Raw genomic sequence first — 144179 nt, forward strand, 5'->3', positions numbered from 1 at the left:
CTTTTTTTTTTTTTGGCCAGGCAGTGTGTAACGTGTCTTAATATTCTCAACAAATCCAAAGGTCCTTCAGCAGCAGCTCTTTCTACATATAGACTGTTTTACTTTTGTGTGATTTGCTGGAGATTTAAAGAAATTAAAGAAAAACTGGCACATCAAACAAACTCCTTCCTCTTCCTCCTTTGAATGTGACTCAGGGAAATGTTTTATTCTTTCTCCCATCTATGGGAAATTCTATTTTTATTTATGTCCCAGACGACTTCAATAAAAACAGCTGCCCCTGGTACTCCGCACCATTACCAAATAAACCAAGAGGAGCTGGAGCTACCTGCCCACGTTGACCTACAGTCACGCTGGGCGGGATTTTCCAATCTCCTGTTGAGTATTCAACCGAGCAAACGGGGGTAAACGTCTATCCCCTACCTAACCACATCACTGGAGCTCGGACTGAATCCCATCTTGCGCTTGCTCAACTAACGCCAGGCATGATCCTTCAAGACATGGAGAGGAGCGTACCCCAGAACGCCACAAACAGGGGGGAGGGATCCTCCATGGTTAGAAGTATTCAGCTCAAGTCTCTCTCTCTCTTTCTCTCTGGATCTCATTTATGGATCTTCCAGTTCCTGAGGAGGTGAAGCTTCCAGGCTGGGGGGGTCAGAGAAGAGGCGGGGAGGTGGACGGGTTGGAGTTGCCTGCTAAAGGAGGAGGAGGATGTGGTGGAGGAGGAGGCTTGTAGGAACCTTCCTGCCCCCACCCTGCCCTCCGTCACCCACGCCTTCAGGCCTGCAGCTGCAGACAGATACCCTGCAGAGGAGATATTACTTAGTGCCTTGTCCTTTATTTTTAGAGCGGGAATTTAAAGAAAGAAAGACAAATACCAGCACAGCACAGCGATAACACAATCATGATGAAATGAGACCATTAATGAGAAAATGTGTTGGTATTTAAATATTAGGATGAATGGGAGTCAATGGTAACAGACTTTGAAGTACATTAATCGGCAGGAGGCTCATATTAGGCTGAAACATGACCTGTATTCATGACAGTGTTTACTTCAATATTGTCCTGCTCAGTGCATATGGTATAGTTATTAATTAAAGGTACCCTGCGGAGGTGAACATTACCAGTTGACCAATATTTGACCATATTTAGTTTGGCCACATTTCTATCTGTGTTTCCACGATAAACCACTGATTTACTGTGGTAACGTGAACGGAAACGATGCAAGTTCAAAACAACAAAATGGCAATTGGCAAATGTTTCTACGAGGAAGAAAGTTAGCCGAGGGTGTTTGATGTTTCTTGGTCAGACATGTAGACGCGATACGACCCCGGTGAAAGGCCACGATTGGATGTAGGTAAAGATTTAACTCCACTTTTATGACGTGAACGTTTCTTTACCAGATAATTCCACAGGGAACCTTTAACTAAGGATTCTGAACTAGGCTCATGTGGTCGAGCACATTTTAGGACAACGTCGTACCATGTGTGAACCAGATCAGAACTGGTTTGCTATTGTTTGATCTGTAACAACAGAAATAAAAAAGTTTGCTTTAAACACTGCACTTACACCGACCAGGCATAACATTATGACCACCTTCCTAATGTTGTTTAGATCTCCCTCGTGCCTCCCCATTTGTTTTTGCACCAACATACTTTTGTAATGTTGCATACAATGCTTCTAAAAATGTCCTGCTCAGATTTTGTCATTGACATTTTATGAAATATTTCCAGCTTTAATATGAGACAGTGAGCATTTCATGAGTTGGGACTCATCAGAGAATGGACATGGGCCTTCTGAGGGTGTCCTGTGGTGTCTGGCAACATGAATGTTGTTAGTGGGGGGTCTTTGAGGGGAGAGGCCTCTGTGGATCATCCCACAGATACTTGATCAGTTTGAGATCTAGTGAATTTGGAGGCCAGGTGTTTTTTTGAGCTGTTCCTAAAGCATTTTTGCTGCTGCATCCTGCTGGGGATGTCTGCTGCCATCAAGGAGTGTCATTGCTATGGGGTGGGGGTGCCTGGTCTGGTCTAGGTGGGTGCTACATGTCTAAGTAACATCCACACCAATGAATGCCAGGTCCAGAAGTTTCCCAGCAGAACACTGAATTGTCACAAGATGGTTTTAATGTGATTCACTTCTCCTGTCGGTGGTCATAATGTTGTGGCTGATCGGTGCCTCATCCATAACCTGCCTGTAAGCATACTTTCCCTGCCTTCCTTTTGTAATGTTAGAGGTTAGAGCAAACATACGGTACCTCTGTAGCCTTCCCATGCACAGACAGCAGACAGTGAGAGCCTCACTCCTGGAGCTCTGTCAGAGCCACACAGCATGCAGCTCTATCATCCTTACTCTGGGCAGGGCCGTCCACCGCGCTGCCAGTCGTCATGCTGCGGCTGCGACTGGTCAGCTTCTTGAGCTCGCTGGCGAACGAAATGACTTTCTTCTTGTCCTCCCGCACCACCTGGAAGAAGAACCAGATTTCTGTTACAGGACACAGAGAAACACCACAAGAAAACGAGCCAGATCTCTTCTTCGTTATCGAACACATGTGCATATTATTTTTTTACATTAATTGACAGATAAATAAGCAGAAGTTATAAAATGATTTAACCTTTATTCAGTGAGGCAGAACATTCAAGGAAAAGACCTCAAGTGTAAAAAGAAGATGAATAAATAAAACACTGACAGGATAAAAACATAAAGTATGAAAGCAGAATAATATAAATACATTAAAACTATATATAAAAAACACAGAAATAAAAGCATTACAAGCATGAAAGATGTTAAAATGAGTTCAGCAGCGACGAGTTAAGACACAAGACATGCACATGTTAAATAAAACAGCAGCCATCATGCTGCAGCAGACATGGAATGAACAGTGTGTTTATTAGCACGTCCAAAAGGTTTGCTGAGCTCTGTGCTTTCCTGCTCATGTTACTACAACAATTAGAAAGTTCAAAAGGGAAAAGACTACACAGACATGCCAATATTAGTCATTCAGTCAAAGCACAAACTCAAAAGTCTCCGCTACGGGAAATAGCATGTCATGTTCAGAGCTACCTGCTCTTTGAGTTTAAGAATGAACTTCCCCGCGCCCCGCCAGCGGTTCTGGGCTTGGTAGACGCACTCGTGATCCTGCAGCATCCGCATTTGGAGCTTGGCGGCGGAGGACTTCTTAGAGCCGGCGTCCTTGCTCACTTCCTCTATCAAGACGTAGTCGCACGGGTTCGGGTTGGACAGGATGCTGCAGGAATACTTGGCCTTCGACAGCGTCTGGACAAAAAAAAACAAAAAGTGTTTGGTTTTATATAACGGATTTATTTTTATCCTTTTAGTTTAAGCTGTAACGTGAAACTAACGGCTCACCTGCTGGATGATGTCCTGAGCCGTGCTGTAGCGCGGGGCCTTGATCACGGTGTGAGGCTGCTCTGGGGAAACTTCATGGACCTGGACAAAGAACATATCCTCTTCTACTCCTCCTCCTCCTCCTCCTCCTCCACCACCACCTCCTCCTCCTTCTCTGACTCCTACAGTCACGTCCTCCTCTCCTTCCAGAGCTGTGTTTTTCTCATTTAAGTTCTGCAACAATTAAACCACACAATAAATGTATTACTTGCTATAACCAAGAAAACCACAAGGGGGAGCCAGAGTCTACTTAATAAGCGTTGTCTGATTTGTGTGGTAGCAGTGATTTAATCGTTATGTTTTATCAGATTAAAGTTGAGACAAAATGAGTCAAGAGGATCTTTCTGCGTGTACCTCCTCTCTCGTTTTGAGGCAGATCCTCCCCACGTATCCCTCCTCGGCGTTCCAGCCGCAGACGAGCCGGACCACCTCCTCCTCCGGGGCCAGGGCGCGGTACTGGGCGCAGCGCTTCACCTCGCTGCGCTCCTTCAGCAGAGGAACCTTCTCCTCACACAAGAAGTACTCGGACGGGTTCCCTGCCGACGCCACAACCTGAGAAGAGAGGACAAATAAATCTTGTGAGAAACGGAGATAAATGTGCACACGGGGCTTTTCTTCTGCCCTTCGTTGTTTGAACATCCAAAATCTATTTCTCAGGTACTAACCGTGTCCAGTAGCTGTTTAGCCGTGGTCTGCTCTGTAACACAGAAAACTGTGAAGGGCTCAGGACCAGGAGCTCCGTGCACCGTCACCCTGTGCTGCTGGGACACATGTTTCTCCTCCGAACTGAAGAGCTGTGCAGGGAGAAAAAAGAGCATGCAGCAGCAGGTTATTATGATTTTTATGGAAGCTTTAAAAGTGCAGCTAACCAATTAAATCTTGTCCGAAATCCCTACTATCTCACACCTGAATAAGTTTTCTTACCAAAGAGGAGGAGGTAGCGCCCCCTGCGGGCCCTTCCTCTATTCTGTGGCTGTAGATGAATAAGCTGGACACTTCCAGAGGCTCATTATGTTGTGTCCTCAGCTGCACGTGTCTGTAACCTGAAACAAAAAGCACGTTTTTATTATAATGCTCACAAAATGCTGCTGCTGCACACCCATCCGTCCGTCCGGCTGTTCTCCAGCATCGTACCTGGTTTGAGCGCTTTCAGAGGCAGAGTCCTCTGAGCGGTGGTCTGGGAGCTGTTGTTCTCCACCACGGCGAACCGCAGGAAGCACATCTCCTCGAAGTGCACGGTGAACTGGAAGTGGTCGCTCCACATGGGGTTGAGCGTGTTGCGGTGGATGGGCTTGGTGCGGAAGTGGCAGCTGTCGATGGGCATGCCCAGAACGTCCACCTCGATGCAGGGGCTGCCGGAGCTGTTGGCGGGACACACGTTCTGACCGGACACGATCTGAGAGGGAAGGAAAGAGCACGAACAATTCCGCTTGATTTAGAGAGCAGCAGAACACTGTAAAAAGGATCTTTATCTTTAGTGCATCTAATGAAAACCGAAGCAGAGGCCAATGAAGTCACTCTGACCTGCCAACTATTTTACCTTACGTTAGTATAATTCCTTGTGTCTCTGTCTGTCAGACACACGGACGCACGGGCCGAGTGTGAAACGACGTGAGAGCATTCCTCTGTTTATGCTGCAGCTTTAGCCACATCAGTGCAGTTGATGCCTGTAAAAGCAGCGCTGCGGATGCTACTGTACGCACACCAGACCATCACAAGTGTGCAAACGGCACGTAACCCTACCTGCAGGACGGTCATCTTTCTCATCATTAATTTAAACTGGTTTTTGTCCAGGTTGTTGCAGACCTCCAACCAATTTTTTTTTAAAAAATGTCAGATGGATTTAAATTCCTGAGAGCAGCAGCTTCTTTTTTTTCCCTCTTGCAGTGAGAATTTTATTTCCCCATCCCACCACTGATGCACTCACTGGCAGACTCTCAACCACCTTAATGGATCTAATATAAGTACTTAGGAAGAGTGTGTTTGTGTCTTTGGATATCTTGTCACTAAGCAGGTGTATAATAAAGATGAAGGATAGGTAAACTTCATCACTGAAGCTTACGAAGTAGAAACGGAGCATACAAACGGTAAAATATACAAGGAGGACGACAATGAAGAGAGGATGAAGTGGTTATTCGTCTCGACTCACAGCGAGGGAGTAGACGGCCGGGCTCATTTTCTCCACATCCCTCTCCATCGGGCAGAACTGCTGGTAAAGGGGGCAGCCGCGGTCCCAGAGAACCGCTGGCTTCAGGACGTAGCCGCAGCCGCCGTTGGCCTCGAACAACGCCGTGTTCAGCTGCATGGGCAGGTCTGGGAATGAGAAGAGAGGGAGAGAGTCCTTGTTAACCTAAGATACATTGATATTCCTAATATTGTGCAGGTCTCCCTTGTGGAGAATGGACATGGGCCTTCTGAGGGTGTCCCGTGGGGGCCTTTGAGGGGAGGGGCTTCTGTGGATCATCCCACAGATACTTGATCAGTTTGGGATCTAGTGAATTTGGAGGCCAGGTCAACACCTTGTGCTGTTCTACATGTATTTTTGAGTTGTTCCTAAAGAGTTTTATGTGCAACATGCTGGGGAGTGTCATTGCTATGGGGTGGAGGTGCCTGGTCTGGTCTAGGTGGGTGCTACATGTCTAAGTAACATCCACACCATTGAATGTCAGGTGCAAAAGTTTTCCAGCAAAACTCTGTCACAAGATGGTCGGTGTTATTTACTTCTCCTGTCTGTGGTTTTAATGTTGTGGCTGATCGGTGTAAGACAGAAGACATGCCTTCTTAACAAAACGTCTCGAGCGCATGTACGCTGAGAAACAGGCAGATCCACTGTGTGTTTTTATGTAAAAACGCCTTTCGGATTAAAATAACAACTTCATCTGTCAGCTTCCAGACGGCAGCGCTGACAACGGAGAATTCCTGAGGATTTAGAGGTAGAGCCCAGAAAAACGCAGGAGAAAAGACGCGAAAATCAGAGTGAGAGAGAGAAGAGGGTATGAGAGAAAAGTAGAAAGACATTTATAGAGGTAAAACAGCTTTGTAATAGCAAACAGTCTTATTTAGATGAAGATGGGTTGCACCGGCTCACAGAGAATTAAAGGATTTCAGCCAATTTCAAAGCTCGGAAAACTCGTAAAACCCTAACTGCATCATGTAGCCTTGAGGCTGCAAAAATAAGGTGGAGGGGAAATGATTGAGCAGAATGCATTTGTCATATCTGCCTATCTTCCACTGGGGAATAAGTGATGTTTTATCTAGAAAGAGTAATGCCTCTGAGTGCCAAATTCCCGAGAAGAAGTGCTGGCAAAGTGAGTCATATATTTAGAGAGCGGGAAACGCATCTCTCTAGCATTCCTCACCGTCGGTCTGGTAGTTGAGCGCCACCAGTTGGATCCCGTGCAGCCAGAAGAGCAGCGGGTTGGGGTTCGTGGAGTCGATCCTGGTGGCCGCCGGGTACGTCCTGAGGAGCTGGCTCGCCGTGTGCTGGATCAGCTTCTGAGAGTAGCGGCGGCACAGGCGCTTGGCGGCGTTCTCGTTGACGGAGGAGATGTGGTAGCACTTGGGCGTGCGGATGATGGCGCTGAGCGACGTCGGCGGGCTGAGGACGGGGGACGTCTGCTGCTCCTCCCAGCTCAGCCGCTCGGAGCCACCTGGAAGCGGAAGCCGGGGGAAGAGGAGTTTATCAGTTTCAGCAAGTTTGAGTGACGGGGTTTTGCACAAAGACCGTCTCTCTGCAAAGGATTTTTAACACCGTGACTCATTCAAGAGATTAAGATTAAGATTAAGATTAAGTGTCTATCGGCCAAGTATACTTGTGTATACAAGGAATTTGGTCTCTGCATTTATCCCATCCGTGAATTAGTGAACACAAACGTACTGACACTAATTTTCGAAGCCATTTTTTAAAACAGGCGACTGATTTCCATTCCCTCAAGATTTCCCTTTTTGCAATAACCAATACAAAACATAAGCACTTGCTGCAAAGGTTGGGGGACAGTCTGTATTTGGTCAGAGCATCCTAATATCACTAAGAGGCTGTCAGGGGTTGACAGTCTGTTATATACTGTGCTGTAAAGATGGAGGATTAGGGCTCCAACTAATGTCTGTTATGATTTGCACTTATTTATTAGATTTATTTAAGTGGCAGCAGCAATAAAATAAACTTTCTTTCCTTGAACAAAAGGAAACCTTCATGATCCTTCACACAAATAATATAGACGTCTGAAACAAGACTGTATATAAATATGGACTACACGTCCCTACTTCCTCTCATTGGCCAAACTGACGCTATTTTCCCGGGGATACGGGCGGCGCCATCTTGCGAGTTTGGAGCCAGAGTCTGATCAGTACGGTCCGAGAGTGGAGCCAAGCGGAGCTGCGATATCGATGCCCCGCCGACACTTCCTCCAGACTCACTCGCGTTTTCGTTTAATTAATACTACGCTCTGATCTACCTCCACCAGCTACAAGGAAATGTTGGATTATACACCGAACTTCTTTTTTTTAAATGTGTTTGCTTTACAGAATGGTTGGCATGGCAACTGGTAGTCGCCATTGTGTCACATCCTGTTTCTATAGCGTCAAATAACTAAAACAAAACTTATCCAAAAAAACTGACACTTGAACATTCATCAACATTATATTAACTACCCAAAAATGACAGAAACCATCCTTGAAAAATATTTATTTGACGTGTATTTTAGTGTTTTAGTTTGGCCCAAGTCCCGCCCACTACCATGGAGGGGGTGGAGCTTATGACCTATACTGCAGCCAGACACAAGGGGGAGCTCTACTTGCTTTGGCTTCACTTTTGAGTAGCAGTTCCGCTGTCCGTCCATCTTTATATACAGTCTATGGTCTGCACATACAGTACATGGGAGCTAACTAGTTTAGCACCCGAGGTGCGTCTAAATCTTCCAAAAATGTGTTTCCTTTAAAAATATTCATGCATGGCTGGGGTGGCCCCTTTGGTGCGCGAGGGTTCAGCTTACGAATCTTGCATGTGACAGTTTTCTTGCTTGTTTTGAGTAAGAAACGTTCCCAAACACTCTGAGGTAGTTTAACTGCAACGACTAGTCGACAAGATTTGCACTTATCGCTTGTACCAGGAACAGAGGGATGGAAATTTCAAGTTTTTATATTCTTTCTGAAACACTGACGTAAGTGTAGAGGTTTTATGCCTTCCATGCGAATTGCACACTCGAAGACAGCGGATCTAAAAACACTCAGGACCCCACTTGACCCGCGTACCTTTCCCAGGAGCGCGGTTCTGGGCCGTGACCTCCCCCGTCGAGCTGCGAGAAGGCGCCGTGCCAAATATGGACTTCCTGCTCTTTCCCCGGTCCTTCCCCCTGCCAGAGCCGGCCGGAGACAGCGTGGACAGGCCTGCATTCCCACAGAAAGAACAAGAGGCAGACAGAGACTTGTTGTTAGGGAAATGCAAACGAGAGGGGAGACAAAGTTCAAATACAGGAAGATGTCATAAAAATACAACTTAAATTAGTGACCTATTAAAGGCAAATATTCTGCACGTAAAACATTTAAGTGGTAAGAATCTTGCAACATTTTAATATTTGGCAACCGTTCTCCTTTGTCGTCGGTTGCTAACGTGTTTGCACAAAAGTCTTTACGAGCAGCACGTCCGTCTGAAAATGACTCCAGAGGAGATACGACAGCGAACAGCCTGCTGCCTGCCTGCCTGCCTGCCTGCCTGACTGACTGAACTGGGCCTATTGCCCTGCTCTTTCTCAGATCTCAGGTCCCTGGAAACAGTAAACAAATAAAATACCAGTGGAAACACAGGCGGGTTTATAAGGGCAGATGTCATTTTGAAGAAGAGAGGAGACAAACAGAGAAGAGGACACTCGAGGGAGGAAAGAGGCGATAAGCGGTTTATGTTGAGGGACAAAAGAGAAATATTTGAGATAAATGGCAGCGAGGAACGGAGACGGCGTCCAATAGAGAGGAAATAGGGGACGTTGCATAAGTGCGCGGAAAGCTGAATTGAGTGAAAAACTTAAACCGACAGTTTTAATCGTTTTTATCTTTAGTCTAAAGTGGGTAGAAGTGGAGGGGCGACGGTTTGGCTACCGGGAAGTTCCTAAGAAACATTTTCTTGCTGTGCATCATGAGGCAACTGTTGTGCTTTTGAGGGAGAAACAGAACAATTAAGAAACCGTAGCTTTCCCATGGGGAGAAGTGGATTCATCATCTCAGTGGGTGTCCTGTGTGGGATAGGAATGGAGTGTTACACAGGGATATTAAATGTCTTGCAATGAGAAGAATTAAAAAAAAAAAAAAAAAAAAAAACATGGGGGGAAAGGTTTGACCTCTTAAATATAACATGGGAGTGGATTAGAGAGAGGGAAAGATGGGAAAAAAATGATCTGACTGTTTTTCGCAAAGTAAAAAAGAGAGAGGATGGAAAAGAAGATATCAAGGGAGAATAAATCATGTTTTACTTGGAAAAGAAGGAGGCGTGACGAATGAGAGGAGGCAATAAAACTATCTTGTTCAAGAAGTACAGGAAGAGAAGGAACAGTTTGACGGAGAAGACGGAGAATATTCCCTTACCGGGGAATTTGACAGCCTGGCAGTAGATGATGAGGTCGGACAGCTCCTGGGCGATCTGTCGACTCTCCTTCTTGTTCTGGGGAAGGTAGAACTCCTCGCCCAGCTCCATGTCAAACACCTGCAGGTCCGGACAGACACACACACGGGACAGGGGAGGTCACCGTTAGCGTTTTGCTGCACGAAACAGAAGCCGAACTTCCCAAAAAGTGGGATCAAGCTGCCGGGATTTTATCGTTTTTCACTCTTCAACGTCCAATTCAGTCTAAACATTTACTTTGTTCGATGCTATCTGCCGGTAAAAGGCGAGTAAAACAAATGCAGAGTCAGTGAATCAACAACTCACTTAAACACACCGATCAGGCATAACATTATGACCACCTTCCTATTCAGGTCTCCCTTGCGGTGACTCATCAGAGAATGGACATGGGCCTTCTGAGGGTGTCCTGTGGTGTCTGGGAACAGGATGTTGTTAGTGGGGGGGGTCTTTGAGGGGAGGGGCCTCTGTGGATCATCGAACAGATACTTGATCAGTTTGGGATCTAGTGAATTTGGAGGCCAGGTCAACCTTGTGCTGTTCTTCATGTTTTTTTTAGTTGTTCCTAAAGTGTTTTTGTTTCCATTTCGGTATATTTCATCAAGGAGTGTCATTGCTATGGGGTGGGGGTGCCTGGTCTGGTCTAGGTGGGTGCTACATGTCTAAGTAACATCCACACCAATGAATGCCAGGTCCAGAAGTTTCCCAGCAGAACACTGAACTGTCACAAGATGGTTCAAATGTTATTTACTTCGCCTGTTGGTGGTCATAATGTTGTGGCTGATAGGCGTACATCCATATCTAGTTTTTTTCTCCTGTGTATTCGTCTAATTTCCCGCAGCAATAAGGTTTCAGGTCCGTACCTTTCCTTTGCTCTGCATGGTGCTCTCGGTCTTCTTCATCCTCTTGGGTATTTCATCCTCTTTGTCTGCAGAGTTCTTTCCCTCTGGCTTGTCGTCCAGGATGTTATCTATTCAGACAAAAATAACAAATGATAAACGGTAGTTGGGCTTCGCGCCAAGCAAAAAAAAAGGTTAACTCTCTCAGCTGACAAGAGAAGACTGCTTGAAGCGTACTGTAGTCACAATGGTTGGATATGACACATTCATGAAGACGCTGCAGAAGTTTATTTGGCATGGTTCTGATCCATGACCAGACTGCAGACGAGAATATTCACGTGGAGTTTGCGACATGTTGACATGCACCCGTCACCGTTAGTATGAATGTTTGCATATGAATCAAGCAACACCCAAACGCACCCTTGCTCCATATCCTCAGTATTAATATGCGCGTACGGTAACTATGCGTGGAATATGAAGGTTAAAAGTGCATTGGATGTTACTCCTGCATACCGATCATTAAACTGCACGTATAGTATAATATAAGACGAGACATCTGAGGCAGAAACCGACCTGTCAGAGATCTGTAAATAGAAATAATGCATTGGTGTCCCAGTGGTTCTTGATATACTGTGTGCTCAGGACATATATCAGAGGAAGTAAATTTAGCATCTGGGAATCTACTCCTCGTGAAAGCAACCTTTTTCTTTTTTAACTTTACTCAAGTAAGAGTTTGGTGTTTCATGTTCGTAGTTAACGATTTTCTCTTAAGTTTACAAAAGGTGATAAATAAGAGTTTAAACAAGTTGAATATGTTTACACTACTGACTCAACTCTAGCAGTTCTGCGTTTTACTCATAGATTAGGTTTTAAAAGATTATGTAATTCTGTTTCTTCTGCTCTGCATGGCGTCCAACTCCAAACGGTGCAAACAATTAGAGAATAATATTTAAAAGAAAAAAACTACGAGCAGTTATTTATTAAATCCCCTGACCGTCTCCCGAGTAGAGGCTCCGACAAAGGCGCCTCCTCGTCGTAATCAAAAGTAAAACATCTCTCGGCTGTAAACAGGAGCAGCAGTAGGGAGTCGTTCCCTTTGCTTTCGTTCCTCCTACACATTGATCGCAGCCAGAGGCGCAACAGCTCGACAACGCAGAAGGTCTTTATCTCAGGAAACGTGTTTGATTCCTGACGCGCCGAGCCTCCTCCTCCTCCTCCTCCTCGTGTCGGAGTTGAGCCGGCAGAGTGTCACACGCTGTGAAATGAGCTGAACCAGAGGAGGTAGCGCTCAACCGGAGATGGTAGCAACTTGGCAGCGTCGTACTCGAGTGTTTGTGTTTGCAGGGAATGTCTAAGGTAAAAATGGAGACAGGATGTCCTGCTTGCCTGCCGTTGATATTTATTGGTTCATATATTTAAGAATGAGAGACGAAGCAAAGCAGCAAAAGGAAAGCAGGCTATGATGTGTTTTTCTTTTTTGTATTTGAATGTGGTTCATGACCGGTAAGTCCTCCTGACACAGACGAGCAGCGTGCAGGGTTTAGGAGTGAGTGAGCAGTGGGACTGGGACCGGCGGGACGGGGTAGTTTCCCCCTGGTCTGTTGTTTAGTGCGGGGGCAGCGCAGGGCCTGAGAAACCAGATGGCTTTGTTTTGTTTCCCCTGATGAGCCCGGCCAGCCACTGGCGAGGTCACGAGCAAAATACATGTACGGAGCGAGGGAGGAAGGGAGGTGATGCGCTTGTGGGAGAGAGAGGAGACAGAGGAGTTTGTAAAATACTCCAGTGGAAGGTGGTTTTTAACGGCGAGGCTCTGGACGGCAAGCATCATCCGTATCACACGAGTGGAGATGCGTTCACAGCGAGGGAATTTGTTTTGGAACACAGGTGTCAAACATGTGGCACAAAAGCGGCACGCTAGAGGGTCTAATCTGGCCTGAATTTGCAAAATGCGAAAATGACATAGAAGACTGCAGTTTTTCAATGAAAATAACTGCTATTCCTAATTTGTAATCTACTGTTTTAGAAAGAGAAGTGCACAGAATGCAACGCTGAGACCCAGGACGAGGGATGCACCGAAAATTTGTGGCCGAAAACTGAAAATGCACTTTCAGGCCATTTTCGGCCGAAAATTGCCGTTGTTGCTTGCACGTGTTGTGATAAAAGTCTGATAAAAGTCCGATAAAAGTCCAAAATTGCCGCGTTTGTTGCTTGCACGTGTTGTGATAAAAGTTGATAAAAGTCCGATAAAAGTCCAAAATTGCCATATTTGTTGCTTGCACGTGTTGTGATAAAAGTCGATAAAAGTCCAATAAAAGTCCAAAATTGCCGCGTTTGTTGCTTGCACGTGTTGTGATAAAAGTCGATAAAAGTCAGATAAAAGTCCAACATTTTCGTGTTTGTTGCTTGCACGTGTTGTGATAAAAGTCGATAAAAGTCTGATAGAAGTCCGAAATTTTCGGCCGAAAAAACGATAGCCTAATGCAGTTTTGGGCAATTTTCGTCTGGAAATTTATCGCCGAACCAACATGGCCGAAACAGGATGTTGTAATGATGCAAGCAACAACCGCAGTAATTTTTGGTTGTTTTTTCAGCGGAAAACTTTCGGTGCATCCCTACCCAGGACTAATTCTCATTCTCCTAATGTACTTTTTTGCAATAAAACAAACGACAAAAAAGCTGGAGTTGTCGTTACTTACAGGTTATCAAGCTGTTATGTTACTGGTGCATCCTGTTAGAGATCAAACTGGGCTGTAAGTGGCTCCCTCTGAACTAAAATGAATTTGACACCCCTGATTTAGACGTTTAGACAACAGCTACACACAGGCTGCACACTAACACTGCTTTCAACTGCACTTGAAACGAAAGACAAGTCGCCGCGGCAAGCTGGGAGGTTTGACTGCAACCATAACAAACACTCCCGGTGCCACTAACCATCCTTTGTTAGGGATCTAGTCGTGATTAATACGCCTGTAGAGTGCTCCGCTTCAACTCTAAGACTCACAAAGCAGAGTCTGAGAAGAACTTGTGTACATTCTTTACTGTTTTCACTCGAGCTGCAGCAGGGGGTCAAGCTGTTAGCGCGTTTCTCATTCCCGTCAAACACCGATCGCAACGTCCGGGTAAAATGCTTCAACATCACACAGGTTAGATGGAATGTTTGCCCCAGGTATTATTATGCGACATGTTTTTTTTTTTGCACATTTTGATCCGCCCATCACCATGCAGGATGGCTGCAGTAAAGCGTAACAAAAGTCCACAAAAAGCAGGGAGCTAGCAGCTGCAAGAGTCAACACAGTCAAAAACAACAACGACAACAACGATGCCGATTACTGATGCACTCCTTCGCCCCAGCGTTTCCTCCGTAGTTATTCTGCAGTGGTAAAAGAGCACGGTGACTAATGTTTGAAAGTTTTTTTTTAACGTGGCAAATTTAAGGCGCTACTGATTTTCCTTTTTGCAGATTTGCTCACTCACTGCACAACAAAGACAGAGGGGAAACAGTGGCACTTAAAGAGGCGCATTAGAGCTGTGCATTTACCTTCAAGGCCATACGAGGCAGTAGAGGCTGCGAGGCCATCGGCTAAGTGGAAAACGAGCGAGATAAAATAGGAAAGGAAAGGAGTGAGAAACGTAACGAGATGTAAGTGTTAAGAGGAGAGACAGGCAGGGAGAAGTGGTAAACAGAAACTGACTCAAGGTAGAAATATCTCGTGAGGGTCATCGCTTTCAGTTTGATTTCTCGTTTTCTCCTTCCTTACCGTCCGACAGAGACTCGTAGTCGTAGTCGTACTCGTCTTCCTCCTCCTCCTCTTCTTCGTTAGCGTGGTTGCTGGGTGGCGTAACCCCCGGTGACCCGTTGCTGGCCTGAGCCTGCATGTGCGCCAGCTGGTGAGCCTGTGAAAGTGATAAAATAATGTAAAAATATATATATGCAAACACACAAGTTCCTACCTAGATAATATAGTGTGCTTACTGAGGCGTACATCCCTGCTAGGTGTAAATGCTGCGAGGTTGGAGCATACATTAGAGCACATTTGCATCTATTATTTATGTTCGACAGCACTCTAATGAGCAGCAGCGCTTAAATATTCCTTGCACTAAAGCCACCTGGAAGTCTAAATTATGCACGCATCTATACGCAGTGTTTGGACAGGATGTGCTCCGTCTTAACCTTCTGCTTGAGGATGTCCACCGGCGCCTGATGAGCTTTGAGCTTCTTGTTCTTGAGGAGGATCCTTCCGCGGAGCTGCAGCGGCGAGGGCAGGTGAGGGTCGTCGCTGAAGTCGCTCTCGAAAAGGAAGCGCGTCACGAGCCGATCCCCGAACACCGTCTAATGATGGGATGACATCAGAAGAACCCTCAGCTAGAGAAAATGAAAGTGATTTCTTTTTTTTTTTTTTTTTTTTTATCAAGACAGAATTACAAATAAACAACCCGATGCCGATGTGAGCCGGCCCGAGGCACAGAGCTGTGTGAACATTAAAGACTTTTCGTTATCAAGTGACTCAGAAGTCGGTCTCAGGGGAGGAGGAAATGCTGGGAAGTTTAGCTAGATGAAAGCACGATGATATTCCATGATGTAACTGCCGTGCCCAGACATACGGGGCCTTGAGTTTACAGTATAACTTTAAAAAAGGAAGAAGAAGAAGAAATAGAGAAGCAGTTGTAGCCAGAAGATTAGGGGAAGCCAGCTTCAGGCTGGAAGTCTGCCAGGTTGAATGACCGGGGCAGATGAGAAATAAAAAATGTGGTCAAGTAGAATGAGAGGAGTTCAACTCTTCCTCAGAAAGAAGATCCAGAGTGGAAAATACTCCCAACTCAATAATAGAGTGGAGTAGCACAAGGAAGTAGGGTGGTTGAAGGTGTAGATGCACATAATTCAGTAAATGCAAAGCAGAAAAATACTGAAAAAAGTCTTTCCCTTTAATGTTTTCTCTGAGATTTAACAAGTGCAGGTAGTTTCTAGTTGTTCAAGTTTACATGACGCTGCAGCCGCCATCATACCTTGAAAATTTCAGCCATCTTGCGCTGCTGCGGCAGGGAGCAGTGGTTCTCTATGGAGAGGATGACGGGCATGTCGGAGTTGACAAATGCAGACCGGTTGACTGCTTCCACCACATCCTGAAGGGACAGAATAAACAAATAAGGACGGATGAAAGTCCATTACAAATGAGATCGTTTATATTTCTGTTAACATAAATAATGGCCGTCTGATTCCCTTAGAGCAGAGGTGTCAAACTCATTTTAGTTCAGGGGGCCACACACACATACAACTTCTCTGACTAAAACATTGGGCAAATTAGGGATAGCAGTTATTATAACTGAAAAACAGCATGGGCCGTATGTTTGACGCCTGGACCTTAAATGTGCATTTCAAATTCTGATTTGCACGTGATCTGAAATTCCTCGAAAGCTGTTTTTCTTCCAGTAGAATTTTCCTTTATTAATTAAATTGCCCCTGTGGGTTTCTAACCTTGAAGGGTATCTTGGTTGTGAGCGTGTGTCCGTGGTAAATGACCGGCATGCCATCATCTCCATCCCAACAGTCCAGCTCCACACTCCTGCATCCCTGCAGCAGCACCTAGTTAACCAAGACATTGACAAAAAAATGCGTTAAAAATCAAAAAGTCTTCATCTTCAAACAGTCGTCTGAGTAATAGGCGGTTTAGGCCACTGACGCCGTAGCTTCGCCGACAGCGCCGTAACTGACGTGCACTTCCCCAGAAATGTGACTACGCGCCACAGCTATGCAAACCACAAGAGCTGTTATTGGTCCGCTTGGTGGTAGCGCATTTCCGCTTTAGTTTTTCCGGCTGCTTCTCCATCTCTGCAGTTTTTGAATTGATTGTTTTGGATCAATAAAGATGGAACACATGGAGGAAAGGTTAACTGAGGAGGTTTGAAGGTACAAGCATTTGTACGACTCGACTTGGGTGGAATTTCGACGAAAGTTTCAGCCGCCATTGTTGAAAGTGAAGCAGGAAGTAGAAACAAAAATTCACAACAGCTCCGACTAGTGTCTGGGTGGCGTTGTTACAGAGCGAGCCAAGTATAAACTGCTCGCATCGGCGTAGGCTACGGCGTCTGTGTCCCGCAGTACCTTCAATGAGCCTTTACCTGACTGTAAAGCTCAACAGAGGATTCCCCTTTGAGCTGGTGCCCGGTCAGATAGGTGTTATGAGAGGACTCGATGTAGTAGTTGGACAGAGGGTGCTGCAGGTCATCTGGGTTCATCTGAGACTCCTCGTTACGAGAGGCAAAGTTATCTTTGTCCATTAGGAACCTGGCACAAAGGACGGTCAAGTTAATACGTGATGCCTTTGCACGAATTACACATAGTGTGGAACCTGGAAGATGATTTGTGACAGAGTATGTAAAGTGGTTTTGAGCTTTACCTTGCAAAACCTTCAAATGACATCCAACCCATTTGTCTCATGGTTGACGACGGCTCAAATTTCTGCAACAGAAAACAATTCATTAACGGCATTGATCGACCGTTCCCCTTCCTTCTTCTGTCTCCTCTGTGTACCTGCCATCCATCCTTCAGTGGCGTCTTTGCAGCCACCCATCCCTAAAGGCTCCAGACTCTACCTGTATAATGCTGAGGATCTCGTCGTAGCTCAGGTGCTCCCTCTGACAATTGATTAAAAAGTCGTTGAGCTGAGGGATGGCCAACCCCAAGACGCCCAAGGATGCGTTCTCCACCCCCGTCCCGTTGGTCACGATGCTGGCGGCCGCGATGGCGTCCGAGATCTGCTTCTGGTTGTCGGACATCTGCTGCCTGGTCCGGATAAACAGGCCCAGATCAGAACCGTTGCGGGTCAACAGGTCTGAAGAGGAGAGGAAGAGATTATGGGTAATTGAGACAAAAGTGCTTGAGCACATGTTGTTGTTGTTTTTTCAACTGCTTTAATGGTGAGGTCTTTTACCGAGCTCTGGCTGCAGGCCTGTGTCTCTGTCATCTATCCTGAGGTTGGTGTAAAGGGGACATGACTCTGGACTTGTGCGACTGCAGGGGACGGCGAAGGTGTCAAACAGCTCCTTCAGGTCCTTCCTGCTTCGGATGCTGTTGAGAAAATCAGAGTAGGCCAATTTTAGCAAAGATTAGACTTAACAAACTGTTAATTACAATAGTTTTTATAGTAGTTCATTCAAGTTTTGCAGCCAGAGCCCATGCACAAAGGACGAATGCATTTATTTTGCTTTGTATTTCCTCAACAAAAGGACTTTAAGCACTTCTTCTTGATCACAAACTGATGTGAGAGCTTGAAGAGTTCTTAAAGAGTCAGATTCATAATCAACTCTTCAGCGGGATGGTGTTACGTAAGACATTTGAGCTTGTCCAAGTCTCATCCTCTGAAGCTGTTTGATATTCTCCCCGTGGCTGCATCTGTGTAGGAGCATGATTTAAAAGGAAAGTGCTGGGCAGCAGATGAGAGGACGCAGCACAATCTGAGGAACGTAAGAGGAACGGTATGAGAATAATTGTTATTTGCTTGTCAAGGCAAAGCTTTTGTGTCAATTCAGTCGACGAGAGAAACGGACAAAGAACCCTCGGGGAATGTCCGAGGCAGCGTGACCTTCAGAGGCATTTGTCGAATCTGTTTCATCCCTCTCTTACTTTAGCTGCCGTTCGTATAAAATGACGGATTGAGATGGAAAGAAATGTCAAAGAGAACATGCACAAGGTGCAGTACAGAACAGTTTGCTCCAAAGTATTAGAAATCTTTCTACCGCAGAGGATTTACCTGAAAGACTTGAAAAGCTCAACAAACTCAATGAAGTTCATCGTGCTGTCGGAAATCATGAGATTCTGGAAGCCTTTGAAGCAGCCTTTACTTCGACCGTGCCACGATCTGCTGCTCCAAGCCCTGCAACCCCCGAAAGAAAAGAAGAAAATGCATTAACTGGAATGAAAAACTTTCTGGAATATCAGCGGAGTCAAACTTGCAACAACGACCACGCCTCCCACCCCGACGTACCCTGGCTGCGCCTTGGCGGATCCTGAAAGGATTGGGGAGGACTGTGGACGGTTCTGATTGGACCCTGCCATGCTGGAGGAAGAGGACGAAGAGGAAGAAGAGGAGGCTAGCAACCCAGGGCTCCTACTGGATGAGAGGGAGAACGGCCCAGGAAAGCTGTCTTCTATGGAGGCAGAGAGTCGCAGAGTAAATATAAATAATAAACCTGTACAGTACACCAGGGAATGATAATCTTGGCGCATCCTCACCTGGATCTTCTTGGTCAATGCTGTCAGACTCTGGTCCATTTCGATAAAGTCCTTCTTTACAACTTCGTGTTTTCCTGGAAACCATTTCGTCATCGGTGGCGTCTCCGCTGTCTCCCTGTGTTGGGGGGAGGGGGGTAAAGATGGCAAAAAGTCATCCCCCTGTGCACTGTCGAAGGCCAAAGTGAAAGACGTGTTCATGTACTGACCCTCACAAGAGCCTTCTTCTTCTTCTTGGACTTATCGTTGATGCCAAGAGAGCTGTTTTTCTGGGTGCTGGGTTTCTCCACACCGCCCGTGCCCATGTTCCACCTCCGGCCACCGAAAAGCTCGATGGCCTGGGCCAGCGTGGGGCCTTCGTACCTGTACTCCTCCTAGAAGATACGAACACGACCTCAGGATTAACAAGGGTAAGCTAGAGGCTAAGCTTCAATTGCATACATTATGACCACCACCTTCCTAATATTGTGTAGGTCTCCCTTGTGGTGACTCATCAGAGAATGGACATGGGCCTTCTGAGGGTTAGGGTTAGGGTTAGGGTTTGGGGGCGCCTTTGAGGGGAGGGGCCTCTGTGGATCATCCCACAGATACTTGATCAGTTTGGGATCTAGTGAATTTGGAGGCCAGGTCAACACCTTGTGCTGTTCTTCATGTTTTTTGAGTTGTTCCTAAACGTCAAGGAGTTGGCCATCAAGGAGTGTCATTGCTATGGGGTGGGGGTGCCTGGTCTGGTCTGGTCTAGGTGGGTGCTACATGTCTTAGTAACATCCACACCAATGAATGCCAGGTCCAAAAGTTTCCCAGCAGAACAATGAATTGTCACAAGATGGTTTAAATGTTATTAACTTCTCCTGTCAGTGGTCATAATGTTGTGGCTGATTGGTGTATATATATGTGGTGCAGTCCTGTGTCATGTCTTTTTTTTCCCCCAGACATCTGCTTCTGCATGATCCTGTGGGTAAGGGAAGCTTTGTTCTTGCGACGCTCTCCACTGACTTGATGACTCTCTCCAGAGCCGTCGTGGTAAAGTAAACAACATTTTTTTCCTGATCTAACACATTACCCGAGGCATTCCTTAAAACCCTTTGTTCGACGGTGCGTTTAATGGCCGTTTTAAATCCATGCAAAACGAATTCGCACATCGACGGAAGCGAGGCGCGCGCACAAGCAAAGCGCCGTCGAGAGTTTACCTGATACAGACTGACGTACTGCTTCCTCAGCCACTGCAGCCTTTGGTCTGGAAACTTCTTCAATTTCCTGGCAGCGTTCACCAACTCTGACAGGCCCTTGTGGAGCATCTGCGCGGTGTGATTGGGGGCCACGAAGTGCAGGAGTCTGGTGACATTGGTTAGGATGTTAGTGGAAATATTTTATAAACAGCAAGGTGTTGTAGTAAGGCGCCGACCGGTGACGAGGCACTGACCGGTTGTCGGTGGTACTGAGGCCGTAGAGGAGGCTGAGGCCGTTCTCCTCCACTGTCATCTGGCTCAGCTTGTTTTGCAGACACACAGCGTGGACATCGACTCCCTGATGGCCCAGAAACACCGCCTGCACAATCAAATAAGGCCAAAGTTAAGAGTACACGTCAACCCATGGCTGTCAAAAACCTAAAACTGAATCAAAATCCAGTTTTTTCTAACAAACCTTCACCACTCCGACGTCCAAAAGGCCTTCTGCTAGTCCTGCAGCTACAGTGTGTCCCAGTCCCAGTGGATGCTCGGCGGGGGAGGCCCCTCCGCTCTGGGGCTTACCTGCCGTAAATCAACACATTTATGATATATTTGAAATGTAGTAAAGGAAATTGGGGAACAAACACGCGCACGGAGCAAACTGCCTTACAAAAGACATATTACCTGCTGAGAATAAACACATGCACGCTGTTTAAAACATAATAATGACACAGGAAATATATTTTTTTATGGATGTCTGTTTTAAATTTGTTTAAAGAGCAGCAATCAAGCTCAAGAGGATATGAAATGTGGCGTTCCGCGTCTCTGTTTGATATATAAACACGCTCGTCATGATAACAATAGAAAATGTTCCCCGCAACCTTGTGAATGAACCTCCAGGGAGGACAACGGCGGTTCAGAGCAACCCGGTGCAATTTACCCCAAGTGAGCGTTATGTTGTCGGGCTGCAGCCGCAGCAGGCAGCGAGCCGAGAGGTGGCTGTCCTGGTCGTAGTGAATGACCGTAGCCCCCTGGAGCAGGAACTGGTGGACGTCCGGCTGCAGTGACAACACATACCTGGAAAACAAAAGGGAGCACAAAGACGTTGTGGCGTGTCCGTTGACGTGGCGGTAGCTGTGCGGGTTTGTGTGTCTGTGTTTGCGTCTCACCATGGAATGAGCTCGGTGCCGTGGCTGAAAGCTTTGTGCGTCTCCTCCGTTCCCTGGAACTCCACCTCCTTCGCCACAGGCTCCGACGACAAGTCGCCATCTGAATCTGACAAGTCCCCAACTGTGAAACTGAAGAAGGATCGAAGATGATTTCACTGGATTCTGCACGCACACAAGCTCACAGGTGCACAAATACGACCAAAGAGGAGTAAGGCAGGTAATTTTAAAATGCACCGAGGCCCAGACAAGCATCTAAAGATAAACTGAGCCAAAATGTGTTGTGTCCTGTAATGCATTGGTTGAACAAGCAAAAATAAAAAGTCATGCATTTGTCATTTCTCATTCCTCCACTACTAAACAAGCTGCTGCTCAAACTGCAGCCTAAACTATGTTAGCTTAGTGCAAAACCCCCGTAAATCTCCTTGTGCAACCACTTACAAAACACGGTTTGTTTCTGGCGTTGTCCTAATTGAATGGTTGCTGGAAAGGGAGAAGGAAACAAGAAAAGGAGGAAGTGTGAGTAGAAATAGAAGTGTGAAAAAAAAAAGACAGGACAGAGAGGTGTTGACAGGTTTCCGAGGATGGCAGCAGGAAAGAGATCCAGGACACAGGAACAGAAAGCGTCTTTGACTGAGGTGATATTTATCAGCCGCCGAGTCCAAACAGATTAAGACCGTACAAGCGGGCCAAAGTTACGCGGGGTTGTTATCCTGAGCACGGAATAATATGTCAAGAGAAAACAGTTTAGAAACGCAGAAGACAATCCAGGCTTCCTTAATACAAATGTCACAGGTCAAGGTTGGAACCGAATCAATGATCAACACTGCCTCGAAATTATAGCTTGTGTTATTAGCCGCCTGCCACCAGCGTGCTGAGAAGTACCAGAGCCGTGTTCCTTCCTGTCCTGACAGGAAACCAACCCGTAAACCTTTTTCCCTGCGTGACACGGGTTTTATTTGAACGTCGCCACATCGCAATAACAATCTGCGAATGCCTTCCCTCGTAAATCCGTCACGCCGAGCTGTGTTTATGAACCGCACAATAAACCAAAATAAGACTTCAGCATCAGTTTCATTTGGAGGATCTGGAGGATTTTGCCCGAATGCAGATGCACACTATGGATGAAGTGGAACAGTATTTGCATAAAATAGTCGCTGATCTGACCCGGGAAGGGCACTGCGCACCTTGCACTTTACTTATTTTAATTAAGTCTTTTAGTATTTGAACAGAGTCTTAACTTATTTGAGTCTTTAGCCTGTTTTGCAAAGTCTGCACAGATCTCAGACAGGAACGCAATTTCATTCTGTCTGCATTACAGTTGTATTTATGTCAAAATGACAATAAAGCTTGATTTGATTTGATTTGATCTTCGGGATTAAGCATCTATTTACAATCTGGTTCATTATTTCTTTCAAGAGAGATAGCTGCACGTCTATAAATGCACATCTGATACTGATTTTTGTGCCTATATTTGGTATATTTTGTCTATAATATATTAGAATAATAATGATATTCTGTGCCTATTGGTGCACTTTCCACTGTGCACTTTAATTCATCCTTTTAAATTCATAGTAAGCTTGAAATGCACAAGAATTCCAATGTACCTGTCCTGTAACGTACCTGTGCAAATGGCAAATAAGCTCTGTCCTATTGTGTTGTATTGTATTGTATTCTATAAATGTGTTCGTCTGTGAACCGAATTGTGTTTCTACTAAGTGGCCAGCCATGACAATCACTCCCAGTATTCATAGTTCTGCTATAAATCTGTATATAACATTCTTTCTACTTTGTCCGTGAGTCACAGTCTGTGAATGAGCAGGAAAATAAAGAACTTAATTTTGGAAACGGACCTTTTGGCCCAAAGGGTCACAGACGCTAAACAATAGGGACGACTTCTGGCGTCGAGGAGGAGTTCAAGTAAAATATAAAAATAGGTTTCGCACGCTGAGACCAGGTTTGGCGTTTAACTACTAACTTTTTCTGTTTTTTTTTTACTTATGGCTTGAATCGGGACCAGAGTAACCAATTTCATTCCTTCCCATGTACCAACATGTGTCGTAATGACAATAAAGAATCCTTGAATCCTTGAATGTAAACCAGCAACATGTAACTACAGACTGTGACTAAAAAGGTTGAAAACATCAGCAGTGACTGCAATCAAAACATTTGCGATGTCCTCGCGTTCTAATGGGCTGCAGCTTCACTTGATACACGCTACTGCTCTACACATCCTCTACTCTCTCTTAGAAATACACAGACTGTCCGACATCTGGATGTGCTCAAGGCCACGCGACAGACATATCCAGTATTTTGACGCATCTTTAACCAAAATGAGATCCAGAGAAACATGAGGAACTAACTGATTGCGGCAGCGGTCCCTGAAGGAGTTGTTTCTGGACGACGGGGACGGGCCAGCGGAGGAGGGACTGGTGGACGCTTCGTCTGTATCCTCTGCCTCCAGACTTCGATTGCAAGATCTAGAGGAGCAGGAAGAGGAGTGTCAAACACTGTCACGTCACAGTCCGAGCTTTGTTTACCGAGGATGCAGTGTGTACCTAATGATCTGGAGGATGCTGCTGACGGTAGCTTCTTTCTCTGGGACGTGCAGCCCGTCTGGGCCGGACCTCGACATGAAGTTGGGCTGGCCGCTGTAGTCGGACATGAACTGGAGAGAAAAACAGAGGCTGACATGATTTCTGATTCTTAATGTTTGCACACACTCGCGGTTGTTTACTGTACCTCTATCGAGTCTTCTGGGTTATCTGGAGATGGTTTGAGGCTAATAATGCTCGCCGTGCCGTCCAATGCATCGCTTAGCTCCTTCAGAAAAACCCCACAGAACGGCACAACCTAGAGTATTTACAGAAGAGAGAGAGAGGGAAGAAATGAATCTCATAATACGGCCATGGACGCGGGGTTGAACTCTCTGAGTAAACAGAAACCCACCTTGCACCCTGGGATATTGAGAGCCCTTGTCACAACCTTCTTGTACTCGGAGGAAGACTCGTGCTGAGCCATGGCGTCTTTTAAACTTCTCATGGTCTCTATGTCTGACTGGTCCATGAACTGCCACATCTTCAGCACCTTGCGGGATCTGAAGAACAAACAAAACGCGTCCAAGGTCAGATGGCGCAAAATGATAGCGTCCGAGAGTGTGTGGAGGTATTTATAAAAATAGAAAAACCTGAGTCCAGCCAGGAACTCCATGACACCGTTGTAGTTTCCCATGTTCCAACAGCATTTAGCCACGTGGACCAGATACGAGAAAACTTCTCTCTTTTCTTCCATGGACCCTGCTGTCAAGATCAACCACGTCACCCACGAACTCACCTGCATGATCAGGACGTTACACACATGACGTTACTAACAGATACCATCACAGCCAAAATAATACACCAGTCAGGCATAACATTATGACCACCTTCTTAATATTGTGTAGGTTTCTCTTGTGGTGACTGATCAGGGAATGGACACGGGAGGCCATGGAGGCCTTTGGGACCTATAGGTTGAGGGGAGGGGCCTCCTCTGTGGATCATCCCACAGATACTTGATCAGTTTGGGATCTCGTGAATTTGGAGGCCAGGTCAACACCTTGTGATGTTCTTCATGTTTTTTGAGTTGTTCCTAAACGTCAAGGAGTTGGCCATCAAGGAGTGTCATTGCTATGGGGTGGGGGTGCCTGGTCTGGTCTAGGTGGGTGCTACATGTCTAAGTAACATCCACACCAAAGAATGCCAGGTCCAAAAGTTTCCCAGTAGAACACTGAATTGTCACAACATTGTCGATGTTATTCGCTTCTCCCGTCAGTGGTCATAATGTTGTGGCTGATCGGTGTATTCTGTTTGCAAGCTTAAGAACAAGACTAGTGACTAATGTTCATGAATCACGGACCAGCAGTGCCTTGTGGAAAGTCATCTGTTGAACATTTAGGAAAAGCAGACAAAAATAGCCTCCTGTAGCGATAACCCCTTGTTTTGGTAGTAAAACACGACGCATATCTTCATGATAATGATTTGACAGTGAACATTTCAGATTAGACAACAACCGATAATTTGCCAAAACCACAGCACGACTCGCGGGCATGTTATTAGAAGGCTGTTACTACAACAGGGACGCGACATCCACCACAGCCACACTCTGGTCAGCTGAAAGCTCTTTATTGTGTGTGGTCTTGTTTGTGCTCATGAATTCTTGTCTGGAGACATGTGTCTAAAGTTGTGTGTGTGCGGGGTCATGCCAGCTGGCCACACACACATGCTGAAGACAGAATGAGATCAGATATCTATCAGCTGCGCTCTGTCTCTGCACTGCCTGCCCTCAAGCATGCGCAAAAGGCACGATGGCAGCACCAGATATGCATCGGGTTCAGTTTCCCTTTGCATTCTTTGTGATGGACACACACACACCAAACAGGAAAAGATGAGATTCAAATCTGCTCTCCAGTGCCTTTGTCTTTATGCATTTACGAAGGTACTCTCACACACACACACGCATAATGACACACTCATACTTAAACTCCCTAAGCCCCTTGCAGGTGGTAAAAACATCCCACTGGCCCAGAGATCTATTACTGGGTTATGTAAGGCTCAGTAAAGCCCACCGCAGTCTGATTTCACAGGAACTAAATAAAGCCGCACACACACAAACACACACACCGACTCAAACATGCAAATAGTTTCACACGCACTATTGTTTGATGTCGTTTCAATTTTGACACAAAGCACCAGCCTCAAACCGGTACGAGAGGCCACACATTTTAGCCCAATGTGTGGTCCCAAAACACACACTACAGTAATAAAAGGAGAAATTCCACCAGTTGATTCCTATAATATTCATTCTCAATTAACCACCAAAGCTTATCAAGGTGTTTGTTCAACGTATCATCGGACTGGAATCTGCCTAAAGGCTTAAAGATTAAAACATCAGTGGATTTAAATTGTGCAAAATTTGTGTCACAAACTGGCTGCAAAACTGCTCTAGGAGAAAGGTGCACGATAAGAAGAAGCTCTACAGTCTGCAGATAATGAACGTACAGTGAGGATGCCCAGTGATGCTGCGGTCGGGCGATCGGAGAACACGCCGTGATAAGAATCAGTCGGATAAGATGGCGTGGAGCCGTTTACTACGAGTGGGTAGTGAAAGCTTGAAATGTAGTCTAGAATTAACTGGTAGTTAATGAATGGAGTGCTAGCTGAACTGGCATAAGGGCGATAAAGGTTTCTGTTACTTGTTAGTATCCTGGCAGAAATACCTGAAGGCATTCTCAAGTGCTTAACGTGCAAGAGAAGTGACAAATGCATACGTTAAAATACTTGCAGAGACACTGAAAACCAACATTTTATTTATTTATTTTAAGAGATAGAAACGTCATCAACTTAAATAGCAACTGCACAGCAACATAAAAGTGAAAATGGATACGAAAATGAAGTGAAATTTAGCCGAGCAGAGCAGAGGTTTGGTAAATTGCAAACGACAAAGGGCCGATAACAGAACCATGTGGTACGCCACAATTTGCATCACAGGCTGAAAGATAAAACTACACAATGTGAGCGACTGGTACAAGAATAACAATGCTCGAGATGCCAAGTGTGGAATCTGTCCTGTGAAATGTTATGGGTCATTAAAAAAAATTTTTTTTTTAAAATGTTATTATCCAAGGCAAAGGTCGATCCAGCATAAGAGCTGATGCAATTTATCATTGATTTTCTTTTTCTTTTTGAAAAGAAAAAGCTTGAAATGTCTTGAACTGGAAAGCTGAGGCACACTCCCTCTCTTCGTTCTAGAATTTACTGTCAAGCAACACCTTCAGTCTCTTATCTGTTACAACACTGTTCTGTGCGTGCCAGGATGTGCATGCAATGCATAAAAAAAAAATTTAAAAAAGCCTTGTGACATAATGCAAAGCCACGTCAGCTATGGGGCTAAATTACAGTCGCCATCTGAACCATTCTGGACGGTCTGCAAAGTGGCTTTTTGAACTACCCCAGATCAAGGGCTCAAACTGAGCTGGCTTCTCTTCTGATATTCCAGATAGAAGAGAGAAGTGTGTGCTCTGCGTTATGTGTGTAAGAGATAATAGACAGGATATGAGGAGACACTACATATATAGAGACAGAGCACGTAGTGGCAGAGTAGAGCAGCAAAGAGCAAACAGAAGAGCTCAGTAAAAACCGACTAAAATCGTGTCCTCAAATAACAGCGCCCCTTACAAACATAGAGCAGGTCTTATCAATGGCAGCCTGACAAGAGTTCACACACACACACACAAACAGAGAATTGGAGCTGGGTACAAGCTGATCCCCCTTTGATGTTAGTGTATGTGTCCATCCGCCTGTCCTCCTGTCTGTCTGTCTGTCTGTCTGTCTCCATCTGTCCATGTGTTACTAGTTGAACTGTGAGGGTCAGCTTCTCCTTGATACAATCAATTACATAACCCGAGGTCGACGGAGGACCATTACTAAGTCAACACAACAGAACACACTGGTCCTGTCAAAGTTAAACGCCCCGGACAGACACAAAGAGCGAAGAGGTCCAGTCCTCTCACCGTGCCGTCTCCCGGGACGTCCACATTTTTATAGCGGTTCACTCCCATACATGGCTTGAAAATGAATGGGAATCCAAATTAGATTTTTTTATTTATTTATTTTTTTTTGGGGGGGGGGGATTTGCAAAGTCTCGTCTATTAAGATTGGGGGATGGAAAGAACTCTAAAGATATTCATTTCATTGCAATTTAATTTCGTTTTTAATATTCAATAATTTTATTGTTCTTGTAAATATTTTATATATAGATCTATCTATCTATCTATCTATCTATCTATCTATCTATCTATCTATCGACCCATCTACCCATCCACCCACCCATCCATCCGCCTATCCACCCATCCATCTATCCATCCATCTAACCACCTATCCATCCATCTGTCTATCCACCCATCTATCCATCCATCCATCCATCCATCCATCCACCCATCATCTAGCCATCTATCCATCCATCCATCTATCCATCCATCCATCTATCCGCCCATCTATCCATCCACCCATCCATCTAATAAGGAATAATCTCAAATCTCAATCTCAAATCTATCCTCATATCACCTAAATAATAATCTCTTTATCGCCTTATATCAACTGTTGCTGTGAGATACACACTTCCACATAGTTGTTTCATCTGATGGTGTGCTGACATCGTCAAACAGTAAAGAGACAAGTACCTGCTGAAGAGGAAGTGGAGATGCATTTACAAGATCCTTTAACTTTATCTTTTTACCGGATATATTTGACACAACATCATCGTTGGCTGTGAAACAACATGGTGAGAGCTTATACAAGCTGACCATCTGAAGCCACCTCAAGGCCTCATCAGTGTCTTCATGGGAGAATCACTGTTGTCATTTGACTCTTGTTCCATTGTGCCCATATATGGCTACACTGCACATTTGGAAAACTATTTTTTTTTTGCGCGTCTCTCCTCTCACTGACTTAAATAAAAACCAGCTGACGTGAAAGGCACGCAACTTAAAGATGACCTCACCATTCCCAATCAATCTCTCCCCCCCTCCAACACTTTCTCTTTCTCTCAGCAGCACAGGGTTGTTTATTCTCAAAGTCACTCACCGTGAAGGACACAAGGCTCGGGAGCATAACTTTAGCCAACTTGCACCACTGTGAGAGCTTGTGTACACACAGCGTGTGCTCCAGCTGAGAGCTGATATGTCAGTACGACTCGCATGGCAAATGCAACGGGGCAAATGCAGCTGGAGGAAAACACAATTACCGCTCTGTTATTCTTTTCAACCTTTCACATTAATGTCAAGATGCAAGGCACGCATCATCACTGTCACCGATGACGCCACCAGCGGGAGGTCACTAAAGGGCATCCAAGACACACAAGAGGTTTTTTTCATCAATATTTCCCCTAATGGTATTCTCCATAATGCCATGTCGCTGTTCCAAGACATCCAGAAGCCACGCTGTTAGGGTCGGTCATATTTCTGGTTTCAGGCGCCTCTGTAGCCCTAGATCTCTCTTCAACTGGCCAATCGGCTCAGAGAACCGGTGCACAAGTACTGAAAGTGAACAAATCTTCATCTAAACTGAACACACAAATATTTTCAAGTCATGACCCAGCTCTGCACGATGGTTTGTACCTCGTCTTCCAGCTTTTCCAGTTTCCCTGGAAGAATTATTTCCTTCCATGTGTATGTGCTAGCCGGCTAGGGTCTTTGCATTGTTGTGCAAGGGCCTTCATTGACGTTTGGTCATTTTATGTTTGTAATTCAAGTGATAGTGTGAGCTGTGCAAGATTACTATGACGAAGTGTGTCCCTTAAAGCTGATGACACACGTCTATTGAGAGTAAAATTCATATGAACTGGCTATATGAACACCAGAACTAGAGGTTGTGTCTTTTTTTATTTCCTGAGGCACAATTATCCTGGAGTAAAAGGCAAAACAAAGCGCTGTTACCTCATTGAACCGCGCCACCAGGTCCTCCACAGCGTTGCTTCGCTTAGCACTCTGAGTGGGCATGGTGGGCGCCGACAGCGAGGCCTTAAGGTTCGGGTGCCGTTTAGTTTGACACTCGGGACTGCCCAAGTCTCGAGTGAGGAAACAGAGGTAGTCCAAGGGGAAGACCTGCAGGCAGAAAGCACACACCGTCCTCTTAAAATAACTTCACGAACATTGTATTTTTCTGCAGATACGAGGTCAGCTCAGGGTTTGCATTGACTGACAACGCTTTAGTTTTTGAACCCCCGGTGTGCAGCATTTATAAAACCATCCCTACCTGCTGGTAAAGCTGCTGCTCTTGCTCAGTGAGGATGCAGGCGATCTCCTCGGGGAACTGAACAAGGTGGCGCAGCTCTGCCAGATCCTTACTGATCCCACTGACGCTGGGAGGAAGAGAACTGCTGCTGTTCATGCTGTTGGCCAGCTGACGCTCTGGATGTACAAAAAAAAAAAAAAAAAAAAAAAAAAAAAAGGAAGAAGAGATGATGAGTTTCACAGTATTTGTGCACGCCATCAACACGGACGGATGCGTGAGGCTGAACAGACGGATGAAAGAAAACATTTCACAGGAAGAGAAGGGAAAGCGGGAAGAAGAGAGCGGGATTAAGAACAGTCAATTATCTACTCTGTTTCCCTTTCACCATAAAAGCTTAAAGCCTCGGCGAGATGCGCTTCGCTTTTCCACGGATCAACCGGCATGTCTCACATCTTCCGACCCACCAATCCAATCCCTGCTGCACGCCACACACACACACACACACACACACTCTCTATTCTTCAAACCCACAGAGTGAATCCCCACTTCGCCGTCTGGAAGTAAACAGCACCGATCACCTGCCAGTTCCTGTGTTTGGATTTCAGTCAGGGTCCATTAGTCCGTCTGTTTACACATATGCGCACATACAGTACACACAGAGTTGTCCTCGTCCCCGCTGACAAAGGACTAATGGACAGGTTCTACACTGGTGGCTGGAGCTGCCAGGTAGACATAGTGTACATCGTTGGGATGGATGCCACATAAACACACATTGAGCTTTTCCAGGAATTATTTTGGGGGGGGGGGGGGCTCTTAGAAGAGTTTCACCTGCATTCAGCTGGAGAAAGTGTATACCTGCTCCCAGAACTCTCTACTGAGGTGACGTCTGACTGATGACAGCAAGCAGATGCCACTAATGCGCTGAATTAAGGAGTTATTAAATGCTGAAAGTAAAACACCGTAAAGTCGAGGGGATGTGCATCAGATAAAGTGAATACCAGGAGTCAGACGGAGCCTATCTGGTCACTGTCTCGCCCCCCGCCCCCCACCCCGCATAGATACAAAAGCGTGTATGCATACACAAGCTCACACACTTAAAGGTTGTCCTTGGTAACCCTTGAGATGTGCAACAGGTAGGCATGGAAACAGCAGCGACTGCTCTGCAGGAACAAAACTTGCTTATTTACACGGTTTGATTTGTGGATCCGGTCTCACAGCTTCTGTAATGAACTCTCAGAGTGTGACTGTGTGCGTGTGTGTGTGTAAGAAACACAGATAGGAAGGGTAAAAGAGGGACAATCGGAAAACCGGAGCCAACGAATGAAAACGTCTTTGTTAAGAAAAATGAGAGCGAAAGCAGAGGAAAGACGTGAGGAGGCAGCAGAGATGAGACGCAGAGGAACATTTCCACTTACTGAAGAATAAGTGGAAATGTTGTAGTTTACATTATGCAGCAGGTGTGAGCCATCCGTCACAGTTACAGACGGCTGCAAAACCGCTAAATCTCTTAAATGTCCTGCAGAGAGAAGCAGCGCAGGTTGTGACTGATGGTTTTTATTATATAGTCCAGGCCGGCGCACATTTTTCATAGACACTTGTGCATTTAATGGAACAGAATAAAAACTATTTGAGCTCTGAAAAATCTATATTTTCAGAGTCCGATCACCTGAAACTAAACTGAACAAATCAGAAGCTTTAACACAACAGGACGTTGCCCAGGCAGTCTCCCGTGTCTTGAGCCGATGGACAGTATCTCCAGATTTGTTTTTTTGCCGGCAAACCTTGTGAAATGGAAATTGAGCCACCCTCAAATTAGTTCTATGAATTTCATGACCACGCCGTGGCTTCAGTCATTCATTTATTCAGGCTTTAAACGGGCTGAAAAACACACGGGGGCAGAGACAAAGCTGTCAGCCAAGGCAGCGGCAAAAAAAAAAAAGAAAAAAAAGAAAAGAAAAGGTCTTAAGAGATTCTGAAGAATTAATTAAATGCAAATGCACATTAACGCAGACAACAGAAACACCCCAACAATGAAGCAATGAGCTTTGTACGGTTCAAAGCAAGTAGGTTCACTCTGCGTTCTTTTTTTTTTTTTTTTTTTTTTGTTGTCCAGAAAATTCTGCTGGCAAAGATTTGCACAAACTGTGGAGGACTGAGCGTCTGAGAGAGACGCAGCAGCTATTTTTTTTAATTAGTCTTAGTGCGTTCTTTTGACTTATTTCTAACTTAAAAATAAAATCTCTTTATTTATTATTATTATTAATGTTATTTATTATTTTTATTTATTTATTTATTTACTCATCATTTCTCCTACCTGTATGTATATAGTGTATGTTATGTTGTATATTATGATTATTACGATTATTAATATGATTAATTATTATGATTATTATTATTATGCATTTACATTTATATAGATTTATATATTTGTATTATTATTGCTATTATTAATAATAATATTTTTTTTTATTATTATTAACTTGTTTACTTATCATTTATCCTACCTGTATGTATAGGCTATAGTGTATATTATGTTGTATATTATGACTATTATGAGTATTACGATTATTAATATTATTAATTATTATGATTATTATGATGATTATTATTATGCATTTACATTTATATAGATTATTATCTATTATTTGTATTATTATTGCTATTATTAATAATAATAAGTTTTATTATTTATTTATTTACTTATCATTTATCCTATCTGTATGTATAGGCTATAGTGTATGTTATGTTGTTTATTATTATTATTATTATTATTATTATTATTATTATTATTATACATTCATATATATTTATTTATGTGTACATTTATTAATTATTATTATTATTACTGTTATTATTATTTTCTTATCTACTTTTATTTTTTATTAGTGTTTTTCAGTGATTTATTTGTATTTTTATGTGCAATACTGCGACCAAGTAATTTCCCCTCTGGATCAATAAAGTCTATTTAAGCCTAAATCTAATATCAACAACATAAACTCAGATAAACACTGGGCTCATTAACGGATGGAATAAGGAATGTGATGTGATAAGAGAATCTAATATGATCCGCTGTGAACCCGTGAGAAAAAGAAAAAAAAAAGAAAAAAGAAAACAGGCCCCCGCCTCATTACAGAGTTTGAGGATGAGAAACCTCCAACGTGGAGAACTCCTCCTGAGAGAACATGGACCTGGACAAACAGACCGTGATGTCCTGTCCCTGTGATTTCTATGCAGGGGATTACTCATTCATAATGCATGCTGAATACAAATACCCTGTGTGTGTGCGTGTGTGTGATTGTGTGTGTGTTTATCTGTGTGTGTCTGTTATGTGTGTGCGTGGAATGGATTCTAAATGCAGTGGTTGACGGAAGAGATTGGCTGAACATCCGTTTTAACCATTTTCATGAAATTTAAGTTTTAACAACAGCCTGCCATAAATGCAACCAGGAAATAGAAAAGTGTGTGCGTGTGTGTGTGTATATGTGTGTGTAATTGAATATAAGTGAAAATGAACTGTACTGATTCTAGAAACATATGAGGAAAATCTTTTATCTCTGCATCCAGGACTGGTTTTTCTTTTTTTTCTTTCTTAAGTAAATCACAGCTATTTATACCAAGCAAAGAAGAGGAACCTTGAGCACAGACCCTGTCATCATTCCCTGGCAGCGAGTACGCACACACACACACACACACACACACACATATGTACTCTGTTCTCACACACGTTCAGAGCTGATGACAACTTCCCCAGAGGAGTATGTAGGGCACTCAAACAGGTGCAGCACAAACAGCCTAAGTGTCTAAGGACCGCCATCAAAACAGTCCCTTTAACCTATAGATATACTGTCAGTATGCACCGATCAGGCATAACATTATGACCACCTTCCTAGTATTTTGTAGGTCTCCCTTGTGGTGACTCATCAGAGAATGGACATGGGCCTTCTGAGGGTGTCCTGGGGGGGCCTTTGAGGGGAGGGGCCTCCTCTGTGGATCACCCCACAGATACTTGATCAGTTTGGGATCTAGTGAATTTGGAGGCCAGGTCAACACCTTGTGCTGTTCTTCATGTTTTTTTTTTAGTTGTTCCTAAAGTGGTTTTTGTGGCTGCATCCTGCTGGGGACGGCTGCTGTCATCAAGGAGTGTCATTGCTATGGGGTGGGGGTGCCTGGTCTGGTCTAGGTGGGTGCTACATGTCTTAGTCACATCCACTACAATGAATGCCAGGTCCAAAGGTTTCCCAGCAGAACACTGAATTGTCACAAGATGGTCAATGCGATTCACTTCTCCTGTTAGTGGTCATAATGTTGTGGCTGATCGGTGTATATAGCATATCATCTTGTTTTGGGGCAACCTGAAGTCAGAGTGGTTGGGGCATGTATCTTCTTGACAGAAAACGCCTTCACAAGCCCTCATTTTCCGTCCATCCCTCTACTGAACCTGATCTGATCAAGGCGTATTTAGTGATGCATCTCCACCTATTGCTGGGGATTGTATGTTATATATATATATATATATATATATATAACATACAATCCCCAGTCAAACCTGCAGCATCAGACAGTTTCTCTTCACTAAGCGGAAAAAGCAAAAAGCTCCTCAGCGTGCAGCAGATGAACAACATCTGCCAGCAGCCAGGCCTCACTGGGAAACCCATACACATTTACTGTAAGGAAAACCCCACATCAGATACAGGGCAGATACAGCCTCGTCCAAATAAAGAAAGAAAAAGAAATCAACAAGCAGCGGTAAACACACGGACACGTCTCCCAGCGTAAACACACAGGCTCTCGTGCTACACAGATGGAGTCAAACACACGGACACGGCGCAGCAGCAGCAGCAGCAGCAATAAACATCGATCCGTCTGACCGCTGACCATGCCGACCTATCGGGGAGTTTCCCTCTGGGATTAGATACTCAGGACCAGGCGCAGACATAAATAAATACGTATATGATTTCTTCTTGTTAGAGGTGAGCGTCACAGGTAGTTCAGCCATGCATTCTCTTTATATGTCTCTGAAAACGAGGCCTGTACCACGTCTTTAATAACTTCACAATTACTTTATGCAAATCAGACCAGCGCATGGACGCGTTACTGTGTCCTTAGAGGTAAAATATATCCACGGTGAGTTTATGTCAGGTTTCTGGGATAAAAAGGAGGAGGAGGAGGGGTGGGGGGGGCGTCACTCATCACATATTAAAATGAAACGCTGACTCAAATTACAATTAAACTGGAGCTTGTTAGCGCCCCCTGCAGCTTATTGGGGTGAAGGCAATCAGAGTGGATCAGTGGTGTCTCAAATTTAGAAGTTAACAAAATCTTCAGGAGCAAATAAAAGAGACGGAGTCAAGCTCTGTGAGAACTCCACAGTCCAGGATACAAATAAAAGGTACAACCTTAAAGGTGTCTCTAAAATAAGTAAATAAATAAGCTGTAACCGAGATGAAAAACAGATCTGGTTTCAGCAGCCAGGACAGCAGTTAGATTGACATGTACACAGTTGGTTTTGTTGTTCTGATCCACACAGAGGCCCCTGTTAGTATTTAAATACACAGAACACAAAACACAACTACACACACACACAAACAGACTTGGTTTCCAACGTGCACCGCTGCCGTTTTAAAGTCCCAGATCCACGGCAGAGACCTGCAGACGCGCTGTAACTCACTGATCAGCTTGAAGTCCATTCTGTGAGAGTGCTTCATGGTGGCTGGACACGGCCGGCCCACTCTGCCTCCGCGCACTGACAGCTCAGTGCCGGGGCCGCCGAGCTGCACTCGTCCACATTAGAGCCGCCGAGTCCCGTCTCTCCAGCGTGCAGCTGCTCTCCCTCCTTCCCTCTCTCTCTCCGTCTGACTCTCTCTCTCTCTCTCACCCACTCTATCTCTCTCTCGTGTCTCCCGCCCACTCTTCGCTGACACCACACATAGTTCACAGCCATGCGTTAAAGACTTAGACCCACCAGACCGTCCTGCTGGACCAGCACAACCAGACATTATTTATACGGCCCGTATCGGCCGTCAGAAACTAGTGATCAGGGCACATTAACATTTTAATAAAGAATGTCTCCTCTGTCTTTTGTCTCTCTCACCTTGTCTTGTTTTACACGTAATAACTGAACGGAAAACATAATAAATCCTGTATTTTTTGGAAGATAACGTTTTTGTTAAGTGAGGGTTCCAATATGTCTCCAACACGTTCAATAATGTCGTGAATTATTTGGATGCAAAGACGGAGAGTATTAAACAGAGCAAGGGAAATGGCTTTACTTTGAAGGGTACTTTGTTTTACTTTGAAAAGCACAGAAGTGACCTGCGCGCAACATCACAGTGATACATGAAAAGTAAAGCAACGATGTTAAGTTGATTACTGCTGGATTTTATTAGCTACCTGGATTTAACTAAGCAAACAGGTAGGAGCCTCCTATTGGATAATTACTGCATGGGTGATTATCTTTCAGCTGGCAACAAGTTGTTTAACCCCAACTGATGCAATGAGTAGCTTCTCATTTCTTCAACAACCACGTCTAAAGACACATCCTGTGGTCGTGGAGAAGATGTTAGTCTGTTTGAGAAGGGTCAAATCATTGGCATGCATCAAGCAGAGAAAACATCTAAGGAGATTGTAGAAACTACTAAAACTGGGTTAAGAACTGTCCAACGCATTATTAAAAACTGGAAGGATAGTTTCGGAACCATCGTCTTCCAGGAAGAAATCCTGATTGCACTTTAACGTTTGGTGAAATCAAATGGAAGAAAAACAACAGTAGAACTCAGGGCTATGTTTAATAGTGAAAGTAAGAACATTTCCACACATACAATGTGAAGGAAACTCAAGGGATTGGGACTGAACAGCTGTGTAGCCTTAAGAAAACCACTAATCAATGAGGCTAACCAGAAAAAAAGGCTTCAATTTGCTAGGGAGCATAAAGATTGGACTCTGGAGCAATGGAAGAAGGTCATGTGGTCTAATGAGTCCAGATTTACCCTGTTCCAGAGTGATGGGGGCATCAGGGTAAGAAGAGAGGCAGATGAAGTGATGCACCCATCATGCCTAGTGTCTACTGTACAAGCCTGTGGGGGCAGTGCTATGATCTGGGGTTGCTGCAGTTGCTCAGGTCTAGGTTCAGCAACATTATGTTGTCCAAAGAATGAGGTCAGCTGACTACCTGAATATACTGAAAGACCAGGTTATTCCATCAATGGATCATATTCCAAGATGACAATGTCAGGATTCATGGGGCTCAGATTGTGAAAGAGTGGTTCAGGGAGCATGAGACATCATGTTCACACATGGATTGGCCACCACAGAGTCCAGACCTTAACCCCATTGAGAATCTTTGGGATGTGCTGGAGAAGGCTTTGTGCAGTGGTCAGACTCTCCCATCATCAATACAAGATCTTGGTGAAAAATGAATGCAACACTGGATGGAGATAAATCTGGTGACATTGGAGAAGATTATGGAAACAATGCCACAGAGAATGTGTGCTGTAATCAAAGCTAAAGGAGGTCCAACCATATATTAGAGTGTGGGATCTTTTTTTGTGACCAAGCATTTCCCTTATGGATCATTAAAGCCTATCTAAGTCTTAAGTACCGTGATAACACTCTGAAGAAACATACATTTTAAAAGAAACACGTTGTCCTATTTTCTGTTGCGTCCGCCTGTTATATATAAACCGTTGTATGTAAACAATATGTGTTCTTGAAATCCTTGAGACTTCCCTTCACTTCGCCTCCCCACCGCATCTGCTGTCAATGGCTCCTAAACGCCGGCCTTACGACACAATGCACAATGACGCCTCGGAGGAAGAGACAGAGAAAGAGCCAAACCCCAACCAGTGGGGAGCCGGAGGGATGGCAGCCCATAACCGAGCCGCGTACTTCCTTAATAATTGTGCTATAAAGGAAATGATCTCAAGAAAATCACAGGAAACAATCCACATTTACAGCTGACATAAATATGACTAATTCCCTGGGGTCTTCAGTTGAGCCTTTTTTGGACTTAAATGACAGCTGTGCATTTACTGCCAGCACTAAACATGAACTATTTTAAGAGCGACATTGATATTTTGGTGCACATTCAGCTGCGCCATCATAGATTTGTTATTTCGCCATGCTGGTTTTGGTGCCAATAGTGCCTTCGAAGTATTTTTGGTCCGGATTTATTGCTTAGCCTCTATTATTATTATTTTAAGATTTTTTTTTTGTTCAGACAAAACTAATCTAAAAAGCTCTATTTAAAAAGCACTTAATAATAAAATAAATAAAAGATATAAATAAAAAAGCATAAAACACGAGTAAAATGACAACAGCAGCCATAAAATAAAATAAAATAAAAATCACAAAATAAATAATAAAATTAAATTGAATTAAAAAATATAAAATAATAAATAATTAAATTAACAAAATACTAAATAATAAAATAAAATAAAAAATAAAATAAAATAAAATAAAATTAAATTAAAAATTATAAAATAATAAAATACAAAAATAATTAAATTAAAAAATACTAAAATAAAAAAATACAAAATACTAAATAACAAAATAAAAAATACAAAAGAAATAATAAAAATAAATTAAATAAAAACTTACAAAATAATAAAATAAAAACCAATAATTAAATTAAAAAAATACTAAATAATAAAATAAAATAAAATAAAATAAAATAAAATAAAATAAAGGGGAAGAGATGGGTTTTAAGAGGTGACTTAAGAAGGCCTGTGTAATATCTGATTATCTCACCCAGCCAAGTCTAGTAGGTACTATGCTGTATGTCTATGTCACATCTGTGCAATGTGCAACATATAAACAGACTTTTAAAGATGACCACATCCATGCCTTCCAGCCTCCAAAATAGGAAACAGTTGCATCAGCAGCTCTTCTCGTTTACTCTAAACAAACGCTGAACACCAGAACGTTCAGGGTTTAGTGCGGGATTGTTACAGTACATCACAACACAACGGCTTTCACTAGTGTACCTAATGATCTGGGAAGCGAGCGTCTATGCATTCTGCACACACATTGGTGAAAATTTATGCCGGCTTCAAACACTAACAGCCTCCGAGCTGTGCAGGCAAGACGAGCTCCACGAGACATAAACAAGCGCTTGTAATTATCACCATATTCAGCAATGATTCATGGTGTCTCTGTTCGAGCAGCACACGCCACCTTGACCTCATTCTCCTCTTTAATGCTTGACATTTCCCCTACACCAGTATTTGTCTTTATAAGTGTCTGTAGTTTGTCCTCACAACAAATAAAAAAAAAAAAAAAACCCTGTCACGCTGTCTCAGACTGTTCCAGCCCGGCTTGTAAAACATAATTTATCGTCTTCAAAACGTCCCCCCGTGCCCCGGGCCCTTGCCCCTGGCTCGTAATCTTAAAATGCTGGTGCTACAAAAAGACACGTGCATTCAAGCGCATCAAAATGCTCTCGGGTCGTTGTCCTAATGGTGGCATGTAGAGAAGAACTAGAACAACACCTGCCCAGTGAAACTCTAAGAATACTCCACGGCTACTCTGGAAATTATCTTGGAAATCCCCGACCCGACTACACTGCATGTAAAATCAAACCCTTATCGATAGATCGTCTGCAGTCCTAGTTGTGACGAGATATTATACCAATCATATGTAAATGCATATTTTAAGTACTGCTTTGAAAGGATGCAGTGCACAGGACTAGTCGACTCCACTGCTGTGCCATTGACTATTCACTGATCACGTGACAATAACAACATGGACGCCTCCTAGAAGACAGGTGAGGAGCCCAGTGGGTCGTTGGTTCATCAAGTGTGTGGAAATACTTCACTAAAGATGAAGCCCATAGTACCATGACATGTCAGTCCTGAAATACAACTAAAGTACTACTGCAATGCATCTGAAAAGGCTAACGCTAACGCTAGCAGAGGAACGGTCCAAATCCTCAGGACAGCAGTCAGTTAACAACTTCACCAAACGTCCTGTGGTAACAGAGAGAAGGAGGCTGCACATCAACTATTTGATAAAGTTATTAGACCTTTACCTGCTACACTATCCCTAAACGCTATTGATGGTGCTGACTGGCTGCATGTTTTTATACAGGCTATACATATCTGCAGCTCACAGTATTGATAAGCTGTTTATGTTCAAATCTGTTGCTGTGGTTGTAGAGCACGTTTGTTTTTTTGGCCGAGTCTGAGCCGCATATTACCAGCGTCTAAGTGACTGACGGTGTTTACGGTGTTGACGTGGGCTACGGCCGACAGTAGTCCGTGTTCAGGCTTCCGTAGCTTCCTTTGTGTGAAACGCTTCAATGTGTATTCAGGTCAAGAGCGTAGATTTTTTTGTTCTATGTGCGACGAGAAATATCCTGGATGCTGATAATTTTTACCAGAACCGAATTACATAACATAGATGGAGAAACGCCTAAAGATAAAGAGCGGGCTGTTGCTCTGAAACACTGAAGAGAGGAACAATACCAAAAATGGTAAGAAAGCAATAAGTACGCCAACACTATCCAAGTTTGAAACCTGAGTCGGAGCTTGCCCAAGCTTCATGATAATGAAATGTCTTTCATGACATCAGATAATTACTTTAACGTCCAGTTGGAGTCGTTTTCGTAGAAGCCCGGGGTGCGTTTGATTTTCTTAAACCACTTGACACTTGAACTCGGCTCTGCAGCCACTTATTGAGTTTGTGAATTAAACCTTATTAGAAAAAAATAAATAATAAAATCTTCGGTATCTGTCTCTGTTACATGTCATCTCTGGAGACAGATACCAAACACCAGTTCAGGTCAAGTGGTACACATGCTTTTCCAAGTGTGTGCAGCACAGAAGCGAACGGCAGATGTACAGCACGGCTGCAGCTCTCAGGCCCCGCGTCGTAATTCTTAGGCGCAGTGTTCGGGGTCTGCGCCGCTCTTTGCTGCAAGGTTACAAAGACGGAGAAAGTTATACAGGGAGCCTCTCATGATATGTGTGTGTGTGTATCTAATCCCAGTCCTGCCAAGACTTCTGAGCTGCTATGTGTACGCGTGTCTGGCTCAGTTCTGCTTCCTGTAACACCCGCTGGAACAGAACACGGAGTCACGGTGAAGATATGCGCTGCGTGTGCAGGTTTGCGGACGTTTTTTCTCAAAGCCTTTGAGAAAAAAAATCAAAGCTTTGTCACTGACGGGACTGATGGCAAGTCTCAGAGAAGAAAAGGAAAAAAGAAATGATGTTTTTGTGTGTCTGTGAGGGGCGTCTCGGTGTGTGCACGAGCCCGCCAGAGACAGCCTGTCCCCTGGCTCGCTGCCAGTGGAAATTAATGTCAGGATCGGCTTACATTTAAGTCATACGCAACATCATTGTAGGGAAGGTGGAGAGACAGTTACCAGCTTGAACAACTGACCAGCAAGCTGACTGGCTGACTGATGAAGTCATGAGGGGAGACGGTGAGAGGTGGGGGGGGGGTTTAGTTTATTCTTTTGGTCTAGCTCAGGAAATGTGTTTTACAGTTTGTAATGTCTTTCTCGTAGCTAACCGCTGCTCTGAATAGAGTACAACCAAAAGAAGGAATATAACGTATAACACCTACATACACCGATCAGCCACAACATTAAAACCACTGACAAGAGAAGTGAATAACACTGACCGTCTTGAGACAAACCAATCTTCTGTTGGGAAGTTTTTGGATCTAAGACCTAGACCAGACCCCCCACCCTCCTAGACATGTAGCACCCGCCTAGACCAGACCAGGCCAGACACCCCCATCCCATAGCAAAGACACTCCTTGATGGCAGCAGCCATCCCCAGCAGGATGCAGCCTGACACAGACACACACACAAAAACACTTTAGGAACAAGAAGAACAGCACAAGGTGATGACCTGGCCTCCAAATTCACTAGATCCCAAACTGATTAAGTATCTGTGGGATGATCCACAGACGCCCCTACCACTAATAACATTATGTAGCCAGACACCACAGGACACCCTCAGAAGGCCCATGTCCATTCTCTGATGAGTCACAACTGTTTGGGAGACCTACGCAGTATTAGGGAGGTGGTCATAATGTTATGTCTGATCGGCATCGCATTATCCCTCCTCAGCTTTACAGAGGAGCAGCGAAAGCACGTTTCAAGTGCATATAGCCTCTTTTCAGACATAATCTGTTTGCGTGTGCGAGCTTTGTTGTTGACCCCATCATTTTCTAAATCGCGCGAGGAGGGAGAAAAAGGGGAAAGAGAAATAAAAGAGCAGGGAAACAAGGAAAGGGCAACCACTGGGATCAACTACAGACCCCAAACGACCCAGATCCCGCAGCGAATAAGGAACCATGTGGGAACGGAGCAGAGAAGAAGAGAAAGAGTCGACCAGTAGACCACAGGGGAGTGGTGAGAACCCCAGAAGACCCCGCTTCACTTGTAATCCAATATATGCACCTCTGGTCACTACCTTATGAGCAGATATAACACACTAAGCCACGCTACGATATCACACCCACCTTTAAGCACAGCGTGGCTGTTGGGGCACTGGGGCAAGGGGTACGGTAGTGCAGAGCGGGCACCGAGAGCGGCCGTGGCCTCCAGTAGCGCTCCGGTCAGCAGTGAACACACCGACGTCCTCTGGCCACAAGCGCGATAAAACCTACAAATGAAGTTTATCTGTGATTCTAATCCCAGTATCTGTCTAAATGTCTGCATTTTTTTTATTTATTTTTTTTTTTTTAACAAATGGCATTCACAATGTCAAAGGTTTAACTGACGGCGGCAACTGTTCCCATGCTTCGCATTTTTAAAAACAAAGCATGTGAATTCATTACAAATGGATCAGAGCTTTTTGGATTTGCCAACATGCAAGCCCAATATCATAGCTTTGTTTAAGCAACAGTCCAACATTATCCGAAATTGCTTGCGAATAGAAGAAAATCTGTCAAACCTGGACGGACGAGACGGATGACAACTCTGGGGATGGAGCCAGGGATTCCGATCAGGTCTGGCTGGGCTGGCGCCGACAGCATGTAACGGCCAGGAGGACTCGGCGAGGCAGACGCATCCAGACAGCAGGAGCTTTTTGGCGGGATGGATCAGGTTGAGCTCCTCTCTGTCCTGCACATGGCTGTTAATCTGTTGAAGGAGGCATTTATGAAGAGGTCACTCACTGGGAACCACAAGAGAAGGCGACCACGAGAAGTGAATAACATTTAAACCATCTTGTGACAGTTCAATGTTCTGCTGGGAAGCTTCTGGACCTGACATTCATTGGTGTGGATGTTACTTAGACATGTAGCACCCATCTAGACCAGACCAGGCACCCCCACCCCATAGCAATGACACTGAGCGAGCGAGTTAACATCCTGGACGACAAACCAGAGGGCAAGAACTCTGCTGACAAAGAGGAGCGACCTGTTGATGAAATACCCAAGAGGATGAAGAAGACCGAGAGCACCATGCAGAGCAAAGGAAAGGTATGGACCTGAAACCTTATTCCTGCAGAAAACTAGAAGAACACACCGCAGAAAAACTGGAAGAACCCTTGTCATAGCTAACAGATATGGATGTACACTGATTGACCATCTTGTGACAATTCAGTGTTCTTGGGAAATCTGGACCTGGCATTCATTGGTGTGGATGTTACTTAGACATGTAGCACCCACCTAGACCAGACCAGGTACCCCCACCCCATAGCAATGACACTCCTTGATGACAGCAGCCATCCCCAGCAGGAACGGTTAAGGAACATCTCAAAAAACATGAAGAACAGCACAAGGTGTTGACCTGACCTTCAAATTCACTACATCCCAAACTGATCAAGTATCTGTGGGATGATCCACAGAGACCCCTCCCCTCAAAGCCCCCTGTCCCACTAACAACATTCTGTTGCCAGACACCCCAGGACACCCTCAGAAGGCCCATGTCCATTCTCTGATGGGTCACAATGACCACCTTCCTAATATTGTGCTGGTCTCCAACTGTTTTGGAGACAATATTAAAAAGGTGGTCATAATGTTATGCCTGATTGATGTATACAATGCTTACTTGCCTTTACTAACTTTAAAGTCTCCTCATGTAAATGTAGAATAAATAATAAAAGACACGTGCGCTGTTAATGACCCAGGTCAAGCTTTTGCTGCTCTGCTGCTCATTGAATAAACTCAAACACTGTCCAGTGGAAGAGCCCAGTATCTGGGTTAGAAGTGAATTTTCTAGATAAGAAAATAATCTGAGAAGCTGCTAGTGAAGTATGTTTCATCTCAGACTTTATTTTTTTCATGACGTTGTTGAACGTTTGAGCTTTTTGCGATAGGCTTGTTGCTGGAATGCAGCTCATTACAGTCTCAAATCATTTTAACTTGTTACTGAGAAAGACGGGGGCGTGTTCTCACATATAAATACATATGTATATTCTTTTTTGTGCGTGTGTGTTAACCTTCTATCTTCATGCTTCTTGCTCTAACTCTCTCTCTCTTTCTAATCGTGCTGGCTGGCATGTCTCCTTTCTCTGGGGATAGCCCAGATCTGACAACAGCGAGGCCTACACCCCATGCAGGAAACCCATCCCACAGAGACTACGAGTTGGCCATGCACTGTGCATTTTTGTGTGTGTGTGTTATGTCAAGGCATTTCCAGTCACACATATATATATTATGAATAATCGGGGTATAATATAGCTTTCACCCATCTTTTTCCTGGCACCACGGTTACTGATCATTTCACTCGAGTAGCATTTCCTCATTAAACTTGTATCGTGCTCATTCCCCCCACTCCTGTCACCCGGTATTGATTTGGTCCCAAATCTGCATTATCCATCCCCGCTGAAGGCGTAAGTGCCCACTTACAGCGCCACAAAACGCCGCCTTAATGGCCTTTCTCTGAAATTTGTGCCAGCGGGGCCCGTCCACAGGTTCACTCCAGGACAAAGAACAGACTGATGGTTTTTGGCTAGGTGTTTCCTTTTATGCGAGATGGATTTTGTTCCGGGAAGAGCCTGAACCGAAAGAGTAGGAGGCGTTTTCTTAAAGGTCAAAATGTTCACTCGGTCTAAGCTTGTCCGTGATTTCCCTTCTTTCTCCCCCCCCCCCCTTTTTTTTATCTACCACCTCCCTCCGTCTTTTCTCCATCTCCCTGTTATTCACCTTTTCCTGTTTAAATCTGTCTGGATCTGGATCGGAGAATGACCACGGCGGACCTCCGATTCAAATGATGGATATTGGTCTGAAATGTGAAGCAGCGCCAGATGAATTTCAGTTGTTCTGTCGATGCATACCTCAGGGTTAATAACTTATATAACTATTTACTTCACCTGTCACTGGTCATAATGTTGTGGCTGATTGGTGTACAATGCACCTACTTTCCTACCCGCTCTTTCTCAATTGTAACAAACAAACCAAAGTTCTTCTGCAACCCCGATGAAAACCTGTGTGACAGTGCTCGTATATGTAAATCTGAGCTGGACTCCGAAGGACACCGGAGGGAAAACGGCGCCGGTTTGGATCGACACAGAGCAGCTGTCTTCACCCACAAACAAACAACCTCCAGGCCGGAGGCATGCAGAGAAAATAAGACTACCAAGAGTCCACCCTCAGCTCTCATGAAGGTAGGGAATTAAAATAAAGGCCCAAAGGAATGAGGAGGTGAGTGAATGTGTGAGGGAGTGAGCTCTCAAACTTGAAAGGGAACTGTTCATCTTTTAGTCCTCTGTAATGAAGGCAGGACAGAAACTTCCAGTATATCTTGCTTCATGTTCTTCTTCGTACAGTTACACTATCACTCATCCTGCTATTCAGGCAATTATTATAACTGCAGCAATATGTGACAGCTGCCACTAATGCGCTCTATCTCACGTTACACTGTGTGTGTACAGGAAACACTAATGGCTTAAGCCTGGTGTACGGAAATGGTCGCTACAAGAGGCAGCTGCGGTATCTCAACTCAAATAAATACAAATAAAAATATCAGTGATTAAGGCAATTAACCTCAAATAATAAAGGTTTACAGCAGGGGTGACAAACATACGGCCCGTGGGTCCAATATGGTCCCGTGGGATGAATTTGCAAAAGCAAATGCTATTCCAAATTTGTCTAATAGGCGGTTTAGGCTTCTGCGTTAAGTTGGCGGCGTAGCTGCGGCGACAGTGCAGATCCTGACGTACACCTCCCCAAACATGTAACTACGCTTCACGGTCTTCGCAGACCACAAGCTGTGATTGGTCCGCTTGGTAGTCGCGTGTATCCGCTTTACTATTTCCGGCTGCTTCTCCATCTCTGCAATTTTCAAATTGATTGTTTTGAATCAGTAAAGATGGAAGACATTGAGGAGGAAGGTTAACTGAGGAGGTTCTGAGATACAAACACTCGTCTTTGGTCGCCATTGTTGAAAGTGAACCAGGAAGTAGAAACAAATATTAACCCGACTGGCAAAAAAGACACAGCGCTGACAAGTGTTTGGGTGGAGTTGTTACAGAGCAAGACAGACTGACGAGCACACAAGTACAAATGGCTCGCATCGGCGTAGGCTACGTACGTAGGTTACGGCGTCCATGTCCCACAGTACCTTAAATGAGCCTGAAGGGTTGTTGTTACTGGTCCGACCCCCTTGAGATCAAATTGGGCTGTACGTGGCCCCCAAACTAAAATGAATTTGACGCCCATGTTTTACAGCGTTTGTAATTAATCCCAAAACTCTAGCAATATGACATCTTCAGTGTGACTTTCTAGTGTCCGTCCCATGAATATGTTTGTTGGAGGCTTGCTGAGTGTCTTCCTCAAGGACATAGCTCGAGCATGTGACGCTTACACCGTGGTTTCTTCGGCTACAAGAGCACTGGGCACATTCATAAATTTAAACATAATAAAGAGACTCCAGACATATAGGCTGTGACTTACAATCAGTCCACGTCACCTACAGTTATGAACGACTTTGCCATTAAGTCCCATTAGTTGGGTAATTTCTTTGCCTGGCAACAGCCATTCTGGGAAAGGATTACCACGGGGGGGCACGGCGGGGCACCACGCAGACCACTGAACTTTGAGCTGGAATGCACGCACACATATAGAGACGCATGCTTACATGTGCACGCAGGAAGGCAGACATGCAAACGCATTGTGACTCATACCCGTGCCGTTATGTATATCATACCAGACGCATGCGGTATGTGTGAGCGCGCAGGAAACCGGAGAACCTGACGCTGTCTCCCTGAAATCCAACCACCCAGATCCTGAAATCACTCCTTTGATGTCCCACACCAACCGCACACATGCTTGCATATTCCCACAATGACACCCACCCCCACCCCACCCCACCCCACCCCCCAATGCTGCTGCTCAATGACATACAAACACACTTAAACACACTCCTGCAATTGATCCTGTATTTTTAAATATCGTTCCACGATACTATCTAGATGAGCTGACGGTGACTTCCTGTCCCACTATTTCCATGTGTACCGATCATGGCATGCATACAGGCATAACATTATGACCACCTTCCTAATATTGGATACTTGATCAGTTTGGGATCTAGTGAATTTGGAGGCCAGGTCAACACCTTGTGCTGTTCTTCATGTTGTTTTTTAGTTCTTCCTAAAGTGTTTTTGTGTGTGTGTCTGTGTCAGGCTGCATCCTGCTGGGGATGGCTGCTGCCATCAAGGAGTGTCATTGCTATGGGGTGGGGGTGCCTGGTCTGGTCTAGGTGGGTGCTACATGTCTAAGTAACATCCACACCAATGAATGCCAGGTCCAGAAGTTTCCCAGCAGAACACTGAACTGTCACAAGATGGTTTAAATGTTATTCACTTCTCCTGTTGGTGGTCTTAATGTTTTGGCTGATCGGTGTACACACACACGCGAGGCCACACAGTTTAATCTCCTTATTACATCATGTAATTAAACACACACTCAAGTGCTCACATGGGATTAGACGAATCACTGCAACAGTACCCTGCCCCGCAAATGCACTCTCCCACGAAGCTGACGTTCAAGGAATAGAAATGTATCGTTCCGGCTTAAATCTACTTTTAGAAGCATCATGGAGGGTCGAGGTTAGCTGAGGTTAGCTGAGGTTAGCGGGGGGGGGGGGGGTATTCTGTTATTCTGGTCTGTGGGCTCAGAGCTGAGGTCACTGCAGACATGTCAGTCTGAACTTTTACTTTTGCTTAGACATTTTCCAATTGTCTTGTCAAAGACGAATGTGTTTTGGTTTGACAACAAAAGTTTGTGTAAAAATATGCCACGTTTCGTGAATTAAATCATGTTTAATGAGGCCATAAAAAGCCTCGTCTTTCCAGTTCCAAAAATGTCTTTCCAATTCATAATGCAATAGCGAAGTCAGGCAGCCAAATATGAAAGGTTTCCAAGGAAGATTAGTGACATGAAACACGCTGGACAAAGTGGGAATATATAAATGTTATTACTGATAAAGCACTGTTCGTTTTATTTGAAAGAATTCCAACTACAAACAATTTTAATGCTGCAACTTGAGTAATCAGTCAAAAAGGATCTTTAGCAAACGGGAACTCAATAAAACTCTTTCCACCACTTCATTCCTGAAATGCTGCAAATCTCTGGAAGATTTACGTATGAGAAAGAAAGCCCCGTATTCCTAAAATCCGTCATACCAGTCGGACTGAGTGTTTGCTTTACTGCAGGGAAACTGGAGCCGACAAAGACGTCCGAGGGAAATGGAGAAAACGTGCGCCCTGCCCACCCAACGCGACGAGCACGTTTAAATCAACCGGACTTGGTCTATTTGAAAACCCTGCGAGGAGCCAGGTATGTTCAGCAGCTCTGGTATCTCAGCGCACGGACGCTTTAACCCCACCCATCCCGGAGAGTGTAAACCAAATCAAAAGACATAAACCAAGCACACCCCAAACATGCCAAACAGGCATCCCTCCACTGTGGGATAAGGTGCTTCAGATGTGTTTTCTAACTCCGCAATCGCTGATGTCGACTTGCATGCATGCACGCGTCACGCGGCTCTTTATCCCAGCGACTCCTTCCTAACCCTGGCTCGCATCACCGAGAAACAGACTCTGCGCCGTGCTGTTCTGTTATAGCGTTTTCTGCCGCTGCCGTCTCCACAAGGTAATGTTTGCTTTCCTGCACCCTGAGCCTGGACAGTCTCACTGCTGCCTGAGTGCTGCGTTCAAATGGGAGTGCAAAAAAACAGATAGTTGTACTGTACTGTTTGCCTCCCTGGGCAAATCACAGCTTTAGTCTTTTGAGGTGAGGAGAAATAAAAGCAAACGGATGTCAAAATGGGTCTATCTTCAAATGTCAATGCGCTGTTAAATACAGCTACAGCTTTTTTGTGTGGCTGCAGACAAATAAGTTCATTTAATTCACCTGTCCACGTTCTGGTTCATCAGATGTTAGTTAAAGCACCGGAAGCTGGAACCGAGCAGCTCCCGTTGGAGTCGGGAGTAACAGATGTTCAACAACAGTTACTGAAATAATAAGACATCAGAGCAGACGGTGCAGATGAGGCAGAAGGAGGGTGGATTTTCTGTCCTCGTCAAGCCACTGAGAGACGTGGATGAGGATATGCATTTAGGAAAAATCGCGATGGTTGCGGCCTGCGTTGCTGCAACCGGGTAGTTAAATTTCTGGGGAGGTGCATGGCAGGCCAGCCTGAAGGGTATGGAGCTTTGATGCACCAGCATAGATCCAAGCAGACGCATACATCTAGTCCTAAAGAGGAGCCACTATTTGATTTTTAAAACAGGATGTGCGTGCACGTGCGCCGTATGGTACTTTTTTATCCGAGTGTATATTGGATGTGTGTAGGTGGTCCGCATCCATGCACGACTTCGAGTCTGCTAGCCCTGCCTTTTGAAGAGTCAGTGTTTAGACTGGAGAAGCCCGGTGTCTGAGTATCTGCTTCAAATAAGACAGAAGACTCTATACCGTGGGTTATGTAAACACAGCAACGGTTCAGAAAGTCTCCCTCTCAGAACGTCTTAATCCGAGAGAAAATTAGGCGACCGAGTGAAAAATTTGAAGTAAAGCAGAGGGGATTGGCGCAGATTGGTTGGTGGAAATATACTCACACACGTTGAAGAATCTAAGAGAAATTAGAGGCTAACCTGAACCGTTGTCGTGCAGGAGCTGATAATAACTCAAAAGTTGAACGCACACAGTCTAATATCTTGGGGCGTAACTCCATGAAACACCGTCTCTCTGAGAGACTCGACATCGTCAACCACATTAAAAAGATGGAACTGGAGACAAGAGGTCTTTGTAGCGCAGCAACATCCGCTCAGTGGACACGGAGGAAATGACTGAAGGCAAACAATAGAGATACTACGCAGAGAGTCCTGAGCTGAACTGACAAAGTTTGACAATTGAAAAACAGGCTTTAGTTTTTACATAAAACAGCAACAGGGTTAGTTGTTTCTACAGATGAAGCCCCTTCTTCTTCTTCTTCTTCTTCTTCTTCTTCTCCCTGACTCACATCTTATTGTGGCTCATTTCTATGGGTTAGACTCATGCACCGTAAATGTAATGATGTTGTAAGCGTGCAGGAATTTGGGAACCCCCAAGAAAAAAAGACCCTGGAATTCCCAGTTGTTCTACTGAACTATTTTCACTCAGTGGTTTGTTACATAAAAAAATGGCCTAAATTAATACTAATAAGGAAAAGTATTTGTTAGAAGAAAACTAGATTATTATAATTAGGAGAGTGTCCGTAAAGGCCCGTGAGACATGAAGCCGACAATCGTCTGTTTGGCGTTTTGCATCTTTATCTAGGAGAGGCTCTGCAGAACAATTTGTCGATCTTCCGAGATTTGTAGCTTCCCAGCTAATGCTACAACAATCAGGCACAACATTATGACCACCTCGTAATATTGTGTAGGATCATCCCACAGACACTTTGGGATCTAGTGAATTTGGAGGCCAGGTCAACACCTTGTTGGGGATGTTGGGGATCCCCTCACTGGATGGGATGCTGTCATCAAGGAGTGTCATTGCTATGGGGTGGGGGTGTCTGGTCTGGTCTAGGTGGGTGCTACACGTCTAAGAAACATCCACACCAATGAATGCCAGGTCCAGAAGTTTCCCAGTAGAACACTGAATTGTCACAAGGTGGTCAATGTTATTTACTTCTCCTGTCAGTGGTCATAATGTTATGGCTGATCGGCGTGGTTTTTATATCCAAAAGCGCTCAAGAAAGGCAACTGAACTTGTTGGTCCAGTTGCCTTTCTTGAGCGTTTTTGGATATACCATGACTTGAGAACTGAGAGCCTTCACAGGCTAGCTCTTCTCGTTTCGTCTTTTAAATGAGTATCGCCGTCTACTGCCACATGCTGCTATGAAAAGTTATTTCTTTTGAAGCAGGGGAAGAAACGTCATGTGCCAGCTGCATGAGGCCCTGGCCGTAATCCTTTCTGTGAGTTTAATTGCAAATTCTTGGTCCAAACACACACGACGTGAGGCGACGTCTCGGTCAGCCTTCATCGCCGGTAGTTTCTTTGACGTCGCTTTGGCGTGTCCTCAAATGACTCCTTTAAAATCTACATTTCTAAGCAGTCGTTAAAGTGTACAACACCACTCAGCGCTGGCTCAGAGCCTCAGTTACATAATCGGGTTTAAATCTCACATGCAGAATCTGAAAACCTTGCTGTAAACGTGCAGTGGTAGCAAATAAAAAGCTCGCCTGTCGACCAGCTACTGGTTTTAGGCCCATATTCAGTCACAGGAAATCACAACAGATTAATCACAATGAAAGACAGAGGTAAGCAAGGTTGGAATGATAATAAGAAAAAAAAATACTTTAAAAGAGATCAGCAAGGTCGAAACAGGAAGAGAGGTTCAACTGAACGCAGAAGAGGAGATGAAGCTGAAGGATGACGACAAGGACGGTGCAGCAGGAAAGACAAAAGGTGAGGAGAGAAAAACACAGGGGAGCGCAACAGAGGAAATGGAGAGGGAGGCCAAGGGGTGACTTGAATCATAATCCCCTGTTGAATTTCACAAGGAGCCGTTTCACCAAAGACCCAGGAGTTGGGCCCACCTCCCGAGCACAGCCTCACACCTCTAACAAGCTCACGGCGTTATCGTGTGGAGGGCAAAACTCGAATTCAACTCAAACTGAAACCCCACGACACGGCGAACGTGCTCCGTTTCAGATAAGCAGCGTGGCGAAAACAAAAAAATAAAACAGATTTGCAGATTATCGGCTTTGCGGGCCGCATGCGCCGGACATCGACCCCTTCGCTCGGAGCCGGGAGAGGGAAAAATAACGAGCAAACGGAGGAGAAAGTGCAACGTAGAACATATTAACAGGAAAGGACTAAATTAATAATCTAATTTGCGGAGAGTAAATAGGGAGTCGAATGGGAACAAATGGCTCCATTTGTAGGTCACCAAGAGAGTAGAAAACATGCATCACACACCAGCTTTGAGGAAATCTAATTGGGTCTCCTTATAAAGTGAAGGCAATTTAGTCAAACTCTCGTACATCTAATAGTTCTGGTCCAATCATCCACATTGCAGAGCAACATCTACTCACGGCGAGTTGCATTCACGGCGCCACTTATTGAATTAAATGCATGCACAATGAGAAAGGTGACTTGTGGGAGCGTCCTGCAAGGCAGCTATCTGGAAGGCCGCTGAGTATTCTCTGCAGCTATTTGTACAGCGGACTAAGTATAGGCAGTCCAGGCAGCACATGCAGAAATCAAAGAGAACAAACAGGGAGGTCATGCACGCAGGAACGCTAAGGCACAAGAAGGCTCCGGCGAAGCTTTGCTAAAAAAAGCTGCAGCTCCTGCTATGAGCATGGTTTTATTACCGATTAGATGAGACGGGAAGTGGAAGTAGAAGCATCTTGCTAGGTGTGTGCTATACCAGCAAGTCCAAATTACAATATCTGTCGTAGGGTAGATAGAAAGGGGGGTTAGGGGTTAGGTCGAGGCTTAGGGTTAGGGTTAGGGTTAGGTTTGGGGACAAGGAAGTAACCTTACTCCTGAAGAGAAAGTTACTTATGCACAGGCACAGGTTGTATCTTAGAGCAGGGTTGTTGAATTAGCTCCTTTGTCGAGGGTTAGGGTTAGGATCAAGAAATTGTCTCGATGGCTCACCCTGTGTTCTCTGATAAGGGTTAGGTCTTAGGGTTAGGGCTTAGGGTTAGAGGCAATCACTTAGTTTGCCTCTTCTGATGATGCGCCCCACTTTATAGTAAAAAAAAGACATATCCAGCTTATACATGGAGAAGCCAGAGGATAGCAGATAGCGGTGGACGTGTGACAGAAAGGAAACCTGACAGAGGAGCTGGAGAGCGAGTCAGAAAAGAGCCGGGTCATCGCGAGGGCCCACGACAACCTGGAACCCATTAACCCGGAGCACCCAGTGGGACCCCCTCGACAGCGCCACACTCCCCACTTACAGTTCTCATGATGTCATCCCAAAAGCGAGCCACTACTCTCTCTCTTCTCTCGCCCTCTCTCCGACATAACAGCGCACGGCTCTGGTGAGACAGCCGGAGATAAGCCTGATGAATGCGTTTCACTTTTGAAAGTTCCAGACGTAAATTAGCGCCGGTGCCGCACGGAGAGGAACGCGCTTTGGAAGGCGTCGAAGCAGTCAAATGTTTTCGGAGGCAACAGAACGAGACGTAGAAGTTTTATCGCCTCCACAAGTGAATCGATCTATATTGGATATCTGTGCTACTGAAATTTAAATCTGAAACACGTCGGTTAAAGTTTATTTCCTTGATCAAAAGGCGCCTTTCTGCACAGCTGAGTACCTTCAAAGTTTCCGTTTAGCTCGACAAACTGCTCCGTAACACTCGTCAGATGGCGGTGTAAATCTTAAAGTACAGTTACCCTCAGGTCACGAGACTTGATGAATGAGAAGATGCTTGAAGCCCAAAGATTTTTTCCCTAAGTGCAGCGAGAACTCGTAGTAAACAGTTTACTTACTGTAGCGCTGAACGGGCTGATGTATTGAAGAGAAAGGAAGAAAAACCACCAAGCTCCAATCCCTCTTAGTCTGTGTACACTTACAGGAGTGAGAGAGAGGAGGCTTGAGCGAAAGAGTGTAAGACAGAGAGAGAGAGAGAGAGAGAGAGAGAGAGAGAGAGAGAGAGAGAGAGAGAGGAGAGGCAGAGTGACGGAGGAAGAGAGGGAGGCTGAGAGGTCACAGCAACAGTAAAGCATAAGAGAACGAAAACGACAGAGGAGAAGAAAAATGAGAAGTAAAAAAACCGGGGGGAAGACAAAGATCTCTGCCTGACTAAGAAAGAGGGTACCCCCTTATTAGGCTATGAGGCAACGAGGCCAACGCAACCCGGCAGCGAGAGGGGAGATTTTATCAGGGAGCACACTCCAAACACACAAAGGCAGAGGAGAAGCTGGTACACGAGGTCTCAATCGATGCTTCTCTCAGAGCCCGTCAGATGCGAAAACGGTGTCAAATAAGGCCGGCGTGACGCTGAAGTGATCCTGAAAACCGTACGACACAAACGACCAACGAGCCGATCACAAATAAGAGGAGCTCAGTTTAGTAAAAAGACTAAATTATGCTTTGTATCATCTAATCTCAAGATAAGTTCTGTTTGAGAGAATCAAACCACGACACAGCCTCCCGATCAGGCACAACATTATGACCACCTTCCTAATAGTGTGGAGGTCTCCAAAACAGTTGTGACTCATCAGAGAATGGACATGAGCCTTCTGAGGGTGTCCTGTGGTGTCCGGCAACAAGAATATTGTTAGTGGGGGCCTTTGAGGGTAGGATCATCTGTGGATCATCTCACAGATACTTGATCAGTTTGGGATCTTGTGAATTTGGAGGCCAGGTCAACACCTTGTGCTGTTCTTCATGTTCCTTGTTAGTTGTTCCTAAAGTGTTTTTGTGGCTGCATCCTGCTGGGGATGGCTGCTGCCATCAAGGAGTGTCATTGCTATGGGGTGGGGGTGCCTGGTCTGGTCTAGGTGGGTGCTACATGTCTAAGTAACATCCACACCAATGAATGCCAGGTCCAGAAGTTTCCCAGCAGAACATTGAACTGTCACAAGATGGTTTAAATGTTATTTACTTCTCCTGTCAGTGGTCATAATGTTGTGGCTGATCGGTGTAAGATGAAATTCCACTTCCTACAATTTTATTTAAAAAAATTTTATGCATGTTACATGTGATATTATGTAAGCTGGTGTGCTGAGTGAAGCTTTATTGTCAAATAATTTCTTTCTGACTGACACCCAAAGTCGTTGCACTAAAACAGACAGCCCATCCTCACACTGCAGACGCTGAAACAATTAAATGACCGTTGACCGACTAAGCGACCTGTTCAAATTAAAGGCTGGGACACTGAAATCACTGAAATCATGACCACTTCCGAACAAAAACCGTCCCCTCCTGGGCAAAAAGCCATGTCCCCACTGAGCCCGAACCACCTTTACTACTTTGTAATGGCTAAACAATATCCATGTTCCCGCTCGGCTATTGAGGTGACACCGCGGAGCCATTAAACCAATAGAGACTGAGGTACAGCCACTTGATCCCTGCCATTAGCTTTGCCCCGGTGAGCGTTTCTACGGCAACCCCTAATTAAAGACCCGCGTTGCTGCCTTTCTTGCCGAGGCCGGCTCGCTCCGCGGGTGCCCACGGGCTTTGCAGTTTATTGCAAACAAACTCCGTGTTGCCGTTGTGCACGTCAACGCCCCTGTCTGCTGACACATCAGCAGCGAAGACTTACAATTTTCCACGTGCAGGAAATGCTAGCCACTTGTGATGCCAGAAGCAAGATCCAAGCGTGTTGGGGTGCATCTGGCCCTGACCTCTGACCTTTACATGTAGAGTTTAAGTACAAGAAGCAGCTTGAGTAATCTAGAATTAGTAACAGATATCGATCTGCAAGAAGAATCAGGCCTGTCCTCACCTGTGGACAGTGTCGGGTCTAAATGAATACAGTGCGTCCTGGTGGATCTGCCTAATCAAGTGGAAAAAAATAAATAAACGTGACATGAAAGCGGTGTTCAGAACAAAGCCAACAGCTGGCCTGCCCTCCGTCTTTGCTTTGCATTTCTTTGATCAATACGCCGCTAATGACACCGGCCTCCTGAGCCAGTAATGAGAGGAGAGGGGTGGGGGGTGGGGGTGAGGTGGGGTCACATTCATGTATTACGCTACATTTATCACGTTAATTGACTTTTTGAAGACACAAAGTCGCCGATCAATATGAATTAAGGCGATCATATGACAGACCGCGGTTTAACATGTCTGCAGCCGTGACTGCAAGCAGACAACCGCTGAACAGACGCCGGGCTGCCACTGCTGACCTTCCCTTAACAACTGTGAGCGCTTATTACAAAGTAAAGGTTTGTACTGCCACATTAGAAACAGCAATAGCAACTGTTTATTTAAAATAGAATGCTGCCCCCTGGTGGATTTGAACAGAAACTACTGACTTTACTTTCACTTAGTGGACAGTTTTTCTCTGTTTTTATCTGTTGATCAGACAAAATAAGACATTTAAAGACACAAGATAATAGTTATGCACATTATTCACTATTTCTGACATAAACAGCGAATAAGGAGAATATTCAACACTTAAAACAATCCGTTAAACTCTTGATCGTTAGTTTATTAATCTACTAATGCCTTTATTCAATTAAATGTTAAAAAGTACAAAGAGAAATAGGGTCATGGGGGGGGGCTGGAGCCTATCCCAGCTATCATTGGGCCAGAGACAGGGTCCACCCTGGACAGGTCTCCAGTCTATCACAGGGCTAACACAGAGAGACAGACAACCATTCACACTCACACCTACGGTCAATTTAGAATCACCAATGAACCTAACCAGCATGTCTTTGGACGGTGGGAGGAAGCTGGAGTACCTGGAGAGAACCCACGCAGACACAGGGAGAACATGCAAACTCCACACAGAATGGATTAGAACCCAGAACCTTCTTGCTGTGAGGCATCAGCGCTAACCACCACACCGCTTTCATGCAACAGCAACAGTGCAGCCTTTAAACTGAGCAGATTTCTCATTAAACATGAATCACGACTCGGGCTTCAGCCGTCACAGGTGCTCATGTGCTAAAAACATTTAGCATTTAGCAGAATAAAAACCTATAACTTGTCCTTGCCACTAGATGGCGCTAAAGGCTGATTTATAAGCCAATGTTGGGTCCATTCAAAGGCGTTCTGTGATTGTTTGCAAGTACATTCCTAAATAAAAAAAAAGTGAAGGCAGATGAAAATGGCATATATCTTTATCTTATTAATCAATCCAGATAAAAGTTTAAAAATACATATTCAACAACACTGTAGTGGGTCACATGGTGAGAAGCATATTTTGTATTTCACAACTATTCAGAGGAGCCTCCTCAGTTACGTCAACTGTATTTAACTTTGATTAAAGACGAAAATCACATGAAGTACCTCAGAAATGACACGGCCTTTAGTGATGTCATTTTAATTCTGCAGAGGATGCAATTAAAAGCATCACTGTACAGCATCCGGCTAAAGCTTAAAAGTTTAATTTGGGCTAAATCCCTTCTGGTTGACCTCTCAAATTATGAGATAAACTGTTAAAAGGGGGGAGGTGGAAGGCTGTTTTTATGGCAATTGTGTTATTCCTGTGGGAACAGTGGCGGCGTCGGAGCATTTCCGCCGAACAAAAATGTAATCAAACCAGTAGATATATGCTGTGTGATGTGATTGCATCACTGGAGGAGCTCAGGAACAGCGTGACACATGTAGCAGCCATGTAGTCAGACAGTTGTGAGCAGATATGTTAGATCCCGTGAGGGTGATGAAACTAGGAGAGGTCAAATGAAGAAAAAAGACTAAGGTTATAATGTGACGTAACGAACAAATCAAAGGCAACAACAGGCACATTTAAAGGGGGGGAGGGGGGGTGTTATATTTTCCCTCACATGTTCTGGGTCCCCAAACCCGGTTTAACAACGCTCTCTGGATCGCTGCCACTTCTCCCGGAGCCGTGAACTTTTCCCACAGCGCCACGCAGACGCGAGAGGCCCGAGCTAACGGCTAACACACATTTTGACCGAGCGAAGCGAAAGCACACCCACGTGCAGTTTTGACACTCTTCTGTCGCTCCACGGAGACAAACAGATAAAAAACTAGAGCAGCAGCCTTTCTGTTAAAAAAAAAAAAAAAAAAACAGCAGCGGAGCTTCAACACACTTTAACAGCTGAGAGGTCACATTGTTACCGAGTTACCGTCATTGCGAAAAAGCGGTACTCCTTACAAAGGTATGCCAGATATTTAGTGTCCTACTCCTTTTCTGTGTAAGCAGACATCTGACTAAACAAGAGTGTGTCTCAACACACACAGACACACACACACACATGCAAACTCTAATCTGCGGCTAAGCCATAACACCCAGCTGGGCGAGAAAGTGGCCTGCTCGGCACATTCCTTTGTAGTGGCACCACACGCAGAGAGAGAACATAAGAGTGATAGACACAAGGTTAATAGAGTTTGACATGCGTGGTGGGCGAGAGTGTGTGCACGGGTGGGATGTGATACCATGATCCTACAGCAAAACTGCTCTTTTAGTTTTTTCTGTGGTCAGATTTTCTTTTTGTTTCTCAGACAAACGGCTACGTAATTGTGTATGCATCGCTTTTTAGTGACATCTGAGGGCAAATAAACAAAATTAAAAGATTAGAAAAACTGCCATTTTGTCTGAAATCAGTCACAAACCAATAGTCGGCTGCACCTGTGAACGCTTGAACAGGTTTCCGAGAGAGGGTGATGCTGGAGGTCCCCGTCTTGGCGTTGCCCGACTCCACCTACGTACTGACTGATGCATAACTTACATGCTACGCTCAAACTAGCAAGCTACAATACATTTTCAATGGAAGCACTTGAGCTCATATCAACATATCAAAGTTGAGCTGGTTTCAACTTTTTTTCTATGCTGTCAACCAATCAAATCCCAACCCCCTCAAAACCAGGCCTTTGAGGGGAGGGGCCTCTGTGGATCATCCCACAGATACTTGATCAGTTTGGGATCTAGTGAATTTGGAGGCCAGGTCAACACCTAGTGCTGTTCTTCATGTTTTTTTTAGTCGTTCCATCCTGCTGCCATCAAGGAGTGTCATTGCTATGGGGTGGGGGTGCCTGGTCTGGTCTAGGTGGGTGCTACATGTCTAAGTAACATCCACACCAATGAATGCCAGGTCCAGAAGTTTCCCAGCAGAACACTGAACTGTCACAAGATGGTTGATGTTATTTACTTCTGCTGTCAGTGGTCATAATGTTGTGGCTGATTGGAGTATAACCATCATCTTACATTATAAGCAGCACACTACCCCTCTCCAACTACCCCGACCATGAAACGATTCAATCTACTTTATTTACTGAAGCAATTACCTGGAAAACCAATCAATGTAACCTCAGCTGGCGCAGGGCGAACGAATTAAAACCGGATATTTGCTGTAGATATTGTATCTGGAAAAGCACGCATCAAATGGTAACTAAGACGGGTCTGTGTTTACAGGAGTCATCACCTGAGCTCTTAAATAAACCTTTTTTTTTTGACAGAGATATTTAACCAGTGAAGGCTGGAGGCAACATAATCATGAACAGGGTAAACAATATTAAGTTTAACAAGACATTTCATACGCCAAAGGCTGTATTTTAATAGCATTGTATGGGACAGCCCAGTCAATATTTGCTCGCCAGAAATTACCCAATTAAGCCTAAAGCTAGCGCCGCAAGACGTACTGACATTAGCAACAGCCTTTATATCCAAGAGGGGCTCTGCAGTTAGTAGAAACTATAAAGGTCTGACTGTCTGATTAAAGGTGAAAGGCAGCTGAAGAGTGGGGTTCTTATCGTCAACAACAAATGCAGGGGGAAGATTGAGTAAAAGAGAGAGTAGCTGCAGAAAGAGAAGTGACTGGCAGTTCAAATGTGCACTGTGCAACTCTGTGACAAGAGCCGATAAGACCCCACCACCCCCCTCATTCTCCATCTATCAATCCACCCAGACAGGAAATGATGTAGTATACTTTCAAGATTGCATGTTTCGGTGAATCCAACCTGACAGAGAAGGACCTGAAAGGAGTCAAACCAGGAAACATGCAGGAGTTATGCCTGGAAAACCTGGTGCTGAGGAGGAAAACGTGTGAAAACTCAAAGATGGAAAATGTAATCCGGTCTAATAGATGCGTTCCCAGTATTTCAGGTGACTTGGTTGGAACTCTTCCAAAGGCTGTAACGGCCCTCCTCTTTCTTCTCCTTGGCTGTATTACCAGTAAAATATTTTAATATATAAGTAAGAAGATAAAAAAAAAAAAGCTTCTGTTGAATGCTCTGCTTAAAGTAATCTAAAAGAAATGAATATACCGATCAGCCACAGCATTAAGACCACTGACAGGAGAAGTGAATAACAATGACAATTCAATGTTCTGCTGGGAAACTTCTGGACCTGGCATTCATTGGTGTGGATGTCACTTAGACATGTAGCACCCACCTAGACCAGACCAGACACCCCCACCTCATAGCAATGACACTCCTTGATGGCCAACTCCTTGACGTTTGGGAACAACTAAAAAAACATGAAGAACAGCACAAGGTGTTGACCTGGCCTCCAAATTCACTAGATCCCAAACTGATCAAGTATCTGTGGGATGATCCACAGAGGCCCCTCCCCTCAAAGACCCCCCCAGCTAACAACATTTTTGTTGCCAGACACCACAGGACACCCTCAGAAGGCCCATGTCCATTCTCCGATGAGTCACCACAAGGGAGACCTACACAATATTAGGAAGGTGGTCATAATGTTAAGTCTAGTCCTGATAATACCTAGTTGCATCTTTAATTTGCAGCCCTGATTGTCTTCTTGCTCACAGTATGAGCTGAGAATCAAAACCAGTGACCATAACATAAACCCGTTAGATTAAGGAGTTTATAGTACAATACGTATATTGTCCCCCGCTCCAGTTGAGTTTAATGTGCTTTATTCAAGGACAGGACGAGAGCATTAAGACATTTTTATTTATTTTCCCACCACGGATATTCCTGGATCTGAACTGGTGACGTTTGGGCTGTAAGTCCACTCATGACAAGACGTCCTGAGGGAAAACTGAAGAGCACACATGTCCCCAGAGGGAACAATGATTCCCTACTCGCGTCCTCAGTAAAAAGGGAAGAAGATATATTTACAAGCATCCATCTCGAGCTTTTAAACGGCCGCTGACAACTCAACCCCGACGTCACTTTGAGTGAAATGAAAGGACCTCTAATTGGTAGACTCCACAAAGGCAAACAATAAAACCCTTCTGGCTTTGGAAAGCGTTTGATCCGTGCACCAGGTGTGTGTTTTTACCGCTGTAGCAGCCTGACGTAATGAAACACTTGCCTAGACCTTCCTGTGTTCACATTTCCAGAAAATTAGAGGAGGAACAAGTTTTAGAACAAATGCAGGTACGCCGAGAGCGATAATCCAGCAACGTCGGCAATCTGTCGTGCATTTCGATTGCTACAACCCATATCAGGGCTTCTAGGACAGGTACAGATGCATTGAGATGCAGCAAAGCGGGAATTAGTGGGAGTTAACGGGACCTCTTATTGCAGCCCCCACACAAATATCTTGGCATTCTCAAATTAGCCCTTCCTAGAAAGCATGAACTCATCGTACACCAGGATGTGGGCCTGAGTTTTTGTGGTAGCTGCAAGAAGACGACAAGAAAATGTAATCAGGGTAAATAAACAAATAGTTTTTCATGCACTCACTGAAAAAAATATACACAAATCATTCTAATTCATGGTTTTGTCTTGGGTTAGACTCTCTTCTGCACCCTACCGCCGTGTTTCTCATTTTCCTTCCACTGTAGATTTTCCTCTTTTTCCACTGTTAAAATCAAATTTTCTGCCTCTTTTTTTTTTTTCCTCTCTCCTGGTGTGTTACCCCCTCCTCACTCTCTTTCTCTCTCTCTCTCTCTCTCTCTCTCTCCCTGTCACTGTTGCTCTGCTGCTCCGGTCCCTCCTCCATATAACGCTGTATTCTTTGGCTCCCTTCATTAGTTGTAGCAACAAACGCACCAAGCCACAGGATACTTCCAAAAAGACTCCTCGGCGTGATTACTGCGGAGTCAGGCTTAAATGGTGCATGCTGGGGGGTGGAGGGGGAGCTGTGTTGAACCATAAAGTGTGATTGTGTGTAGGGAGTGGGGTGGACGGGTGGTGCAAGTGTACCAAAACTTTTGCCGTTTCATCTATAAATCTTAAGCAATCGTGTATCTGCTGATGGTTCTGCATGGTTCGGACTCTAATGCTCGGCTTGCTGTGATCTGATAGAGCAAGAATGTGCAGAAAACGACATTTTTCGCCGTTTGGTTGTAACACATTCCTCCAGAGTTCAATGATCCCGGTGACCACTCTGCAAAAAACTCATTCTCCGCTGCACAGAAGTTTTCTGGTGACCCCTTCCACTGGAGGAGCTTAGATGGTGTTTTGACAAGGGAAGTTCTGGCAGCCATCCCCCCCACCCTCCACCCTCCCAGCTCCTCTATTTTTCAATAGGCTCATTATAAAAGCAGCTCTCCCTGGACTTGAACTCGGCCCGCATTTGTACGACCGCAAAGGAGTCATAAAAAAACACTCTGGCAAAGTTCGACAAACCACACTGCAGCATGCTTATGAGTATAAGTCTGTGTGTTTTTAATGGTGTGAGCCCCCACCCCCACCCCCACATGTGAGAAACTTTCAACAGTACTTGGCTCTGTTGTGGCTATGCACGGACCAGTAAAAAAAAGACCAGTACATATCCATATTATGCACACACATGTACAACAGCGTGCAACGGAAATGCACAAATTTCGAAACTACAACGCATAAGTCTTACTATTTTGACAATGCAATTTAGAATTACACAAAGCCCGAGATCGATGGGTGGCAGCAGGGTTGCCGTAAATTTCCAGCGCCTCAAAAGATGCAAAAGTGAACACGACGGAGTGCCGTTGGCTGCAAAGTTGATTTGCTTGCCACAAAAAAAGTCGCCACCTGGATTTAACTAATAGGTACAAGACTCCTATTGGATAATTACTGCATGGGTGATTAGATTTCAGCTGGCAACAAGTTATTTAACCCCAACTGATGCAATGAGTAGCTTCTCATTTCTTCAACAACCATGTCTAAAGACACATCCTGTGGTCGTGGAAAAGATGTTAGTCTGTTTGAGAAGGGTCAAATCATTGGCATGCATCAAGCAGAGAAAACATCTAAGGAGATTGAAGAAACTACTAAAACTGGGTTAAGAACTGTCCAACGCATTATTAAAAACTGGAAGGATAGTGGAGAACCATCGTCTTCCAGGAAGAAATGTCGGAAAAAAAAATCTTGATTGATCGTGATCGTGATCACTTAAACATTTGGTGAAATCAAATGGAAGAAAAACAACAGTAAAACTCAGGGCTATGTTTAATAGTGAAAGTAAGAACATTTCCACACGTACAATGTGAAGGGAACTCAAGGGATTGAGACTGAACAGCTGTGTAGCCTTAAGAAAACCACTAATCAGTGAGGCTAACTGGATAAAAAGGCTTCAATTAGCTAGGGAGCATAAAGATTGGACTCTGGAGCAATGGAAGAAGGTCATGTGGTCTGATGAGTCCAGATTTACCCTGTTCCAGAGTGATGGGGGCATCAGGGTAAGAAGAGAGGCAGATGAAGTGATGCACCCATCATGCCTAGTGTCTACTGTACAAGCCTGTGGGGGCAGTGCTATGATCTGGGGTTGCTGCAGTTGCTCAGGTCTAGGTTCAGCAACATTATGTGTCCAAAGAATGAGGTCAGCTGACTACCTGAATATACTGAATGACCAGGTTATTCCATCAATGGATTTTTTTCTTCCCTGATGTTCACGGACATATTCCAAGATGACAATGTCAGGATTCATGGGGCTCAGATTGTGAAAGAGTGGTTCAGGGAGCATGAGACATAATTTTCACACATGGATTGGCCACCACAGAGTCCAGACCTTAACCCCATTGAGAATCTTTGGGATGTGCTGGAGAAGGCTTTGTGCAGTGGTCAGACTCTCCCATCATCAATACAAGATCTTGGTGAAAAATGAATGCAACACTGGATGGAAATAAATCTGGTGACATTGAAGAAGCTTATGGAAACAATGCCACAGAGAATGTGTGCTGTAATCAAAGCTAAAGGAGGTCCAACGAAATGTTAGCGTGTGGGACCAAGGTAGTGTACATTAGCTTGCAAATATTCAGTATTTCCTGGCATGGAGTTTAAAGAGCCACACTCGTACAGAGGAGAAAAGTAAAAAACGAAATACTATATGAATACAATAAACCGGTTCTTGTGTAATTCAGTGGTTGTTTTGGGTCTCAGGGCACCACAAGGGTTGCAGCCTCCGTGTGCTTTGGGTTTTTACAGGAAAAAGGAGGGGATAAGATAGGAGAGAGTCCTGTGTGATGCAGCTGGTCGCCCAGGCTGGTCAGCTTCAACCGAGAGGCAGGGATTCGCTTTACAGTCGCTAAACTTTGGCTTAAGTTGAACCGTTCCTCAGAGAGTTTGTAAAACACTATTGCTTGGAAACTTATAAAACAGTAACGTCCAGGGTCTCTCTCGCTCTCTCTCTCTCTCTCTCTCTCTGTCTCTCTCTCTGTCTCTCTTTCTTGCTCAATCACCCCCTCTCCAATTTCCATGGCTGCAGCTTTAACGCAGATGCCAACCCTGCTCAGTCCATTTAAACTTGCGCGTGCACACACAGAAGGCTCAGTCATTCAGCCTGTCAGTAATATGGTTGAGCCAAACTAACGGAGAATAAATCATTTTTCCGGAGCAGGGGCTTACCCTGAACAAAGAGCCTGTGTGAGTGTGTGTGTGTCTCTGTGTTGTTCTATTAACATGCTCCTTGAACAAATTATTCATCTTCCATGCATTGAAAGCATAACATTTCAATCCAAATAAAGGAAAGAGCATTTTTTCCGCTGAACCAAGAATCACTTAAGTCACAGATTCTATTGTATCACTGCAGCTATTAACCCTTTAACATGTTGCCGGCGCAAGTGGATTACGGTAATGACGGTTTACACTATTGTAAAAATCCCAACGGCTTCTGAAAGCTAAGACGTTGCGCTTCAGAACCACTATAGTGTCATTACGGTAATTTCACTTGCACCTCTCCCAGGAGGGAATTACACTCTCATAACAAGCAGTAAATCGTAAATAGTTGCCAGACATTGAAAGTTCCAGGTATTCTGGAACAAAATCACTTACTCACAGGACATTTTCTGACTTTATTATCGTCAAAATAAGCAAAAGAAACACGTTCCATACGGACATTTTGAGGCTCAGGTGCTGAAGGGTTAAGCAAGGTTTTCCTGCAGAAGAGAAGAGAGATTACAAAGAAACCACATGCAGTATACTCCAAACGTCATAAAGACAAAGCCTTCCTGTGTGGCCTCTGCTCACTGCACGCATGTGTGAGTAGCTCATCAGCTCCAGCTTCATAAACAAGCATGGATGGAGGAGAATAGGTAATAATCACCTCTGAGAAATGGGGTTCGGGTGCCAGTTTTTCTTGGTTAACGGGCAATAACACCTCTAATAGAGACTGAATGGTTCCCTCTGCAACATATTTCATAAACCTTAATAACCCTGGGATAAATTATGAAGGAAAAGGCTTGATTATTAGGATTCTGCATCAGATCTATGCAGTAGCCTGACATGCACCGCTCTAGAAGCTGCAACAAGGCCCCTTCACTTCCAGTCGCCATTGTCTGAATTACACAGAGAAGCTCACCACAGTTAACCAGCTGCCGGCTAGCGTACAGTTTAACACAGCGTAGGCCACCGCATACGTTACGACATACACCCATCAGCCATAACATTAAGACCACTGACTGGAGAAGTGAATAACATTAAAACCATCTTGTGACAATTCTAGGTTCTGCTGGGAAACCTTTAGACCTGGCATTCATTCGTTGGTGTGGATGTTACTTAGACATGTAGCACCCACCTAGACCCGACCAGGCACCCCCACCCCATAGCAATGACACTCCTTGATGGCAGCAGCCATCCCCAGCAGGATGCAGTCTGACACAGACACACACACAAAAACGCTTTAGGAACAAGAAAAACAGGAAGAACAGCACGAGGTGTTGACCTGGCCTCCAAATTCACTAGATTCCAAACTGATCAAGTATCTGTGGGACGATGCACAGAGGCCCCTCCCCTCAAAGCCCCCCCCCCACTGACAACATTGTGTTGCCAGACACTACAGGACACTCTCAGAAGGCCCATGTCCATTCTCTGATGAGTCGCAACTGTTCTGGAGGCACAAGGGAGACCTACACAATATTAGGAAGGTGGTCATAATGTTATGCCTGATCTGTGAAGACTCTAAGTAGATCCTCTCTTAGTGGGAGCATGTTAAGAGAAACAATCCATGACAGAAGAAGTTCACTGCATTTGAGTCCATCAAGTCTGGATTACTTTCCTATTAAACACATAAACGGTGTGTGTATTCACGTTCTTACCTGCTGTAGCTTCACTCCAACAAAGCGTAGCACGCATCTGCAGCTTCTGAATTCATCCTTCCCGCTACGCATTAACGTTGGCTGGATGTCCTGCTTGCTGGGAACCCTCAATCTGTGACAAACAACAGCCGCCCAAACATCCTCCGAGATGCGTCCCGACGGCAGCGTCCTGACAATCGCTCTGGTTCCCGTACACACCGACTTTGTCACCTTGTGGAAAGGAGGAAGGTGTTTCAGCTTTATTATTAAGATTTAAGATTAAGATTAAGATTAAGTGTCTGTCGGCCAAGTATACTTGTGTATACAAGGAATTTGGTCTCTGCAACCGTGAATTAGTGAATTAGTGAACACACACAAAGCACACAGTGAGGTGAAGCACACACTAACCCGGAGCAGTGAGCTACCATGCTTTGAGGCACTGCTGAATGTTAACTTTAATGCAAACAGAAATGAAATATTGCTTGCAAATACCTTCTGGTTGTTCTTGAAGTACCGCCTCACCAGGACAGTAGAACGCTCTTTCCGGTTCCGGACAAACTCGGTGTTGTCCGAGAGAACATCCCCGACGTCCTCGTCGCTGCTGCTGCATTTCCTGGTGTCTCCTAAGGACCCCTTCTCATCGCGTCCCGGGGATGTCGGCACGGTTTCGAGAGACGTCCGTCGAATGAACAGCTTCTCCAGGGAGTATTTCTTATCCCGGGGCCTTCTGTTGAGCCTCTCTAAGCTCGAGAAGCCGTCTTTTAGGCTGTGCAAGCGGACGTGTCCGTTCTGGTGATGCTGGTGGCAGTTGATAACCGGGGAACCGCAAGGAGATGACGCAGCAGAACTTGGTCCACTGGAAGGACTGTCTTGAGATGAGAGGGATGGAGACGTCTAGAAGCACACAACATGGCACCATGAATACTCTTAAATGTGTTTCATTTAGATTATTTGTTAGCATCAAACTGGGTTAGCATCATCATTTATTACCTTGTGGGAAGACAGCATTGACACAGGGAGGCTGCCGCGGCGGATGTGTTTCTGGTTGGGGCAGGAGGAGGTGGCGCTGAGGCAAGGGCTGTGAAGAGGGCTGGAGCTGGGGCTAGGACTGGACCTAGAGCTGTGGCAGCAGTCGGCTGGGCTTGTGTGAAGGCTACACCCGGTGCAGGAACAGTTGGCGCTGCCAGTTTTGTTTCTGCCTGCATCCACGCCGTCTCTAGGGTCGTCCAGCTGGCTCAGAGATCCCTCAGAACTTTTCCTGTGAACCAAAGCTACTCCTTTGACGCTCATGCCAGCTGACATCTCTGGATAATGTTTTTCCTCGGCACTTAAGATTTTTGATTTACACTCAAAGCACTCGTACTCTTTGTCCACAATGGCTTCATTCTCACTGTCACACGACAGCTTCCTGTATAAGAGGAGGGACGGGCTGCTCCGCTGTTTTGGCAGCCACAGCTGGTCAGAGCCACGCCATACCTGCTGGCCGTTATTAGCATGTTTGGCTTCTCTGCTCGGTCCGGTCCCGCTGGATGGAGGTGAAGCACGCCGAGCTAGTACTGCAGGCCCGACCTGCGTCTTATTTGCTTCAGTGGCCATCACGTCTCCCTGCGGCGTCCCGCTTCGTCTTACTGCAGCTTGAAAAGAAGAAGCACGTTACTCTTGTTGCCAGCATTTTGCTTAGTTAAACAGTTAATCTAAACTATCTAAACTATTTCCTCATTGTCAATTAGGGGGAGCTGTGGAGTAGTGTGGTTAGAAGTGCAGCTTGGGACAAAGGCGTTCCCAGGTTCGCCCCCGGCCATGTCCATGGCTGAGGTGCCCTGAGCAAGCATCTAACCCCCTAATTGCTCCTCGGGCACAGTCCTTAGAGGCTGCAACCAACTGCTCCTACACGCTACTGTGTGAACAAATTGCAGGACAATAAAGTGTTAAATTATATTATATATTATATATATTATATCATAATCAGGAGAATTAAATGTATTATTTTAACGTTAATGATATTTAGAAGCCTAAACTTCTTCATGGGTTTTGGCCTCAAGCTTCTGCACTGCCTTGAGGCTGAGGCAAATAATAACTTCAGCTTCCAGTGACCTCTTGAGACAGCACGTCCATACAGAGTGCGCTCTGTGTGTGTGTGTTGTGGAAACAGAAGCTTGTGCAGCTGTACAAGCCAGCAGATAATGAACCCACCGAGGTGACCCTGGAGGACTGAGGAATTTCCTTGATAGTACGGTCCCCGGTCCCAGCTCACAGGGCCATGTGCGTCCCCTTGTGCGCTAGCTCCGTCTCAACCCAGGCATGGATCTGTGGCATAGTTATCCGCTTGTAGGCTCTGAGGGAAAAACAACAGGGAGAACGCAAAAACACCAACGATTACATTTCAAGTTAAAGCACGCAAAAATAGGCCCAGAGTCAAAACTAAACCGGAAGACATCTCCTGCGCTCTCTTCTTTTATTTTCCTTTCAGTTACGTTTTGTTAACTCACACAGAAAAAATTCAAGGGAGGGAAGACATTGCCTGTAATTGCTCGCAGTTGCACCACCATGAAGAGAAAGTGAAAGAAAAGTCCCTCGAACATGCAAACTCGTTTTTATCATCAACACAGCGCAGTGTTAAACGAAGCCGCAAGGGGTTTAAGGGAAGCAATTATGCAAAAGGGGTCAAGGAAACTGGACGGTCCGCTCATAACACCATATCCTATAAGATACACCGATCATCCACAACATTATGACCACTGACAGGAGAAGTGAATAACATTTCAACCATCTTGTGACAGTTCAATGTTCTGCTGGGAAACTTTTGGACCTGGGATTCACTGGTGTGGATGTTACTTAGACATGTAGCACCCACCTAGACCAGACCAGACACCCCCACCTCATAGCAATGACACTCCTTGATGGCAGCAGCCAGGCACACACACTCAAAAACTCCTACACAATATTAGGAAGGTGGTCATAATGTTATGTCTGATCGGTGTATAAGGTATGACGGATCGAGAAAAGCTACAGGAAAGCATTCATCTTATGTTATAGTACGGTTTAGCACCCTGGTAGGATGAAATACATTATTAACAGACACACAGTCACCCACAACATGCACATACTAATTGGTGTGGTTCTGGCGTTGTCACAGTGGCCGGCGATGAATAAATCCCCCAAAACTAGTGCCTAAAACCTTATAATTAGAGTGACCACAGCCCTCCTAAGCTCCCTGCCAAAATGTGTGGGCTACGGTCAGAATGTGGGACCAGCCCATAGAGAGGGAGGACCGGCTTGACACCGTGTGCGCGCGTTTGTTGTGTGCGATACAGACACATCGAGGTGTGTGTGTGTGTGTGTTGGATGTCGGCAGACTCTTTTCAAGGCTCTGTGCTACATTCACGCAGACGGACCTGCAGCCAAAAGAGAGGAAACAGACAAGCGCTCCATTCATGAGCCGCACGGGACGTCTAACCTTCACGCAACTCCCCCCGCCTCGCAGCTCAGAGCTGAGACCTTTTGTTGATCATCTTTGAAGACGGGGGATTTTGTGTTAGAAACGCTTGATTTATTGTTACTGTGTTCAGTGTTGCAATCCATAAAGCAAAACAGACCTGCACTGATCACTAGACCTTTCTAAAGGGTGTCCCAGAAGTCTGGACCCATAATAGAGATCCCCATAGGTCCAGACTTATGGGACACCCTGTATTTTTTTTTTTTTTTTACTAGAGTATGTTTTCAAAAAATAAACCAATTTTATATAGGGATGCACCGAAAATTTTTGGCCGAAAATGCACGTTCGGACCAAATTTTATCAGCAATTTTCAGCCGAAAATGGACCAAAAGAAAATTGCTGCAGTTGTTGCTTGCTAGAAAATGAATGAATGAATCTTATTTCTTTGTATAAAAGTAGGGATGCACCGAAAAATTTTGGCCGAAAACTGAAAATGCACTTTCGGGCCATTTTCGGACAAAATTTTATCACCGAAACAACACGGCCAAAACAGGATGTTGTGATGATGCAAGCAACAACTGCAGCAATTTTCGGCCAAAAATGGACCAAAAGAAAATTGCTGCAGTTGTTGCTTGCATCATCACAACATCCTATTTGCATGCATTTTCGGTTTTCGGACAAAATTTTTCGGTGCATCCCTACTTTTATACAAAGAAATAAGATTCATTCATTCACTTTCTGTAACCGCTTGTCTTCTGGGAGCCTATCCCAGCTGTAATTGGACAAGAGGCGTGGTACACCCAGCACAGGTCTCCGGTCCATGTAGGAGTTTGGGCAGGCCAAGAGATCTCGGACATAATGAAGCATGTCAGCGATGAAAAATAACCGTCTTTGGTAACCGCGGTAACCTGTTTTGTGGCCCCGCCATAAAGCAGATGAAGGATGGCGGTGGGATTGGACAGGTTTGGAGATAATGCGATTTTTCAGAAACGTTTATTGTCGGCAACAAAAGAAACGACGTCACTCCTATAAAAAAGTCAAATGTCCAGAAGTAATTATCGCCTCCTCCTCGCCGGCGTTAAAGTTTACACCGTCCTATCTCACCTCGGGGCTTTTTAATGGAAACAAATGCAAAGAGGAACATTCGGTATATTAGCCCAATAAACTGCAAGAACAAGTAAACAGAAGATTTCACCTGAGCCAGCTGCACATTGAACTTCTACACTGAAACTGGAACACATGGGAGCTGCCTGCCTGGCTAAGTTGTCGATGGAGAGCAAATACTTTACGACATTTGACCTCCTGACATGTTGACATGATACGATAAGGCGACATACAAAAAAAAAACTCAATCATTGATAAGCCGATCAAAATCAATTCAAGCCGCAAAGGCCTGTGTTGTTATCAGCAGGTTCTTCTAAAGCCGATTTCCGGAGTACTCTGGTTTTTATTTATTTATTTTTTTCCCAGCCCAGTGCATTCCTCAGCTGTATGAATCTCACCTGCGTGTGTCACAGTCAACCAACAGGTTCAACAAGATGTACAGTATCATAAGTCGGCAAACGATATTTTGCTCCACTCCTAGATGTTACAGTCTAATCTGTCCCCAGTATTTGTGTTACTAAGGATAAATGAATAAATAACACTATAATACAATAACACTTAATCTTGTATGCACAGGCCCTTTAGTCCTAAGTGCCTGTGATTGCAAATCCAGTTTGATACGTATATTGTTGTGGACACCTGCCTCTGAGCTTGGGCGTAGTTACCGTTAGAACGGTGGATTAAAAGTCAAAGTGCAGGCAAGTCACGGCGACAACTGGAATTAAAGAATATAGTGTTAAATGTACAGTAAACAAGTTATAATCAGAAACACCAGCTAACAAATCCTGGCTTTTTGGAGCAAAGTGATGGAGTTGACTTTATAAGTCGCAGGTGTAAAACTATTAATAGACGCCAAACTGTGCATCTTTGGTATTTTTCCTGTAAATCATAACCTTAGAGAGGCAAACAAATCTATGATTATTTTTTTAAATATACTGTAGCCAAATCTTGGAAATCCGCTACTAAACCAAAGAGTCTGGCTTGCAGGATTGTCAGACTCTCTTGCAGACACAGACAACCATTCACACTCACACCTACGGCCAATTTAGAATCACCAGCGAACCTAACCAGCATGTCTTTGGACGGTGGGAGGAAGCCGGAGTCGGACACAGGGAGAACATGCAAACTCCACACCCCAGTCGGCCCATGGATTAGAACCCAGAACCTTCTTGCTGTGAGATACCACCACGCCACTGTGCAAAATATATCAGCGGCTGCTTCAGGTGTGTTGAGATTGCACAAATATTTGCAGGCTCTCCGAGGCTGAAGTCATTTGAGGACACAAAAAAAAACAAATGGGGCATGAACCTGTTCTAGGTCAGGAGGGCAGTACTCAGGCAACATGTAAGTTGCAAGACAAAGCAAGACGCTTGCATCCTGCAGCTTTAAATCCTGAAACCATGCACTCAGGACAGCTGTGTTTGCCATCAGGCTTATTTTAAAATCACTCCGAAATTAACAGTGGGGAGGAGGGGGTCCTGGTTTGATATACAAGACTCCTCTACATGCTTATATAGTGGCATGGCAGCGCTTAGTTCTTAAAATTTACAGAAATACCAAAAGAAATGAGTGAGTAAAAAATATGTTTTAGGACAACCGCAGCCATTATATCATTATATTACAAATGCACGCTAGAGACTGCCGGTGATCGGAAGAATGATTAAATCTGAGCAAATAGTAAAAACAAAAGACAAATGCACACACTGCTGAAAGTAGTTCTTGTTATCAGCTGGACTGTGATCAGTGCCGGGAAAGAGAAACACTCTTCCAGGGTAAATCTCAGCCTTGGGCTATAAACGCAGACAGACACACACCCACACACATATAGATAAAAAAACACACACACTAACACACACTGGAAACCAGGTCAAACAGAGTGACAAGTGCACTGACCAAGAAAACACTCAATCATTTCTACTTCACTTGCAGCTTTCTAAACAATACCATCCAGCACATGGAGTTTATAATCACCTCAATCCTAAAACCCAGTGTTTCTCTCCCAGTTAAATTCCTCAAATTACTTACATTTACTGGAGGTGTATGGGTTTGCAAAAAGCTCTTTCTTAATGCTCTAGGCTTCCAGGTTCCTGCTGGCTGTCTCGCTGTCAACTGACTGAGAGAAAGACGGGCAGAGTGACAGGAGTGTTGTGTGAGGGAAGAGCAAACCAATGACACAACGGGATGGGCCTTTCACAACAACTCCAGCAGCCAATCAAAATGGGTTCGTACTGCATCTATTTACATTTTATCTTGACAGTCATCTGCCTGACAGTTACAGCACAAATAGAGGTGGTTAATTTTCCTGAAAAAGATGGTATATATTTTTGCATTTAAAAGAATGATTTAAAGATAAAGTATGGGAAACCAATAAATAAACGTTAAGGATTCAAGGATTCAAGGATTCTTTGTTGTCATTTCAACACATGTTGGTACATGAGGTGGAACGAAATTAGTTTCTCTGGTCTCGATGCAAGCCAATAGCAGAAACAGTAAAAAGTATAAATATAGAATAAAATTAGCTAAGTATAGTACAAAAATAGGTACAAGAATACATTTCACTGTGCATTGTACTATGTATAACTGTGCATGTCACAAATAAAAACCTATCTATCTATCTAAGTAAGTAGTATAAATATAGACAGTAAAAAAAAAAAGCACTGTAATAAGTGGAGATTAACTGCAATGACAAATTAAAGAAATAGGGTGACATTTTAGGATTATTATCATTCCATTAAGATATCTATTAGATGAGAAGATTTTGAAGTTGCTGTACCAAAAGTTGCTTCATTTGCCATATATATATAAATTTATGCTGTCAAAAATCTAAGAACAAGAGGAGCAACCCAAACATGTCTACTGTGTGGAAGAACTTTACTCTGGAACATGAAGCAATTTTTAAATTATGCAATGTGGATGTTTGGCAAGGTGGTAGTAAGAGATCTAACCTGATTAGCAAGCAAAAAATGAATATGCAGAGTACACTCGAGATACTGGGAATTGAAAAATATTCCAGAGAGGTTTAGGGAATTTATGGCGATGGAGTACGAGCAAGGTACAAGCTACCTTCTCCACCAGTCGACTATACAAGGAAGACAAGAAAAGACTATTGGAATAGGAACAGGAGTACAGGGGAGGCTGCTTCTCTAACCACAGTCCAGGCTCGTGTAACACACTCCCCCTTCCAGGATCTCCATTTCATTAATTTATTATTTGTTTACAACAGTGTCAGACTATGAGAAGTCATATCCGGATATCTTGGATGAGGCTGCCAGACAAACACCAGATATCTAAACTATGACACTTACTGTGTAGCATTAGCTGGATATTCAGGATTTTAGAAGTACTGAAAAATACTGTAGGGACTGTAAGCTGACAAAAGTAGCATAAGTTTGAATATGGGAATGTACACTGTCTAGCTTAATAGACGTCGAGAAAAACTTATCAGCATGATAGAATAAAGACAGGCAGTTGTCTGCATATCTGCAGCCTTCTGTATGTCAGTCTGTCCAATAAGAACCAGCCTTTCCTCAGTGTGCGTTAAAGTGTAACACATGTTGATGAAAGCAAAAGGGTATGATGTCAGCACCCCTAAAAATCCTGACGAAACTGGAATAATCAGAATCAGATGGTTAGCAAAGAGCTGTGTATATTTGTCATAGACTGTATATAAATATGGACAATGCGTCCCCACTTCCTTGCATTGGCCAACATGATGCTATTTTCGCGATTTAACTAACTAAAACGAAATGTCTCGGAAAAATGGACACTTGAATATGCATCAACATTATATTAACTAACTAAAATTACTGAAAGCATCCTTGAAAAAAAATGTATTAGACGTGTATTTTAGTGTTTTAGTTTGGGCCCAAATCCTGCCCACTAACATGGAGGGGGTGGAGCTTATGACCTATACTGCATTACCCTCTCCCTTCAAAGGAAAACCATTTCTCGCAGAAGCACTTGCAAAGTTTTTAAAGAAATGTGACAGGTAGGATATTATTCAAAAGCATCTTGGAGAACAGATCCTCTGTAGATTTAAGCTAACTCTGTTTCCATCTTCTGTCTGACTTGGAATTCCAGACTGAGCAAACAGGGATAGTTTTACAGTCTCAAATTACATTAATTTCATTGTAGCGGTTTGGTGTGTTTTGCCCTATTGCTTCCGTGAGTTCACTGTGCACAGTCAAAATTGAATTTGATGGGAAAACTGGCAGACAGGTTTAAAAGGATAGGTAAGGATAGGGTAGGTCATAACCAGGAGGACACAACCCTACACAGAGGGTGTATATTCAGCTTGACTAACAAAATCTAAATAGTTCATCCTTAAAGTCCAAGTGAACATTTGTGCCAAATCTGAAGAAATTCGGGGGCATTACCAAGATTTGGACGGACGGACGGTTTTGTATAGAAGGGTGGAAAATTCCAAAACATATCGCCTCCATTTGGACCAGAGACCAGAACTCCCAACTCACAAAATCACTATGAAACGCTCATTCTGATTACTGGCTTCAGAAGTAAGAAGAACTATAATGATAATGGGACAAGTTGCTAAAAGGGAGATATTGGTGTGATGTCTGTGTCAATATATGTTATGTTATGTTAGGTTATGCATTAGCAAACAATGAGTAAATGGTGGAACAAGGCAAAGGCCTTTAAAGAGGGCCACATCTTTTCACAAATTGAATACTTAAATACTACAACTACTTAAATTATGGACTGAACCACTAATGTGATAACCCATTGTTTTGGGGTTATCCAATCAAAATGGCTGACACTTTTTTTTTTTTCTTTTTTTAATGGGTTTGTGTCTCGGGACAAAACCGTTTTTGAACCCCTGGCCTAAATCTGTGTTTATCCCCTCATCAGGGAGCCTTCGCTCTCACATGAAAGCCTTTTCTTTCTCATGTTCATTCATAAGGGATTATTTCACAACTCATCCAAATGATGACTCACTGCCTGGTATGTGATTAGATCCACCCTCGAATTGAGCACCACAGGAAAGTAAAAAAGCAACAGTGAGGCTAGGGGTAAAAACCAAACCTCTACACTTGATATGTACAATTACTTAAGGCTTACTTTTAATACTGCACAGTCAGTGGGTAAACGAAAGCCTAAAGGGCCACTGATCCTCCTGAGCCTCCAAAATACTCCACTAAATACTTCACACTCAGATTTAGTATTGGATCTTTAACATTCCTCTAGCATAATAAGCGGGTCAGGGAGAAAAGGAATCCCCCTTTCGCTTGTGTGGGGGGGTCACAGAAATGAAAGGGCATGCCATGTGTGCACAATAGGGTGATGTTCTTGGTGTCACCCAACCGCAACCAGGGGAAATGCAGATGACCTCTTTAGTCACAAAGGCTTTGCCGATGGCAAGAAGACCAGTGATTCTCAGGACTGTGGATAAAATTCTAAAACTTGTAGGGATGTCCAGACATTTTTAAAAAGATCGGATTGGTATCAGGCTTCAGCCAAGCCCAATCTTTGTAGTTATTAATTTTAGGTCTACCATACAACCAAAACCTCATCCCCGTAGCGTCAAAACATCTTCTTCCTCTTCTGTTGGCTGGCATCAAAGCTGCACAAAAGCCGAAGAAGAAGAAGAACTAAAACCATACGACTAAACATGTCTGTTCGGCGAGGTGGTCAATCAATACTGCCACCTTGATTCTCCACAACCTAAACAACAAAACGAATATGCCAAGTACCCTCAGGCAAAGCACTGAACGTTTAAAAGAACAGAAAAGTTTCCTGGAGGCAGCATCAAGGTGAAAATCTTCCAGAGAGGGTAGCAGAGTTTATGGCGTTGGATGACCGGAACATCTCTGGAGTAGAGAACACAGGTTTTCACCGTCTGTTGGAGCTTCTGGACTAAAAGGTTACATCAGCTTTGACAGAAATATTCATTGGACTTAAATCAGTCGCACATGTGATCTAGGAGAATACAAGAAAGATAGGAAGCGCTTTTATGAATCTCCACAGGACGAAATTTTGTTTATTTAAAACCTGTATCAGACCGGGTCAACAAAAACTTGATCGGGACAAGCTTAAAAACTTGTATGACTTCCATGTAGAGTCATGCAACTGTCATAAAGGGCAATAAACACCAACTGTTGATAAGTATTCCCTGGGGAATTATGGAAATGCCACATAAGATAGCCACACTTCATTGCTATAAAGACAAGAAACAACATATCCCATATCAATAAATGACGCCTGAGCTTTTTTGCATTGTGTACTTTGACAACTATCCCAACCACATTTAATACTTAATAGCCACAGTTAAGTGGAATGAGATTCAGACTGTATAAATAAAAGTACTGTAGATATTTAGTGTTATGGAAATATGATTATATAAGATCCAGTAAAAGGAAACAGTTCCCTTTAAGTCTACATTTTAATAATGCACTCTTCAGGAAAAAGAGCCTCCCCCCTTTTAACACTGGGGGTCAAAGAAGAAAAGAAGCATCATATGACTATAATACAATCACATTCCATAACGTTTGCACAGTTGAAAATAAACGTACAAATGTAAGCATGCAGGGAAAAGACCAAGAAGTTTCATTTTTACAGAGTAAGGGGGAAAACCTTCAACAACTGAAGGCTTAAAGAAAATCAAACCAGGCACTAAGAAAATAAAACGAGGTGTGTTTTTTGGTTCCAACATGACAAAAGGCTGAACTCATTTAATGTGGCGTAGCTCTGCTAATGCCTGATTTTTATTAAAAACAATCTCCCACCATTAAAGCCGTGTAATAGTGGTCCCCTAAGAGACATCTACACCAGAAAGCCAGTCACATTTCAAGAGTCATCAAATCCAGAACTAATAGATTAAAAAACAGCTTCTACCCTCAAGCTGCCAAATCCCTCACACCTTCAACCTCTCCTCCATAAGACTGTTGTGCAATAACCCCCATACTTATACCCCAGTCCACCTACACTGAAAAGGCACATTTGCACTATTGTCTAATGTTAACTGTTTTAAAATGCTGCCATTCCTCACTGTTCCTTACTGCTTCCGAACCAAAGAGCTACCAAACGTTATTCAACTGTTTTTCCGCAATAGAGAGCCGAAGTCCCGCCCCTTCCGATTGCCTCCATGGGACCTATCTTTCGAAAAAAATATGAACGGCAGTCTATGGCGAAAGATAAATTATTTTCTGGTCCCGATCGACTTGTGCCTTGGATTATACATATATTGTTTTTCAGAATAAAAAATGATTTTACATGTCAAGAATGTCACAGTTTGTCGCAAGATAGTTAAGTAAAACGCTATGGAAAATACGTAATTAAACGAACTACAAGTCCAAGTCGCTTACCGCTTACCCGCATGACGGCGCGTACAGAACCGACCAAAACTCCCTTCGTGTAAGTACAGCTCTCGACATGACCCGATTTATAATGATTTTCACCTCGTTTGATGCTTCTGCCTTCGTCCTGGAAGAAGACGGTAAAACTCAACAAGGAGACAGCCATAGTTCTCTAGTGACGTACATTGTTCGAGACGAGAGATGTAGTTCACTAAGCGATCTCATACAAAACCTAATGTTGTTCAGCTTATTTACGTCAAATAATTTATCTCTTGACATGAAAAATTATCTTTTAAATTCACACACATCATATGTGAAATTCATGCCACAATTCGAACGGGACCAAAAAATAATTATGATCTCTCCATTAACTCCCGTTCATATTTTTTCGAAAGATAGGTCCCATGGACCGGAAGTAGAAGGGCGGGACTTCGGCTCTCTATGACGATAAAACTTCCTATTCTCACTAGGGATGCACCAAAAATTTTCGGCCGAAAACCGAAAATTGCTGCGGTTGTTGCTTGCACATGCTGTTTCGGCGATAAAGGTCCGAAAATTTTCGGCCGAAAACCGAAAATGCACTTTAGGGACGTTTTCGGCCGAAAATTTATTGCCGAAACAACACAGCCGGAACAGGATGTTGTGATAATGCAAGCAACAACCGCAGCAATTTTCGGCCGAAAATGACCCAAAAGTACATTTTCGGTTTTCGGCCGAAAATTTTCGGTGCATCACACATTAACCGCACGTAGTTGATTCCTTCAAAGACAAACCTTGAATATTAAAAATGCAATTTCAGTTAATCATCAGTTTTTTTTTTTTATAACAAAAACCTCTAAATGTATGTTGATTCACCAAAGAGTTTGAATTGGACCCAACCGTGAGGATCGAACCCAAGACAACCGAGTAAAAACTGCTTTACGCCAACTGGCCTGTAAATTTCCGTCTCAAACTTGGACAGAAACAGATACAGACAGATAGATAAAGCATGGGTTTACCCTTATTGGGAGAATTTAAGGCAAGTATTGCCAATCGTTAGAAGGTAGTATTGTGAAACTTTGGGGTTATGATCCGAAATGCATTACAGGTGGGTTTACCAAGAGTGCTGGTTATGTTTTCATCAATCGTGGTCAGAATGGTAAAGTTTCTTGGAATCACACTGTTTTTGTTTATAAGGCAGCCTCATGTTTACCTCCAAAGACTGACCGAGTGACAAAAGACACTGGTTTAAATCTTTAACACTATGATTCACCAGGAATGGCTGAGGCAACAGACTGAAATGATCCCAGATGAGCTCATCGATACTCAAACTGCTGCACGTGAAACGCAGGGACATGACGGCTCTCGGTGAGATATCAGTTTACTGTACGTCGCCATCGAGTTGACGCCGGTGCCAAACAGAGCGCAACGAAAGAAAAGGAAAACGACGCGGCGAAACGACGACCTGCAACGTTTTCGCAGGTTGCCTCTTAACTTTTGAACAAGGCCTCCCTCTGTCAGAAACAAAGCGAGAGGCTGGCTTCACCGGGGAACAGTGCTGCAAACAGAACAGACGTTTTCATGCAAGCGATGTGGGGAACATATGGCTTTGATTAGAGGGCAGGGCAGAGAGGGACGCCAGTGGAAACTGCACAAAAAGAGAGAGGTGCTGTGTGTGTGTGTGTGTGTGCCTGTATCTGTTTATGTGCACGTCGGTGTAACAACAGAGGAAGAGGGCTGACTCAAGGACTGACTGTTTTCACGGTGGATGAGCGCATGAACGCCGGAGTAAGGGGTGCACGGTGGTAACAATGGCTGAATAAAAGGTGACTCAGAAGTGTGCGTGTGTGTTTTGTCTACAGCAACCGAAAGAGGTGCAGCAGCGGTGTAACAAATGCGAGCCATGCCAATACAAATGACGGCGAGCCAAGTCCACATCACACCTTGCATACGGTGGCGAAAACTCTCACCGCGACCCTAAAATCACCATTAGTGACAAACAATTGACACGTTCTTGTTATTATTCTTAGTTTGTGCACAGACTTCAGCTCCAGCTGTGGAGGTTTTAATAAAGCACTCATTTCATGCAACCACCTAATCAATTTCCAATCGTTGCCTGGGCAAGACGCAGTCAGCCTGAGTCAGAGGACAAGCTTGAGGCAAACTGTTGGCAGCAGTTGAACATGTGTGGGAAGAGGCTTATCCAGATAATTAAGTAGTACAGTAATTGCGTTGTTGACTGTTTTTCTCTTTGCACACCGGTTGCGTTTTGTTCACATATGTTGTCTGAACTATGCGAGACAGCACAGATGTAAGTAGCAAAAGAGGCTGAATCTTTAAAAGGATATCTATTTTCTTATTTTCAGCATTCGAATGCAGACTTAAGCTGCCGTAATGGCCCCAGTAAACCTTTCTTAATGTCTTAAAATGAGACCTTGGGCAGCATCATGGTATTTAAGGTATACTAAGGTAGAAATTACTAGGGTTTGATCTCCAGTACTAGTCCAAAAATGCTGCTTTCAGTATTAAACTGATTCATTTAACACAATGTATATTATTCAGCAACATGCACCGCCAGAGGACAGTTACGATAAGAAGTTATCCGGGAAAATGATTCGTTCAGGTGCCACATCAAATTGCCAAATGAGGGCGCAACACAAATACCTCTGCATCTGTGCATTATGTGCCAGACCGAGAGGAGTATGCAGCGCACTGGAGAAAAACCATTGCTAAAGCCGGTAAAAAAAATCAGATTCATTGGTTCCATTACAGTACAGGAGATTTGCATCAGTTTTCCTAAGTGTGCAATGCATCTTGGTGAAAAGCAATGCCGACATACAGTAACTCCTTTTATGTCAGAACAGAGGTAACCAAGGTCCTACAGAAGGAGGTTTAAATTGCTATAAGTTTATATCAAAATTCCATTATAGCTGCGTTTAACACTGCTGTACAGCCAGACACCATGAACTGTGACAGAATGAAAACAAAACAAGTCAAACCAGTCTGCCATCCCTCCTCAACTATGAAACGCTGTCAAACGCTGTTCATTTGGATAGAAACTGAGGGTATGAATCATGATTTATGGCATGACAGTCCACAGTTAATACACAAATTGTGAATTAATCTCACATTGTGTTTATCTTTTCTAAACGTAGCCTAAAGGGATATTTTTCAAGTTTTTAAAACTCTCATCAACCATTTTTTTTTTTTACAAGTTTCTGCACGAAAAGCTTTGTACCTGCTTACCATCCACTGTGTTGCTGCTGCATTGCTTCGAGATTGCACAAACTACGGGTCGGGCCAGGGATCAAATCACAAAACATATGCATGTTCATTGCACGTAAAAACTAAATAAAAAACGTGTTGCTTGAAAAGAAATGTGCATTTATGCATGATATATTTCATTAACTCTGGCATCCCTATTGCTGGCATATACAGTATGTTGTCCACTAGAGATGTCCCAATAGGTATTGGGAGATCATAATCGGGAGATAATTAGATCTGCATATCTATATAGTGAAAGTGACTGGGGCACCGAAACGCAGCCTCTAAATAAAGCATTATCTGCCGCGAAACTCCTTCATTTCACCAATATTTTGTTATGGTACGCTAGTGCAATTCCCCGTTGAGTCCAGAGTTACCTGTTATCATCATCCAGGTCAGATGATGTCTTCTGACCCGGATGATGTCATCTCTGAGCGCTGTGCGCACCCGCGACAGTCGGCTTGTTTACCTGTAATTTGCTACTGCTATTTTTTTGCAACACGGATGATGATAACTCCGGACTCAGCGGGGAATAGCACTAGCGTACGATAACAAAATATTGGTGAAATTAACAAGTTTCGCGGCAGATAATGCGTTATTTAGAGGCTGCGTTTTGGTGCCCCAGTCACTCCCACTATATGGATATACGTGGATCTAAATATCTCCCGAACGACTACAAATTACACAAATGTTATATGGGTGAGTAAACGACCGTATTTTATGCCAGGTTGTAAAAAACAGTAGTTCCCCTTTAAGATCGGATTGGTTGACTAAATATTAAAAGGTCGGTATCGGATTGGGGCCAAAAACCTTTATTGGGGCATCTTTACCGTCCACTATAAGCATCAGCTATAGTTAATCAGTAAGAAATATTGCAAAACATATCAATAATCAAACTGTTTTACCACCCTAATGTCAGTATTAGCATCAGGATGGATCCGCTGAGTACAGGCTTGAGTATATTTCCGAGGCTGCAGTTTGTCGTGCTTTAGAAAGTTTTTTCTGTTTAAGTTTTTTTGCCAACCTCATTTACAAAAACAGCTCTCTTTGTCAAGCAATGCTGCTCAAAAAAAACACCACAAACACACAATAAACTGGCAACTGTTTGTATTTCACTGTGTGTTTACAGTAAATGGACTCTCAGGTATCTTTTCTCCTCGTGGCCCCTCACTTTGCTCTGTAAACAAGCGTCTGTTATCCCAGTCGCGCACGCCAGACTTTCATGTGGACCGTTTTATTTTCCCTAGCTCGCCCATGTGTCTCGGCATAGCACAGCACAGCACAGCACCAGGCAGAATTCCTGCCCTTTCTCTAAGACTGATCTGGATTGGATTAATCTGAGCAGCATTTGGAGCTGATTTAATGCTCTCTAAAGCAACCTTCACATCAGCGTCACATGCGAGGGGGTTTGAGGTCAATCGTCCCAGAGGATGCCGGTTTAACGGGGTCACACATAAACATCTTGTTATAGTTACACAACATGTGTTGTAACAGAAAGTGTCTCTACACCTGGCTGTCAAAACATTAGAAGCTGCTGTTTAAGTGATTTCTTCTTCTGTGGTACCCCCTACAATATATTCCTTTCGTCGGTAACGCTAAAGTAGCTTTTGCTAGCTTAAAACTCACTGGGTGTTAAGCTAACTTATATTTGTTTTATTCAAATAGGCCCAGGAACAGACAGCTGAGTTACACGTTGCTTTTTCTTGTATAAATTCGTCAGTTGCCAATACAAACGGAGATTACGTCTGAGAGCTAGCGCTGTGTCAAGTCATCGTTTATCCAACACGACGCAGAAGCCCACCGGTTAAACCAAGGGTGTCAAACTCATTTTAGTTCAGGGGGCCAATTACACACAGCCTAATTTGATCGCAAGGGGGCCGGACTAGTAAAATAATAGCATAAAAACCGATAAATAACAACAACTCTACAAATTTCCCTTCTGATTTAGTCCGCAACTCTGACCTCTAGTGGGAAAACTGGGAATAGCAGTTACTTTTATTGAAAAATCTTCTATATAATTTTGCGAACTTTGCAAATTTATGCCACGGGCCGGTTTTTATGGTGTCAGACTCATTGTAGTTCAAGGGGCCGCATACAACCCAATTTGATCTCAAGCGGGCCGATCCCTGACCCTAACTCCAAATGTTTGTCCTTTTGTTTACGTGTTTATATTAATGAACTATCCATTTTCCAAAACATTTTATGAACCACCTTTCATTTCGGCTCATTGCTGCCGTCTACTGTTTAGTTCCGAGTCTCAGTGTTGCGTTATGTCCGCAACTTTTACTAAAAGCGTGCAACCCCTAGTGGACAAATTAGGAATAGCAGTTACTTTTTTTGAAAAACTGAGGTTAATGTCTTCTGTATAATATATAATATTGCGCACTTTGCAAATTTATACCACGGGCCAGACTGGACCCTTTGGCGGGCCGGTTTTTATGGCATCAGACTCATTTAAATTCAGGGGGCCACGTACAGCCCAGTTTTTCTGGCCAAACCAGTAATAAATAACAACGAATCCAAATGTTTGTCCTTTTTGTTTTGGTGCAATTAATGAACGATCAATTTTCCAAAAGATTTTATGAACCACAAATTAGGAATAGAACTTACTTTTATTAAAAAATTGCAGCTAATGTCTTCAATGTAATTTTCGCACTTTGTATGAAAAGGGGGGGGGGGGCAGACTGGACCCTCTGGCGTGCCGTATGTTTGACATCCCTGCTCTTACACCTGTGTGGAGACTCCGCCCACGTAAAAAGTGACCTCACCTGTCAAACTGAAATACCAACGCGCGCGTTCTGTGCGTGTGCGCGCACACACACGCCTTCTTTCGGTTGAATGAAAACGGCAGCGGGCACAAACACAAGCTGAGCCCATACCCTACTTTTTGGAAGGCAAAAGAATGTGTGAAGAAAAAAATGTGAATATTAAATTAATAACTGAACCCCAAAAACGTGTTTCTGATTCAAGCAAAGGCGACAAAAAAAAACAACACAACCCGCTGAAACCGCGTTTCACCTGCATTCACGTGTAGCACCGGATCACTTCAAAATAAAAGCCAAAACCACGCTATCGAGAGAGTTTAAAGGGGACTTACCTGGACACCGCTCTGCAGAGCACCGACACAGAGAGCCACTTCACCCTCCTAAGCCCCACAACACCCGTGGAACCCGGGGAAAGTCACGGAAAAGCAGCCCCAACGTGCACCGAGGGAGACAGTCTTGAGGAAGGAGAGGCTGAAGACGCTGCCGCCGCTGTTGTCAGGTCCACTCAGCATCCAGAGAAGTCGCCACATGAGCAGAAGTAAAAGTCTGCTGAGTTTCTCGTTGACCGACTGTGGACGGAGACAGTTGATGCAGCAGCAACTCGTGCTGCGGTGGGAAACCGCTCACTCTGTGCTGCGATGCCTTCAGGGATCCTCGGAAAACTGCAACTCCACGTAGAGCAGGGGTGTCAAACTCGTTTTAGTTCGCACAATTTGATTTCACGTGCAACATAATAACAATAATTTATAAATAAAGACAATTAAAAATGTGTCCCTTTGTTGTGTAGTGCAAATAAGAACATTATCAATATGTTTACATATTTTGGACATTTTTGAATACTCATGGCCTCAGAGCAAGAAGGTTCTGGGTTCTAATCCATCGGCCTTACTGGGGCCTTTCTGTGTGGCCCCAGTAAGGCTGCTTGTCCTGTGATGGGTCGCAGGGGGCCTCACACTTACGACCAATTTAGAATCACCAATGAACCTAACCAGCATGTCTTTGGACGGTGGGAGGAAGCTGGAGTACCTGGAGAGAACCCACGCAGACACAGGGAGAACATGCAAAAGAAAGAAACACAGAAAGGAACCAGTCGGCCGAAGGATCAGAACCCAGAACCTTCTTCTACTATTAACATAAAAAAACACACACAAAAATTATACTATTTAGTACAATAAAATCCACAAACATGCTCAATGAACTGTTTTGGTACTTGAAGAAAGTAAAACCTGGGCTGCAAACATGAACATATAAAGGTAAATTTGAAATATAGTAAAACGATATGCAAATAAAAAAATAAAAACTTCAGTTAAAGTGAGTTTACTTAATTATCAACCAGCAACTAACAGGCAACTAAGGCCTCTAAGCCCCATGTTCACTTAGTGTCCGTTGCCTTTTAGTCGTTTATTTATTTGCGATGCTAAAATACAATATCAAATACAAACTGAGCGTCACTCACAACTTATTCATTATTGTGATTTTAGTTATTTATTTCCATGCTTTGTGTTATTTGGTGAACATATGTATGTAATCAGGCCGATTGAAAACAGGTCAGGCCTAATGGCGATTTTTCCAACGGCACTTAAACGCAGCACGGGCTTCTCTCTCGGTAGCCCCACTGAGCTGTGGACAGGAGGACAATAACTGCGGCTCTGGGGTTACTGTGTGTGTGTGTGTGTGTGTGTGTCTCTCTCTCTGTCTCTCTCTGTGTGTGTGAATGTGTGTGTCACTACATCGGAATGTCTGGCAGCGTGTTCCCAGTCGTTAACTCCATGCAGCAGGTCATATACATTTGCAGCTTCTTGCCTTAAATGATTCACTGCAGACTTCAGAGTTAATGTGTGCAACTGTGTGCTGGTCTAACTCACGGGCCAGTGACAGATAGAGTTACAAAATACCTGCCACCAGTTCTGTGCACCAACGCAGGTTTTCCCCCCCAGATGAGACACCTCCACGGCGAGCAGCCACGCTCGGCTCGGGGCTCGGGGTCGGGGCCCATAACCTTAAGAGAGAGAGATGCCCTTTTCCACTTCGCAGCCTGTAAATGCATTTATTCCAACTTGGAAAATTAGTTTTTCAGTTTCCAATTCCCTCCCGCTCCACTGATGGGAAGTCTTATGCCATCCGACAGGAATGTGCAACCCCTTTTCCATTCCTCCACCTCTCCTCCACCCAGGAGCGTGCAAACTTTTGGGAATCCCCAGCTCCCTGATTGCAGGAAAAAAAAAAAAAAAAAAAAGTCAGCATCATCCAGCAGACACAAGCTGCTCACTAATGACTTGCAGCTTTTGTTTGTCACATCTCCTCCCTAAAACACGGCCAACTTTTCATTTGACTGGAATTAACTGAGACGCGGTTAATGTTCCAGCGTATCCTTCCTTTTTTAATGCTCCACATAAATCTGATGAAACTTTATGCCCTGCAAAACCACCCTGAAAGATTAATCAGAGGGTAAATGAGGAAGAAGACAGGGAGGAGAGATGTTTGAGTACGGATAAAGAGCTCGCCCTGTTTTTTATCTTTTATTTTTATTTATTTATTCTGGGGGGCCCCGGGCAAAGATGCTGAAATCTGTCATGGGGTTGATAGACGAGGGCCCCTGCTGGAGTTGTGGTGTATTGCTGATGCACTCGAGGGCCTTTGTAGGTTTAAGGGGGTTTATGGTTGTCACTGCACTGCTGGTTGTCAAGAGGCCCCAAAAAATTGCTTAGTCGGCCTGTCCCAATGGTGGCCCAGCGCATAAATGTGTATATCTCACCCTGTCTTAAAAAATCTTTAGCATTTGTGCACATTCACAAGGCTTGAAAAGCAGACTGACCTCAGTAAGAACAACATACTGTATATCTCCTGAAATTTAATTAATCTGATATAATGTAGAACACTCTCTGACATATCTGGACTTTGGATTTTTCCAGTACCTTACCACGGGGCATAAATCTCCCGCCTGACAAGCTGACGAGTGCCATAACTCCCCAGAGTAAACGACAGCGAGCAAACAAGTGGTGGAAATACAGGACAACAATTAAAATGTAATATACGGTATAGACACAGAAGCCACGTACAGTACAGTACCAGATGTTTCTCTGCTTTACTGGGAGAGCACAAATTAACGAAGTGAATTGAAACTTTGAAGGCCCAGAATGAGGCCCCGCTGCGTCTAGAATAACACGAGCAATTATTTCTTTGACATTACTGTGCAGAGCAGCGGTTAGAGGAGCAAATTCATATTCCCTCCATGGCCATCGCTGAACTATCAGAACTGCTGTTGAATGCACAAACAAACTCCTCGTCTGTCACAACAGCCACAACATTATGACCACTGACAGGAGAAGTAAATATTAAACCATCTTGTGACAATTCAGTGTTCTGCTGGGGAACTTCTGGACCTGGCATTCATTGGTGTGGATGTTACTTAGACATGTAGCACCCACCTAGACCAGACCAGGCACCCCCACCCCATAGCAATGACACTCCTTGATGGCAGCAGCCATCCCCAGCAGGAAAGGTTAAGGAACAACTAAAAAAAAAACGTGAAGAACAGCACAAGGTGTTGACCTGGCCTCTAAATTCACTAGATCCCAAACTGATCCAAGTATCTGTGGGATGATCCACAAAGGCCCCTCCCCTAAAAGGTCCCCCCACTAACAATATTCTGTTTCCCAGACACCACAGGACACCCTCAGAAGGCCCATGTCCATTCTCTGATGACCTGAGAAACGTTTTCTTTCCCACTGCCATCAGACTACTAAATAGCACTTATCTACAATCATGGACTCCCTCATCACTTTTTAAAATTTCCTTCATTTTGTATTTATTTTTTATCTCCTGTATATTTTATATTGTGTGCCATTCATTGTGGACGGCAAATGAGGCATTTCACTATACAGGGAAACTGTGCATACGATAATGAACACTTTGAATCTTGACTCATGGCCGATAAAGTTGATCTGAATCGATTGCAAAAGTGGACCAAATTACACGTATTGTAGAGCAGCAGCAGCAGCAGTAATTGTTGGTCTCTGTGTGATTTACTGCAAACAAAGGTGAAACACTGCAAGCTGCTCTGATGAGGACGCATTCAAGAGCATGTTTTGTTTTGTGGATGCTGCCCTCTGCTGTCAGAAAAGGTTCATTGCATACACACAAAGATGCTGCCGTCAGACATGGAAATAAAAATTGCATTGTATCACATTCTGCTCTGCAAAAGAGAGGGCTACTCGGTTCTAGTTCCACTTCTCCACGCTTCACTTAGCTCGGTGCTCGGCTGAAGAACAACCCTGCAGCACCCCCACGCCCCGACCCCCCACACACACACAGGAAGCCAGAGCAAGGTTTGCAGGTACAAGCTTTTGCTTTTACAAGATGTGTAGCGTGCACAACGCACCCCTCTGCACGAATACACAAAGCCCAACAACTGTGTGTTGTTTTACAAGGGGAAACAAACAAAGGCACAGCGTGAATGCACAATGGCTACAGTCCACTCAGCCTGTAAGGACTATTCTGAGCAGCAAGCGTCAACACCTACCTGACTCAGGGGTTTATTTAAAAAAAAAAGAAAAGAAAGAAAAGCAAGCTTGTGCGTGGACATAGCCTGGTTTGTCCCATTGTCCCATTTTTTTTTTTGGACAATGCGTCCTTTCCCACACAGCTGCGTTTTAAACAGATTTCAAACAGTCTACGTGAGGAGAGGTGGTGTAAATGAAGGCACCAGACGGAGCAAGAGTTATAAATTCATCCAGAATTTATTATTAAATCATTACATACTAAATACAATCCATCACTATGCAGAAACACACACGTCTAAAGGTGTGCGTTCAAGTAATACTTCACAGAAACAGTGAAATAAAAAAGTATTAAAGCATAGTATAAAAAAAACCCTCAAAGGAGCTTTAGTAGGTTTATAAGGCTTATATAGGTCCTGAGACTGTTCACCTAACCATCTGATGGAAATACAACACATTGTGCTTACACTACCAGCATTCAAGTCAACTAAACTAATAATATAAGGAGGATAAATCATGTAAACACAAAAGAATAAGGAAAGAAAGTGACCGCAACATCCTTCTGCACTCTGAACAATGATCAATACATGTCACAGTGTCTCTAATGGGACAGTAATAGTATTATATGACACACGGGACTTTAAATAATGATTGTTGTTGCACGAGTTGCAATTTAATCATCGGGTTTCGCTCTTTTTCTTCTATATTTCAGTTCTGAGCCGGTGGAACAGAAACACCAGTGTGTGGGGGGGGAAAAAAATTGCAGAGAAGTAACTCCGGGATATTAAGCAGCAGTCTGGCAGCACTAATCGCCTTCCTTTTCTGGCTGCATTGCGCCCAAATAAAGCGGAGGACTGCAACCGCACCGTGGCTTCCTCAGCGGGAAACGCCTTGCTAAAAAACAGTTTGATTTATACACAGATGCAAACAGAACACAGTAAGGAAATGCCAATTTACTTGAAATGGAGCTATTTAAAGGGTGTTCTACCAAACAAAACAAAAAAAGAAATGCAGACGGAAGGTAAAATCGCTTTTAGCACAAAATCCAACATATTCGCTTTGAGATATTTAAATGCAGGGAGTTTAACTCATCCACTTAAAACCTTAATATCATCTTTTTGAGTTTGATGACACCCCTCGTTCTGCTCCAGGCCCCCGAATTAACCGAGGGAGGCGTCGTTACGCAAGCAATCCCTGTGCACAGCTGCTTATCAGCCGGTTTGTTGGCTGCAAGTTGCTGACGTCGTCTCCGCCCTCCAGCAGAGACTAACAGCATCCCACTTTCTTTTTTTTTTTTTTTTTTTGCATCATAGAAAAAGATATTTTTAGACTGGTGAGAATTAAGACGACATCTTAGGTAAATCACCAAGGACGTTAGACGCCCAGTAACAAGCTGCTGGCTACTGATCAGCTACGTAAAGGGAAAAGGGGGGAGGCTAAAATCCACTAGTAAGGCACTTCAAAGACATCATATAGAAAAGGGAAAAGGAAGAATCAATTTGGGGCTTTAAACACAGGTGGGAAATCCCTGAGATGAAAAAAAAATAAATAAATCACATGGCATGACCATGTCAAAACAGAGTCGATTTAGCTTTTAAATTAATTGTAATAAGTCAAATATTTGGAATGTCTTCATGCAATGAGTTGTAAATGTGCGTACTGAGGTGCTTATACGAGATTTTTTGCTTAATATTTAATTCTTTTGATGACGTGTGATCGTAGCACCAATATATAAAGTCATTTTTGGAGCAACTCCTTCAACAGTGCTAAGTACAAACCACAAAATACTATAATAATTCAAATATATATATATATATATATATATATATATTTATATAAGTTTTTAAGTATGACACAGTATGAATGGTCCCTATGTAGTAAACCTCTCTCTAAAGCAAAACATATGGGATATCATCAGTCAAAGTGAAATAAATTAAAGTCTGGCATGTCCAGACTGCAGCCTCGGTCAGTTGTTCTGGCAAATCGTATCCAGATGGATTTTAGAAGATGCGTTTTGTATAATCAGATTCAAAACCGATTAAGGCATAGACTGTATAAAAATATGGATGACGCATCTCCACTTCCTCCCATTTGGTCAAACTGACGCTAGTATCCCGGTGATATGGGCAGCACCATCTTTACAGTCTGGAGCCAGAGTCTGAGCAGTACTGTCCTGTATTTAGTCTTATATATTTATATATACTTCATAATCTCACGCCCCTCTCTTCACGGAGCGCCATGGCAACCGTCTTTCATCACGATGTCACGTCCTGTTTCTATAGCGTCAAACAACTACCTGAAACAAAACGTCTCAGAAAAAAGTAATTGATTTCTTAAAAAACAAAAAATTATTGGACGTGTACTTTAGAGATTAGTTTTAGGCCCAAGTCCCGTCCACTAACAGAGTTTAAATGGCCTATACTGCAGCCAGCCACCAGGGGGGAGCTCCACATGCTTGGCCTTCACTTTTAAGGAGCTGGTCCCAGTGTCCTTCTTTTCTATACAGTAGTCATAATGGGACATAACTATTCTGTAACTGACTTCAGTTTAGCTACATAGATACCCTGAGCAAGCACCTAAACTTCAAATTACTCACTAGGGCGCCCCCTAGAGGCTGAAGCCCAACAGACAGCAGGACTGGATTTCCCATGTACAGTATAATTATTATTATTATTAATAATATTATTTTTCAACCTATTCAGGTACGTCTGTAACATCCGGACACAAAAATAATTCGATCAGATCACTTGAAAAAAAAAAAAAAATGAACTGCTTGTCATAAAGATCTGTGCTTGCCGTCTGAGCGAAGCCTTATGTTCAGAGGTGTGTTTGTGTATACAAACTACCACGAGCTCATAAGTGACCGCTAAATAGATCGTCCCTTTCTACTTCTGCTCTCCAAAGAGCTTAAACCTCTTCACAGGTTTGCGTGTAAATAACAAGTAAAGTACAGAGTAAATCAAGAACATGTGAATGTAATAGAAAAGAGTAATTAAACTGCTATATGTCGCTTCTCAGCTCTTGCGTGAATTGCTAATCCACTTTCTGAGCGCTATCCCGCTGGTGCTCGCCACTATGCACAGAGTCCCTCCGAGGCTCCACCAGGTGGGCGCGCGGTTGAAGAAAATGAACTGGAAGGTGAAGGCCAGCAAAACGTCCACCGTCCTCATCAGGGACACGGGGCCGGCCTTCTCGATCTGCAGGGCCTTGGTGAGGAAGGCCTGGCCGGCGATGCCCAGAATGGCGATCAGAATCAGCAGCCAGCGGTCGCGGCCGCAGGACGGGATCTTCCACTCCCCGAGGACGGACAAGGTGATGACGCACTGGATGAGGCCGATGACGGCGTAGTACCAAACAGAGAGGTAGTAGTGGACGCTCTTACCCAACTTGCGGAGGACGACGAACGTGCAAGCAGCTCCGATCGCTCCTGCAAACAAATCAATGAGTAAGACGCAGAAGGAATACGCCACAGGACGGAGATTCAAAGGTCAGACTTGCTGATTCACTTCTACATTGTTATTATTGAATTCCTCATTAGATTATCTGGGTTAATTTAATCTAAGTACTGTATTAAACTTTTTAGCTTATGTTTCTTCATGTGACCTTTGTGATAATTTCATTTATATAGATACTAGTAGCCATTAAGGGTTGCACGAGTTCAGATTGTTTTTTTAAATCGACTATTGTGTGGCAAAAGTCAAGTTGACAGCGACTAGTCTCTGATGACGTCACTGATATATCTATATTCTTGACCTGAATACATATGCTGAGAACAGACAGCTCATGTTCTACATACTGTGAGCTGCAGATATGTATAGCCTGTATAAAAACATGCAGCACCTCAGCACCATCAGTAGCATTTAACAGTACTCCACAGTGGGTTGTTAGATGGGATAGTGTAGCAGCTAAAGGTCTAATAACTTTATCAAATAGTTGGTGTGCAGCCTCTTTTCCTTTTTTAGGTGCATTGTCTCCCAAGTGTTTTGCACTGTCTGTATTGAATTGTTTGTCTTTGCACTGTCTCTCGTTCTTGCACCGTTATCTGCACTGTCTGCACCGTTCGTACTGTTTGCTTTGTTTTGTATTGTCTGCATAAGCTTGCACACATGCACTTTATGCTCAGTCCTATGTCTTCATGTAGCTCCATGGTCCTGGAGGAATGTCCTCCCATCTCACTACGCGCTGCACCTACTACAGTATATATATGGTTGAAATCACCTTTCACCTCCCTTCTCTCTGTTACCACAGGACGTTTCGTGAAGTTGTTAACTGACTGCTGTCCAGAGGATTTGGACCGTTCCTCTGCTAGCGTTAGCGTTAGCCTTTTCAGATGCATTGCAGTAGTACTTTAGTTATATTTCAGGACTGACGTGTCACGGTAGTATGGGCTTCATCTTTAGTGAAGTATTTCCACACACTTGATGAACCAACGACCCACTGGGCTCCTCACCTGTCTTCTAGGAGGCGGCCATGTTGTTATTGTCACGTGAATCAACCCCCAATCCATGCTTTCGATGATTAATAAAGAACTCAACGTCAACATTTCCTCCACTCTTTACCACAATAAAACTATTGTTTTTAGAAAGCACTGAAAATCAGGGGAAACTGACGCCACTGCAACTGAAAATAATGCCGTTTCTCTGCGCTAACCACAATGTCGGACTGTTCCCAAACGAGAAAAGAAGAAGTAATTGTTGTCATCTGAGACTCAAGACGCTAGTTTGGCACTAAAGATAAAAAAGCAAAAAACAAATTAGGAATGTGGAGCCGCCCCTCCATTTCTAGCTGGGTGACTCAACAAAAACACATGTTTGCAAGTCAGAAACTGGTGAGGAATCCCGTCTTTACCACGAACCTCTCAATTACTGCTGGGTGGAAAAGTTCCAGCTGCAAATCTGAGCAGCTAAAACTTTCTTTGCTTGTTAGCAGAGTGGCTTATTTCACTGTTTTAAGGCCGCGCTTATAAATCTCTTTCATGAAAGATTTTTGAGCACCGCGAAAGATGAGAGCCACGACTGACTGCGCTAGGAGGCTATATTGCATCACCACGGCAACCCTCACCAGAAGCGTGACTAACACTCTCAATCTCCTTCTCCCCCCCTCGACTGATTTTCACTTCTGATTACGGTCAAACAAGCAATCGTCATCACCTGCGAAGGCGGCGATCGTCCCCTTGATGTGGTTGCTGTAGTTGCCCTCGATGCCGTGGGTGTGTTCGCCGAAGAGAAACGGCGGCCGGGCAATGAGGATGACTCCGGTGAGGGTAAAAACGGTGAAGACGCAGTCCCAGATTGTACACTTCTCCTTCAGGAAAATCCAAGCCAGGAGGGAGGTAAAAACTGGATTACTGAGGGGGGTCAATCAAAGGAAACGGTTGAACAGCAAAGAAAGAGGGGCCGAGATAATATTTAACGAATCACCGGTGCAGAATACGGAAGAGAGACCAAGTGGAGTAAGGACAATGAAGACTAAGAAAAAGGGATGATTGTAATCAGACAGAATGTATTTGTAGGGCGCCCTCAAATAATCCACAGTCGATAAGTTTTTCGCCTCACCTGAACATGATGACGGTGGCATCCGCCAGCGGCATCTGCTGAACTGCATAGAAAAGCATGATCATGGCGTTGGAGCCGACGAAGCCCCGAAGCACCAGGTATACACGTTTATCCCTGGGACCAAGGAAACCTGTCCTGGAGGAGCAGAGATATGAGGATGATGGATGAATGGATGGCTGAATGGATGGAGGGACGGCTAGACTGACTGATAGAAGAAGTAATAAACCTTTAGAAGAGGATGGATGGATGGATGGATGGATGGAGAAAGTATGTGGAGCACAGTGGGTTGTGAAATGACAAATGACAGGATGGCCGAAGAAAGGGGATGGATTTAGGTAGCGTGGGAGGTGGGGGTGACGGTGACGGATGGGTGCATGAGGCAGGAAGGGAGGAGGATTTGTAGGAGAAGAATTAATGAGAAGATAAACAAAGATGAATAGATGGATGGATGAGTGGGTGGAGTGGTGGGGATAGTGTTTGGGAATCTAGTTTCAGCTCTGTTTAAAATATGATTCTCAAGTTCCCAATAAAACATAACATACATCGATCAGGCATAACATTATGACCACCTTCCTAAAATTACGTAGGTCTCCAAAACAGTTGTGACTCATCAGAGAATGGACATGGGCCTTCTGAGGGTGTCCTGTGGTGCCTGGCAAGAGGGTGTTTTTAGTGGGGGGGCCTTTGAGGGGAGGGGCCTCTGTGGATCAGCCCACAGATACTTGATCAGTTTGGGATCTAGTGAATTTGGAGGCCAGGTCAACACCTTGTGCTGTTCTTCATGATGTTTTTTTAGTTGTTCCTAAAGTGTTTTTGTGTGTGTGTGTCTGTGTCAGGCTGCATCCTGCTGGGGATGGCTGCTGCCATCAAGGAGTGTCATTGCTATGGGGTGGGGGTGCCTGGTCTGGTCTAGGTGGGTGCTACATGTCTAAGTAACATCCACACCAATGAATGCCAGGTCTGAAAGTTTCCCAGCGGAACACTGAATTGTCACGAGATGGTCGATTATTCACGTCTCCTGTCTGTGGTCATAATGTTGTGGCTGATCGGTGTAAATGCACATTATTTCCAACAGCTATATTTTTCTAGGTGTAAAAAAATGTGCCTTTAAAGCACACTAGCGTTTCTTAATGTAAAATTAATGCTTGCACAGTATTTATTTATTTTCACAGTTGAGCAGTGACTTCTGCGTATTTGTCTATCAAACTGTGTGCAAAGGCATGAAATAAAAAGAGAGCATTACTGGCACGGATCTGTGCTCTTAATCTACTCATAATCCCCCCAAAAAATTCTTGATTCCAAAGCGACAAAAGATGATATTAAAGCAGGGGTGTCAGACGTACGCCCCGCTGAATTTTCAAAGTGTGAAAACGACACAGAAGACATTAACTGCAATTTCTCAATAAAAGTAACTGCTATTCCTAATTTATTTTTTTCCCCCACTAGGTGTCGCTCTGCTTTAGTCAGTGTTGCGGTTCTTTTTCTTGAAAAGTAGATTAGTTCATTAAATAGAAGCATTTCCATAATGTACATGTTCTTCTCTGCACTAAAACAAAAGGGAAACATCTGGAGTTGTCGTCATTTAAAGGTTATCATGTTGTTATGATACTGGTCCGGCCCCTTTGAGGTCAAACTGGGCTGCATGTGGGCCCCTGAACTAAGATCAGTTTGACACCCCTGGTTTAAAGAGTGTTTTAACCTGCTAATAAAGTCGCGCTTACTTGTGATAGATGAGTAACGGCAGAATGAAGACGATCTGGAAGAAGCAGCGTATGGCACTGATCTCTATGGCGTGGAGCCCCTGGATGGTTTTCACCAAGAGGGCAATGACGGAGAAGAAGACGGTGGACAGGAAAGCGTAGAACAAACCGAGGCCGGGACATTTCTTTGGTTTCTCTGGGCCTGTGGGACAAAAGACAAAACGAAAAAAGAGGTCAAAGAACAGGGGGAAAGTTGAATAATAGTGCTTATTTTTATTTAATGGCATAAAAGAGGGACTGAAACCGAGAGGATATGTTATTGAACGGCATGTGGCCTGGGTAAAAAAATTCAAAAAAACCACAAAACCGCGGGTGTGGTGCGGTGTTTGCAAGCGCCGTCCGTCTGTGGAAAGACAAGCTGATATGCTTACAGAGATTACATTTCCACCTGGGGTCACACGGGGATCTTTTATTGTACTAACCATTCCATTTATTAAATGCGGTGTTTGCTCTCTCTCACGCTTGGACAAAGCAGAAAGGCGCGGGTGGATGTGCAACGTTTGTGTTGTCATATCATAACTGTCACATTTGTTTGTGTATAGTTTTTCTTCCCCCCCACTACATCCATATAAACAGTGATTAGAAGAGATTAGACGTATTTATAACTTGTACTAGTGTCCTCCCTTTTCACGGCGCCATCTGACACCAGGTGCAAAAGGACCACATATAGAAAGCATAACTGATAAGGAGGGTAAACTTTAAAAACAAAGCCTAAAAGGTTAGCCCTATGCAAAAGCTAGGCTATATTTTCATACTGTTTCCATGGCAGGTGACTTGTTTGTTAAGATAATCGGATCAGAACTTGTGAGAAAGTGTAACTCTGTTTAAAGGCCAGCTTCGTATGATGGCCTGTTGCTTTAAAAGTGCACAGTCATCCATCCTCTTACAGGCCACTCCAGCAACATAATAGCATAACAGCAGCTCCAAATTTAATCATTATGTTTAAATTCAACCAACTAACATTTAACAGTGGGAATATGTGGAATATGTTTTCGCAGACGGGGACGCTCTGGCGGGGCCGGTGTTGGCCCGCGGGCCGTATGTTTGACATGCGGATGATGCAAAACGTTAAGCAGGCTTTAAAACAGAAGGCTACAAAGTTAGCAACCAAGTTGACGTCATGTAATTCACTGTAACGAGAGCAATGTGAACTATACTGTATTCGTTATTCGGTTGACACTGCATTGCAACTCTGTTTAAAGGCCAACTTCGTATGGTGGCCTGTTGCTTTAAAAGTGCACAGTCATCCATCCTCTTACAGGCCACTCCAGCAACATAAAAGCATAACAACAGCTCCAGATTTAATCATTATGTTTAAATTTAACCAACTAACATTTAACAGTGGGAATATGTGGCAATTTTGCTGCAAAATTCAACGTAATTTCCGCAGGCGGGACGCTCTGATGCAAAACGTTAAGCAGGCTTTAAAACAGAAGGCTACAAAGTTAGCAACCAAGTTGACGTCATGTAATTCACTGTAACGAGAGCAATGTGAACTATATTGTAATCATTATTAGGTTGACATTACATTGTAACCATGGTGCTGCTAGGTAAATGACCTGTTTGCACAATACTCCACGTATATCTGTATATTCCACGGCCATATTTATATTTCATTCATGATTATATTTTTTACAACTGTTGAAGAGAAAAACTCGTGGCATTGTACAACCTGTGTGTTCTGTAATGACAATAAAGATCATTCTATTATATTCCATATAGTCTTTATATTAAAAGTTTTTGAGCTGACACAAATACTTAATTATTATTTTTGTTTTTAAGTGTTGAACGCTTAATTTCGACGCGCTGTCTTAGCGAAAATCACAAAAGAAAAACTTCACTTAAACACAATCAACCTGTGCGTGACGCGCTCCCCTCTCCTCCGAGCCAATAGGTTAATACCAACCACGTGACGTCTGCTGATATCGCTTGATAAATGATGACGTTACGCGGTTGTATAACGTAACGCAGGAAGTTACTTTGTATCTTCTTCGCGTCACGAAGTTTGAACGCGTTGCGAAGACGAGGAAAAGGGGAAGAGGAGGGTGACACACATTTATTTACTTATTTATTTTTTGTAAACACGTGCGCTCGTCTCTAACCTTCGCGTGCGTCTCCTTCTCCGGATGCGGGCTTGTTTCTGACGCAAAACGACGGCGGGCACAGCGTTCTCTCCTCGCTGCCTTCGGCTGAGTTCTCGCTTCCTCTCGCTTCCTCCTCATCCTCCTCCTCCTCATCACCATCACGGTTAACCCACGACACGCGGTTGTCACTTCGCAAATGAATCCTCCCTGCCGTCGCTCCGTCGCCGTCGCCGCAGCTTGTTTCGTGGCGGCTGTCATCCTCGTGTAACGCCACCGTCACGTCGTCCTCTACGGACAGAGCCCGCTCGCGGTGGTTGCAGTCGCCCATGGTGAGATGTAACGGCCGAGCGGCAGCATGCCTCGGTGCGCGTCCTCCTGTCTGTCTGCCGCTGTCCTCAGTGACTGAGGAGGCAAGGTTAATGACTAACCTTGGTGGCAGGACGCGGTGACTCCCGGTGCTGTGGTTGCTTCACCCGCGGGGGGGCAGACGTGAACACAGACCTGTACTCTGCTGGGCAACTAAAACATGAGGCGATCAAAAACAACACACACACACAAAAAAAAAAAAAGTTCACGCCCACGAAAGGCTGTGACCTGTGGCGATTTGAACCAGCCGGCTTTACCCTTACCAAAACATTAGGAACACTAGGGAATGCATTTTTTAAATTTAATAAGATATTAAACTGTTTCTCACAGTGATTTGTGGATTTTGCATCTCGTGTGTTGAGGTACATCTCTTTCAGTGTAAAATCATTATAAGAAAACTTCCAATAGCTGCCAAAGAATGGACATAGACGTCTGACTTTACCTGAAATTGACTGGAAACTAGCATTATCTTCAAGCTCTTGTCTTACACAAACATTGCTAACAGTGTCAAGTCCTTCACTCTTCCTGTATCTAACATAGATTAGATTTCAATGTGAAAACAGTGTCTAGCAGATTCAAGACTATCACATGTAACTGTAAAGAGCGGCCACACTACAAGATTCAAATGCCCAGGACTCCCAGTCTCTATTAGAATACACAGCAAATTAGATGAACCCATGCTGCTCAAACGTAACATCCTATTCTCAATAAGCTCTTTAAATCTAGAGTTAATGCCATGTTTGATTAAAATATATATATATATATATATATAAATTACCCCAGAAAACATTTAATTGTTTAGCCATTATTAAATGGTCATCAGCTCTATTAAACACACCATATGTTCCTATCAAATCCTGCATCAGGACTGGAATAATTGCTTGTTTTGTTTTTCTTTTTATAGCAAATATTAAGTATAAGGAACCTTTTTCTGACACTCAAACATCCCAGCCAGTTCCAATCACTTAATTTCAGCCCCAACTAAACTGCAAGGCCCTTGATTTATATTCCTCCTCCGACAGATTATGGCTCCTGTTTGAAGTTTTATTTTGTTTCTGAGGTGGAAAAGTGACGGTGGATTCCAAAGTGGTACTTGCCAGTTCAACAAAATCACAGAAGAAAGCGTTTAAATCCGCCTCCACGACTGTTATGATGCTCGGTTTATTTTAAAACTTTTTTAAGAAATGTGGTACTGCACCTGTTCAATCGTTTCTGGAAGATAAATGCAAAGGCGTTTCTGTTATTTAGCCTAGCCCTGTCAAAATAATAGAAACGCACGCCCCTTACAACAGTAGACAATTAAATAGCACTGCTACACAACTGAACCAACAGCTCTCTATGAGTTATTTTAAACAAATGCTGAATACCACAACCTTCGTGAAGCTAAGATTTCCATGCAGGACTGTTGCGTTAAAAGACATTGCACCTGTGTACCTAATGACCCGGCAAGTGTGTGTATTTGGGCTCACAGGCATCTCTATGTATGATTATAAGACGCATTAAAGCCATTTTTTAAACAAAACTCTTCAGCCTTAATTATTTGTTGCTGAATACAAACCGAATAGGTTTCCTCAACATGTGAGGAATGGACAAACAATTAAAAAAAAAAAATCCAGATGTGAGGCTGCAGCATTTTATTACCGCTGTACATAAAATACAATTAGCAAGACGACGAAGGAGTTAGCTAGCATCATCTGTCCTCACCTAACGAGATCAGACTGACACAAATCTATACTAGGAAGCAGCATGTTACGCTGCATTTGAGGAGGTGATTTTTCTCCACTATACTCTAATGTCTACTGGCTATCTATAAAAAAATAATAATAATAATAAAACACAGAGTGTGGTCTGCTCTACGTACAAAAAGTAACACCATAAATTACACAGGTATTGTAAACATTATATTTGGCACATTGTTGTCAGTGGAGTTGTTAGTCGCTATCGATTTTCTCTTGTGTCCGAATAGGAGGAAGCACGCGAAAGCACAGGTAGCGCGTGCCGCACAGGGGTTTCGGCCTTTAGTCGCCGAGTCGAGGGACAACAATGGGTTTTTGTCGATTGGGGAGAAAAGGGGCAAGGGTGCAGTGAAAGAGAGAGGGGCTGGGCGGCACAGTGGGACGCTTCTAGTCAGTCATTCATCAGAAATCAATGTCTGTATCCGTGCCTGCAGTCTTGCTCAGCCGACAGGGCAGAGGATGTTTATATCCTCGGTTTCTCACAGTGTTTTACCTCTTTAAGTGTAAAATAATCATAAAATAGAGACCGAAAGCTGCCAAAGAATGGAAAATCTTTTAGAGAGGAATCTGATTTTACCTGCATTTGGATGGAAACTAGCGTTATTTAAGCATTATCCTGTCTCAAACATATTAGATTTCAATGTGAAAACAGTCTCTAGCAGGTTTCCAAGATTCAGGACTGTCACATATGACTGTAAAGAGCGGTCACACTATAAGATTTAAATATCTGTGATTCCCAATCTCTCAGCTTTAAAGGGGAACTACTGTTTTTTACAACCTGGACCTTATTTCTAGCATAAAATACGATCGTTTACTCACCCATATAACTTTTGTTTCATTTGCACTCGTTTAGGAGATAATTAGATCAGTGTATATCCATATAGTGGGAGTGAATGGGGCACCGAAACGCAGCCTCTAAATAATGCATTATCTGCCGCGAAACTCGTTAATTTCACCAATATTTTGTTATGATACGCTAGTGCTATTCCCCGTTGAGTCTGGAGTTACCTGTTAACATCATCCATTTCAGAAGACATCATCTGGGGTCTGTAGGTCAATCGACCCTCAGATGATGATAACAGGTAACTCCGGACTCAACGGGGAATAGCACTAGCGTATCATAACAAAATATTGGTGAAATGAACGAGTTTCGCGGCAGATAATGCGTTATTTAGAGGCTGCGTCTCGGTGCCCCAGTCACTCCCACTATATGGATATACGCAGATCTAATTATTTCCTAAACGAGTGCGAAATACACAAAAGTTATATGGGTGAGTAAACAATCGTATTTTATGCTACAAATAAGGTCCAGGTTGTAAAACACAGTAGTTCCCCTTTAATGTTTGCAGCTTCATTAGAATAAACGGCAAATTAGATGAATCTATGACCCCCACTGCTCGGACATAGCATCCTATTCTCAATAAGCTCTCTTAATCTAGAGTTAATGCCCTGTTTAATAAAAATAATACTTTAAAAATTACACCCAAGAAATATTTAATGGTTTAGTCATTAGTAAATGGTCAACACCCTGTATGTTCCTGTCAAACTCCTACAAGAGAAATGGAATAATAGAAAAAAAGAAGTTTCTTCTTTTCTTGTTTTGCTTTTTTTCCTGAAAGAGAATGTAATTGCTTTGAAATGGACAATAAGGCATTCCCAAATAGTACGGAACCATGATGAAGGTGCGAGTCGGCTCAAAAAGGGCTAGCTGCAGCAGGTTAGCAAATATTAATGATTAGGAACGTTGTAAAAATATATTCAGTGTCATTGGAATTACGTCAGACCTTTCTGAAACTCAAAAGATCCAAGCCAATCGTTTAATTTCAGTCTAAACTAACCTAAAGGCCCTGATTTATATTCCTCCTCCTGCTTGAAAGTTTCATTTTGTTTCTAAAGGGGAAAAGAGATGGTGGATTCTAAACTGGGCTGACGAGTTCAACAAAATCAGAACAGACGACGCGTTTAGTTACTCAAATCGATCATGAGATGTTCATAAATCTGAGTTTTCCCCTTGAAGCTGGACGCGAACAGGAACACCCGGTTGTCAATGGAGACCACGGAAAATCCCCGAGGCGCCTGGATATTCAGCTCCTGAGATGGGACAAACTGGCTCCTCTTGGTGTCCCACTGGTAGAGCTGTGTCAGTGAATAATCGCTGCCCAAGATGGCATACTGCCAGTTGCCGATGGAGACGGGCTGGAACACCATAGAGCCGCGGGAAGGAAATGTCTGGACCTCCTTGAACATGGCACCGTCCCAGCGCATCACCTTGGAGTCCCCGATGAATCTTGTCAAGCATATAAACAGATCACCTTTGAAAAAGGACAAAGATTCGGGGGACTGTTTAGTTTCCACATTGAGCTACTAAATCTGGACCTGAAGTAGAGGCGCTTACAAAAACAGTTTATGTAATTCTAAAATAATTCACTGCTTGTTATCGATGGCTATTCAGCAAAGAGCGACTAATAGGTGAGCTGCCCTTTTAAGAAAGGGAAAGTAATGATAATATTGCACAGCAGTGATTTATGGGCAGGTTTTATGGTAGTGGCGTTTCCTCTTACTGTCGCCAGAATGAAAGCCTATGATATGACGTGCTGTGCAATAAGGCAATAAATTCCAACAAAATGCAAGTCATCATCTGATTTCACAGGAAAGAAAAATATTGGATCAAAGTCCACTAATGAACAAATGACTCACCCCAGACTAAGTGAATTTTAGCATTAAAAATAAAATAATGGCACACCGGGTGATTTTGTAGGAACAATGTCTTTATAGTCAAAAATAAACCCGGTGCGTGAACACATGTACACCGAACAGCCACAACATTATGACCACTGACAGGAGAGGAGAAGAGAATAACACTGATCCATTTGGTCAGTTCTTGAAGCAAGCTGAGCTGCACTGGAGTAAAGTCAGTCTCAGGTATTTTAGACGCCACAGTGATGGTGACAAGGTTCACAGCGAGAAGTAGTTTAAACAAAAAAGGGGAAGTTTCAATTCGAGGCTCTGGTCCACAATATACACCAGTCAGCCATAACATTACGACCACTGACAGGAGAAGTGAATAATATTGACCATGTTGTGACAATTCAGTGTTCTGCTGGGAAACTTTTGGACCTGGCATTCATTGGTGTGGATGTTACTTAGACATGTAGCACCCACCTAGACCAGACCAGACACTCCCACCCCATAGCAATGACACTCCTTGATGGCAGCAGCCATCACCAGCAGGATGCTGGACAACTCAACAACTCAAAAAAACATGAAGAACAGCACAAGGTGTTGACCTGGCCTCCAAATTCACTAGATCCCAAACTGATCAAGTATCTGTGGGATGATCCACAGAGGCCCCTCCCCTCAAAGCCCCCCCATTAACAACATTCTGTTCCGAGACACCACAGGACACCCTCAGAAGGCCCATGTCCATTCTCTGATGAGTCACAACTGTTTTGGAGGCACAAGGGAGACCCACACAATATTAGGAAGGTGGTCATAATGTTATGCCTGATCGGTGTACATCGCTATTTAAGCTCCAGCCCTCACCTTTGACACGAAAGTGTTTGACAGAGAAGACGTCCTCCATATCTGGTATGTCCGTCCTGCGGTCAAACTCTTTATGGTTCCTGCTCCACTGGTACACAACTGGCCTCTGGGAGCTGCTGGACAAAATCAGGTGGGGTTTGTTGGAGATCTCCAGATATTCAACATCCGTGTCCCGGTACCACGGATGCAGCGACTGGTGGGTGTAGAAGCCATTGCCGTTCCATTTGTACACTGTTGTGGAGCCAGCCTACGAGAGGACATGTACAAAGCATCAGTTCGAGTACAACTTTATTCAAAACATGTCCACAGTGGTGCTCAATTGTGTAGAGATAATTACAACTGGACAAACATTAAGGAGTAAATTACAAATTGAAGGTATGGAGCCAAGCACAAATGAGTGTTTGTGTGCGTGCCCAAGTGTCCCTAAGCATATGTGAGAGCATATGCGAGCATTTGGCATTAGAAAGCTAATCAGCAGGAGCAGACGCAAGCCGACATGCTGCAGAGGACGCCGAGGGAAGGACTGGCTGACATGGAGGAAACAGTAGTTTAGAGAATAACTGTTCCTAAAGGGGTTTGAAACAATAACAAAAACACCTATACTATAATCTGAGACTGAATACCAACCATAGCAAACCAACCATAACTAACTGTACCGATACACTACCTGCAATAAAATGGTGTTTCAGGTACTTTCTGAATATTGGGAAAAGAGATATAAAGAAAAAGCCGAACCTTTGAGCTGTCAGCGATGACAAAGAAAGACTCTCCATCAACCATGAAGGTCTCAATGTCGTTGGGTTTGCGAATCTTCAGGATGTCAATGTCCTGGATCTTGATGAACTTGTTGGCAGAGGTGTCACGTTTGTAAATGTGCGAGCCCCCGAACAACTGGGCAACGATGACAAAGAGGTGGTTGTCGATCACCATGGGCTTGCAGACGACGGTGGAGGTGCCTAAGCAGAAGACATTAGGAGTGTCAGATAGTCGGCTGGCATTTAAAGGGTTTCTACCCAACACGGGTGGAAAAAGTTCCTTTAGAGTTATCAAAAAATAATCTAGAAAAATTCTTAAAGAATGTATCAGCGAGATGTAAAGAAGTAAATATTGTGGTTTAACATTCTGCAATTTAAGTTGGAGCTAACAGTAAATGCTACTATTCTGTGCAACGTTTAGTGGAGTGGTCTCCAACCTTTGGTCTTGAACCCCTCCAAAGTAATTAATATTAGGGGTCATGAATAATGATTAATGGGACAGAGAAGAAGATATTAACCAGACTTTCCTTCAATGCCAGCTTTCTGGCAATAGATTATTTCAAAAAATCATACAAGAAGTTTTAACTTTTGATAAAAACTGCCAATTTCTCTTTAGACGATTTTGGACCAAACTGTTGCGGGGACTCACTGACGACTTCCCCAGTGAACAACATATCTTGAAGGCTTTCTTTTCTATTTGCACTTGCAGAAGGAGTTTTGCACATAACAGTCAGTTTTAGCAACGTCACTAAGTTCATGTGCAACATACAAAATCATACAATAGCATCGCATGTGGGCTCGATAAAACCTGGATTTCATTTGTCTGTACATTTCTCTGTGTTTTGTTCCAATTTAAGGCTTCATTTTACCAAATGTTTACACAAGTTGACCAATGAACATACACTTAAAGGCACTTTTAGGGTACTGTGGGACCTAGACGCCGTAACTTACGTACGTAGCCAACATCAGTGCAAGTCATTTATACATGTGTGCTCATCAGTCTGGCTCGCTCTGCAACAACGCCACCCAAACACGAGTTGGTGCTGTGTCTTTTTTGCCAGTTGGTTTTAATTTTTGTTTGTACTTCCTGCTTCACTTTCAACAATGGTGACTGAAACTGAAAGACGAGTCATGCAATGGTCATGTTTGTATCTCAACCTCCTCAGTTAACCTTTCCTCCATGTGTTCCATTTCTATTGATCCAAAACAGTCGATTCGAAAATTGCGGAGATGGAAAAGCAGGCGGAAATACTAAAGCAGAAACACCCAACAACTAAGGGGACCAATCACAGCTCTTGAGTTACATTTCTATGGAGGTGCACGGTAGTTAGGGTGCTAGGGTCTGTGCAGGGTCTGCGCTGTCGCTGTAGCTTCTGCATCAACTTAACCCAAAAGTCTAAACCACCTATAAATCTAGACCAGTCACTGTACACTTGATGTAGGACATATTTGACTGATTTGATGGGAAATACCAAGGAGGAGATAAAAGACACTAAAAAAGAGTCCTACAGTTCCTACAGTGTGGATATCAGAAAGAAGAGTTATAGGATCTATGAGAACGTTCCTGTGGTTCAAAAGCACCAATAGACGTATTTGACAAATGACAAGGGTATGGTTTAATCTTTCTTTACAATGTTCTATATTTACTTGTTTTTAAACTCACTTTGAATGGTGTCATACGTTCTGAAGGTCATCTCCACATGATCCCATTCCAGGAAGCTGCAGGTCCCGGCAAAGGGCTGGGCAAACACGACATACTGCTCTTGACCAAAGGTGAAGGCCTCCACCGAAATGGACTCAAACTTCAAGGACTGATAGGAGGCAAACTCTAAAAAGTGTGGCCATAACACAGCAATTAAAACTCTTAAGTAATCCATTCATACCCACAGCTTCTTGCATAAAAGCACACAGGAGAAAACTCTTGACACCTTTGATTGTATAGTAAGTCTACGAGAAGAGGTCGGACACTGGAGGGTGATACCTGCTGTGATGCAGTCGAAAGAGTGCGGCATCAGGTCGTTGATCTTCTTCCCCTGGTTGATGGGCGGACCACTGCAGTAGATCTGGTCCAGGGTGGCGTTGGTGTGATGCATCCACTCCACCAGCCACTTGAGCTTGCAGTCACAAATCAGGTTGTTGCCTCGCAGATCCCTGCAACGCACGAATGGATCCCATCAGTTTAAAGATATCAATATGTTTTTGTTTTGTTTTTCTGAAAAGCGAATTTTAAGCACAGGCTTGTTATTTCCAGTCACTGTTCAGTTTCTACTCAGTGCTCTGCCCTCTGCCTCTCCTCTACTTGGCTGCACTTCAAGCTAACAAAGCCAGAGCACAAGTGTCCTATCTCCGGAGTAGTCTCTGCTCATCACCCACTCTCAGCCCGAATACCTATTAACCTTGGCTGAGTGTGTTGAATCCACAGACACAGGCATTGTTCCGCTTGATTGTGTCAGTGTGACCGAGACCAGGATCAGGTTCTTTTCTCTGTAATTGACTTGTTTACCATTCACACTGACACCCTGGCATCCGAACCCAAGCTTTCCTCCTCCTCTCTCCTTTATATTAGCATCTTCTTGCTTTTATATTCGTAGGCTGTCCTCTTCTTCACGGCATTGCTTTCGACTTACTTTTTCATTATTTTTCTAGTGAGGGGATTTCTCTCTTTTCCTTTTCAGCACTATGACCTCACAATATTATTGCATTTAATACAGAGGAATAAATCGATCAGGCAAAACATTATGACCACTGATAGGAGAAGTAAATTGTGACAATTCAGTGTTCTGCTGGGAAACTTTTGGACCTGGCATTCATTGGTGTGGATGTTACTTAGACGTATTGCACCCACCTTGCCCCTCCCCCCCCAATAGCAATGACACTCCTTGATGGCAGGAACCATCTGCAGCATGAAGCATCCATGAAACAACTCCAAAATATGAAGAACAGCATAAGGTGTTGACCTGGCCTCCAAATTCACAAGAACCCAAACTGATCAAGTATCTGTGGGATGATCCACAGAGGCCCCTCCCCTCAAAGGCCCCCCCACTAACAACATCCTGCTGCCAGACACCACAGGACACCCTCAGAAGGCCCATGTCCATTCTCTGATGAGTCAGAACTGTTTTGGAGGCACATGGGAGACCTGCACAATATTAGGAAGGTGGTCATAATGTTATGCCTGATCGGCGTGCATAGTATATGTAAGCACATAAGCACAGACTCACACTTTGGTCAAAGCATCCATGCCTTTGAAAACATCTTTGGGCAGCGTCTCAAGGTTGTTGTACGCCAGACTCCTGTTCAGATAAGAGGAAAACAACTACAGTGATTGAGTTAGACTGCACCTTTGTAGGCAGTAAACAAAACCACTTCACTCTATGCAGTGCTTTTCATCATTTATATTTCATCAGAAGAGAAAAAACAAGGCAGAGCAATTACACTGAGTACATGGAGGGATTAGTAATTGTTAGAAAAGGGTGAAATGAGTTTATCCATCACTGCCTGTAGGAGATGTTAGTGTTTAATTTCCTTAATACTGGTCACAGAGTTTCATGTTTTTTTTTAAACACCTTAAACAGCGATGTGCTTTCAGGTGGATTTTGCGAGCCAGTTAAAAATAGACCCGGAGACATTTCATTTGTGAGCCAGAAACTGAAGTCCAAACCAGAAGGCGACGTGAATGAAATGAAATGTCAGCGTAATTCACGAAAGCTGCATTATTTATATCTGAAAGTCGATTCTCCGGGGGAGGGGAAAGAGAGAGACCATTTTACTTTGAGTTTGCACAAGAGTGTACTCTCCAAACAGATGGGGAGAGTTAGAGCAGAGTGGTCAGGATTCCAGCAAGACTCCTGCTTCTGCCCTTAAATAATGGATTTTATGTGTGTGTGTGTGTGTGTGCGTGTGTGTGTGTGTGTGTGTGTGTGATGCATTTAAAAGGCCCTTTAATACTGCACATACTTGTCTTTTTTATATCTCTTCCTGGGTTAGAAATGCTGGTAAATCTTTGTAAATCTTTATACTTTATGGATGCTTAATTGAAATCGAGTCAGTCCTCGACCAATGAATAGACTGCAGCGTTGGCCTTGTCTATTAACGAAGCGTTCTGCAATGGTTGCACCAAAACATAATGAAACGAGACAGACTCAAAGGCAAAAAGTGCTTGATACAACACATTGTCAAACATTTAACCGGCCGTTCCCTAATCTCTCTGGCTTCTGACATATTATAAAATGCAGCATGTAGTCGGTGTCACATTTCAGATCTCTGTGAGCAGCTAAAAGCTCCACCAAGTAGTAGGGGTTGCACGAGTTCAGATTTTTTAAAGTCGACTATTACGTGACGAAAGTCAAGTCAGTACCGACTAGTCTCTGATGACATCACCAATAGAAACACAGTAGAAAGTAATGAAATCTATATTGTTAACCTGAATACATATGCTGAGAACAGACAGCTCATGTGCTACATACTGTGAGCTGCAGATATGTATAGCCTGTATAAAAACAGGCAGCACCTCAACACCATCAGTAGCATTTAATAGTACTCTGCAGTGTGTCGTTAGATGGGATAGTGTAGCAGCTAAAGGTCTAATAACTTTATCAAATAGGTGATGTGCAGCCTCCTTCTCTCTGTTACCACAGGACGTTTGGTGAAGTTGTTAACTGACTGCTGTCCAGAGGATTTGGACCGTTCCTCTGCTAGCGTTATCCTTTTCAGATGCATTGCAGTAGTACTTTAGTTGTATTTCAGGACTGACATGTCACAGTAGTATGGGCTTCATCTTTAGTTAAGTATTTCCACACACTTGATGAACCAACGACCCACTGGGCTCCTCACCTGTCTTCTAGGAGGCGTCCATGTTGTTATTGTAGATACGGTAGAATTCTGTTTACATCCTGCTTCGGTAATAATAATCTAATGATGTCTTAGATATTAATATATTACTTTGAGGAACCAAACCAGTACTTCTACTTACATACTTAAACTCCGCCTTGTTGCTAACACTCTAACTTAAGTAGGATTTTTAACATCGGACTTAATATGGTTCCGATTGTGTCCTGTCAATCTGATTCCTCTGAAGCACTCATTTGAGCAGCATTTATAGTCTTCAGCCTTAAGTTTACTTTTTCCCCACATCAAGCATGTTTGAATACATGTTGACAAACTGGTAAACTTCTCATATTTTATTTTCTTTGCTCCATAGTAATGTGAATGTACAAATATGATGTGAGGAGACTCGTACACAGCCATGAGGAACACCGGGTGAGCTGCAAGTGCAAGTGAGCTGCATAAAATATTCTCGGAACAACCTGTTTGAGAGCCACAGTGAGAGAGAGAGATATTATAGGTCACTCAGTTTAAGGTTACAGGACAGCTATGTTTAGACCTGACCTACAGGTCACTCACGTTCTCGGCTATATTCGCTTTTGGCAAGCTACCCAGATCGTTAAAGATGTTGTTTGGCCTTTCTCTGCGTTCCTTCCTTTCTGTTTGAAGGGGACATCCTAATTTAAACGCGGTAAACACAGATATGTACTCTGTGACGGCCAGGTGACAGCCATACCTCTAGTTACATTATTGAATTAGAAAACATTCTAAACCATACTCTGAGCTTTCGTTTTCACTATGTGTGCAACATTAGAAAACCATACGACAGAAATATGTGAGGATTTGTCTGTTCCACAAAGCCGTGACACATCCAGATCTGCCCTCCTGCAACCTGATCCAGCTGACACCTTCAGAAAGACAGTCACCTTGGGAACCGACCGCCGGCAGCAGCACTTCTGCCTACCTTTGCGTTCCACACAGCGACAAAGTGATGCAAGGACAGAGAGGGGAAATTGATGTGCACTTTTTTTTTTTTAAAGCATGGCAAAAAACAAGATACTTACAGATGTATCAGTGCTTTCAGGCCCCGGAAGGCGTTCGGGGATATGGATGCAATCTTGTTGTTTTCAATGAATCTGTGAGTGAGAAGTTTTTTATTAGCATTTTGACAGATTCAAGTAATCCTACACAAGTCTATACTATACGGCCAGCTTTTCATGACCCTTTTTTGTTTTGATCAAGGTCTTTTTTATTTTGTTTTTACAATTTACTGTTTAACATAGGTCCAACAAAACAAAATCCGGACAGTAAATCCCCTCCAACCTCAAAATTTTCCAGAAGACCCCCTGATTGTGTATCTGATCTTCTCCAACTTGGTATGGTGCATGATTTCCCTAATCCTGGCTGTATGTTGGAGGTGTTGGGTCTTTCATTCATTTGTTCATCTTGTGCAACCGCTTGTCCTGAAGGCTCGGGGGGGACCTATCCCAGCTGTCATCGGACGAGAGGCTAACGCTAACACAGGCGGACGGTGGGAGGAAGCCGGAGTACCCGGAGAGAACCCATGCAGACACAGGGAGAACATGCAAACTCCACACGGAAAGGCCCAGTCGGCCATGATGGATTAGAACCCAGAACCGTCTTGCAGGGAGGCATCAGTTTTCCAAAGCCGTTTCCCAAAAATTTTAGAAAAGGTCTTAAAGATGGACCGCCAGAAAGTGCAAAGCTTCGGACGTGTACAGAACACGTGTAAGAAGAGGATGGCCGGATCCCGTCCACATTGATCACAAGTGCGGTCTATGTCAACTTTGATCCTAGAGTCTAACTTTAGACCAGTGCAGACGTCGTACAATTTTGTCAATCTTTAAGTGACTCTTTAAGAAAGTCCAGATCTTTCTGCGTCTCTCCTCTTGCTGTGGTAAAAATGATAAATGATAAAAATGATAAAATAAAATAGCTCACTTGGAAATTTCTTGGAAAATCTCCAAGGAAATAAAATTAAACTCAGAAGGCACTGCACACTCAAACAAATGTTTTTTTTTATTATTATTATAAAGGTCCTGCCATTATTAGGCAACATTAGTGAAGACATCTGTCTGGGTGAAGCGTCAGTGTCAAGGGGCTTCAGATAAAATACCAGCCTGCATGCCAATATTGATTTTTTGCAAAATTAAAGCATAAAGGAACATTCGCTGGTTACCATGGGGACGTTTCTAAAATTTGCGAGTGGGAGTGTGTTTGATTGCTATTCCATCTAGTACTGTTAATTTAAAAGTTCACAGTTTTGTTTTGGGTGTCTGCCAGACTACTGAATGTTCAGTACTGTACTTTAGTGCAGCACTTCTTTCTCCTCTCTCTCTGAAATGCTCAGTTTTAGCTCCTGTCTCTGCTGACTCATTTTATTGTTTTGGTTTTGTTGTTGTTTTGGTCAGGTACATCACCCATAGGTACCCGTACCCTGAAATTCCCTTTTATTTGCAAAGAAAAGCAAAGTGGATGAAAGTGAAGGGAACCCCCCCTACAACCAAAGTATGGTTTCTTTAACTCTTTTTAGGGCACTCATTGAAATACTTGGGAAATTCTAAATTTCAACCCTAGAGTGTTGTTGCAGGACATTTTTTTACTTTTGTACCATTTTTCAAAATTTTAAATTTTCATGTAGAAAATCCAGATCAATAAATTTACCATACATGGTTCCTCGTTCATTCAGAGGAGGACCTTGCAGACCACATTTGACCCTGATATGACCTGAGAACGTTGCCTTGATCTTCTCTGATTGACTGAGTGCAAACCACATGCTTCTAAACCTCATTGAGAGACACAGGGATGCAATTTAAACCCATTTAGGGTTAACCATTTGTACTCACAGGTATTCCAAGTGCGGTAAACCAAGGAAGGCATCCTCGTCAATTAGGTCAAAAGAGTTTGCTGTGAACAATCTGTGAAGAAAGAACAAATAGAACATAAATAAGACCATGTAGTTTGTTCTGCAGACAATCCTACATCTTTTTAAGTTCCCACGGTTTCTCTTGAAATCCCACTGTTCAGGGCTATAACTAAATCTGGTACTGTAAGTTTAATATCTGTTTACTCAAACTGAGATTGATGTTTTCACAGGCTGTTTTCTACACCAGTGACAGTGACTCTGAATCCAAAACGGGAAAAAAATAAAAATATTCGACTGTGTTCACAGTAACACACAAAAGGCTCATTCAGCAATTCCACCACCCCCCCGGCATAGCACACGGTCAAAGGATGAGCCAGATGAATAAAACTGAGAGATTTCATAACAAAGGAGGGAAATGCTCACGTCCTCCCACTTCTATCTGAGTCACTAGTCATATCACAAACTCACAGAGTCACGTCCAACAAGAGCATATTGTGCAGCTCGCCTCATCTACACATGAAATCAGACGGTGAGAACTTGAAAGGATTTAAGTCTACGTACTTCCAGTGGAGGTGGAAATAATGAACATATTCTGTAACACGCGTAAAGCTTCTTCCTTGGTGTTTCTTCTTGTGCTTTACTTCCTGTCTGTGTTTTGTGTGTTCTTACCTCATTAGTTTAACCTGTGTCCCGTCAACCTCTCAGCAGATGAGTGTATATACCGTATGCTTAGTCGTCTGTTTAGTAACTAGCGTTCCAGCCTCTTTTCCCTACCTCCATGTACCTTGGTTGTTGCTTTCTATTTTTAATGGATTTCCGCCGGTTTCCGGATTTGGGTTTTGGGTTTTTTTCCTGCCTGCCCTGCAGCAGTTTTTCTGTACCAGATTTTGTAAGTTTTCGTTATGAACTTCTTTCCTTTCCTGCTCCTGCCACCCGTCGTGTCCCAAGTTAACACAACACTGAAACTAAAGTCCCATCCATAATTCAATTCTCAATTTCAGCTTCAGCTTCCCGTGGGAAGATTACATCTGACAGCGAGGATAAAGCAATGTCATTACTTGGCATCCTTCCTTCTGTCTGCTTCTCCACTTTGGACGAAAGCCAACCACCGTCTTCTGTAGATAAGTACACTGTCTATGGATAAGGGCTTCACACGGCCCCGTTTCAATGAAACCAAACTGTCCACTTGAAAAAGGATGGGATGCGGATTTAAGCATAATAATCCCAGAGGCAATCTAGCAGGAAATTATACAGCGAATTTATTCTTCTCTTTCCACATGCCTCAGGGACACTATAATCCGGTTTAAAACAGTGCACCGCCATTTTTGGACCAAAAGGTAAACTATCCAAGATTAATACAGATATTGAATGTACATGGCCGATGCAAACAAGCTTCCGCAACATTGCCACATCTGTTTTGGCCATGTCCCAAATTATATATGGATTCCGAAAATTTTCGGCCGAAAACCGAAAATGCACTTTTGGGCCGTTTTCGGCCGAAAATTTATGGCCGAAACAGGATGTTGTGATGATGCAAGCAACAACTGCAGCAATTTTCGGCCAAAAATGGCCCAAAAGTGCATTTTCGGTTTTCGGCCGAATATTTTCGGTGCATCCCTATCTGAGACCTTTTCAAGACTATGTGACTCTGCTGGCCAGAAGGCTTGTTTTATCCGAAGGATTCTTTTCCTCCCACATACTGCCTGTGGATTACAGAGGTTGTGTATCGCGTCCGACTAGAGAAGGTCAGGTATACCATCAGAGGGTCCACCAGGAAATTTAATGCCACTTGGCTGCCATTTATATCCTTTGATGAAGGTATGAACATGTGATTTAACCCAACCATGTGTATGTGTTAAGTTTTTTTCTCTCTTTCTTCTTCTAGCTTTTGTATTCCTCTATGTGCAGAACACCTTGATGCATGAGCATGCTTGCATTTACAGGTTTTGTCTCGGCGGTCCAGTATCTGGGGGTCGGGGAGTGTTGTCAGGACTGGACAGAAATGTTCACTGTCCTTTGTTCGGCAATGGAGAAGAAAAAACGAAGACCTTGATGTTAAGAGCTTGTAATACCAAGAATTCATGTTGGAATGTTCTTATTGTCCCTAAGACCGGTCACAGTTACCCTTTACTTCCCGACCGTTGACCACAACGAAGCCCCATTGATTAAGGAGCACTTTAATTGAGGTTAGGACGGGGCCAAGTCACCTTCGCAGTAAATGACCTCTCCTTCGCTTTCCTCAATTAATTACCCTCCTTCTGGTCCTAAGCTTTGGCCCCCTCATGCTTCAACGCTACGTCCTCCTACATTTGCGAGTTCAGGGCACATTCAGAGTGAGACAGATTCCGTGTCATGGCACGGAGGAGCCAAGAAAGATGTTTGCAAAGCCCCGTCTTTGTTGATCTGCTCCACAGACCGCCCCCCAGGCCCTGCGGTGTGGACGTAATAATGTCAGCCGCGTTACTAAGTGAAGCTGAGCAGTTATGTGCGTCTGTTAGTTCTCTGCTGAATTCGGCTGACAAAAAAAAAAAAAAGTGTTTATCTACCCAACACACACACACTGTTCCTCTCTTCAACCCCTGCTGTTAGTTGATGTAGCCATGTGGTCTGTTGCATAATCCTGACACCATTACTGAGAATCCCCCTTTAAATATGCATACGAAGTCCTCTGGGGATACACGTCCTCATTGTTTAAATACAAAGCAAAGATAGATAGATAGATAGATAGATAGATACTCACAGTAGTTGCAAGGCAGGTGTATGAACAAAGCTTCCCCCAGTGATTTCATTAAATCCCGACTTGACAAAAGACCTGAATGAATAGAGAATACATTAAAGGCAGAGGGGGGAAAAAACAAAAACAAAGATGAGACAGTCACAGAGCGCTGCCATAGGCTGCCTGACAGTACCCAGCAGGATTAGATTTGGCACAATGGAATCAAAAAGTCTGTTCGCCACTCACAGTGAAAGGACGTCGGATGGGAAGGAGTGAGGCACCGATCGGACATTCTCACACAGGGCATTATCTTTGGTGCAGGTGCATCCAGTGGGGCACCTGGACTGCCTCACTCTCCGTCCGTCGGATGACACCAAGCTGACAGCGGCGACGCAAACCAGGAGCGTCCATCCTCCTCTCCATCCCGCTCTGCCCGGGTATCCCATTCCTTCAGCACATGCAACTTCTAGGCTACAAATCCGCGAGTTATCCTTACAGTTTCTGACCTCGATGCGATTTATATTCTGTAAATCGATGTTTCCGTCTTGTTTTAGAAGCAGGCGCCCTGACGCAGGCTGGCGTCTATGCTCCTCGCGTCTCAATGGGAAGGCATCAGTCCAGCGGATTTGTTCGGCAAGGCGCAGGATTACAAATCAGACGGGACACGGGACAAAAAAACAAAACATTCCCGATGTTTTGTCATAAAAAAAAAGCAAAGATCTGATCCTCGAAAAGTAGGCTAAAAAACCCGAAGCTCCAAATCACTCTGTTTCTTATTGCTCCGCCGCTTCCAAAGAAGTTGTAGACTAAAATGCTGCAGGCATGAAAGAAAGAAGAAAAACATCCCGTTAGAGAGAAAGGAAGAAAGAAAGAGATGGAGGCGAGAGAGAGAGAGAGGGAGAGGGGACAGAGAGAGAGAGAGAGAGAGGGGGGAAGAGGCCCCAAGGTGCGCTTTTTTATCAGCAGTGCCAGCTATTATTTATGCGCGCTTCAGAGCCGTGCATGGTTAATGGGAAGAGGCTATTCATGAGGAGCGAATGCACCTGCCCCGCTCATTCAGATGCTGCCTCCTTTCTTCTCTGCTTTGGCATAATAGGGACATTAAGTGTGAAGAGAAAAAATAAAATTAAAAAAAGATGGGTTTATAGCTGTACGGTTAAAAAATAAATCCTATCAAATAACCAACTAGGCAAGCATTCAAAAAAGAAAGTGTTTTCTTATCTATATCATTTAATAATATAAAAATATTACTTTATAAAAATATATCACGATTGTTATATATTATATGTCAATCCCTATATTAAATTATATATAACATAAAAAATAAAATTGCATTTTTTCTTATGTCATTAAATATATTAAATACAAATTTATACAAATATTTATAAAATATTATTATAATTAGATATATATATATATGTCAATGTTAAAAATATTATGTTAAAAATATACCATATTGCTTTATATTATATATCATTCAATATATTAAATGATATATAAAATAAAAATTATATAAAAATAGCATTTTTTCTCATGTCATTCAATATATTAAATAAAATGTCACACAAAAGTATTATAATAAAATGTGTATATGTCAATATTGAAAGTATTATTATTATAAAAATATACCAATATTGTTTTATATTACATGTCATCCAATATATTAAATTGAATATATAAACAGTATTATTCATTCATTCATTCATCTTCTTTACCCACTTATTCCTGTTAAGGGTCGCGGGGGTCTGCTGGAGCCTATCCCAGCTGTCATCGGGCAAGAGGCGGGGGTATACCCTGGACAGGTCTCCAGTCTATCACAGGGCTAACACAGAGAGACAGACAACCATTCACACTCACACCTACGACCAATTTAGAATCACCATTTAACCTAATGAGCATGTCTTTGGACGGTGGGAGGAAGCTGGAGAACCTGGAGAGAACCCACGCAGACACAGGGAGAACATGCAAACTCCACACAGAAAGGAACCAGTCGGCCTATGGATTCGAACCCGGAACCTTCTCGCTGTGAGGCATCAGTGCTAACCACCTCTCCACTGTGTCGTCCAATAGCATTATTATAAAATAGATTTTTTTCTTATACATGTGATTCAATATATTAAATACATCTTATATAAAAATATGATTAGAATAAAAATAACTGATATGAATGTCATGTAAAACATTAAACGACATGTACCGTGTTACATGACACAGGGGAAAACACAGGACTGAACTGATATATTTTTTACTTTTCTGAGGACAACTACTGATGAAAGCATTTGACTCCCACTTCCGGTCTTTCTTTTGATCCCACATGAAGCCCTTTGAGTCGAGTTCAGCCTGGAAGGTCACGAAACAGTGGACTTTTGTTCCCAGACGGTGGGTTGAACTTCCATGTTCTCATAACCCAAGGACCAAATTATTACTCAGACATTCAAAGGACACAATGCCCTCTTTCTGTTGTCTCTGTAGCCTAACTCAGACACACGCCTACAAACCTCTTCAACGCTGTCCCTCGGCGGAAATGAAACGATCTGAAACCCAGATTGACAATTAATCAGTGTCATCTGGTGTAATTTGTTCCAAAATGAAGAGTCACTCTTGTGTTCATGTTGTGTTCTTCTATAGGACCATGTCTCATGATGATGGCTTGCCCTTTAGTGAATAGGCCATTAAATCATGGTTTAAATTATGAATCATTCTAGCCATACTTAGCCGGCTCTAATAGCTGATGTTTAGTAGTAAATTACAAGAGCTGATTCCCATTGAGTTAGAGCCGGCTCCCCACTATTTTTCTTTCCTTTTGCTCATTCATCTCTGCTCGCGTGATGACTTTATTTTGATGGGGACGCTTGTGAGGACTTACCATTACCATAGTATTATGTGAAAGCAGAGAGGGGGACAGACGCTGTGGCTGACTGAGTGAGACCGCAGACAGCAGTGAACAGGGCAGATATGCATGGAGAGAGGACATTTATACCTTTTGTTTACTGAGTTTGGTTCTGTTTTTGCTTGTGTGGATTTGATTGCAGTGTTTTGTTCATTAAGGTTTAATTGAAGTATTAAACAACAGTAAGAATGCTTTTGTAACAGAATAACTGCACAAAATGAGACAATTATTAGGCTTCTCATAAAAATACTGAATGCAAAAGGGCTTATCAACACACAAACCATATATTTGCTGTGTTTCAGGCTATAAACAATACTAAACAAAGAGCTGTTCGGGAGCTGAAAGAGACAGAAGAGCCGGCTCTCAGAAAAAAAGAAAAAAGCAGAACTTCCCATCACTAACTGAGAGAACACGCAGGAAGTTTAGGTCACAAATTAGGCTGAAACAATCAGTGCAAACAGCCCTCAGAGCTTGTTTCTACGCATCTAACGTGGCCAGTTTTAATATAACCAGAACAAGTCGAAGTCACAAAATGGCCCCGAAGAATTCTGTATTAATAATGATGTTAAATGTAAAGAATAAACGCTCTTATTGTTGTGTTTCTCAGCACTTTCCCTCCATAATAATAACACACGGCTATTCTCAACGTCATCATTCCGCGATTGGTCTGGTTGCGTCATAACCGCGCGACGTACTATTTCATTTGTAAACATTTCGTAAAGCAGGCGGCTTTTAGGAGCTGTGAGTGTAACGGGCCATGGATAACCTTGTAAAGGTAAACTATAGGAATTCTTACAGTCAATACGTCTGGGAGAATATTTATATGTTTACGTATTTTTCGTTAGCCGGTTAGCATTGAGCTAAAGATAAGTTAGCTAGTAGCTCTCTGAGTTTTGCTTCCATCAGTGCGACTTGCTACGTCTTTGTTCCTGGATGTTTATTTATGCTGCTTATGTGCTTACAGGAAAAAATGAACTCTAGACTTTAAGTTTAGGCTCTTGACGAACGCTAAATGGAACTGATTTACACTTACCCCCCTCCCGTTTTCACAGATCAGCCACAACATTATGACCACTGACAGGAGAAGTAAATAACATTTAAACCAGCTCGTGACAATTCAGTGTTCTGCTGGGAAACTTCTGGACCTGGCATTCATTGGTGTGGATGTTACTTAGACATGTAGCACCCACCTAGACCAGACCAGGGACCCCCACCCCATAGCAATGACACTCCTTGATGGCAGCAGCCATCCCCAGCAGGATGCAGCCTGACACAGACACACACACAAAAACGCTTTAGGAACAACTACAAAAAACGAAGAACAGCACAAGGTGTTGACCTGGCCTCCAAATTCACTAGATCCCAAACTGATCAAGTATCTGTGGGATGATCCACAGAGGCCCCTCCCCTCAAAGGCCCCCACTAACAACAGGACACCCTCAGAAGGCCCATGTCCAGGAAGGTGGTCATAATGTTATGCCTGGTTAGTGTTTTCTCTATCAGGGCCACAGTTTGACATGTTTGTCAGAGGATAAACATTTTGGGAGCCTACTGTTACTACTGTCTAAACTGTCGCAGCTGTACATATGTATACAGTTTGGCTTTATTCCTTTTTTCCGTGTGAGTAAGTGCATTTCGTTTGATCGAGTGTGATTCTACCAGCACAAATGAGTTCCTCTGTCTCCTCAGGTTCACGGAGGTGGCGGCTATGACTCGGACTTCAGCGATGAAGACGCACAGGGAGAGTCCTCGGAGAGAGGACATAAAAGGTGAAATCACAGACTCAGTTATATACTTGTCATGTTGATCATCTTCTAAATGAATATAAGTCAGCCATTTCTACATTTTGCTAAAAGCTTGGGCTGCCTCATAAAGTGACACTGTTCTGTATGTATTTGTGCCTTTGACAGAAAACGCGAGGAGGAAATCTTACAGAAGCCCTTCCAGAAAGGACGGAGCTCCAAGGTGGCTCATCGCAGTTTGCACTCTAATGAACTGGACAGGTGCTGAGATATCCGAATCGTTTTGATTTATCTCGAACTGCGTCAGAACTTCTTCGTCAGTGCATTTTAATAACTCACCTGAAAGTCGGTCGCATGAATTTTACCTGCGTAGTTAATGTCAGTTCTAATAATAGGTCCAGCTGCCATTGTAGAAATAAAATCAGTCAAATTTTTACTTGCAGTGTGGGTGCAAGCGATGAACGACGCAATTAAAACAAGAGAAATGTGATTTAAACTTTTACGTTACCATTCGGAAAGGATGTGTATTGATTGGTTTAGGTTCCTAATTAAACCAGACGGGAACATCATTCATTTGTGCTTCACTGTTCTCATTTTTTAGTTTTGAAATTTAGTGCAGACTCCTGTGAGATCAAGATGTAAAAAAATAAATAATAATAATATCAATTTTAATTATTCAGTTTAGCGAAAATTACTGAAAAACACTGTTTGTGTTTGTGTTTCAGAGAGGAAGCCAGGAACAGAAGAGCCCACCTGATATCAATGAATGCTGTATCCTTCTTTAGGGGACAACTGTTCATTCTTCTTCTATAACCGTTTGTCCTGTGAAGGGTCGCGGGGGTGGGGGGCTGGTGCCTATCCCAGCTGTCGATGGGTGAGAGGTGGGGTACACCCTGGACAGGTCTCCAGTCTATCACAGGGCTAACACAGAGAGACAGACAACCACTCACAGTCACACCTACGGCCAATTTAGAATCACCAATGAACCTAACCAGCATGTTTTTATTTGTGAATAAGGTTAAATTCAGAACAGAGCAGGTGAGCGACCGGTGGGCGTGTGTGGACAGTCTGTGGCGGGGGGAGGCAGCTCTGGTGAGGGGAGGGAGGGAGGGATGAGATGCAGAACAACGGAAGTGAGTTGTTGGAAACGTGCAAGAAAGAGGGAAGTGGGACAGAAGAGAAGGGATATTAGATGATGCATGACACAAGGCAGATTGACGATGGATCAGTAGAATGAATAGAGCCAGCAGTCAAAGCTTAGTGAGTGGGATGGCATGCACTCACTAGCCAGTTCCTTAGGTACACAATTGACAATGAGTGCATCCTAATGTAACAGCCCTCAACTAAATCTCAGCTTCATGAAGTTATTCACAAAATAACAGTGTTTAATTAAGGTGGGTTAACAGCACCACGAGCTACGTCCTCTGAAATGATCACACAGTTGAATAACTTGCCTTTCTTACGCCGTTTCAACACAAGCTGAGCATTGAGTTTCACTAAGAACTGGCAAGTGAGTGTGAGAAAACGTAGGTGTGTGGTTCACAGCGAGCGTTAACAGTTAAAGATGGACCGACCTTGACAGATGTCTCCAGTTTGAGCGGCATAAAAAGTTCGTGGGTGACTACATACTGTATTACGGCGGACAGATGGCCGACTTCAGACGCTCCGTGTAAGTATTCCGTCTCACAGAGACTCGGGCGTCTGCTTCTGTCACGTCTAGGCCAAATTAACCAGAACACGTCAGCCGTGTGAGATGCGCAGTTGCTTTGATCCGGTTAAGTTCAGCAGGAATAAACGCCCTCTCGCTCTTCATCCGCAGAGATAAAGACAAGACAGATGTGGACGTGCTGCGCGAAAACCATCGCTTCCTGTGGAGGGATGAGGACGAGGAGGACATGACATGGTGATCACCCGAAGTTGAAAGCTCGCACACGTGCTTTGATATCGAATTTGACGTTGCATTCTGTGAAAATGTTCTGCTTCAGAACTCTAAAAGGAGGTTTTCCCGTCTTGATTTTTCCGTCAGCTGTGGACTTTGTCTGTTCCAGGGAAAAAGAACTTGCCAAGAAGTATTATGACAAGCTGTTTAAAGAATACTGCATAGCTGACCTCAGCAGGTACAAGGAAAACAAGGTGAGATAAACGCATGGAGTGCTGCTTCGCTAGCAGACTGCTGCAAAGAAAGAAAGAAAGGCTTCACGGCACAGAAGGACATCTATGTTCGTGCAACTGTTTGGGAGATACATGAAGTGCGGTTTTGTTAGTCTCCTGTGCAGGTGTAAGTCAAAGCTCTTGGAACATGGACCATGAGCTAAAACACCAATTGGAAAATAATACAGTGACCATAAAGCTCAGGCACCGCTGCCAGGACATGGCAGAATGATCCATTGTTATGCTGGGCTCCAATATTGAAAAGGATTACGCTAATTGTCCCACTGTGTAAAGGTTAATATTTCCTACCTCGCGCTAATCTTCATAATAACTGACCCATTGTAGAGGAAGTTAGAGGCCTGGGGGAGCAGGCAGTTCTGGTCTGAGGCCAAGCTTTAAAACTGACAGTAAGTTAAACTGAGAGGCAGCGTGCATATGGCCCAGCTCGATAATGAGTTTTCTTCACTGAGATCTCTTGGCAAATGTTTGCGATAACGATCAGCCACAACATTATGACCTAATATTGTGCAGGTCTCCCTTGTGGTGACTCATCAGAGAATGGACATGGGCCTTCTGAGGGTGTCCTGTGGTGTCTGGCAACAGGATGTTGTTAGTGGGGGGGCCTTTGAGGGGAGGGGCCTCTCTGGATCATCCCACAGATACTTGATCAGTTTGGGATCTAGTGAATTTGGAGGCCAGGTCAACACCTTGTGCTGTTCTTCATGTTTTGAAGTTGTTTCATGGATGTTTCATGTTCTTCATGCTGCAGATGGTTCCTGCCATCAAGGAGTGTCATTGCTTTGGGGTGTGGGGGTGCCTGGTCTGGTCTAGGTGGGTGCTACATGTCTAAGTAACATCCACATGAATGAATGCCAGGTCCAAAAAGTTTCCCAGCAGAACATTGAACTGTCACAAGATGGTTTAAATGTAATTTACTTCACCTGCCAGTGGTTTTAATGTTGTGGCTGACCGGTGCACATGCACAGCTTTCTTCTTTCTCTAGCTTTAGTTCCCTGTTCCCTGACAGTTCGGTTTATTTAAGGTAAAAGCTGGAAGTTTTGATGCGAGTGACGATTGCTCAAACTTCACATTGATTCATTTTACATCTGCTCCCAACAGTTTGGATTTCGGTGGCGGACTGAGAATGAAGTCGTCTCTGGCAAAGGTACTGTTTGTTTTTTGTAATTTCATAATTTATGCCGTTTTAGTTGTTTTTGCTGATGCTGCTGAATCATCCACTGCTCCCTAAAATATTTATATTCAGTTTTATCTAGAGGGAAACAAACAGAAGAAAAAGTTATCTCATAAATTGTGACCGCTTACTTTTTCTCTAAACGGAGGAGCTGAACGATTTTGGAAAACACAATTTTTAGCTTTTAATGACACCTGATATTGCACATGTTGTCCTGTTAGTTCTTTGTATGCTATCTTTTAAAGCTGTATTCTATTAGTTAAGTATGGCACACAGGCCGCAGTTCATAACTTTCTCCACTAGATGGTGACAGAGATAAAGACAAGTTACACAGTGAGTACCATATTGTGGTTAGTTTCTCTCACAAACCTTTGCTAATATAATGCTATTTTAAAAATATGCCTATTTCAGTTTAAGTTTGAAATATTAATTTATATATACATCAGATATTTGAACTTTCACACGAGTTGTCCATTTGTTTTCTTGACTTCTAACCGTCTCCGGCTGTTCCCGCCACTGGGGTAGTAATACTAACGTGTTCATTCAAGCTTCTATTTATGCTCTTCATCCTCCTCCTGCCTCTGCCCTGCCATGACAGTTTGGCAGAGCTTTCGTGATTACTGTCTATTAATTGTGCGGGATTAGCGTGACACCTCCCCTCTGTCTGCTGCTCCTTCGTGTGACAGTGACAGGTATTTATAGGTTTACCTGGAAGGACAATATCTGCAGCTCAGCGGGGGGCCTGGTGGGGGGGAGGTAAACCCGCCCTGACAGTTCACAGATGCTTCGAAAAACGCACACGTCAATTTTACAAAACGGTTTCTATTTAAATGATGCGCCTGTGTTTACGCCGGTGTAACATTCTCCCAAACGTGCAGGGAGTGTCTGAGAGAAAGTCTGACTGAGCCAATATATTGTTCCAGATTAAGTCTGTGTAATCCTGGTCTCTGACAGCTCGCCCCCTGTAGCAATACTCTACAGGAAGTGGGATTAGATTAGGGCCGGTGGCACTTCATCTGTCAAGTCTGTGATTTGTGTACATTAATAATTCCTGGAGAAAGACTTAAACACTGTTTAGAACGTGGGACGCTTAACGCTCTCCTGTGAAAGCAGCACTGATCTAAATCTGGAAGGTGGACCCAGTGATCCTATTCAGAGGTAGAGGAAACACAGAATGGTTAGTTATAGGTTAAAGTTAGAATAAAACTTCATTATGTTGTTAGTCCAAGCTCAGGAGACGTGTGCTTACAGATACATTAGACTCAACCGTCTCCAGTTAAACTACTCTTGCATTAATTTATCTTGCACTTCCGCTCTACCTTGAGCACCTTTTGGAAACACAACCCCTTCTCATCTATGCTTTCTATGTACTTTACCTCATTTTTGGTATTAGGCAACGCTGACTACCCTCCACCCACTGAGGTGGGTGACGAAGAAAACTGACCTTTTTTGTTTTCTTAGCCACAGTGTGATAGCTGCTTTAGAGGAAGTAAAGACGCCCAACTACACGGCTAACGATGGCTAATTACCAGGCTAAAATGAAAAGAAAAAAGAGTGTTACCTGAAAAATACATCTTCCTATTTTGCAGCTAAATACGACCTAAAGCTTCTGAAATAAAGTCCTCTTTGTCAATATTACAGGACGAGACACCTGGACTAGAGGAGAAATAGAAAATGATGCTGGTGCTGCAGCCAGAGGGTGTAGTCATCGTTTGACTGCAGGATATGTTTGTCATTCAAAAGTGGAAACCTGAAAACCAGGACTAGCTAGGAAACTAGGAAGAGCTTAAAGCTTGTCTTGCAGAGCTGGCCTCCACCTGAATCTTGCTGATCAGTTGTTCTACAGTTTGTTAATTCTACATGATCACGTAGTTTTGAAAATATTCACATATTGGAATATTCAGATGAGATGAAGATGAAAAATTAGACTCTACGTTCCCTCGTCACTTCATTTGTTTGCTTAGTTTCATCCCTTTTCTTTTTCTTCATGTGTTCTGGATAGAGTTATATCTCTTACTAACAGGCCCCACTGTTAATTCAACACGCTTTAAAAGCTAAAAGCTGTGGTCACAGTGATTTCAACGGTGCACACCGTAAAACCACAGGGCCACGGATGCTCGTTAACGGCCTGACACTGTCCATCACTGTCGCCGGGAGAGTAGCATGAAAGTATAGAATCATTTGCATGCTTGCCTGTGTACGTAATAGGGGTCGTACACACTAGTTGGTTTGTGCTGTGACGCTTTAAGCATCATTTCGGCTAGTCACCGGTCACGTGACAGGTGAGGAGCCCAGTGGGTCGTTGGTTCATCAAGTGTGTGGAAATACTTCAACTAAAGATGAAGCTCATACTTCCATGATGTCAGTCCTGAAATACAACTAAAGTACTACTGCAATGCATCTGAAAAGGCTAACGCTAACGCTAGCAGAGGAACGGTCCAAATCCTCTGGACAGCAGTCAGTTAACAACTTCACCAAACGTCCTGTGGTAACAGAGAGAAGGAGGCTGCACATCAACTATTTGATAAAGTCATTAGACCTTTAGCTGCTACACTATCCCATCTAACAACACACTGTGGAGTACTATTAAATGCTACTGATGGTGCTGAGGTGCTGCCTGTTTTTATACAGGCTATACATATCTGCAGCTCACAGTATGTAGCACATGAGCTGTCTGTTCTCAGCATATGTATTCAGGTCAAGAATATAGATTTCATTACTTTCTACTGGGTTTTTATTAGTGACATCATCAGGGACTAGTCATCACATAACTTAGACTTTAAAAATGTGTGTACGATACAAGCAAATCAGGCAAATCTATAGCACTACTACCCGAAGTCAGAAACTACACATGGTACCTTTATAGTCATCCCATAATGCTTTTATCACACAATGGCACAAAGGTATTGCACCAAATACGATCCGTGCTTTCAGTGAAACTCAAATTTAATCTTACACGCTGGGGCTGATGTATACATCTGGGGTGTAAAGTGCACAGTGGAGTCATGTTTTCTGTGGTTTTCCATTCTGGTGTAAATTGAGCATTAGTCTTGCTGTCAGGGGGAGGTTAAGGGGCAAAGGTAGTTGAGGCCAGTCTTGTTTTAGGTGGTCCTCATGTCAAAGTAAACGGGGCATGGTCTTGGTTTACGTAACTTCCGTGGCTTTAAAAAATGTCGTTAGTGTTCCCTTCCCTGCTTCACGCTCCTTGAAGCCTGCAGTGAAGTCCTCATATGTTATTTCCTCGCTGACCTTAGCGTTTATATCATTTTCAGTGTTATTATTAGCTTTCTTTTCCCCCCAGATCTGTACTTCTTTAAGCTTCCTTAATCTGCCTATTTACCCGTCTGATTGTACCTCTGCTCCGTCCTCAGATATATTTCTCAGGTTTGTATGGAGCGTTTAGTCCGCCAACAAATAACTTGGGTTCGACTAATGTCATATCCCATTACATCCCGGCAGGTTAAATCTCTTAAATCTCTATTTAGGTTAAATGAAAGTGACAGGCCAATTTAAAGGTGAGATTTGTTTCTGTGGCTTCAAATGATTGCTTTAGGCCGAGTCTGTGTTTGAGGCTAGGGTTGTACGTGGTTGAGCTCGTCCGGCTTGGCTCTGCTGTGGCCGACAAAAAAGGAAAAGCAACTGGGTGTATTTTTAAGTGTGAGAAGTGACAGCACAGTCGCCCACGGCCCTTAAAGTTTCCAGAGTTGCACTGATGCCACTTCTCAGGAACTACTCTCCATGTACTGCAGAGCCCTGACACTCTGCACACCAGCTAGCCTGTAGATGTTAAAGAAAGAGGATTGCATTTTGGGGAATTTGCACATTTGCTTTTTCACTGAAAGGCAAAGAATAAGGTCAGCGCAAAAGCTCACGCCTCTATGCTCACAGCAGTTTAGCTTAGCGTAGCTTTAAGACAATAAAGGAAACAATTTCCACCTAACGACACGTTTGTTTGCGGCGTCCCCCGTGAACCTTTAACACTTATCCAAAAAGTGAATGCACTCTGGCTCGCGTCACTGCCCTTTGACTTGATACAGTGAATGTTAATCGCGCGGCCATCTGTCCCGCGGTATATATCCGTCTTGATGTCAGGCTGTTGGCCGGTGGCTTTATCAACCATTGACGTAGGACGGGAGTTTCCTCTCTTAACGGGTTTACTCAGCCAACCTGATGTCAGCTTTTTTATTTTTCCCCCTCCAAGGAGCCATGCAGCTCACCTGATGTGTAAGAATATCCAATACTGTCAACAAAGCACGGTGCATTTTCTTTTTCTTGTATTTCGTACAAAGGATGCCCAGAGAAACGACTGCGTGCAGACTTCAATTTAAAAGCAAGGATGCTCGTATTTTGAATATCTGGCTGCTGAACACAGACAAAAATTTATTCTTATTAGCCTTCATGCGGAAAATTGTAGAGCCTTGGGGATAAATCAGAAATAAGTACCTAACTTTTATTTTTTTATTATTTCGTTTTTGACATTTTATTTTGTCAAATAAATTGCCAGATTGGGTGGATGGGTGGGGGATCAGACACATTCACACTCTGCATCTTGTAGCCTTGAAATATACTCAATTTATTTTACATTAGAGCAGCTTCCCTGCAGCAACAAGAGTTGCCAGTACCTCTTTGAAGGACACTCTCTTTTGTATATGGAAATAAAAGCCTTTACCTTCTTTCTTCACACATAAAAAAAAAAAAAAAAGAAGTTTGTTTTGTGTACACAACGTAGCGTGTTAGACGTCAAGAGAGAATTACAGTGTCACGGTAATTGACGTCACTGATAACGGGGAAGCCGGGATTGGATAGTCGCTAATCATGGTGTCAGGTTGGCACTGAACCCATCTGGAGATATAACTGTTCCTTTATAGTGCTAGATGCTAAGAGTTTCACCGTGACGTTTCATTTGTGGGTTTTTTAAGGACCTAGCTTTCTAAAATTGACAAATGTGTAATGGGGAAAAAATATGATAAAGAATTGGTTGATGCATTGGGTTTGGAGTTGTAGTTACAATAGGGCTGGTTGATCTGTCTACTATTAATGATCAAAGCCTGTTAGATTTGATTCAGGCAGTAATTGTCCCGACAGATACTCTCGGGGAGTACACCACCATGCCTTTGACATGTTGTTTTTGACTGATTTCTTTTACTTTAAATCAAACATAGGGTAATACTCTCACAAATAAACCTAGTTAACCTCATCACAGCCCAGGACCGGAGCCAATAGTGTCTTTTTTAGATTGCGTCATAGCATCCTAATCTAATACAGCACGTGAAGAGAAAGTCTGCCTTACGGCTCAAGTGGCCCAAAGCCATGACGGCCCGTGTCACTTAGAATGTTTTCAGTCCCGGTCCTAGGCAGGTGAGAGCAGACGTCACTTTCCTGTCGGGGAGTATGGCGTTACTCGTTCCCCTGCCAAGAACGGGCTGCTGTGACGCATTCGCTCCCTCTGCTACAATCTGGAGGAACCCCGGAGACCAGATCAATGCCGACTTAAGCTCCTCTAGGGATAATAGGCAGGCTGTGGAGCGGCTGGAGGGAGGCCTGAGGGGATGAGGCGAGGTGAAGAAAGGGAGCTGAGGGATGAGGAGGAAGGGGTGTAAAGATAGACGGAGGTGGGTGAAGGAGAGCAGCAGGGTTTCCAGGTTGCCTGACAGAAAGTGAATGTCTCGCGCTTAAATAAAACATTTTCTTTCAGCTACTTGTGTCTTCTCTGCTGAACTTTTCATATTATTTCCGTCTACATAATTCTTTACAAACTAAAATATCCACTATAAGGTGCCTGTAGCTTGTTATAGCTACACAAATCTGTATGTAGTTATAAAAAAATAATCCGTTCCATTGTGTTATAAATTCATGTTGTTAACAGACTAGTAGATAAAATATATATCTGGATCTCTCGTCCATCAGGTCAGTTTCAGTGTGGAAACAAACGCTGTGAAAAGGAGGAAGGCCTGAAAAGCTGGGAGGTGAATTTTGCCTACGTCGAACACGGGGAGAAGAGGAATGCGTTGGTCAAGCTCAGTAAGATTAAACAAACTTATTTGTTCATTTTATCTGGTCATTCATTGTAAAAGGTGTCTGTGTGTGTGTGGCTGTTGCCCGGTGGATGCTCCTGTCTCAGACCTGACTCATAATAATCCTCCTTCAGGTATCATAGTGCAGAAAATCCTGTTAAAATAATTACTGTAACTGGAGCACCAGGCAGCCATAGTGAATTCAGTCAAGTGGGAAATGACAGACTCTTTCAACGAGCTAGCTTAACAGGTCACATCCAGGCGTATTGTTTCTTCTCAATCAAAAAAAAAAAAAAAAAAGTCTGCCAATTCTAAATCCAACGTTTTGACTGTCCATTCAACGGAAACGAAACATGACCAGGTCTGCTTTACTGAAGAAGTGTAATGGATAAGCATGACGTTCCAGTAGTTTAATTGTAATGAATTAAGAAATAATCGTCTAAAAGAGACATTTAATTATTTAATCTTATTTAAATTTTGCCTCTGCCTCCAGGAGCAGTGTGTAAATAACCAAATCTCTCTTTACTGTAAGAAGAAACAGGAGTTCCACAGGGCACCTTCCTTGGTCCCCTTCTCTTTACATACACATTTTATTTATAACCTAGAGCAGGTTTCCAGATGTATGTGGATGTTATATACGAGTCAGACTGAACTGTACTTCCATTTTACACATGGCTGATCCTGCATTGGTGGTCGTTGCAGTGGTCGTCTTAGGCCAACACCACCCTTTATTCACATCTTCTCAGGTGTGGCTGGTTTAGGTGATTACGCACAAGCACTGCAAACACAAGGCCAGTGGAGGTGCAAAACAAAAGGAATCCTCCAGGAACCATGAAAACAAACAAAGCCCCTCTGCGATCAAGCCTGATCTTTCGAAGACGTGCTAGAATTGATGCCCCCTACACATGATGACAACACCAAATGCTAAAAATGTAGTGTGACCTACACAACGTATAGCACAACAGCCACAAACCAAAAGCGATTACTTACATCAAGTTACTACCTTAGAGAAAGGTGGCGCCACACAATATAAAGTTACTGCCTTCACCCAGCTAGTAACATCAAAAAGTTAGCTACTAAAATTGGGCCAACTTTCCCACAACATCAAAGGTCACACACACGCACAAAGTATGCCCATCCTAACAAAGAACACTGTAAAAACAAAGGCCAGCTAACGCTACCGTGTGCCGTCACAATGTTAGAGGTTCTTGTCCCAGTTAAACTGTTCCAGAACTCTACCTAAGAGACTGAAATTCTAACTAACGAGACCTCAACTAGTCTTCATCGGCTTTCCCGGGCACGCAAGACACCACTCCAGGGGTACCGCACAAAAAATAACAAAGTGGTGATGGTCACACCAACACCCAGAGGCTTTCTACACCAAGCAAGTTCTGAAACATGCAAATTTACCTTGTGTGGCAGCATTAGCTTGGACTTACGAATCTGTGTATTATACTGAAATAAACACTAAATTAAATTCATTCTCATGCTCAACCTTTTTTTTTTTTTTTTCTTTTCCTGTTTTAGGACTATGTCCCGAATGCTCCTTCAAACTCAACTACCACCACAAGTAAGCCAAGCTCTGTTTGTCCATGAAGACTGATTTGTTTTATTTATGGTTGTAGCTGTATGCAATAGGATGGGTCAGCTGAAAGTACAGCAAACATCTGCAAAAGGCCACCAAGCAAAGGGTTAGATGTACGACGCACAAATTTCTCTCTGTGTCTTAGCTAAACCCAAATCAGAATGTACACAAATGTGAAAGCGTTGTGCAAAAATGTTCTCATTAATCTCTGAAATTGCCTTTGGACGCAAAAGGTTTCACATTTTAACGCAGCTGCACGGCTGCCTGCTTTATATTCCGTTCGGTCATCTCGTGTTTCTGCACAGGAGGAAGGAGGTGATAGCGAAGAAAAAGACCAAAAGGTTATCGGAGGAGAACCAGGAGCCACCGACGAAGAAGAAGAAGAACACTAAGAAGAGGAGGAGATCTTCTTCACATTCTAAGAAGCATAAACACAGAAAGCACAGAGGTGAAAACCCGACCCTCTCCCCTCCCCTTGCAGCATAAAACATTCGGTGATATCTATTGTTTTGTTTTGACTTCCATTTGACCTCATCTTATGTTCTTATTCCCGGCTCCTCTACAGATCGCTCCGCCTCTTCCAGCAGCTCAGAGGAGTCGCAAAACTCGGACAAAGGTAACGTTCATAAATCCCTGACACACAACTACGCCCCCTCGCCCCCCCATTTACAAACACGCCCGCAATTGGCAGGGGTTACGATGTCCTCCTCCAGACCTCTAGATCGTGACACTCCTTCAAACTTCTGGAGTGAAAACACCCCGCTGGCACTCCCTACTGGACTCGCCGACAAGAGTCTGCTTTTTCTCAGCCGTCTTTTTGTTCTGCATTCCACATTTTTTTCTCCTCGTCTCTTTGCCCTTCACCGTGAGCGGCGTGAATTGAAGTATGTCTTTGCCCTTTTGTCCCCGTCCTATTTAATCCAGGGTCTATCTGGATGGATGGATGGATGGATGAAGGGAGGGAGGGATGCGTGGGGAGGTGGAGATGTACACAAAAAGCAAACCTTCCCTGTCCATAAGTTATGTCATTGAGTTCAGCATGCACTGGGGTCTTGTGCACTTTCTTTCTTTGCGTTGGTTCACACATATTTGAGGCAGTTGTTGGGAATCATGGTCATTTTTAAAGGTAGGAGTCTCAGGATGTTGTGTAATTTGTGAGCAATGCATTCAAGGAGGAGAGTTAACGCAATGTCATCTGGTAGAGAGAGAGAGATAGATACTGTAGATACTGTAGATACGTAGATAGATAGATAGATAGATAGAAAGAAAGATACTGTCGATACCTAGATAGATAGATACGTAGGTAGATACTGTAGATACGTAGATAGATACGTAGATAGATAGATAGATACTGTAGATAGATAGATACGTAGGTAGATACTGTAGATACGTAGATAGATACTGTAGATACGTAGATCGATAGATAGATACTATAGATAGATACATAGATATGTAGATACATAGATAGATAGATACTGTAGATAGATAGATATATAGATACTTTATTTAAGATAAATAAATTGAACGATTAGCGTCTATGTTTCTTTCTTTCTCTACGCAAAAACTTGAGTCCAACTTAACAGCCATGACTTTTAAACTCGGGGACCGAGGTTCATGCATCAACCGAGTTTTTTCCTTCACTGGCATTGACAACTCTCTGAACCTTTCCTACTAGACTCGGAAGACGGGGATGATCCAGAGGGCCCATCGGACGCCGAGCACTGGCGAGGCCCCGCCCCCGCAGTGGAGGAAAAGTCAAGGTGAGGTTAACAGCTAATGTTCGCATTAAATCTCGCCCGATAAGCTCCTGTAAAACTACCGCAGACAGTCATTAGCGCCTAGAGTACATCGGCCGCTGAGCTCTGCACAGCACGGTATGTAGACCACTTACATACCCTTACATACAAGCTGTTCTCAACAATCAGGACAGTCACAGAACCTTTTACCTGCTCCAGTCCAGTTCCACTGATGTTTGAAATGCTTCTCTCAGGAAGAGGAAGTTCAAAACCAAACAGAGCAAAACTGACTTCAGACAAAAGTAGTTATTTTTTTTAAAATTAAATGTGAAAGCGTATTATGCACAATAACACCCTTCGTTGCTCTAATGTAAGAAAGCAATAGTGGGGTTTCATTTTTTTTTAGTAATTATCTGTATTTTGGATTTGTCATTTATTTTTCCTGTCCCATCTGTTTATTCATTTGTGCTCTGTATCAGTGTTGTCAGCATCATTTCATACCGTCCTGCTCACAGTAAAACAGACAGTTTTGTTTTGTGTCAGCTCTCCGATGCGTGACAGGAAGTAACGTTGGTGCGCTTCTGTTTGTCGTATCTGTACAGGGAGGAGGAGTTCGATGACTACTTTGAAGACATGTTCCTTTGAATCTTCCGGGGGCCACGCTTCTCTCTGTGTCCTGCTGACATCAGACATGTTCTGTTTTGAGTCTTGAGTGTATGTATTGACTGTTTGACTGTATGTGCCGTTACCTGGATGGAAATAAACGTGTTTACTATGTCCGTACCTGCCAGTCATTTCTGTCACCACCAGCACAGTTGAACATAACTGGCAAAGAGCGTTTAGGGGCAGCATGGCTCTGCGGGTGTTAAAGTCCAGCTTTGATCCAGGCTAACATGCCTCTATGACTTTTGCTTTAAATGCTGTGAAGTCTTCTGGAGGAATTCTAAGCCTTAACTTTTCGTTTTAGTGACAGCATCTGGAACTTACTATTGTCCTCTGTCCTCAAATATGACCTCTACATCACATACGTTCATATAAATGTGGTCTACTGCCCATGAATTCTGCAATGACCAATATACTCTGATCAGCCACAACATTATGACCACTGACAGGAGAAGTAAATGACATAACATCTTGTGACAATCCAGTGTTCTGCTGGGAAACTTCTGGACCTGGCATTCATTGGTGTGGATGTTACTTAGACATGTAGCACCCACCTAGACCAGACCAGGCACCCCCATCCCATAGCAATGACACTCCTTGATGGCAGCAGCCATCCCCAGCAGGATGCAGCCACAAAAACGCTTTAGGAACAACTCAAAAAAACATGAAGAACAGCACAAGGTGTTGACCTGGCCTCCAAATTCACTAGATCCCAAACTGATCAAGTATCTGTGGGATGATCCACAGAGGTCCCTCCCCTCAAAGGCCCCCCCCACTAACAACAGGACACCCTCAGAAGGTCCATGTTCATTCTCTGATGAGTTGCCACAAGCAAGACTTACACAATATTAGGAAGGTGGTCATAATGTTATGCCTGATTGGTGTATAGTAATTAGTTGAAGGGTTAAAAGTTAAATTTGTCTCATATTTCATTCCTGGCAGCTGTAGCTACACTTTGTCTTTGGTGGTAATTGGCAACTCTTCATGCAGGTGATTAACACTTATAGCATTATACCCGCTAGACATTAACACCTCAGCAGAAGGACATTAGCTCATAGCTCAATGCTCTGCCGTGCATAAATAGTCCCTCACAACCGTTATCTCAGTTGAAAGATTCAGAGAAAGAGTAAAAGTTATCATGAGAAGTGTTACACAAGGGTCAAACACTCTGCTCTGAGAAAAAGCCGACAAGAATTAGCTTGAGATGTCCCTCGCTCCAAGGGCACATTCAGGCGCTCCCTTGACTTCGGCTTGCAGAAAAGGAAACTGCGTGAGGTTTCCTGGAGATTACAGACCCTGGCTTAAATAAAGACAATTACTTTAGCTATTACAGCCGGGTCCATCTCATTTTAACGTCCCCGTGCTATCTCGGCAGGAGCCTTTTTACCGCTTGATTCATGGGTGTGTAAAGCTAACAGGTGGCTAAGTGTTGCGCGCCGAGCGAAAGCAGCACGGCAGGGTGCGATTTGGCTTTAAGCTGTTCTCGGGCACCTGGACGCGTTTACAGGTGATCAGTTGCGTTGTCGACATCTGTTTTTCTTGGATTAAAGGGATAATAATGCGGCTGACTCGAAGTGCAGCGCTGTTTCGCCGTTAAACGCTGCGACGGCTGTAGCAACCTGGAGCCAGTTGTGCACTCGCTGACCCTGAAACTGTTTGGGGAACGAAGGGTCATGTTGACGCAGGGGTTGATGATTTGAACCGTCCCTCAACATGATGGATTAGTTCGTCCCGTGTTACTGCATGTCATGTATTCCATCTTGTCAGGGGAAGCCCGGCAGCATCCTGAGATCGCTGTACGATGCATAAATCGGCTGGCGGCGCTGAAGCAGATTTTTGGGAATATTTAAAGCGTATTTAAACTTGTCAGAACGACGACACAACGCCACGCAACCTCCCGCTTTCTTGCGGCAGGCCTCAGCACTGAACAGCACAGCCAGACAGCATCGTATCGGGCGGGGATCAAAACCAATCCACTGATCCTCTTTCCCCGAGAGGCTCATCCAGCTTTGGAGCCTCTGAGATCCCGCACGATATACGACTAAGACTGCCGCAGCTGAGCCCAAGGATCCTGAAGTTCATTTTTATTTATTTTTTGTGTGTGTCTCCGTGTAACCTTCATGTGCACGAGTCAAGTGTGAATAACACATTTAAGTGCTCTACTATTTTAATATTGACGAGGAGAAAGAAAAAAAAAAGTGATTTGCTTTTTCTTACACCTGCAATAAAGTTCTTTTATTCGCTTACACATATTACATATCATGACACATATACATGCATACAATAGAGGTCATTTCATACATGAAATTCTAATGTCTGAATGACAGCTGACGGGACAAGTAGAAAGTATATTGTGAAGCAAACATCTCACTCAGGGCTTGACTCAATCAATGTTTATGCCCCGTTTTGGCTCCACTGATTACATCACAGCTCCTCACTTTACCTCAAACAGTTTCCAAGTAGTCCCCAAAGCCATTCTGATAGGATTAAGCGCCTTTGATCGATGCCCTATTGATTATAGGAGATGGCGTTGCATAACAGGTAACAGGAAGTGGAGAGCCGAAAGCTCGCCTTTTGCCCTTCGAGGGATTTTGCCAAAAGTGTCTCAGAAAGTGCACGGAGGTTGCTCTGTAATCTCAGATGTAGGGTTCCACGGACAGATTTGTCTCAACCAAAGAAAAGTAAAACAAATCTCTGAGACGTTTGGCCTGTACCATCACACGATCAATCACGCTATAGTTGCATCTTTACAAACACAAGTGCATAAACATCTGATGAGGCTTTCTTTGCTAGCCTCGTTCAACCTCCTCTGTAAGAAGGGTATTTAAAGCCTAAAGCTGTGTGGATCTCAAACGCTGGCTGGCAATCAAATCCTATCAAACCTTCTTACGGGAGAGGCAGGAGCAGTGTCCAGTTGGGACTGTGACTCCTGGCCGCTCGGAACAAAAAAAAAGTTGCCATCACAACCATCAGACCTTCAGTTTTATTCTCGTTTTATATTAAAGTTTACACAATTTACATCTTTTACACAGTCTCTATGTCGCAAACTATATACATGTGAAATCAAGAACGTTTAAAAGAATAAGTTATCCTTATTCGGGAATGGTAAATTTGATCTAAACACCGGTTTAAATGTTTTGCGTATTTAAAACTGCTTAAAAGGTGTTCATCAAATCTGTCAGTAAAGCTAGTTCATACTGTGATTTCGCCGCACATTTGTCCGCACGTTCACAACTCTCCGTCCATGAAGACAATTCAAGTACAAAATACGCAAAAGAATCAAAAAAATATATATATTTAAATAGATAAATTGCATATTAAAAGAAACAACAGTAACGTCTGAGGTGAGAGAGCGTCGGGATTCCTTTCACGTCTCGGTAAACGTGACCAACGTGCCTTTAACTGTCAAACAAAATTAAAAACGTTGACCCACTCTTCTGGTCCCTGAAGCTATGAGGTTATGTGGTCACTGTCACTGTCCCTGCCTGCCCTCCACTCCTCTCTTCAGTTCTGCCGCTGCCAAAACAGCAGCAGCTAAGTGCATTGTGCAATCTACAGTATGACTGTATTGTGTGTTTACTGACCGCCTATGGAGCTCAATGACCTTAGGATTACTTTTGAATATTTCATCACAGCTTGTCCAACCTACGCCAGAAGTGTTTGGTTTATCGCTAAGTAAAAGGGAAATGTACGTTGGCCATGTGTGTTTTGCTCAAACGTTCATGGCTGCACAAAGTAGAGGAAGAAGGAGGTTTCAAAACACGTCTTCAGAGTCGTACGGCTTCTCTGTCACAGTCCCGGCTTTACTTCCCGGCGAAGTTTCAGACTCTTCCCTCCTCGAAGAATAGTCGTAGGCCGGGTCTAATCCAGACCGGACCTCCCTACGCTAGACTAGCAGGCTACGCTGAGCCGGAGCGGGCCGACGTGGGCTGGACTGGACTGGGACTGTGCCAATGTGAATTTACCGGAGAGGAACTACACTGGTAGTGGGTGAGACCAGGCCGAGGAAAAGGTCCAAGGCTGGTGTTGACTAGTTTAGTCCTAAACAGGCTGCATCAGTCCAGAGCCGAGCACCGGAGGAAACTTAACAGATGGTGCAGGTCTTTGACTTCCCTGCTTCGCCACCACCACCAGCAGCACCACCACCAGCTGAACAAACAACACAAAAATAAGAAAAACTGAAAACGTCCATAAGGCCATCAATTGCATGATTATACACAAATCTATACACAGCTGCTGCCATCAAGGAGTGTCATTGTTATGGGGGGAGGGGGGAGGGCTTCTGGTCTGGTCTAGGTGGGGGCTACATGTCTAAGTAACATCCACACCAATGAATGCCAGGTCCAAAAGTTTCCCAGCAGAACACTGAATTGTCACAAGACGGTCACCATTATTCACTTCTTCTGTCATATACAGTATATATTTTTTTACCTTTCTTGGCTTCCTCTTCTTCTAGTCTCTTCTTCTCATCCTCGATGGCCTTCATCTTCGCGTTGTACACCTCGGCCAGCTCGTTCCAGTGCGCCCTGTTGTTGTTCAGGCCGTCGAACATGGGCGTGATCTCTTTGTGGAACCTGGAAAACTCCTGACGAACGAAGGAAAACATTATTAATGTTGTGTACGGAGAACGACTGAGAAGACGACGAAGCACTAGTCCTCAGGACACATGGTCATGGTTATGGATGTAGCCAGTGTGTGTGTGTGTGTGTGTGTGTGTGTGTGTGTTCCCATATAAATCAGCTCGCTGACATTCCGGCTGGAGCCTGCTAGGTTCAACAGGTTCATCGCCATATAACTCAAGATGGTTGACGCTAAAACAACAACCACTCTGCAAAGACTAGGTGTTGAACAGATGCACATGGTCCCAGGACGCGAGGATAAAGACCCATTTCAGTGATGAGAAAAATATGCTCTCATGCCGCTTGGCTTTCTGAAAATCAAACTGCACCAGGATTAAATGTTTGAATTTAACATGTGCATGTAAACTCTAGCAACACAGGCCAGACTTGCATTTGCAAAAACCCATGTTTGCTTTCCCTTTCGAACATCCGCACCATTGCCTCCCATTTGTCGTTTTTTATGTCTTAGGAAAAATGGTTGCAAGAACGTACCTTGTACACAAATGAGCACACGAAGTCGATGAAGCCGCACTGCATCTTGGGTAGCTGTTCGGCACAGTTTCTGTCCATCATGGGCTGAGAGCGACAGAGGGGGAAGGTTTCGGGTGAGAAAATGAGCAGATGTTCTACAATACTGTCAACAATACTGTCAACTGTAAAAATATATATATATTGTGAAGAAGAAACAAGAGAGGAGCAGATCTTACAATTGGCTGCTGGTCCAAAACAGTTCTCTCCAAATCACCCTGTTCCCAGAATTCAGCGGCAACCATGAGAGCCACCTGGAGATAAACAGACCCGTGAGGGGAAAAAAGCATGAGACAGGGATATAAACATATAAGAAAAATGAGATAAACTTCATTGACTAAGGCAGTAAGTTTATCTTTCAAGGGTTACATTCAGTCCTCTCCATACTGCAGTATTTACACGTACACGGGACGTGACCTCAGCTGGTCAAGATTTCTTCGGAATAAAATAAATGTAGGCATGAAATCTTAAATCATCTGGTCTGGGTAGAACCTTTTTTTATGGCTCGGTGTGCTTCCTTAGAGTTTTTTTTTTGTGTCTCTCTCCATGTTTTTAAAAATCAGCCCACGTGAAGCCTGTAGAGTTCACCCACCTTGCTCTGCACCTCCCAGGGCTTGGTGATGGCTGACAAGTCACAGCCTGTCATCATCATGGCCCTGAAGGAGAGGAGAGAGACAAACAAGTCAGCCGGTGAAAGGAGGACAACGCTCTGCGAGTGATAAGGATGATGATTATGTGAGCCTGCTGCTTCAGGAGTGTAATTTAAAGTAAACCAGGCAGTCTTTTCCCAACAGCTGTGTGGTCCTCTGCTTAAATCGGCTACGTACATGACAATTTCCTTCCTGACGGGGTTGTTGGATATGTAAGCGGTGGCTTCCTTTTCGTCTGTCATTGGCTCCGTCGCGTTCACGATGTTCTGGAACATGGTTCTCTTTCTGCATGAAGAAAAACAGATGTGACAGAGTCAATCTGGGCGTACTAAACAAACACACAGACGGACTCAATAAAACTGATCTCTGCAAACAGAAAATATGCAGAATTTGCAGGCAAGAGCCGAGGTTTAAGTCTCTTTTAGAGTACTGAAGGACATAGGCGGCGTACGTAGCCTACGCCGGTGCGAGCCATTTATACCTGTGTGCTCGTCGGTCTGGCTCGCTCTGTAATAACGCCACCCAAACACCAGTCGGCGCCGTGTCTTTTTTCCCTGTTGGGTTGATTTTTGTTTCTACTTCCTACTTCACTTTCAACAATGGAGACTTAAACTCGCCCGAAATTTTGCCAAAATGTTGCCAAAGTCATACATTCCATCTTTAATGGTCCAAAACAATCAAATGATCCAAAACAATCAAATCGAAAATTGCAGAGATGGAGAAGCAGCTGGAAATACTAAAGCGGAAACACGCTGCTACCAGGCGGACCAATCACAGCTCTTGTGCTCTGCGTCCCCGCGACGCATAGTTACATTTCTGGGGCGGTGCTCGTCCGTTACGGCACACAGTCTGCGTAGAGTCTGGGCTGTCGTCGTAGCTTCTGCGTCAACTTAACGCAGAAGTCTAAACCGCCTATTAGAAACTGGAAGTTTTCTGGTATTGACCAATTGTCTTTGCCTGTTAGCAAGCAAGCTAATGCACTGCGTTTGCCAAAACTGCAGCTTAATCCGATGTATTGATTTGAAACGAGTGTAAACGTCAACATTGGCTTTTGCCTCCAATGTCTGATGTGTTTCCTGACATGAAAACCTACTTCGTCAGTCAAAATAAAGGACATCGGTGGAGGGGCAAGCATGGATGGGCAGCAGCTAGACGTTGCCACGGCATAGCTATAGTCTCTCCCTAACATTACGTCATGTCTGTCACTTATTGCTGCTCAAGCATTGTAGTTGGTCCCAGTTTCTCGGAAAAACCTACTTGAAGTAAAGGGCCAGATCAGTGGCGATGATGCAGACGTCAAACAAGTGCTGCACAGTCTCAAACTGACGCTTCTGGAGGTTGCAAAAGATGTTCAAGCTCTGCAAGAGACAACGTAGATGAGTGAAAATGTGCGTAATTCCCCAGTCATTTATTTCAGAGAGAGAGGCTTATAATGGGTCAGACCTCCTCTCCCATGAGAGTCTTGCTGTACTCCAAATGGTGCCTCTCCATGATGGAGGAGCCGTGAAGTTTGGCCAGAGGAGATGTACTCCTGCGATAAAAAAATAAAATAAAAAAGAGGCACACAGGTTAAACACACGTGCACACATTTCCCCCAGGATATTCACACTAAGATGTTTTGACTTGCTTTGTCTGGTAGAGGTTGTTGGTCCCTCTGTGGTCTATGTCGTGGCAGAAAGCAGCAGCCACCATGGCAAAGGCATCTAGATCGGAGTAGTACTTCCTCAGCTTCCCTGTCTGAGGGTGACGAAAGAGTCAAATTTGCGCCATATGTGTGCACGCAGTAGCTCAAAATGAATACAAACAAAGAGAAAGAAAGCTGTTGTGCAGTCATTACCTGCAGCAGGCAGAACATGGTGTGGCCCACATTGAAACCGTGCCTCCAGTTGTGGTAGGTAATGGCACGGTAACCCTTCCTCACGGTGTACATCCACTTGGTCAGTGTCTGGGAGGGAAAGATTGGTAATGATTCAAAGAAATGAAGACAAAGTGGAGTTTCACCGTTTGATATAATACCGTGATTTAAAACTGCCCTTTTGTCCCAGTGCCCAAAGAAACTTCCTCTGCCTTCACAGCTAAGTAGATCATGACATGTTTCGATGTTTTTAATTAAGGTTAGAAAACTCCAGGCAACGGCAATGGTTGCCAAACGGTGATCCTGTTGGAGCAGATTTCCTGTTGGAGCAGATTTCATACGAAATGTGTGCCTGACCCACCTCTGCGGGAACTTTAAACTTCTCCACGACTCCGAGCTCAAAGAACATGCGAATGCCGGCTTTGATGAGGTCGAACTCTGAGACGGGGAAGTCGCTGAAGGAGAACAGGTACAGGCTCTCTCCGTTGACGTTGTCAGCTGGCGGGCAGTTTGCTCTCTGAAAAAATAAATTCAAATAACTAAACGCACAGTGCAGCTCACAACCGCGAATCGTTCGTTACTTAAAAAGCACAAACGAGCACATGATTACAATGTCAGTCTTGTGTTGTTAAGAGAAATAAAACCTTTCATTTCTTGTCATGTGTCCTGGAAACTCTACATACCAGTAATTTGTACATCTGTTTCTGGTCACAGTCTTCGGGTTCTTGGTCAAACTTTTCCTTGGTGTTCTGGTTATAAAAGAGAGAAACAATCATTTCAATCGTCGCTCCCGTTTTCATTCTGTTCACGAGCTGAACTCATCTTGAGCAATTTACAGCCTGAATTCCTGGATACGCAACAAAAATTTTAAGAAAAGAAAAATAATCTGATGTTGTGTTTTCAGAGGCTTCAGACAAGTGCTCCATTAACCTTGTAAACTCTTGTCATTTTCTCAAATGCTACTTGCCAAGTGGAAATACGATCCATCAGACCTCCTATTAGTCCTCTAATAGCTGCTAATGGAGGGCTGCTACTCAAAAAGCTATGCATTGCCACTCCGAATCCCTGCTCTTTATTCCCCCTTGAGCAAATGTTGAGAGATCAAAGGTGCGCGCTGCCGGGGGAGGAGAAAGAAATGTGCAAGGAAGTTGGCGTGATACGGACCAGAATGGTCTGCAGCTCGTCTTTGGTGCATTGGGTCTGGTACATGAGCATCTCCTGGGCGATGTCTTTTCTCCACTCCATACGGTTCAGCCGGTCGTAGGTGTCGCAGTTCAGCACGGACCAGCCCAGGAACTGAGTCAGGGCCTGGTACCGGCAATGGGAAGACAGAATAAGAGACAAATAATAATAGTTAAACAGGAAGCAATGGAGCATGTGTCCAATTCATTTTTTAATTGCAGCTAAAACCTTACTAATGAATGCACTGGGGGTTAGAATATACTGTATTTCTAAATGGAGTTCTTCACTTAACATATACTAGGTGGTACTGAGGTGGAACTCACTGCTGTTTTAGTATATTTTCTTCATTAATATGCAAATGCTTGGTGCAAAACTCAAATAAAAGGATTTTCTCCATAGAGGAAATGTGTAGAGGGATTCTGTGACAGTCTACAGTGACACACGCTGAGAGAGAGAGACAGCGCCAACCTCGGTGATCTGTTCATCGTGCTCGTCAAACGGCTTGCCATCTTTCCTGTTGAAGAAGGTGGCGATGCCCACGATTTCCTCCTTCTTGTTGACGATCGGCAGCGACAGGACGTTTTTGATGACGAAGCCCGTCTCGTCCACGGCCTCTTTCTGCAAGCAAGACGCGGAAATCCGGGTTCAAAATTATTAAGCGCCGACGTGCGCTTCATCGTGCGCAATTAGCTTTACGGATACAAACGAGTTGCCACAATACAAATGTCCGCACCTGGAACGTGAAGAAGTCGTCTGCAGCCACGTTCATCATGTTGCAAATCTGCAGGCAGTCACGTGAAAACATTAACAGTTTTATCATTAGGTTTCTTGATTTGACAAAAAAAAAAAAAGACTACAGTAAATCTGTTTGCCTTTGCAAAAAGTTTTATGCAAGACACTTACAAATCCATTCTCTGCAACGTAGGTTGGTAGCCCGCTGACCAGAGCCCAGTGATCTACAGGTGGACCACTGAAAAAGCAATGAGGACATGTGTTAAACTGTGCTGACCCCCTCAAACATTTCTCATACAAACAGAAGATGCAGATTTACTATGCTTTAAATGCATTGTGCTATATCACTATTCGTGGCATGTAGCCAGTGTTGCTCACGGTATGACTTTGATTTCTTCTTTGCCCTCCAGGAGGTAGTCAATGATCTTGTAAAAGATGACTTCCTGCACGAAAAAGCAGAAGCCCGTTAGTGCTAACCGATCGGCTTCCAACCACGCTAGATAATTAACATTTAAAGTGCAGCATTCGAGAAAAAACAAAACAAAACAAAACACAAAAAAAAAAAAAAGCTGGTTTAATGAAGAGGAAAAATTAACGTTACCCTGCCGTCTGGTGTTTTTGGCCCTTTGTAGGGTTCCACGTCTCCAAGTTTCACTGGCCATTCATCATAAAATTCCTGGAGGAGAAAGAAACGTGTGCCTGAAGCCATATAAGGAATGCATTAAGACCCGTGTGCAAATCTATTCTTCAAAAAAAACCCAACCTTCTCTTTGGTCATGTCCAGAAGGCCCACTGAGTATCGTTCGCATTGCAGGTAGGTTCTCACGGTGTAGAGAGCTTTGTGGAACTGTCTCTCAATGTCCGTCAACTCCTCAAACACTTTGCTGGCCGACCAGAGCAGCACCTAGAGCCAAAGAAACACAAGGTGAACCCCTGGGGAAGCATGCAGCAGATGTTTTCAGACACTGACGTTAAAGCAGGAGGCTTGTTCTGCGCATTAGAGCAGGAAATTAACAGAAGCGTCTAAGGATAAGGGAAGACATGTACGCTCTCTCCTCTCGGCTAAGGATGCTTCGTTATTTACCTGACTCCTCCTGGACTCCACGTTGAACATGTAGGCCGTGAAATGCTGCAGGGCGATGAACTGAGCGAAGTTCATGTACTTGTGGAAGAGCTGGGGAACGAATCAATCAGAGGTTTCAGCACAACAATCGGTTTAAGACTCTTCCGAGCTTCTTTTCTCTTCACTGCGATAAAACTGATCTACATCTCCAACCGAGGACGTGCTCTCTCTCACATGAAGGGAAGCGTGCAGGAATCATGTGGGGTGTGTCAATTATATATATGATGAGATTTAGATCGGGCAGTTCAGTAAACACTGACTTACATTCTTCATTTCAAATCTCTTAAGTCCTAACACAGATTTATATGAATATAAAATACA

General features: G+C 43.7%; 5 protein-coding genes across 5 annotated transcripts in view; 1 reads left to right on the plus strand and 4 right to left on the minus strand.

Annotated features, from left to right (window-relative positions):
- Positions 1-571: 571 nt before the first annotated feature.
- On the minus strand, positions 572-73252 carry plce1 (phospholipase C, epsilon 1). Its single transcript, XM_084567644.1, has 44 exons — positions 73179-73252; positions 68807-68948; positions 67604-68247; positions 67106-67507; positions 66635-66844; positions 43084-43271; positions 42650-42792; positions 30203-30357; positions 29884-30051; positions 24601-24746; positions 24363-24510; positions 24156-24266; positions 23972-24081; positions 23777-23893; positions 21417-21545; positions 21188-21324; positions 20723-20829; positions 20502-20626; positions 20269-20413; positions 19288-19452; positions 19082-19196; positions 18834-18996; positions 18600-18722; positions 17781-17917; positions 17443-17681; positions 17247-17308; positions 16969-17134; positions 16325-16432; positions 15856-15972; positions 15023-15181; positions 14610-14745; positions 10876-10982; positions 9979-10096; positions 8656-8790; positions 6765-7055; positions 5555-5718; positions 4540-4801; positions 4330-4448; positions 4071-4199; positions 3760-3957; positions 3367-3579; positions 3061-3273; positions 2350-2461; positions 572-801 (listed from the first exon to the last, which is right to left on the minus strand). The coding sequence occupies exons 3-44, from the start codon at positions 68207-68209 to the stop codon at positions 599-601; spliced, it is 7101 nt and encodes a 2366-aa protein (XP_084423770.1). The 5' UTR covers positions 68210-68247; positions 68807-68948; positions 73179-73252; the 3' UTR covers positions 572-598.
- Positions 73253-90809: 17557 nt separating this feature from the next.
- On the minus strand, positions 90810-98873 carry slc35g1 (solute carrier family 35 member G1). The gene is made up of 5 exons (XM_084567147.1): positions 98388-98873; positions 96247-96427; positions 94526-94660; positions 94121-94317; positions 90810-92397 (listed from the first exon to the last, which is right to left on the minus strand). Exons 1-5 carry the CDS (start codon positions 98695-98697, stop codon positions 91985-91987), a joined length of 1236 nt encoding a protein of 411 aa, XP_084423273.1. The 5' UTR covers positions 98698-98873; the 3' UTR covers positions 90810-91984.
- Positions 98874-100924: 2051 nt separating this feature from the next.
- Positions 100925-115642, minus strand: lgi1b (leucine-rich, glioma inactivated 1b; the record flags this gene model as incomplete). Its single annotated transcript, XM_084567922.1, has 10 exons — positions 100925-102783; positions 104015-104261; positions 104750-104970; positions 106433-106597; positions 106751-106920; positions 107991-108062; positions 110658-110729; positions 112461-112532; positions 115221-115292; positions 115443-115642. 10 exons carry the CDS (start codon positions 115640-115642, stop codon positions 102434-102436), a joined length of 1641 nt encoding a protein of 546 aa, XP_084424048.1. The 3' UTR covers positions 100925-102433.
- A 3000-nt stretch (positions 115643-118642) lies between these two features.
- fra10ac1 (FRA10A associated CGG repeat 1) lies at positions 118643-133279 on the plus strand. The gene is made up of 14 exons (XM_084568218.1): positions 118643-118861; positions 119776-119855; positions 119997-120089; positions 120554-120599; positions 121421-121497; positions 121648-121731; positions 121877-121961; positions 123099-123144; positions 129079-129192; positions 130713-130755; positions 131076-131218; positions 131336-131386; positions 132446-132530; positions 133109-133279. The coding sequence occupies exons 1-14, from the start codon at positions 118844-118846 to the stop codon at positions 133149-133151; spliced, it is 1008 nt and encodes a 335-aa protein (XP_084424344.1). The 5' UTR covers positions 118643-118843; the 3' UTR covers positions 133152-133279.
- A 3874-nt stretch (positions 133280-137153) lies between these two features.
- The window catches only part of pde6c (phosphodiesterase 6C, cGMP-specific, cone, alpha prime), a gene marked incomplete at its 5' end in the record, with an annotated part of 9034 nt that continues 2008 nt past the window's right edge, over positions 137154-144179 (minus strand). The window contains 20 exon segments of the mRNA XM_084566818.1: positions 137154-137318; positions 137601-137754; positions 138281-138364; positions 138496-138570; positions 138909-138972; positions 139144-139251; positions 140224-140324; positions 140410-140496; positions 140578-140703; positions 140804-140911; positions 141183-141338; positions 141505-141570; positions 141986-142129; positions 142472-142621; positions 142737-142784; positions 142907-142973; positions 143114-143178; positions 143337-143411; positions 143499-143639; positions 143820-143909. Of these exon segments, the coding sequence (XP_084422944.1) occupies positions 137254-137318; positions 137601-137754; positions 138281-138364; positions 138496-138570; positions 138909-138972; positions 139144-139251; positions 140224-140324; positions 140410-140496; positions 140578-140703; positions 140804-140911; positions 141183-141338; positions 141505-141570; positions 141986-142129; positions 142472-142621; positions 142737-142784; positions 142907-142973; positions 143114-143178; positions 143337-143411; positions 143499-143639; positions 143820-143909 (1974 nt within the window). The 3' untranslated portion in view covers positions 137154-137253.

The sequence above is a fragment of the Chelon labrosus genome, assembly GCF_963514085.1.
Source record: "Chelon labrosus genome assembly, chromosome: 19".
Classification (NCBI taxonomy): domain Eukaryota; kingdom Metazoa; phylum Chordata; class Actinopteri; order Mugiliformes; family Mugilidae; genus Chelon; species Chelon labrosus.

Coding starts and splice junctions, on each gene's coding strand:
- plce1 (XM_084567644.1), bottom strand. CDS start 68,209: ATGGCCACTGAAGCAAATAAGACGCAGGTCGGGCCTGCAGTACTAGCT. Junction 23,894..23,971: donor AGCATCCTCCAGATCATTAG/GTACACACTGCA, acceptor CTGCTCCTCTAG/ATCTTGCAATCGAAGTCTGG. Junction 4,200..4,329: donor GCGCTACCTCCTCCTCTTTG/GTAAGAAAACTT, acceptor CTCCCTGCACAG/CTCTTCAGTTCGGAGGAGAA.
- slc35g1 (XM_084567147.1), bottom strand. CDS start 98,697: ATGGGCGACTGCAACCACCGCGAGCGGGCTCTGTCCGTAGAGGACGAC. Junction 96,428..98,387: donor AGAAGGAGACGCACGCGAAG/GTTAGAGACGAG, acceptor TTTGTCCCACAG/GCCCAGAGAAACCAAAGAAA. Junction 94,661..96,246: donor CCGTTACTCATCTATCACAA/GTAAGCGCGACT, acceptor CTGCTCCTCCAG/GACAGGTTTCCTTGGTCCCA.
- fra10ac1 (XM_084568218.1), top strand. Junction 121,732..121,876: donor GACGAGGAGGACATGACATG/GTGATCACCCGA, acceptor TGTCTGTTCCAG/GGAAAAAGAACTTGCCAAGA. Junction 132,531..133,108: donor GCAGTGGAGGAAAAGTCAAG/GTGAGGTTAACA, acceptor GTATCTGTACAG/GGAGGAGGAGTTCGATGACT.